General features: G+C 40.9%; 2 protein-coding genes across 2 annotated transcripts; one reads left to right on the forward strand and one right to left on the reverse strand.

Moving 5' to 3' along the window:
- Positions 1 to 6,631: 6,631 nt before the first annotated feature.
- LOC137884810 (neuronal membrane glycoprotein M6-a-like) lies at positions 6,632 to 42,719 on the forward strand. The gene is made up of 7 exons (XM_068726830.1): positions 6,632 to 6,790; positions 18,553 to 18,745; positions 19,471 to 19,627; positions 23,869 to 24,022; positions 32,439 to 32,515; positions 32,648 to 32,713; positions 36,982 to 42,719. Exons 1-7 carry the CDS (start codon positions 6,754 to 6,756, stop codon positions 37,132 to 37,134), a joined length of 837 nt encoding a protein of 278 aa, XP_068582931.1. The 5' UTR covers positions 6,632 to 6,753; the 3' UTR covers positions 37,135 to 42,719.
- Positions 42,720 to 45,051: 2,332 nt separating this feature from the next.
- Positions 45,052 to 54,403, reverse strand: LOC137885018 (docking protein 1-like). Its single transcript, XM_068727143.1, has 7 exons — positions 54,319 to 54,403; positions 51,516 to 51,594; positions 48,492 to 48,616; positions 48,296 to 48,406; positions 47,836 to 47,905; positions 46,724 to 46,890; positions 45,052 to 46,533 (listed from the first exon to the last, which is right to left on the reverse strand). Exons 1-7 carry the CDS (start codon positions 54,373 to 54,375, stop codon positions 45,583 to 45,585), a joined length of 1,560 nt encoding a protein of 519 aa, XP_068583244.1. The 5' UTR covers positions 54,376 to 54,403; the 3' UTR covers positions 45,052 to 45,582.
- Between the last annotated feature and the right edge of the window lie 60,680 nt (positions 54,404 to 115,083).

The following is a 115,083-nucleotide window of genomic DNA, read 5'->3' on the forward strand; positions in this document are numbered from 1 at the left end:
TCTGCCAATGTTGAGATAAATTTTGGTCGGTGTATTCCTAGGTATTTCAAGGAGTTCTGGTCTCAGTTAAGGTGAAATTTCTCTCTCATGTATTTAGGAGGTGTAAAAAAAAGTCAAAATTTGTGTTTTTTGCAGATTTAGTTTATATCCTGCATATTTACCAAAAGTATCAGCAGGTTAATTAATTTTTAAAAAAGAGTTAGAGGGGGTATTTCAATAGATCAAGATATCATCGGCATACAGGGCCACCTTGTGGTCTGATCCATTCATACAAATGCCTTTGATGCTTTTGGTTTGTCTTATCCACAGCCCAACAGGCTATATAAAGTGCAAAAAGCAATGCAGAAATCTAGATCCACGCTCTAGTGTAATGGCCTCTGAGAGACAACCATTTATTTTTATCTAGGCCGATGGTGTAGCATATAGTGTACAAATGCCTTTAATAAAATTGTTGTGCATGCCAAATCTTTCAAGAACTTTATATAAGAAAGGCCAGCTCACTGAATCAAAGGCCTTCTCAGCATCCAGACTGACTAGGTAGGCTTCAAGATTACTCTGTTGAATGTGATTTAGTATGTGCAGCGATCGCCTGATGTTGTTGTGGGTTTATAGTGAGATAAAGCCAGTCTGGTCATTGTCTATAAATTGAGGAAGGATCTTTTCCAGTCTTTTGGCCAGGATGGCTGTGTATAATTTGTAGTCAACGTTCAACACCGAGATTGGTCTATAAGATCCATATTCTAGTTTATCTTTTTTTTCCTTCTTTATTTCTTTATTAACGTTTAATAGTCTTTTCTTTCTTTTCATGGGCACTGAAAGATATAACTCTCCCCTTGATGACTGCTTTTAAGGCGTCCCATACTATAGCTGAATCAACCACCCCGTTATAATTTTCTTCCAGAAACATTTTTATTTCCTTTCTCATTTGGGTCTTAAATTGTGGGTTGTTTAAGATACTTGTGTTTAACCTCCACAATGTTTTTCCTACCTTATCGCCAATATGCACAGTGCAGGACAGAGGTGCATGATCAGATAAATCAATACTTCCTATATTACAGCTATGAATTCTATGGCGATCTCTCTTTAGCACAAAAAATTTAAAAAATATTTTACGATGTAGTGGTCAAATTTTTTTATGAATCTAGTTTTAGATTAAGATGGATGTTCCAATCTCCACCACATATGACAATTCCTGGGGCCCCTATCATTAAATCAAATGTCTTTCTGTAAAAGCCAAAATCACTTCCAGGGGGGTATACATGTTACAAATAGTTATAGTATTGCCATCTATTTTTCCAGAGACTATTATATATCTTTCCTCCTTGTCTGTTACTTTTGAAAGTAGTTCAAATGATACTTTTTGTGATATTAAAATTGCTACGCCTCTCCTACAGCCTGATTTAGAAGATGAATAATATACCATTGAAAACCCCATTCTCTTTAATTTTTCATGTTCTGATGGGGTGAGGTGTGTCTCTTGCAAGAGCACAACATTTGCCTTTTCCTTTTTCATTTTTGACAGTATTTGACTTCTCTTACCTGGGTTTAAAATCCTTTTCACATTAAGGACGTTCTTATTCATATTTTCCGACATCGAGGATCACAGATGGAACTTCTCCCAATATCCCTAATAACATAAAAGTTGTACAATGAAAACATCTCTCCCAAGGAACAAGCACAGAACAAAGAATGTGAAACAATTTTTAACAGAAAATCACCGAAACAGTTTCAAACAGTTGTTTCTGATGCAGAAGCGTGTTTTAAATGAGCCTTAGAGGACTTTATAAAGTCAAAGCCCCCCTAAGGGAAAGTCCCACGTCGTGTCAAAAGTGGGGCCCTAAAGTGAGGCCGCATGTTAGCCAAAATCCACACAAAATAAAATAAAATAACCCATGGATAACAAGCTAATTAACAAGTCCAGACTGCTTTAATTAACCAGAAAATAAAACTGTAGGAATAGTTGCCTATTGCAGTCTTCCAGGCAAATAACCAAAATAATTATCACTCGGCAGTCTATTACAACTTATCTGCATTTTTGTGAATAATCATCAGTGTCCTGTTGTGGGGGATCGCCTTTTCCTGAAGTTTATCCTTGTATTGAGAGAGGTGGTTTTTTTGGGGGTTGTGTGAAGCCGTCCGCTGCACCGGGTTCCTGGTTGTCACTCCGGTCTTGCCGTCTCCTGGCCACCTGCCAGGTAGACAGGAGCCAGATCTCCTCTTGGTCCGGGGCAGCGTAACTGGAAATCTTTGTGAGGCCATGTCTCTCGTCGCTTCTGCAGCATCCTGGAATAGCTGAGTGCCATTATCGTAAAAGACCTGCATCCTTGCGGGGTATACGGTGTCTGAAACTGGATTCGTTTTACTTTCAAGACTTCTTTGGCTTTGGCGTGTTCACTGCATTTCTTAAGCACTTCGGGGGGGAAGTCATGGTCAATGTAGAAGCGAGATTTGTTGTAAAAGACTTATTTTTTCTGTCATGCTCTCCGGAGCATCTCTTCCTTCATCCGGTAACTCCCGAACTTGACCACTATTGATCGGGGCTTTGCCTGCTGGCCATTGGGCTTTGATGCCAGTGCTCGGTGTGCCCGTTCTATTCTGAGATCTCTGTCACGTGGAAGGTCGAGTGCGTTTTTTAGCAGGTTATGCAGAAAACCAGCTATGTCGGTGTCCTCTTTATCTTTGGGTATTCCGTAAATCCTTAAATTATCCCTACACGCTCGGCCCTATTGGTCTATTAGCCTGGCTTCCAGATTAGCTTGGCGCTGCATTAGCCGCTTAATTGGTGTTGATGTTGCTTGATGTCTCAGTTTCATCTATTCTTCCCTCTGCCTTGTCCAGTCAGTCATTTGCTCTCTTCAATTCTTGTTTGATGTCAGTGAGTTGTACCCTGTTATCTTTTCTGAAATCCCGAAGTTCATTGAGAATGCTTCGCAGGCTAGCTTCGGAGCTATCCTCGTCATTTGGGTACGGACCCCGGAGAGCTGCCTCGGCTGTCTTGTTCTAGTTTGGGATCGTATTCTATCACGTTTGTGGTCGTCATACTTCTAGTAACCCCTTTCTCCATTATTAAACAAAAGTTGCACTGGGATTGACAAAACTACAGTTTTTTGGGGTTATTTTACAAAACCGTCGGGGAGCTAAAAAATTAAGCTGTCATCCTCTCAGTGGCGGAACCGGAAGCCCTTGGCAGCAGGTTCTATATGTGAAGATCCTTCAAAATACATACATTTTAATGGAAAATCTAGCCACCTCCGTCATATGCCCTACAACAGAACACCGCTTCATCTGGTCATCCTTAGTTATGTATTTACAAACGTGACACCGCCCATCTTATTAATATTGAAATTAAAGTCATTATTATTTAGTTATTTATTATTTTCTTTTTGCCTGTCCACCAATTGAAATCAACAATACATACATACACACACATTGATTGTGGTCCTGCCTTTTTAATTATATATTACGTATCCCTATCATAGCATATTATTATATTTATTTATTATATTTTTTTTTCTGTGCTCATTGGACTTTTTTCAGTTTGGTCAGTGTTATTACTACAGATGATATTATATTGCTGAAACTATTTAATTACATTTTTGTAAATATTATTTCTGACTGTTATATTGTTATTGTGATGATAATGATGTTTATTATTATTATTATTATTATTAATATTATTACTACAGTTATTAACATTATTATTATAATAATTATTATTATTATTCACATCCTACCCCGTATTGACAACCTCCCATCCGTCTGTCAACCAATGTATTTATTAATCCATGACTATTTATGTATCTTATCTTTTTTTTTTTTAATGACTACATCTTCTGTTTTTGTACTCTTTTAAATTTTTTATTTTTTTTCCGGCATATTGAAGTATTTCTCTCTTTCTGTCAAAACTCCTCCCCTAACCACAACCTCCCCTGTTGTGCTCTGTCCCGTCCCTGGCAGCTCAAGCTTAATTCAGGGCACTCTGACAGTTCCCTCTGGAGCGGGCGGCATGGGGATGGAAGGCTGGGTCACCAGTGACTAATGAGACTGTTAATCCCCCTCAAAAAAACAGGCCCCTCCTAAGGGTCTGGGAGCTGTTTTTTTTATTTGAAGGGATCAATGGGCCAGCCCCTCCTTAAAGGGTCTGGAGGCGACCCAGAGCTGGAACAATCAGTCTCACAAAAAAAGAGAAAAAAACACAACAACAATACACAAATTGCCTTTTAAAAACAAAGAATAAATTAAATAAATAACATTTCTTGTCAATAACCACAAAACAAATCAATAACCTGGTTGACCCAGCCTGACTGATCCCACTGACCCATTGTGGAGCTTCCTGTCGGTGCCCTGAATGTTATTCGCTGCCAGTGGCACTGCCCCTGACTTTATTCATAATTTTGTTATTGTTATAGTGTTAAGCGCACGTTTATAGATGTTATTATTTTGTAATTTATGGTATTTACTGTTTTATTTATTTACGTTCTCATCCTTTCACATAGCTCTCTCTCACACACATGCACACACACACATACACACACACACACACACACACACACACACACACACACACACACACACACACACACACACACACACACACACACAGACATCTCTCCATTTTCCCATCCACAGACTATATGAAGTTAACTAGCCTGTGTTCTCTGTTCTTGTCGTCCTCTTGTTGTTCGGTTCATGTCTTGTCTTGCAATAACATTTTTAAAAAACGAATAAAGACTGGTTGTTGGGTTTACTGGAAAATAAACCTGAAAGAATTATCAACAGTCATATAATGCCTCTACAGTGATATATTATAAAAAACAATTCACTTACCTACAGTTTTTTGACTGTGGAAGGAAACCATGACATCGGAAGGATTTCTTGATAAAATTGTATTCTTTGACAATTACCCAAATCTCTATCACCCTCTTTACCTTCTAATATTTTGTGTTTTACAGATGTTAGCCTGAAAAGTGCTGCCCACACATTTCACTGACTAGAAGTAAATGTAATAGGGACATTTGCTGTGGTAAAGTACAGTAGTAAGTCATATTAATATTATAGGAGCAGCAGCAATAATAGTAGTGGTAGTAGCCCGAGTAGTGTCAGGACCAGTTTCATATGTCCAGTCCTCTAATGAGGGATAGGTTTGATTAATGCAATTTAAAGTGTTTCATATCACTGCTGATGCCAGGACAATTAATGTATTTCTTTTATCAGGTTGATGATTTAAAAAATTGTCTAAGAGGGGGTAAAATTGACGCAGTACCTTTTTTTTAAGGATTGGACGGACTAGTCCTCTGAAAGCTACAGATATTAGATTTTTAAATTTTGTAAATTTTGTCAGAGCAATTTATTTATTGATTGCTGTTGGAATGCAAAGAGAATTTCAACAAATATAACAAAAAGTGCTTCTAAAATGAATTCCCTGCTTTAATTGTGCTCTTGACAAATACTTTATTTAATATTTAGCTTTAAGTCAATTTAATGAACTTGATAATTAGTTTGTATCTTGAAAACCAATTAATTTATTGTCGCTCTCATTTAGTGGAAATACCTAAATTGCTGTAATACTTTGATTACCTTCATTATAGTAATCATTGCATTCAAAAGCAGAATTAATTTAGTGAAAGATGCTGGCAGTCATACCATATGTAGTTTTCTTCATATGCTAATTATGAAGAAAAAAACGTAAAGTCACGTCTTAAACTGAAGATATCAGATGATTGAAATGATCCTGTTGCCAGCTTTCAGTGTGCTGAGCTAATGTTAACTTATGATTTCGCAGAGAAAACAAGCTGCTTTTTTCTTGACGTGTTCTTCTTAAAATGATCACTTTAATTTTGTTCTCTAACTTTAGCTGTTGGTCAGTACTGGGCTGGATTAAATCTTAATACCATTTTGTGTTTACTTGCATCTCTCTAAAGTTAAGTACATAATGAATTTAGCCTGGTGAGAGTTGTATATGGCAGAGGTTTCTATCTCTCAAAATGTATTCCTTTGTGATGTCTGAGAAACTTACACTTGTGGTACCTGTGTTTTCATCATGTGCTCACTGTACTGCACACCATTTTAAGGCTTTGTCATTTCAGTGTGTAAAGCTGCCTTGTTTGAGGGGTCCTCTTTGTTGTTGTATTTCAGTGTATTTCGCTCAGAAGAGTCCCGCAATTTAATAGTGCGTTCAAGGTGTTCTCTCTTGTCTATGTATGCTTTCTGTATGTGTCAGTACTTGCAATTCTTCAATCTTGTCAGAGTGTGTTATTCACTTAAAGTGAATACAGATGTACATCAACTAATGTACACTTGCTTTTTTATTAAGTGAAATGGGTTAACTCTTACCTGCCTCATACCTTGTTTTTAACGTTTCATTTTTTAAAAATCTAATATTGTCCTAACAATGAAAATCAAATTTGACTGAGTGTAAATGAAATACCTTTATATCAAGAAAATTATATTGGATTTTACATGTTTTTTTCTGTTTTTGATGCAAACATTATTTAAATCAATTTCAGTACAAACAGCTGAAGCTATAGATAATTAAATGACAGGATGATAGAAAAGCCCAAATAGGCAGTGCAAAGAGAGAGAGCAGAAAATTGAAACAGGGACTTCCCTGAGCCTCCATCATCTACAGGGAGATAAAAAAAAAACCACTCTCACACACAGCCTCTCACACACACACGCACACTGTGCTGAGAGCTAGCAAGGGGCTTTAAACAGCTTCACAATATAGAGACAAAGGGACTGTAACTTGCCACAATGGAGGAAAACATGGATGAATCACAAAGCCAGAAAGGTAAGGCAGAAGAGTAATTTGTTCATCTAATTTGTCTTTAATCAGCTGTGCCTTTTGTTCTGTTCATCCGTTCCTCTCGGTATCATGAGATTCCTTTGTGTGTGCAGTGGGCAGAGAGACAGAAGACAGCATACATGTCCTGCAGTAGAAAAAAACAAGCATAGATCTTTGTCTGTACATTTATTTGCTAAAATAGCCTGTTTTCCTAGAAGTGGAACGATAGGCTTTGAATTCTCATACCATCTATATGTCTGCTCATGATAATATCACAGATTATATAACCCTTTCTTGTTGTGTTTTCTTTTTTATGAAGGGATGCATAAATAAGCAGGTTGTTTGGGTTGAGGGTGAGAGGAGATGGCAGACACCGGAGGGTTGGTGTTGTTTTGGAGACTGTACTGACAGATGGATGGACAGATGGATGGATGGATGGATGGATGGATGGATGGATGGATGGAGGAGTAGGTGGGAGTGGCAAGGGGGGGAGGAGAAGGGTAGAAGAGTGTGGGGCAAAACCCTCCAAAAAAACAGCCAAGTGGTTCAGTGATTGATGTCTGCATTGGGATTTTCTTTGTTAGCCTTCATTGTGGGTGCTACACGCTTGTCTGAACGCCTTTCCCTCTCCTTTTTCTCTCGCTCTCCCTTTTTTTCTGCCGTCTGTGTCACTCCCTACCCTGTCCCTCCATTTTCTTCACATCTCTCCATCACTAGCCCTCTCCCTTTCTGTATTTTTTTACTTCAGTCATTCTCATTCACTATATTTCCAACTACATTCAGTCGGCCTCTCTGTCTTTTCAGGGTTCTGTCTCTTGTTTTCTCTGGCCATCTTTTTCTGTCTCTAACCCTCTATTTTGACTCCTCTCATGTTCACCATCTCACTGTGTCACTTCCCTCCCTCTCTTTCTCCACCCATTTTTTTTGCCAATTTCTAATCTCGCACAATGAAACATAGGTAATCTCTTGCCGTATTGTTTTTTTTTTGGCCAAATAGCATATTCATATTTCTTATTGCATTGTATTGTTGTTGCTGTCAACGTTAAAAATGGGCGTGTCCATTTCCTTAATTTACCGTAAGTCTGAAATTGGTCATATTGTTGCTACTCAAACTGATTCAGAAATGTAATTGAGGATGGATCTGTTTAATCAAAAATAAACAATTATTTTCATTTGTCACACTATTCACATTTATTAACACTGTATCCATGGTAACACGGCTATTGGAATTGTATCCCGTTGTGTGATAGGCGGATTCATGTATTTTTCTCTGGTTGAACCTGTTTTAGCCAATCAGAAAGCCAAAGACGGAGGCATGATGTTTCAAGCAAACGTGATTTTTTTTATTAGACACTTTTTTTTTTTTCTCTCTATTAGTTCCCATCCCACATCTGCGTCATTCTGTCCATCGTCATTGCTTTCTTTTTATCCCCCCTTTATCTTCTCATTTTAATGAATGGGATGCGCACCTCTGACAAAATACAGGTGTGTTTCCATGTGTGATGAAATGTGGTAGGTTAGACGACGAGTAGACATGGGGGAGTATGTGAATCTAGGCAGAGACAGCGAGTGATGCCGAGCGGCTGTTAGAGACATGAAGAGAGACTACAGCACCATATGCCGTACATGGGCTTAATTTTAAACTGATGAATTACCTTGAATTTAGTATTTAATATCAATGTGATGAGATTTAATTTGATTTTCACATTTCTAATGCGGGGATGCACAGTTTTTTATCCAGAGAATGTGTGAAATTGGTTCTATTTCAGGGATCTGGTCCGGGTCTTAAATCAGTTCCACACAAGGCCTAACCCTTAATCTTGTGTCACAAATGGTCATCAGTTCTCTGCCCTTGTGATCTTTGATGTTTTAGGATAACGGTTTGTTTCTTTTCTTATGTTGCTGAACTTGGCTGAACACATGACTGACAAAGATGTGTTGCTGGCTAATATGATTAATAACAACAAATAATTTATGCAAAGTGCAGAATTCTAAAGTCTGATTAGCCTTCTGATTATTATAAAGCAAATCCATACGCCTTGCCTAAGTCCAATATCATAACAGAAAATGGATTCAATGAATTATCTTGAATTAGTTAATCGGTTGTAAATTGATTTACACAACACAGTGTGAATGAAACTTTATCCCAACCAGAGTGTTGACTTTGTCTTATGATTACAACTTTGTGTTGCAGATTGTGTTGAACAAGGATTATTTTCCACTGGTTACTGGCAAATACATTACGTACAAATGGTACGCTGTACAGGATGTACTTAATGGAATAATTTATACTGTATATTTGCTATACATTGTTTCCTAGTTGTTCCACATGTGTTTATTATGGAGCCACTTTACCCCAGTTTTTTTTTTTATCACTTTGACAGCCATTCACGTGCTGTTTTTCTGTTTGCTGACAGTCTTTCTATTGTCCAGACATGGTGCACCTCAAAACTCATATAAATTATCCAGTTATTGTTCAGTCAAACACGAGACACAAAATACACTGTATGTACCGAATAACATGCTTTGTGTTTCACAGACAAATGCAGAGACTTCACCTGGATTGGTACCTCATACAACCCTATTTCAAATCCAAACTATCCCTTTTATAAATAAGTGAAACACATTAGCATTGAGAAACATTGATGGTGTACTATGTGAATTGCTGGTTTATCAGGGGTACCTTATGTGGCCACTTCATAAACCTGCTGAAGAGGCAATAATTATTTCCCCAGGACCATTTGAAAAATAAATTGCTCATTTATTGTAGAAGTCTAATGGAAAACTGACAGTAGTCATGCAACTGAAAGTGGACTTCGCCTTGTATCCATTTCATTATTATGACCACTAATAGAAAGGAACTTAATGGACAGAGGAATAAGTCAATACAAATTGACTTGCAGGCCCACAGAGGGTGTGAGGAGCACGGGAGAGAGAAAGAAGCAGAGGAGGAAGCCGTGGCAATAGTGTGCTCTGCTGTATCTCTCTGAAGCTAATTTCATGACCTTTCATTGACATAAGAAATACAAAACTAGCTTATCAAAAGGTCCAATCTGCTGCCTGAGAGTGTATGGCATTTACACACTATGAGCAGCTGGCTAACTGGGCTGTATTATCACCAATAGTGGGTGGAAGAAGTTAACACAAACCTTGATTGCAGTATAATTATTACTCTGCTAGTGGTTGGTTTGTCCAACCAACTCTTTGATCCAGATCTCTGGGCAGACCGCCTTGCAATTTCTTGCACCGACACCAGCCCAACATTTCCCTTCATAACACATTTCAAAATATAATGGGCAGATTGCTGTGGAATTTATTGAGCACATATTGGATACACTGTGATTTTCCTCTATTACCACCCGCTGGTCAGACTGTCATCTTTCTAAATAAGATATCTCAAAATACAATGAGCAGATGGGCATGACATTTTCCAGGGGTGTTCATCCTCCCAAGGGAATGAATATTTTTTTATTGCAATGATCGGGTGTCTTTCCCTCTCGTGCCGCCATCAGATCTTCTTCATCAAGGCTCAAGGACCAAATATATGTAGGTGAGGAGTTGTGGTTGACCCTGTTGCTGGGTATGGTTGTTTTTTAGATGTTTGCATTGTTTTTTTAATAAATGCACAGAGAGAGAGAGAAACCTACACTACATACTCAATCAACCATAAAGGTGTGGTTTTGTGACAATCTGAGTAGCTGTGACACATTATGAGCTTGCAGTATACTGAATCTATACTTATATTTGAATGGGGGGTTTCATCAGAGAATCCTTCTATATCATTGTCACAGAGGCTGCTGTCATATTGTCCCGGCAGCGCTTCCAGTTTGTCGATGGAGCTGCTCAAAAACATTATTCTGTGGATGAAAACATCACTTTAGTCTATCTTTCTGCCATTTGGCTTAAGGAGGGATTGGTTCCAATTCTCCAGTAAATATTTTAGTGGGGATTTTCCTTTTAGCAGTAAGAATATCTTGCAAATTAATTTTAATAGCCTTCTGTATTTTATTTACGTTGTGTGAAATGGTTTTATGACAATGAAACTGGAAAAAAGTCAATGCAGAATATCCCCTTTAAGGCAAAACATTTAGTGTATTTATAGGTTTGTATGTACACAGTCTACTCAGGTTAGATTGCAAAAGGATTTTTTGGAAAACGGATACAGCACAACAAATATTGCACACTTTATATTTCTGTTCACCAATTGTCGGGCTGTCTTCCTCCAACCTTCAGAACAGATTTTTTCTGTTGTTAGTCAATTTTAAAAATGTCTTGATGGAATATTTATGAACACTTGTAAATCAGAGTTTTGAGAGTTAAAATACAAGAAACCATCTATTGACTGTGATCAGTCACAAAACTGAAAAGCAACTTGGAAAAAAAGGATTAGGTGAGAGCTGTGGGAGGCACATAGAGGCACACCTTTAATACTCCTCAATGCATTTGATTTTTTTTTTTTTAACTTCACCTACAAGGGAAATGTATAGTCCATCTAGAATATTCTTTTTTTTTTTTAAATAATTACCCAATTATGGTTACATGTTATTTTGGCAAGTAAACATGAGCAGTACATGCCCATTCCATTTGTGTGCCCATTGACAATATCACCTGATTAATGCTGTAATGTTTCCTGTTGACAGCCTGCTTGAGAATCTGTCTGTCTGTCTGAAACACATCCATCACTGAAATGCGATTGGTCTCGCGAGTCACTGGTGCTTCCCCCTCCTACTGTCTCTTTTACAGCTGCTCTGTATTCTCTTTAAGTTAAAGCAGTCAGAGCGGAGCTGCCTTCCTGCAAATATCGCAGCCGATATTGTCATTAACAGAAAAATAGGACTATATTATCCTACATTTTTGCAAGGAACTGGTGAAGACTCAGAATGCTTGCTTGCTTGGTTATTGACTTGTTCTTCTTCTATAGTGATTTCAGCTGAACAATTTCTTGGTGATGAACCACTTATTCATCCAGTCAGCGCTGTGTACTGATCTCCAGCTACTGTGAATGCAGGTGAAATGCATCCAGCACAACACATTATATCCAAATAAACATCTATTGTAATGTTTAGTGCATTTAAAAATCAAACAATCTTGGCATGTCAAACAGGAACAGGATTTGAGGTTTACATTTTTGTTATCCGACTCCTGGTGTAATATATCTTGCCAAATTATCGACTGGTTCCTTGGTTGCTTTAACAACTATTGCAGCTGTTCATTTAGTATTATTAATAAATACAGCATCAATAGATAATACAGGTAAAGATAGTATTTGTCTCTGTGGCATCACATGCACACAACTCAGGCTATATGACTGAGTGATGGATGAAGAGGCAAGGAGGGATTTGTTTGGCTGCTAGGAGAATCATTTCAGGAGTCCATGCCAGCAGAGTCTACCGTTAACTGTATCTTTGTGTGTATGGGTGTGTCAGACACAGAACATTTCCACAATTCACACTAAAGGACCTTCTCTAAATCTTCAGACTTGAACCAAACAGTATTATCTGATTTGTTTTAATAATCATATATTTACATTTTTCTGGGTTACTCCATTGTGCTCAACTGCATCTCACTCAAAAGCCTGTAGTGGGGATGAACTTGTCATTTTCTGTTAGAACAGGCCTTTGACTGTTGAGTGCAACTTCATGCCACTGTATGTGTGTCTCTGATGTATGCGCTTGTGTGTGTAAGTGTGTGTGTGAGTGAGTGAGTGAGTGAGTGAGTGAGTGAGTGAGTGAGTGAGTGAGTGAGTGAGTGAATGAGAGAGAGCGAGCGAGCGAGAGAGAAAGAGAGAGAGAGATATCTCAGTAATCCTCTCTCAGAGCTAAGACACAGTGATGCAGACAGACAGACACACACACACACACATACAGCAGTGTGTTAGACAATCAGGCTAGACAGCATCGGCCAAATTGCTTGCCAAATGAGCACCAAGTCTCAATGTGAAAGTATGAAAGCATGTTTGAGTGGGAAAAGCTAGAAAAGAACTGTGTGCGTGAACCACTCCCAGATACTATACAATGATCGGAAACGACATGTTGAATCTAATGATTTGGTCAAATTTGGTCCTATAAATGGTTCTATATGGGAAAGACCATTGTATGATCAAAAACAAAAGGATGGATTTGTAAATATGTGAATATGAATAAAGTCCTGGTGGTGATGGTACTAGATTACATGAGAAATGATCCTCTGGAAACAATGACAATTCATGCGCAGGATCAATGTGTTAGATCAGGGGTGCCCAATATGTCGATCGTGCGGGTAAATTGCATGCCATTCAAAAAAAATGAGATGTCCTCATAGCATTTGCCACTTGATTGACATACATGGCAGCCAGTCTGAGATCACGTCTTTTCTAACACATGGGTCACCACGTATGCGCGGTCAACTGCAAAACTCCAGCGAGCTAATTTAGCCTCCCAATTTTTTTCTACTACAGAAGCTAAAGCTGCAGCGCCATGATTTGGGGAACTTCCAAAACCTTGCGTCAGAGCTGGAGAAGAACAACGGAAGCCGTGAGCGCAACTTGACAGTGCGCGCTACACAGAGCAGATTGACAAGTGTCTGCCAGAGTTTGACAAACGCTTTCAAAGCTTTGCTTTACTCGAGCCAGTCGCTACATTTATGTGCTGCACATTTCGGGAAGATATTGAGGTGATTCAAAAATTGCAACGCTGTTTCACCTGAACTCGTCTGGAGTGGAGGATGAGATTTTGACACTACAGGCTGACATTCAACTGAAGTCCAGGGCTCATGGACAGTTTTGGAACTTACTCACAGAGGAAAAGTACCCAAACATGAGGAAATGTGCATATACTGTATATATAAATAAATAGATATTTAGCATTTTCAATGTAGGTAGATCATTTTGACTTGGTCATTTTAAAAGTAGCTCGCAAGCCGGAAAAGTGTGGGCACCCCTGTGTTAGATGGACGGACAAATAGACCAACGGACATTACCATCATTAAGCCAAGACGTTGGTTTTCCATTAATCATATTGATAGTTCAAGTTGATTGTCATCTGCACAGAAACCACCAGGACCGTATACAATGACATTACCGATGTGTAATATATAAAAGATTTCATCCATATCTAATATGAATGAATGAAAAAAGTAATAAATAATTAATAATACAATGTTGCTGTAAACACCAACCTGTGTAAAGGAGAAAGGGATATAATGAATACATTTTAAAATTATTGTAAAATGATTAAAAGAAAACAGGATTTAAAAAATTGTGATGATCGACTCCCTTATCAATGTTGCAGATACATTACGGTCTTTTTGAATAATAGGATGGCAAATAGATTTGTGTTGTAATAGCACATCTGAAACTATTTCCCTCTTCCTAAACAAAGAAAACATCCACACAGATGCAGTGCATGGCTGTTTTTTTTGTTTAGCCTATTCCACTTTGTAGCAGGTCACAGCGTCTGTCCTGTGTTGTGAAGCCCAAATACGGAAATATGGCGAGGATTATAACATGACTGAAATTCAGGACACATTCAAAAACACACAGACACAGACACATACACACACACACACACACACCCACATACACAGATAGTGTCAGAAACAGAACTGCACAGTCATATACATGCAGACATGAAAATATTTATACGCAAGACACAAACACATTGCATGAAATCCTCTCTCTCAAAAAACAACATTCACACATGCTCGTAAAAACACATTAATATCACAATATCATAATGCTCCTCTCTATGCCTGCCCATCTGCCTCAGAGTTGTTGCTATGATGTGACCTGGATCTGATTCTTCATGAATGGCTTTTATGGCATTAAAAACATGAAATGATTCAGGTGTGTGTAAAACAAACCAACATTAGAATGTGGCACGTGCACATTTTGGAAATTCTTAATCTTAAAATGGCACAAAATGGTACCTTCCTGCTGGACATAGCAGACATTTTTGTTCCTCCATAACCGGCTCATAATTTGTAGGAAGGCACATTGAAATTGTACATTGATTGTTTCCACAAACTTAGACAATCATGAAACTGAAGGCTGACTTTGTGTTAATGTAAATGGATGTCTGTGCGCTCATTGCTGTGTGTGTATGTGTGTGTGTGTGTGTGTGTGTGTGTGTGTGTGTGTGTGTGTGTGTGTGTGTGTGTGTGTGTGAAAATGTGCATTAGTGTGACTGTAACGCTCGCAGAGCCACACTGTTGCCATGACAATGCTACAGGCAAAGTGGGTCAGCAGGCTCCTGCCACACCCCTGTTGGCATGGCAACAAGGCTGGTCCATTAAACCTGAGCAGCACGATGACTCACATACACACACACACGCGCGCACACACACACAACAGGGAGAGGGGGGTAGGAAAGCGTTGTTTGTGTGATTGTCTTTCTGTAGGATTGCTGCTCAGTCTACATGCAGGCTTCAGTGAGTCCGCATGGCTGCATGTGGGCGTATTTTAAAGACAATGTGTGTGTTCAAGCTGATATGGATTTTTAAAGTCCAGAATGGTGACTTTTAAAGAAAGCAGTAGATGTTACAACTGGTTGTGATAGGCAGAAACACCTGTCAATCTAGCAAAGAAAGCCCCAAAACATACCTCTCTTTTAACCATAATGTCTTCTTAATCAAAATGGAATCTCAAAATCACCACTAATACATACATCACACAGCCTGATCTCACAAAAATATGTGTTACGTAATTACATACCACCACCGCTAATTACACAGTGGTGGTACGTAATTTCTTTTAAATCACGGGAAAGAAAAAGCCAATGGAAAGTAAACAATCCTTTGGTGGACACACATATTAAATGCATCCCCATGAACATGCAATGCTCAGAGCTAGTGACGTAGTATAAACAGTGAGAAAGACTACTTATGGTGGGTAGGAGGGGGAGGGGAGGTGTATGGGTCAAATAAAGACAGGACTTTCAACCAGAAGATTGGTGTTTGAGACCGGTGTTCAGGTCCCGAAGTGTTGTTGAGTTATTTTGAAGTTATTGTGAAGTTACATTCGTGACATGTTTTACTGTACTTAGTTTACGTACTTACTTTAAGCCATGATGTTTTCCCCAAACTTAAGTGGTTTTATTGACTAAACCTTACATTTACATACTTATTTTAAGCCCAACCTTGATGTTTTTTCAAATCCTAACTGTTTTGTTGTATAAACTTTGCCTAAACCTAATGTTAAGTTGTTTTAGTGGTGGCGTCGCACAATTAACACCACCACCAAGTATTGCGCTGTTAGGAGGTTGTGGTCATTTCACATGTTTTTGTGAGATCACCTTGACATTAGAAGAAACTACTCTAAATCAGGAGATCAAAAATCCTTGTGGAAAACCATTGATAGATGTATTTCTAGCTCTAAAAGATTTTAATTAGATTTCATTACACTCAAGATCATTTTTTGATTCAGCATCTAGCAGCACTGAGCTGATCTGCATCTTAAAAGACCTCCACAGTGATTATACCAGTCAGATGTGGTGGTTGTCACTTGATTAAACCTAACCCCAACCCTGCCCTCACCATGTAGTCTAATTCTCTCCTTTATATGCACATGCAAGGCAGATCAGTTGGTGAAATACAACAATCCACATTAAATCTAACTATTTGTTACAGACCTATTGCAGTTAAGCTGGACACATAGTTATTGTGTGATTAAGTTATGTATATAGTAAAAGAGTCTTACTGTGCCTCCTGAAAGATGGTATTTACCTGCCCTCCTAACATTACAGCATCCATGTTTTCAAGAAAAACACATTGTAATAAAGATGGATAGTGGGTTGTTGATGTATTTGTGGATTGGGAACCCCTGCCCTGTACTGTGGCCTTTACCCCTCACTATTCTAAAAGGGGACAGATTACCCTTTATCTGGTTGCAGCTGCAGCAAATCACAGTTGGAAAGGCAGCCACACAAGTGAAAATGTCGGCTTAAATCCAATTATTGGTGCATCATTCAAGGCCACTGCACAATTATACAATGTTGCAGGCGGAAAACTCTATTTGATCACGTCAAGATATGCCAAACACAGCAGGATGGCGTAGAAAAGAAAAAGAGTGATCACAGGTAAATCTTCATCCGCACTGACTAAGGCTACATCCACACTAATACATTTTAGTTTAAAAACGTTAAAAAAAATATTTCTGTCCATACTAGCAAGCCTGAAAATATCACATGATTGTTTCCATACACTGGGCATGCGAGTGCTGGTCTAAACAGGAAGTAGAATGGTTGCTTAGTTACACAAAATATGACAGAGTATTATACTTGTCTTTAATAATAAAAGGTAGGGCTTGATATTCAAGATCTTTCTCTAAAATCTTCCTCTATATATTCAAACAGACAAATTTCATGGAAAGTTTTAGAAGTTTTATATTTCAGACTTAGTTACAATGCTGCAGGTCTTGTTCTATCGCTCTCTCTCTCACACAGACATCAATTTACTTTAAAACGAACACTTACAAATCAAAGTTTACTAGATAATGGGTCATAATCTTGTTTCCTCGGTTTTGTTGTTGTCTGTTTTTACACTCGTAGCTCTGCTGGTGGCTGAAGTCCCTGTCTTACTGGAGAGCATTTATGCTTTTGTTCCTTTACCGTTTATGTGTGGACTTCACAATAGTTGTACAGAAGAAAATAAGCATTATTAAGAAAAGGAAAGTTGTCCATTTTGTGTCCATTGTCCTCCTCAAAGCCACAAACTGTGACTTCAAACATCCACCCCGTAGGGCTGATGCTGCCGCTGGAGACGTTAATTGCTCCAATAACAGCTGCTTTCTCCGCATGTCGGCAGTGATAGACCCATACATCTACTGCAAACTAAGGATATGCCTCATCAAAATTGCAAATATTTCTGAGAACACAATTTTTTTTTTTGTTAAGTTGCATCATGTAGCTCATGAAATGCGTGTTATGTGAAAAAAACACCTCTCACAGAGTTAAAGGGGTAGTTAAGAACAGACGTTTTCTGACAACATTTAGGTTGTAGTTTTATGTAAATGACCTGACCAGATTTTGATATTCTGCCTTCCGCCTAATACAGTAGACATGGATGGAATTTGTTTGAAATGATTTCAATAACTTCACAGTAATATCACATTACATAAAGTATCTGGTTGCTCTGGTTTTATCAGAATATTGATTGTCTCAGCCAACTCTGGGTAAGATGACACCAAAAAGTTGTTGCAGCTGCCACAGATTGATGTATGTATTTGCATTGTGTCAGCAGTGCCTATGTATGTATGTATACAAGCTCTGTGTGTTGATTAACATTACTGTATAGAGGAGATAAAGGCTCTAGACTAGAGCCAGATAATTATAAACATAAATTGATTATCAATAAATGAAAAATGTATGAATACACTTCAGAATGCGGTTAGGACATGTTTTGTAATACTTTTTTTCTCCATTGTCAATGGAGCTAAATCTTTAAGAGTAAAATTCATTGGGAGGGGGATGGTGCTTGTGTCATTGATTTGCATTACTTTCTCTACTTTGTTAGAGAAAGATTTGTTTTGATGTTGGTTGGTTTAATTTCTTTATTTTTAGTTCAAAGCTATGTAACTCTCTCAGAATTGTTAATCCTTAATATCTTGTACTTACCTTATATCTTCATTACCATTGTGTGTACTAACCATCAGCTTCCCGAAACATCTTATTAGTATATATTAACATTCTGTTGATTGCTATTCAGTTGCTGTTCAACTTTTATTTATTGATTTCATCATACTGTATGTTAAGATGCTGCCAACCTTACAATTCTGTCTTTTTGTGAATGTCAAGGCTGTAAGGAGTGCTGTGAGCGATGTGTGGGAAGTCTGCCCTGGGCCTCTCTCATTGCTACCATTCTCCTCTACATGGGTGTGGCCTTGTTCTGTGGGTGTGGCCATGAGGCTTTGAGTGGAACCGTCACCATCCTTCAGAACTACTTTGAAGTCATCAGAGCCCCGGGAGAAACACTGGATGTGTTTACCATGTAAGTGACTCATTTTTCACCTTTATTTCTCTGGAGGATTAAAGGACCTTACCTGTGGGTTTTTATGTTTTAGCAAGATGACTTGATGATGATTTGCAAATTACATAACATTCCACTCATGCCAAACATTGCTCATCACAGTTAGGATGGACTCATCACAGTCAGAATCAAAAGACAATCTCTTAACTTCTAGGTACATTACTGGTAATGTAGTTTTTGTCCATCACTTTTGTAAGGACCATTGCAGCCTTTTGGGGGCTTTCTAATAAACCCACAACAAACTATTTGGAAGTTAATGAAAATAAATAAATCTGTAGAGAGAATTGTGCTAATGCCTCAGTTTGACAGTGGTGGAAAAAAGACTAAAGACTAAAACAAGGAACATGTTTCAGTAGATACAGATTTGCTGGCATGGCACCGACCAGACATCTGGAATTCCAAAATAAGCTATAGAGTGTTTTTATTTCTCATAATTGTTATAAATGAAAATAAATAGTAACACAACTGTGAATGTAAGTTATCTGATCATACATGTTTTCCACTCAATATAAGAGGAAAAGTGTAGGTAGTCCCGCCCACTGCCCAGGTCCGGACTCATCTTCCATCTTTAATTATTATCTCTGACTTATATTATGCCTACAAATAACATTTCAAGATGCAGTGTAGCATGAAATAAACAAATACTTATTAATCACTGGCACTGTGTGTGTGTGTTCTCTCCACAGTATCGACATCCTGAAGTACATCATCTACGGCCTTGCAGCTGGATTCTTTGTGTTTGGAGTGCTGTTGCTGGTTGAGGGATTTTTCACCACCGGAGCTATTAGGGATCTCTATGGGGAGTTCAAGATCACTGCCTGCGGACGCTGCCTGACTGCATTCGTAAGAGATCTTTGTAACCAGTAGATTTAATTTGATACAGTTGCTTTTTAAATTCTATTGTTACACTTTTGGATAGAGCGCTTTGTAGCAAGATGTTTTGGGGTAGTTAGCAGTAACTGATCATTATTAATGGATAAGGATATGTATTAAAGGATAAGGCTAGAAAAAAAACTATTTTATCCTATTTTCCGTATTTCATATTTTATCCTATTTTTCCTTTGATTACTAATTACCATGAAAAGACCAAAACCAACAGTGAATTGTGAATTGTATTGACAAGTATTGCGGGTGAATCAAAGCCCTGGTAAATCTTCTTTCTCTGTGCCATAGAGCTCCATTGTTGTTAAAAACACATCAATGTGCCACATTTTTGCACTGGGTGACATATTACATCATTACCAAAGTAGTTTACTTTGAGAATTCCACGTAAAGCATCCTGCTGCCACAAATACTCACTGGAGCACCAAATGTGGACTAAACTGAAAATAGTCCCCAACAAATGCAGTGTCTCCTCCCATTTGTTTGATAAAAAACTACAACATTTTCAGGTTAAATATGAGAAGTTATGACCTTATAATGAATTGTCATTCATAAAAAGGCAATATCTTGTGATATACCCACATGTAAGGGATAGCTGGTTACATGCTGTAAATATTATTGATTTAAGAAACATGGAATAGCTACACCAGATATATAGAATTATGATATTTCAATAATGGGATAGGATAATAAATCGCAGTTACTAAGTTGATTAAACTGGATTCTTAATTCAGTGCATATCATGAGTTGCCTTGGCCAACAAGTTAAGTTGCAGTTCACATCCATTTCTGCAGATCAATTCTTGAAATACGTTTTTTGAAGTCACAGTGATTTTGACCTTTGACAACCAAAATGTAACCAGTTAATCCTTGATTTGAAATTTGCAGAAATTCCCTCAAGGTGTTCCTGAGATATTGCGTTCACAATAATGGACAGGACTGACTTGTGGTCATAGTGACCTTGATCTTTGCGCTTTGACCACCACATTTTAATCAACTGATCCTTGAGTCCAAGTGGACATTTGTGCCAAATCTGAATAAATTTACTCAAGGCGATCCTGAGATACATTGAACATAATGAACTGTAAAAATACAGAGCAGGTTTTACAGTCAAAATGTATCAAATTAGAGTATATAATGTATTAATGTATAAACGTGGATTTAACTGTGAGAAAACAGACATACATTTAAAATACATTTAAAAAGTTCCTTCCAGTAATTTAGGGCATTTGTTACAGTAATTTATCATTAAGATATTGTGTATTTATGTATAATAACTACAACATAATGTATTAAAAAATAAGTACATAAAACAAAGATAAATGTTTTCACATTTAAATAAAAAAATTATGAATTTTAAAAATGTTCATTAGGTTCATTTAAAGCCAATCATTGTAAATATAGTTACAATTTAGTAGTTACTTTATCAAGTGTTGTCCTGTAAGTAGTTTCTCTTTTCAACCACTTTTGAACGTCTTTTAACCATTACCGTATTATAAACATCTTTTAACCTTCAAAACGCTCACAGTAAGATATGTATACATCGTCTTACCAACACATCACAATTTAAATATAACATGAACAATGTTTTTTAAATACAACTACAATGAAATAGAAAATCATTGTTGACAGTGTAAACAATAAAGAATTATAAAGATCCCCCTTTCCTTCATTAGATGTCGTTGTCAAAGCCACCCATGTCTTTGTCAAAGCCACCCGGTTTCAAATGGTCTGCCTTATTTAAGGCAGACATTTGTAAATAAAACAAGTCTTAAAAAGATATATTCACTTTTGAACCAGTTTTGAATGTCTTTTCACAGGTTACCATAGTCGTTCTAACGTCTCTTTAACGGAAAGATGCTCACTGGGATATTACATAGTATAATACTGTATATTGTTTGCATTTTGCTGTATGCCAAACAACAATTATTTTTTTGACCCTCTTCTTGTTTGCACGTCATTTAGTTGTACTGACTTCCTCCCCCATCCCAACTGTATACAGCCTCACAGCTTTCTATCCTGTATTTTAGATGTGAAATGGCTTAAAATCAAAATTTTAAAATGGGCTACAGCGACAGCCCTCAAAGACGGTCTCCAACATTAACTTTGGCAAGCTTACATGCTAAGGCTACAAGCTAGCAGCCTAGCCGCATTGTGAGCAGTATAAAATTATACTAATGGTGCTAATTTCGATTTGCATTAGTGGAATCCAGTAGTTTCAGTACTTTCAAAGTATGTAGTTAGCGTGAAGCCTCATTACGATGCATCTTCTCGAAATCAACGTTGAAATCCCAGTTGGTGCTCACTGGGATCTTAAACAGACCTTGATATCAGAACAGTTAGGAGTTTTAACAAATGGGCCCTACATATGTCAACAAATGGGAGCTGCACTGTTGAGGAAAGAGTGACAATAACTTTAAAATATATATATTTAATTGAATTAATATATAATTATGACTTACTGACATTTATGGCCAGAAAATATATATTTTCTAATATATATTTCAAAATAAAGGGTGTAGTTATTATCTCAGTGATACAAAATTATAACTTTTACACAATTTCTCTAAAAATTTGTGTGGCTTCTGTATGTACTTCTAATGAAGATAAAAAATGTTACCACAATCACATTACAACTTAAAATGAAAGCTGCAAGCAGCTATGATCAGGCCCTCGCACCTTTGCGCACTTGAGTTTGTCCATTTTCTGCTACTATATAGTTCTACTCCACTACATTTCAGAGGAAAATATTGTACTTTTACTGTACTTTTGAATGCAGGACTTACTTTTTACAAAGTATTCTTAACTGAAGTATTGTCACTTTTTCCTAAGTATAGATCTGATCTTTCAATAAACTGTTAGTTTATTGAAATAATAAAGGAGTTTTCTTTCTCTCACACACACACACACACACACACACACACACACACACACACACACACACACACAACTTTCAGATACAGTTTATGTAGTGTTGTGGGTCCACCGTTTACCACTGAATCATCTGCTGTTTCTCTCTCTCTTATTTGTCTCTCCATCATCTGCTGCCTGTTTATCTGTTTATGTCTTTCTCTCTCTCCCCTGTGACTTTTACCAAAGGACGTTTGCACACAAAACACTGTTTTACTGTGTTTTGGAGCCACGCTAATAATGTAAAGTTTATCAAATCAAACGACACCAAGCCTACTTCATATTATAGATTATACTAAATAGGCTCACTTTATAATCTAAAGTTACTTCTCTACAAAAGATGTTTTTTTTCCCATGTTGAACTGTACGCTCTGCAATTTCTCCTCTACTCTTCCCGCTTTGAGTCATTCAGCACTGACTGTCAGACCCCTCCTGCACAGACCCACAGTCCGTTTAGAGACTTGCATATACTTTGACATGTCTGTTATGTTACAAACACTTTTTTTATCCTAAAGGCTTACATTTAATATTGTATGTGGAGCTACACTCAAACATTTGAGGCTTATAAGCCCTGGAAAACTGACCTGGCAACACTGCTGGTCCACACAGGAATTACTGTCGAACTTGTTCATGCTTTGTCTGATTGTCATGAAAATGCACAGCCGCGCAAACCAGCACCCTCACACACAAAAAAAATTCCACAAACGTCCCGTTGCACTCAAGGAGGAACTGATTAAAATTAGATGGTCACTTGAAATTTCTTCAAATTTGGCACAAATGTTAATTTGGATTGAAGGATGGAGTGAATAAAATATGGTGATCAAAAGTCACTGTGCTCTCACAAAACAAACTTTTGGCCATAATTCAAGAATCCATATGCTAATTATGACAATTTCACACAAATGCATAATAGGATAAAGGGAGGAAGTGGAAACATGTTGGACAGACATGGATTTAACCTGCAGCATGACTGGTTGTTGTGATTGATGTAAGAAATGACCTATATCGTAATAGAAGATTTTGGCCCAATAGACACAATTAGTGTTAGTGGGAAACAGAGTTTGTAAATGAATAATGTCCTTTTTGCATTTTGAATATTACTTTACGTACTAAATGCAGTATATGAAGTAAATTACAACTTTGATTACAACAAGTAACCTTGTTGAAAATAAGCTAATAATTGTATTTTTAAAAACACTAGTCATTTTTCACTGTTTTACTATGTTTAAAAAGCACATCACTGATGCAAAACATCATATCTGTCACTCATTATATCTTTTTCTGTGTTTGCAGTTGATGTTCTTGGCCTACCTGTTCTTCCTAGTATGGCTTGGAGTGACAGCATTCACCAGCCTGCCGGTCTTCATGTACTTCAACGTTTGGTCCATGTGTCAGAACACCAGCTTGGTGGAGGGAGCCAACCTCTGCCTGGATCTGCGTCAGTTTGGTGTGTGTCATCTTTGAAATTGATGGAATAATGTGTTATATCTATGTATTGTAATATCAATTTGTATTACTGAAATAGTGAGTACCATCTCAGCATTCTCTTGTGCAATGTCCTATACCTTTGGTCTGTTGGGCAAACTCCCAAATCCAGTACTAAGAAAGTACGACATAATTGATCTGGTATTCCACTCACTTCAGTTCAAAAGCATGGAGAGGTCAGAGAAAAGCGTCTATCCCTCTTGGCTTTTTGAGTTCAAGCTTGGTTAATAATTACCTGCTTTTGAGCATAATACTGTGCTGTTCTTGCCTGAGTGCAAGTACTGGTGTGCATACAAATATTTGTTGGATGATATCATTCAGATCACAACTACAAGTCATACATTTTGAAAGAAGCAATTCTATTTCCTCCCTTTTGGGTTTATTAAAGTGAAAATGGTTTTCTTATCCACAGAAGTTGTTTTGAGTGCTAGTTAAGAAATACAGGTTCTCATAAACTGGACTGCACATTTCCCCTGCAGTGGCTGATTACCATATAATGTATTAATTCTATAAGAATGAGATGAAGTTTGTCAAATAACGCAGATATCTGTCTGCAAGTAACTGGCGGGTAAGTCAATATTGGTATCTTGCTGTCCTCATTCCTGTGTTATGAAGCATGTGATGTTTGGGCCAGATTCAAGGTAGAACAGTCGAGTTACAACAGCTTGATGTTTAATGGCAAATCATGTAAAATGGCTACAGACAGGAATAAACTGTTTTTGTGGCATTAGGTATTGGTCCTGATGGACTGCAGCCTCCTGCCAGAGGGAAAGGACTTAAACAGTGTGTGTCCACTCTTTCTTGACCGCCTCAGAGACCTGGAGGCAAACAAGTCGTGGAGGGATGGGAGATTCCAGCCAATCCCCCTCTCAGCAGAGCGAATGATAGACTGCAGTCTGCCCTTGTCCTTGGCAGTGGCTGCAGTGTACCAGATGGTGATGGAGGAGGTGAGGATGGATTCAATGATGGCAGTGTAGAAGTGCACCATCATTGTCTTTGGCAGGTTGAATTTCTTCAGCTGCCTTAAGAAGTACATTCTCTGCTGAGCCTTCTTGGTGATGGAACTAATGTTCAGCTCCCACTTGAGGTACTGGGCAAAGATGGAGCCCAGGAAGCAGAAGGACTCCATAGTGGCAACCAGGGAGTCACACAGGGTCATAGGTGCAGGTGGGGTTGCATTCTTGCGGAAATCCACAACCATTTCCACTGTCTTTAGACTACTCAAAGTTGTTTAGTCCGCACCAGTTCACAAGATGGTCACTCTCCCACCTGTAGGCGGATTCATCCCCGCCAGAGATGAGTCTAATGAGGGTGGTGACATCCACAAACTTCAGGTTCTGATGTTCCAAGATTTAGAGACGTGTTTCCCCAGCTTCACATGCTGCTTCCTGTCAGACAGGAAGTCTGTGATCCACTTGTAGGTGGACTCGGGCACGTACAACTGGGAGTGCTTGACCTGCAGCAGAGACAGAATTATGGTGTTGAAGACAGAGCTGAAGTCCACAAACAGGAACCTGGAGTCCAGGTGCTGGAGGATGAAATGAAGGGCCAGACCTGTTGGCTTTGTAGGCAAACTGCAGGGGGTCCAGGAGTGGGTCGGTGAGGGTTTAGAGGCGAGACATGACAAGGCACTCAAAAGACTTCTTAACCACAGAGGTCAGGGCGACGGGCATGTGGTCATTAAGTCTTGTGATCCTTGGTTTTTTGAGGACGTGGATGATGGTGAAGGTCTTGAAGCAGGCTGGTACGTGGAATGTCTCCAATGAGGTGTTGAAAATGTCTGTAAACACGGGAGACAGCTGATCAGCACAGTGCTTCAGGGTCGAGGGAGAGACTGAGTCTGGGCTGGCTGCTTTGCAGGGGTTTTGATTTTTAAACAGTCAGTTAGCGTCTCTCCAGAATAAACAGAGTTGTCATTGTGGTGGGAGATGGGGTGCTCTGGAATGTATGGTTCTGAGACGCAGGCCTCTGCTGAGCTAGGGGAAGGGGACCTGGTGGTCTATAGCTGGTGGATGGGGTCATGGGTGATGGGGTCAGGACTGTCCCACTGTCTTTTAAAGCAACAGTAAAACCTGTATAGGTTGTTTGCCAGGCAGAGGTCATTCATGGCGTGGGGGGCTTTAGGCTTGTAGTTGGTGATCTGTCTGACCTCTCCAGGCAGAAGCAGAGTCACTTGCTGAGAGCTGGTGTTGCAGTTTCTCAGAGTACTGTCGTTAAGCATCTCTCACCACCTTGCTAAGCCTGCATTTTTGAGTCTTTAAACCTGTCCTTGTCCCCACTCCTAAATGTCTGATCCTTGTGCAGTGTTATGTTCCCGGACGAGCCCCCAACTGTTACGTTCCCCGTTCAGCGTCCAAGGGATGCGGGACGTAACTTGTTAATTTCCCGGAGAAAAAGAGAATGGGCAACATATGAGGCTTAACAAAAGAATGTTTATTACCAAATCGGGTGACTGCTTACACGGCAGCAAAAGAAAACTACTTCCTTATAAAAAGAAAGCGACACTAAGCAACATGATACAACAGCCCACACGACTGGAACAAAGGTGATGCGATCCACAGCGTCACTACTGCGTGCTTTGGCCCAAGGAGACGACACACCCGTGTGGCGCTCCTCTCCTTTTATCCACCGCTGATTAGGGATCGAACGCAGCCGTGTTCAATCACGGGGCAGCTGGCGTCCAGGGAAAATGGGCGGCATCCGAGACGACACTGGGGGTGGGGGGGCAGAGGAAGAACACAAACAACACGGCATGTAACACCCTCTCCCATAAGACCAAACACTTGGCCACAACCAACCCCCATCCCACATGTATTTACATAACAAAAAACACACAAGACAACACACAGAAGCAGACCTATTGCCGATGTCCTCTGGACTGATTTAACTGTTGCCTTACCCGTTTGTACAACCCACTTCACCATCATCTTACCGCTTTCCCCTAGGAAAAACCGCCCACCACTGCACTCACTGGTGCCCTCACCCACTGCGGCGAAACACCTAGTCAAGGCTGGATCGCCTCTGTGGGCGCTGATGAGTGCCTCCCGGGTCAATGGCAAGGACACTGCTAGATCAGCAGTAGACTTTGCTACACCTTTGGGGTCCTTTGAGGTGCCGTTCACCGACCCACCAAGATGGTGAGACCTATCCTCAGACCACACAGAAGCCAACAGTGGATCAGGTATGGGGACATCCGCAACTTCAGGTTCAGGGAACACTTTTTCTCCCGCCACATCGTTCCCCATGATGAACTCCATCCCAGCAACGGGAAAACGCGAGCAGACGGCCACTGGGAAGAAACCTCTTATTAATTTGGTCTGCACATAGACTCGGTGGAGAGGTGCGGGAACAAAACCCATTTCGATACCTCTCACCACAGTACTTGCATCACAGGCAGATTTGGCACTAACAGGCAGAGCACTAGCAAGGATGAAGGATTGCAAACCACCAGTGTCGCGTAGCACCGTCACCGGGCGCTGATCCTCCGCCTCTCCTGAGCAACACACATTCTTTCAAGACAAAGGGTTTAAAACATTCTGGCACTTCTGGAGCGGCGGCCTGGCCAATGGGAGTCACCGTCGTCACTAACCCCACTCCCTGTGGCTGCTGTCTGGAAGCTTCCTCCTGTTTCTTCCGTCTCCAGGCTGCACAGTCTACGACCAAGTGACCAGGGTCATGACAGAAAAAACATTGTCTCTCAGCCCTAGGACCCGACCAAGAACCATTTCTGCGTGACACACATGTGCCACCTTTTTCCTGAGGATACTTACACTGCTAAGCATCTCGCCTCGAAAACACATTCCTATGCGTTAGCGCAAATTTGTCTGCCAGCGTAGCAGCCTGCTGCAGGGTGGTCACTTTTTGTTCATTTAAATAAACGACAGTACACTCAGGAACAAAATTTTTGAATTCCTCCAACATCAGGAGCTCACACACCGAGGCTAGATCGTCAGCCCTACTGGCCTTACACCTTTGGTCGAATAGAATCTTTTTATCACGCGCAAAGTCAGTAAATGTCTGGTTGTACGCCTTCTTAAGGTTTCGGAACCAGTCTGTAAGCCTCTGGTACTAACTCATATGCTCGCAGAACCTTTAACCTTCTCATACACTAGGCTGTCTTCCACCGACAGTGACGAGCAAGCTTCCTGAGCTTTTCCCACCAGCTTGCACTGCAGAAGTATGGCCCACACGTCTGCTGGCCAATGTAATGCAGCAGTGATGAGCTCAAACGCACCAAAATAGGACTCTACTTCAAATTCACAAAACACAGGGACCAGAGAAATATTTTTACTGACATCGAATGCAGCAGTGGAACCTGGCGTTACCTGCGTACCTGTAGGGGTTCGGCCAGACCCAGCCTGTAGCTCTAACTTACGCATCCTAACAGCTGTATCTGCCTACAATTTACGTAACTTGAGCTGAGACTCTCGCTCCCGCTCTAGTTCTCACTCGCGTTCTTGTGCTTCCTTTTCTACCTGAAGATGAGCGAGGCGCACCTTTATCCGAGCATCAACCCCAGAGCATAGGAGTTGACTCTGCAGAAAAGGAATCAAATTGGGCCAATGCGTGGGGCTTCACTTCCGCCCTACTGCTCTGCGCAGCCCGAGTGACATGCCGCCCGGTCGCCTCCCCCCGTGTAGGACCAGAGCTCCCGGCCTCCGGAGATACTGCTGCCACGTCCCCTATGCCCGGAGACTCTACCGGTGCCGGTAGCCTGAGAACACCCTTACCACACAAATTATCAACAATCACTGCCTTGAGTTCCCCTTTCGAAAGGGTACCCGACAGAGGAACACTATAATACGAGGCTATCTCCCGCAGAGCACTCGTTTTACACTTCTCCAACTGAGTGAAAGAGGGATTATTCACAAACCCATCCATCTCAAACGCTGCCATTTTACCACAGTGACGAGAAAAAGAAAAAGAAAAAACACAAACAGCCCGAGCTCACCACTACTAACGCTGCTAACGTTACTATCAAACCACTCAGCTGAGTTAGTTCACAAGCTACAAACAACTGACATGTACGCACAAGTACACTCACAAGTGATTAATGTGAAGAAAAAAAAATGTTGACACCAGATGCCACACACCACCAGTAAGTAGTGTTTTCTGCTGTCTCAGCAATATAAACAAACTTCCTCAGATCCTGCCTGATCAAACTTTTCCTACCTATCTTCTGGAGCGTGCTGGGCTCGAGGCGACTTGAAAGGCAAACATCAGCGGCCGAAACCCTGAAACGCCTACCTCCGCCAGAGACTGATCCCCACCCAGGATTACTCCGAAAATAAAAAAGGCAAAATAATAAAGCAGTGTCTGAGTTCTGCTGTGAACCAGGGTTTGTCGTTGTTGCAACTCACCCTGGTGCTTGTTGGAACACAGCTGTCTTCACAGAAGCTGATGTATGAAGTCACAGCCTCTGTGTACTCATTCAGACTGTTGGTAGCAGCCCTGAAAACATCCCAGTCTGTACAGTCTAAACATGCCCAAAGATCCTCCATAGCTTCACTGGTCCACGGCTTCGATTTTACTTTCTGACTGTATGCAGGAATCAGATGGACCATGATATGGTCAGAGTGTCCGAGTGCAGTGTGAGGATTGGCATGATAGGTCCAGCTTATTGTGATGTAACAATGATCGAAAGTGTTCTCCTCTTTGGTTGAGCATTTGATAAACTGTCTGTATTTGGGGAGTTTATGGCTGAGGTTACCTTTGTTAAAGTCGCCAAGGACAATAACTAAAGGGTCCGGGTTGGTTCGCTCCACACATAGCATCTTTGCCTCCTACACGTTGGTCCACGGTGGAATGTAAACACCACCCAGTATGAATGAAGCAAACTCACGGGGGGAGTAGAAGGGTTAGCAGTTTATGATAAAAGATTCCAGATCAGGAGAACAGTGCTGCAGAATCACTGTCATGTCGTTACACAAGCCATTGTTGGTATAAAAATACATTCCTCCACCTTTCGATTTGTAGGAGAGCTCAGTGTCACAATCCGCTCTGAACAGCTGGAGGCCTGCTGTTCACCCTGGACAGGTCGCCAGATTATTGCAGACACAGAGACACAGACATTCATTCACGCTCACATTCACACCTACGGGCAATTTTAGAGTCGTCAATCAAGCTAAGCTTTATGTCTTTGTGGGAGGAAGCCGGAGAACCTGGAGAGAACTCACGCTGCCATGGGGAGAACATGCAAACTCCACACCAACACCCCTTTGCAGTTCATTGCTCAATATCATCAAACGCAATGAGATATCAAGAAGCTTTCAATAACTTTTGATTAGCTTTGTCCGGTAATCATCCACAGTAAATTTAAGTAAAAAAGCAATCAGACCGAGAAATTTGTATTGACCAAATTGGAATTCGGCAAATTTACTCTAAATTCAAAATGGCTGACTTCCTGTTGGGTTTAGAGCAGTGTACATCTGCCTACTAAATTGTATACATCTAGGTCAAGGTGTGGGCTGCGTCATTGAAAATTTGTAGGACCGCTATCGATGTCCCTTGCCACACCCAAGCACAAAAAGCATATCAGATACCATATTTTAGCTATTTTAAAGCATGCCAAGTTTCGTTAATTTATAAGCATCACTAGCCCCTCAAAAACAACGTTGTGTTTAATGGCGAATGACACAACATTGCAGCACGCCACAGCAACATAGTTCCATGAAAAGTCACAAATTTTATAACTTTTCTTCATGAAATTGTTAAGATAGTACCGAACGAATTTGATGTTAAATGTGATGGAATCTGTAGAAGTTTGTTAAAGTACAACCTCTGTAAAAACAGTAATGGGCAACAATGCCTTAAAATTGCCCAAATTGGCCCTCTTGAATTCGATTAGAATGAAACTTGCAGGGTATGTTTCAGGTCCTTATGTGGATATGTCATGCAAATTTCTTTCCTTTTGAAGTTTATTGGTTAAAATCTAAAAGAAATAAAAAAATCAGATCAGTTTTTTCTAAATGGCAGAAAATCTAGGACTTAAATGGTCCAATAGGCTTGTTTGTTGAGGACACGAAGCCAGACAGGTGTGCCAAATTGCATGTCAATCGGACATACAGTGTGAGGGGCGTAGACCTTCAAAGTTTGACTTTTGAGGGGGCACAATTGAGACATTTTGTCGTCCCCCCCCCCAAGCACGGGACCCAAAAAATATGTGAATTTTCACCAGTCCTGATAAGTATTCCCTTATGCCCTAATTATAATAATCTTAACGATCTCAATAATTCCTTTGCCGACGTAGTTGGTGCTCTGGCCAAAATTGTTAGAATTATTAGTGCCTGAGCACCGATGTAGTCAAAGCGGAGGACCTATTGTTCTTCTTATTAAGTCCCAAGCACCGACCTATTGAAATAGCTTGGATTATTATTAGGGCCCAAGCATCAACCAACGGTTGGGCTGAGAAGGCCCTATTTAAACTGGTATGTTTATTAGGGCCTGCGCACTGACAAAGTCGTAGCAGAGGATGTATTGTTCTTCTTATAGAAGAACAATTCAATTCAATTTATTTTTGTATAGCCCAAAGTCATAAATTACAAATTTGCCTCAGAGGGCTTTACAATCTGTACACATACGACATCCTCTTGTCCCGGAACCCTGACATCGGAACAGGAAAAACTCCCTCAAAAAACCCTTTAACGGGGAGAAAAGAGGGAGAGAGCCGTGGGAGAGCAACAGAGGAGGGATTTTAATAGGTCCTTCGCTGAAGACTGGTTGGTACTTGGGCACCAATATGAATCATATAAGCACAGATTTGCACTTTCTTTGCAATTGAGAACACACTGTGAAAACATATTAAACCACACAGTATGAAAATAATGATTCATTCTAGTATACACCTTTATACATGTTATCAATACATATTATATTTTAACAACATATAATGATTATATATTATTTTACATCCTGCAGTCACAGCTCTGTCCACCATCTTGTTCTCCAGAGCGCCCACATAAGACCAGAAGACACACACCAAAAAGCATTTTGTAGAGTATCTTGCAGCACTGTCCTCTACTGTCCAAAGATTTTAACTGCAAATTGGCCTCCTGTCAGGAAACTAATAAATGTATTTGATAAACATTTTTCATGGATAATAATTACAACATTTCACTAGAATAAAATTGCTGGTTCATGAAGGTTTGGATTCAACACAGTGATCATTTTCAGGTCACTTTGAGTGCATTCCCACTAACAGTGCAGTACCAGTGAATCATAAATGTCAGTCCATTTTATTAATTCAATTCAGATACTTGTTCAGAGCAGCAGGACAATAATATCCAGAGGTTCTTCAGTATATTCATCAGCATTCTTGCAAAACAAAAAGATGGCCAGAGTAATGAAGAATATGTGTTTCTAATATTTCTGTTCATTAGGAGCGGTGGCCATCTCTGAGGAGAGGAAGGTGTGTACTGGTTCTGAGAAGTTCTTCAAGATGTGTGAATCCAATGAGGTAAGAAGAAATTGAGAGACCTTTAAAGAAATTTGCCGTGATACAGATAGGAAATATGATTTGTGACCTGTTTCAAAACAAAAAGCAGAGAAATTAAACTCAACCAAAAATGGCTTGTGTTGTGTGTTACAGCTGGACTTAACCTTCCATCTATTCGTGTGCACACTGGCAGGAGCAGGAGCTGCTGTCATCGCCATGGTGAGAACCATTATTTTCATATCTGATTGGCTATGGGCCTTGAGTACTAATTGCTACTGATTAATATGACCTCCAATCCGTGGGTCAAATTACAATGCTCACTGAAACAGCTCTTGTGCTCTGTACTCGAAATGTCTTGTACTGTATGGGTTTTTTGGTTTTTTTTAACTGTTCTGTCTTTTGATTTGCAGTTGTTCCCTTCCACCGATAGTTTAGCCCTGCCCCCTTTCATAACCCATAAACCATTTCTCGTTTGTGGAAGACATCAAGTTGTTGTAACTTGGCCAAACCTTGTCTAATCTGCTCCAAATATCTCATGCTCCATCATATTCTCACCCTTAAATCATCTTTAAGACAATTTTGAATTATAGTCATAGTGCCACCTACTGGCAATAGGAAGTTACAGGTTGTGTAATTTTACATCCTCCTCCTAGCAGATTAGTCACATCCCTCTTAAATTTTGTCAGAAAAGCCTAAAGACCTTGATAGTGCTTTGTTGCAAAGATTGTAAATAATTGTTGAACGGTGGTGGCTTGGTGAATTTTGAACCTTCGCCATGAACGAATAAACTGTAAAATGTTACTCAAATCCACACAGATCAGATCTTTTCCAAATTTTAGATGTTTGTTAAGACTCCAGGCCTGAATACATTTATAGGCCAATTTTGAACCTTAGTTATAGCGCCACCTACTGATAACTTGATGTGCAATGATTCACCATTGTACATCAAGCTGTTGTCACTCAACTGTACTTGGTCAACTCTGCCCCAAACCGGACATGCTGGATAACAATCATGCCTTGAGGATTACTACATGCCAATATTAACTCATTGTCTTAATGTCACCTAATGGCAACCATGGCCATATGCAGTATTTCAGAAATACAGTGGTTCTGCGGCACACCACCTAACATTTTTGAAAAATGTGATTTTCTTAGAGATCATTTATTTAAAATGATATACACCTTTATTCAATCTTTATGTTTGAGTTGCATCACTTTGAATCTTGGAATTTTAGAAGTCTCAAACAACACATAAACGTAAGCAAAATGTCTGTTTTACAATAACAAAACAAGAAAAAATGAAAATAGTATGTTATTACATTATAATTATCCTAGGTGTTTGCGCTGTGAAATTGAGCCTACAGGTTTCACTGTATAACCCAAAGAACATATATATTTATGTCATGATAACAGAATTTTTGTTTGTGTAAATCAGCATAATGTTAATTTCTATTAACAGCCTATTCTGGGCACACTGGGAAGTACCTGTTCTTCCTCTCTCATCTCCATCACCTTCTCTCTTTCTTTTTCTTTTTTTTCTTTTTTCTCTTGCAACCTGTCTCTTCCGCTCCCAAAGCTGAGCATTGATTGACAATCTTCCCTTTTGTCTCTGTCAGTGAAGAGAGTAAACGCATGTTGACTATCAAGTGATGAAAGTGAAACTAACTAGCGGGCATCACTGGTTTCTCTTAAATTAAGCGGGACCACACAGAAGCTATTGGTCACATGGTGTCTGTCTGTGGAGGAATGACGTTGAAATACTGAAGTACTTTACTTGAGGTTTTCTATTTTTTCTAAGTTATACTTTATAGGTCTACTCTACTACATCACAGAGGGAAATATTGTACTTTTAAAAGTTACATTGCAGACTGAGAATATAAAAACTAAATTAAATAAATAATAAATATAACACAATAACAGATTATTCTGCATAATGAGTGCTTTACTTTTGTAAGTATATTTAGCTAATTACAGTTTTATACTTTTCTTTGTGTAACATTTTAAATGCAGGATTTTTAACACAGTATTCTAGACTGTATTATTGCTACTTTTCCCTAAGTAGAGATTTGGCACTTCTCCCAACTGTAATCAGACTCCTGTCCCCTGCTGATAGAGCCCACAAGTTAGGTATTTCTCCTGCTGGTGGGATGTCGAACATATAGAGTTTATTAAATATAGTAATATGACAAAGAGTCCTTTTCATATGTATGCTTTAGACCACGGGTAACTATACTATATAGCATTATATTCAATATTATCTGTTTTTGGCTAATTGTTGTTTGTCATTTTATATAAAATGACAACAATAATTCTATATACCGTAATATATATATATACATACATATATACATACATATACACAGTTTAGGCTTAATAAGTGCTGTCCTGTATGTGGTCCGTAGGGGGCACCAAAATTCAACAAAGTGGAGAGTTCTGTCTACACAATACAGCTGCTGTTATCTCAAACCTGATGTCTGTTCTCTACCCAGAAATAAAGTGTTCACAATAGAAAAGTGTTTCAAATATTTAATTTCTATTTTAACTCGTATTTAAACCTGCAATACCATATTTTTTGGCAATTTGGGAGCAGCAGAAATAAGCCGCAAACACCATGTCATATTCACATTCAATGGCAAACACTTATTTACACATCCAGCATATACACAGTATCGGTAGCATTCATATGGACTCGTGTTGGTGCTGTTCTTAACCGACTCCTACATCTGGCTCTTTAGCTGTTGAATGCAGCACTAACTGTGTAGTGGTTTTATTTCACTGAAAACAGCTACCTGCTGTGGCCGAAAACTACACTAAGAGAGCGACATACCAATGCGTCAAATAACGCAGCTTGTTCAGTGCACGTGTTAATGACGTCGTGTCAATATATGCTCGTTACATGTGTCTTTTCAAAGTAAAACTTCTGTCTTGACAGGATGTTAGGTTTAGGCAACATTACTACTTAGCTAGCTTTGTTTGACGTTAACTTGACTGACTAACGACTCACGTAACTAGCGACTAACATGAGTTGTTAGTATTGTTAGTCAACAACTACATGGGAAAAGAACATATTTTCACAAAATATTTCAACTGGGAGCGTAGCTGTGGCTGGGAGTCACGACACTCCAAAGGAAAGAGTCACTGCCGTCATAGATAGGCTTTTCTGATCAATGTCGGGTGTGTGGTTGGACCACCATGTCCCCCGTCCCCCCATGGGCCGGAAGAAGATTTCAAACGCAGTTTGGATCTACGCAACCTAAATCAATGCATTGCCTGCAAGACGTTCCACATGCTGAGCATCAGGCAGTTACTGGAACTGGTTCAGCTGGGCGATCAGCTCACCACAATCATCTTAACGGATGCATACTTTCATGTCGAGGTGGCTCTGAAACACAAGAAACAACAGGCATGCCATTCGGCTATGCTAAAATGGAGTTATTTTTGTCCAGAAGTGGGCTGAGCAGCATTAGTGTAGTTAGGTTTTGCAGCTTAAAGATGGATTTATGGGACTAAGTGATTTCTCCACTTCTTTTTTTCCCCTCTCATTTATCTACCTTTTATACATCCCAATTAATCTCACTCCTAACCAAGTTGGGGTTTGCCATCTACTGGGAGAAGAGCAGCCCTCTCTTTTATGGGGGTGGTAGATTTTTCATTAAAAAAAATGAAAAAAGGAGGTGACTGTGGCACACTGGGTTAAGAGGGTTTTCTGTTAACCGCAAGGTCGACGGTTTGATCCTTGCCTGGGATGTGTCCTGTGTCGAAGTGTCCCTGAGCAAGACGCTGAACCCCTAATTGCTCCCCGGGCGCTTCACAGCAGCCCACTGCTCCCAATAAGTTGGTGATGGGTTAAAAGCAGAGGCTAAATTTTGTATATGTGTAAAAAATAAATAAATGTATATGACAATAAATAAAATGTATTTATTATTGTTGAGGCAGTTCAATGCGCATATTAAAATATGCGCCTGGTGGTGGGATGGCCACAGGAAGATCTAAAAAGGCAAAAACAAAGTATTCAATGCAATAAAATTGTTGCATTTTTGTGAAGTTTGATTGACATTTCATAATCCCGACTTTTGTATCATTTCTGTTTGTACAAAACAGTTAAGTTTGTTTTTTGTTTTGTTTGTATAAAAGCAAAAAAAGTACTGTGACCATAGACAGTATATAGTACATTAGTTATAACATTGGTATGTAGTATGAATTTTGCACGTTATTGCTGTTTAGTGGTAAGAGATTTGAAAGGGAGTTTTGCGGACATTTTCTCCAAAAGAATACAAATTTTACTACATGCACCTGGAAGAATTATCATTGTGTCCACACACCTAGTATCTATTGTTTAAGGAGACTTTGTCCAAACTTTATCTGTATCTCATTTGTGTACCATTTGGACTAAAGGTGTCAGTATAAGCAAAACAAACTAGAGGTTTGTTTTCGGGTTTACTTCATATGTACTTGAATCAACCTTGGCTTTTCCTCTCCTCCTTCAGGTCCATTTCCTGATGGCTCTAGCTGCTAACTGGGGCTATCTGAAGGACGCTAGCCGGATGCAGAAGTATGAGGACATCAAATCAAAGGAGGAGCAGGAGCTGCATGACATCCACTCCACACGCTCCAAAGAACGTCTCAATGCCTACACATAAACACACCCTTACGAGAGAAACGACACACGCACACTTACCTGTCACACACACACACACACACACACACACACACACACACACACACAAGCTGATATACACACACACAAACACACAGACACACACAGGGCCTGACAAAAGCCTAAGGATAGCAGAAACATACAGTACACACATGAAAGAAAAAACGACAACACAAACATACATTCAAAGACAGAAATTTTGACATTATTAGGCAGAATTAATTTGATGACATTTGATGAAATTATGAAAACACACAAAAACCATGCAGTAGATCATTGGCTCAGGTGATCTGTGCTAACACTTTAGCATCCACTCTGTTGGTTTGCCTCATACTTATATTAACCCTGACTTTGACTTTTGAGTGAAGTCTACCATTACCTAAAAAGTGAAAACAAGCACAGAACAAACCCTCATCAGAGGAAGTGGTGCTGGTGATGGCAGATTGCATACTGCTAAAAGTCACCAATCAGAAGCTCCATAATTACGTGATCGTTCAATTAGAATTGTTCCAAATAGGAAACCTGGCAACATCAACTTTAAAGAGTTCATGATATTTCCCTCTGAAGTCATAAAGGCCTAAGTTTACCAGGGCTGGCCTCTGCCTTTTTGGACCCTAAGCTTGCCTTCATCTTCAACCCCCAATTCCCCAAAGTAGCTTTGCAGTGTGAATGGGCGGAACAATCAACTGGAAAACTACTAAAGAATTTGTTAAACAAAACAAGTACAGTGTGTGTATAATATAGCACAAGAAACATACAAGATATTGCAGAAAGAAACAATGATGACCAGAAGAACCCAAAGATTTTTTTTATTTTAATTCACTTGTTTGTGGTCTTAAACATCTAATTAGTTTGGGCCACCTATGCCTTTTTCTTTAAAAAAAAAAATGCAAATATTATGCTAAAAGGCTGGTCTTTTCTTGGTGTCATTTTTACTGGCTTAACCTCGGTCACCATGGTGATCATCATAGCTTGCTGCAGAACTGCTATGAGTTGTTAGCATGGCACACTAAAGTCAACAATCTACAGCAGACACAAAGTGGAGTTAAGTGTCTATGAGCTCACCCCGTAACGTGGGGGCCGTTCAACAGGGCGATGTCACTGTATCTCCCCAACAGCATCAAAATCTGCAGTACAGACATACAGAATTCATTCACACAGACACTCACGCACACACACATACCGTAGATGTGGCTGAATGGTCGGTGTTGTGCAGGCAGTGTTGTATGTTGTTGTCATGCTGTGTCGTGTCGTTTCGCCACATTATGATGACTGGTATTGCAGAGAAATATGGTCCCCAAGGAAATGTGTACCTCCCAGGTACAAATGGGTAGCTTTGATACGTTTTCCTTTCCTCCCCTTCTCTTTTTGACTCATTTTCCCTGCAACCCTACCCATCCTCTTTCTCTATGTGACCCTGTTCATCTTGAGCCCAGTTTGATTAGTTGTTCCACATATTCTTGTTCCGCATACTGACCGGTATGTTCCACAAATGGCCATTTGTGGCACAGGGTGTTGGGTTTTTGAAATTAAATGCAGACTTAATAGTTCATTGTAATATTAATAATGAAAACATATGCTGATTGAGAAAAAACCCTCAAATGAAGATGATGTCATAAATGATCTCATTGTCCAAATCCCGCAAATATTGCTTTATTTGTACTCTATATGGTATGTGAGGCTCCTTAAGGTCACTTGAACTTTCGGAGTAAAACCACTTACAATGCCATTGGGGATTTCAAAGAGGCCATTTAAAACACCTAATGAAACAGGGCTTTGTGTTCTTCCCCCTTTCATCCCAGTTTGTATAAGCTGACGATTTGTCCTCAGAAACAGCACACCTTATCAGAATTAAGTCTTTTAAAAAGTGGCATGTTCACATCAGATTGATAAACAATGTTTTTTTCTCACTTTTTAAATTTTTTTACCAGTAATATTTATGTATAATATTAGCCTTGTTTTTTCTTCAAATGGGGCAGATGTAGGGTGACATCACTTTCACATTTGTATGTAACGATTCTGTGTTTCAGTGGTTCTACACACATACAAATATGCACAAACACACATACACATGCGTATACACCAATTGTCTTGTTGAGAGTTTCAATTCTCTCATTTATGTTTTCTTTTGTATATGTTTCTCGCAAAAGCCCTAATATACAACGGCATATCAGGGCCATTTTAGGTAAAAAATTATAATTATTACAAAGAGGGGGAGTGTGGTAATAGTCTGACAAAATAGTCAAAATATCCAAGATTAAAGTTGTAAATTTATGAGAAAAAAGGATATTCTGTGAGATTTAAAGTGGCAAATTGAAGTTTTCTTTCTTTTTGTCTTTTATGAAAATTAATAAATGCTAATTTTGTAAAAGTTAGAGGAAAGTAGTGACAAACACATTCTATCTTTGACTACACAAAGGTGTGTGTCTTTTAATTCAACTCAGCTAACGTTCAAAATAAACTGTTGAGAATATGTAACACAATGGTACCATAGTTCAAAAAAAGCTTTTAAGGGACTATGCCCAAATGTAACTTTGTCAGCGTGAAGGGAAAACAACGCAGAAAAGGCACATGTTGAACCCCAAATTGATGAATTAGACTATGTCCATAGAGTTTGCAGGGCTACTAGAATACCCTGCTTAGCCTGCTGCTCCTGAGACCCACAACCAGATAAGTGGATGAGAATGACCGGATATATCATATTTTTTTAACTGTGTTACCGCAGTGTTTAACAGTGGCATCTGTGGTGTGATGAGGTTGATCCAACCTTGCAAAGTGAAGCAACTTTGACTCTTTAACAGAAAACCCTCACTATTTTCATTACGCTTTTGCACTACACTATTTTTCTACTAATCATTTTTTTTCTCTTTTCTGTAAATTTGCCACTTTAATTTTATCTCAGAAATTCTTAGTTATTCTTAATATCACCCCCTCCCCAGGCTCCATAATTATTATAATGTTTTTTTTACCTACAATGGCCCTAATGCACCGTCCTACTAATGTGACCAAAACAACCAATTATTTATAAGTTGAATTTTAAAAAGAATCACTGAAAGGAATTCTGGGTGGTGTTTTGGTTGTGTAGGAGTGGTATCATTGAAGGTTGTAAAGGTTGAGCTCTGAACAGGATGTTTTTCAAGAAGGAGGATCAATATCCCGCTTTCCCTCTTATGAAGAGTTTGTTAGAGTTTGTGTTTGAAATGGATAGGATGGAGTGCTGTAACTTGAGAGTTGAGAATACTGAGGGAACCAGAAAAAAAGAGATACAACTCACCATTAGTGGCTGCAGGGATGGATTCTACTGGACTAGTGGTAATGGGAATGAAGACCAAGATGAATGAAGTCCCAGCTAATAAGCTTGTGGTTCCCGTAAGAATGGTTGATTTTACTGGATAGCTTTGTGGTTTTAAGAATGTTCCCAGTTTATATTTGGTGTCTCATTTATCTCCACATGTGCTTTCATACTGGATGCTGCATACTCTATTCGTTTTATATCAGCAGAACTACACCTGCTGGGATTGGAGGTTTCAAAAATGATCAACTGAAATATCAGCATGATTCTGAATGAGATTGTGATTTGTGATACCTAACCCTTATTTGCTGCTACTTTTTTGAGAGGCAAATCAGACTTCAAAGTCAGATCTGTGAGTGGTAACAACTTTAAACTTGAACTAGATTGTTGTTGTTGTTGTTATCTTATCTGATCTAAATCATTTTGAAAAAAATTGTCACCAGTGTGCATGACTGGGATGTTTGTATTTTTTTAATTGAGTTTTGTTGAGCCAGCCGTTAGAATAAGAGGGCTGTGTGGAATGTCCTGGTTCTAGCTGTGAAGGGATGATTCTCTATCTGCCAGTAGAGATGACTGAGAGGGAATTCAGTTTATCCTCAGAATGATTACTGTGCTGATGATGATGATGGTTATACTGTTGATGACATTAGTAATTGAAGGGTTTGCTTTGACGAGACTACCAGCACACACACACACACACACAAAGACGCACACACACACTCCACCACCGCCATTACTCTGAGCCGAAATTCATCGGTCTTTTACTTTTCATCTATTACATTTCACTATTTTACTATCAACTTTTAATCTTTGAGACTTTTTAAATGTGAAATCATTTATTTCAAAAGAAAGTAAATGTGTTTTTTAGTTTTTTTTGTGGTCAGTATTAAGCACTGTACCTACATTAACTCTGTAAAAAGATATACATATATGTGAAACAGTTGAGGTGAGCAGCCGGGGAGAATGATTTCCTATTGGTTACAGAGTCTGGAGGAGGCCGTTGAGTCCCAATGTATTGAGCCTCTACTCCCTAAGAGAGCTGCTTTTACACACACATGAAAGCATTTGCAACACAATGGTTATCGAAAGGTAGAAAGAGAAAACTATTATATAAAAAACTGATTTGTACCAGAAATCCATATAAGGTCTGGGTCACTGCAAGATGATTTTCACCTGATAGTGGATATATTGGCTAATTTAAAGGTATCATGGACATTAAAATATCTAAAAATAATACTTTGTGCTACAATAATAAAAAAACTACTCACAATGTTATTTGCAGTAAAAGAGGTTTAAACTATTTGAAAACACCTGTAGAGTCTTTCCAGAGGCAAAATTGGTCACAAGATGGCGCCTCAGACTGATAAAAATGCGTGTGGGTTATTTTTTATCATTCGACCCAAAAAGCAAATCAGGATGCTGTGTTTACAAATCACAACAGACATGTCCTTCTCATTCTGCCTTTAAGTTGGTATGAGTGAAGCCGAACCTGAGGTGTCACACTTACAGATGCCAAACTGATGGACATAGCCAGTCAACAAAACATGCAATAACACATTTAGTGAGTGAGTGTCCATACAGGCACTAGTTTTGCTTCTCTTGGGCTTTTCTCCCAAACCCTGTGGAATGTAATTTCTTCCAGCATTATTTTGGTAAAACACAGTTCGAACCCGGTTCTTTGTGTTGTGTAATTGCAGCTGAAATTGACAAAAAACAAACAAAAACAATTACCATCAGTGTCAAGGAAGGGAGACTCCACCAGACTCGTCTCTTGTTCAGGTGTGTCTTGGCTGCATACAGTCAGTATTTTTAAGGGTCTAGTTTTACAGTAACAGTATTCTATCATTTCATTGCCTGACAATGGATGTTTTGTCAGTGTTTTTAACTTCAGATAAATGAAAAAGTTTTTTGTGCACTTATTGAACATTTTGAGCTCTCTCTCTCTCTTTCTCTCCCTCCCCCTCTCTCTCCCTCTTTCTCCCTCTCTCTCTCTCTCTCTCTCTCTCTCTCTCTCTCTCTCTCTCTCTCTCTCTCTTATTCTTGGTGTGTAAGTGCATTGAGATCCCCATTGTGGGACCTGTGTATAGTCTTGCATTGGTTATTATCTGAAGACATAACAATGATGAAAACAAATTAATTCATAATAATGAATATACAGTAATGTTATTCTAGGTATATATATATAAAAAAAGACAATGAATCTAGTTGTTGTTTGTGGCATGGTTATGCATTCAATGGTCATAATTTCAATGATTAAAACAATACAAAAAACATTATTTTCCACTGGCGCTATTCTGCTGTTTTTGTTTTGTTTTCCACTTTTTTTTAGCGTGCAGCATTGCGGTTCTTGTTACTAATGGTGTTGCTAAGCTAGCTTGCCTGCTCAGTTGTTTACCACCAGAGCAATATATTGTAGCAGTTTAACAAAATCAAGATGTAAACGAGAAATCCACACTGTAAATTTCTGGCATACATGTCCATGAATCAATGGTTGCAAGTCTTAAGTGATATGATCATGGTATTCTTTAATGGCCACCCATTATGATGCACCCATCTCTGCTCTCATCTTTTTCCTCATTCTGGCCATTTAGGTTAAAATCACACAGCTCTGGATGTCCAATTCCCATTCTTTTTGTGGACCATATTTGAATTCAAAAGTTACCCAGGTCGGGTTTCCCGTGGGCCACTGATTCATAAGTAAAGCTCCATGGAACCTAGGAGCAAGCACGGTCTGCCCAGCTCACACAACCAAATCACCATCTGTAATGGATGCTAAGGCCAAATAATATTTCAGGTCACTTAAGAAGCCTATTTATATCTGCACAATCACATTTGAAGGTGAAGAAGAATGAAGCCTGGTCGTAGGCAGCAGTGACTGAAAACCAGCAGATAACAGATTCCTCTTTCATTGGATCTCCACATGGGATCTGGCCCAAAATAGATGAGAGAATATGTACTTCTTTTGAGCAAAAATGTCAAAATGGGTCATCTATGCCAGGCAGTACCTAAATAAAGACAAATCTGAAATGTACTGTTTATATTGCCATAACAATCTGTTGTAATCAGTGAGCCGATATGAGCTGCTCTCTCTCTAATTGTTTAAGTCTCCTCATTAACTCTCTGACCCACTTCTCCTTGTAAGATAAATATGTGTACTGACGCAAACAAATTGTGCGTCCTTTTTGTCTACCCACTGAACGTGGCCGAACAAGGATCAACTTTTAACCATCATCCTGCATTTATGACAGGACTCAGAAAGCATGAATTTCAATTCCATAAATTGTGATTTCTGACCCTCTTTAAAAAAGATTTTATCTGTTTTTGACTGTCTTTGCAGCTATAAAACCTTAAGCACTGTATCACAGGATGAGAAACTACTTTTTGTACCTCACTCTGAATGCTTACTAGCAAGCTTTATCTGATTCACTCCTCCATTTTTGTACATATCTGTGCCAACAGCTTGGGCAGACAGTGGCTTTTTTATTTGTAAAGACATAAACTTGCTTACATATATATATAAAATGAAATAATACACTTATACTTGTTAATGAGGGAATCTTTTAAGTTTGCCACTTCATTTCACAATATAGAAATGTTGTGCTTCTCTAAAAGGCTTTGTAGATCATTTTAACATTTTACAGAATTCTATTGATTATAAAAAATAATTAATGAGGTAAGTGCATCCTGTAACATAAATGTTTTTTGTTTTTTAATGTCGTGATAAAAGTAATGGCACCTAATCAAAGTTTCAAAGCTCCATGGATGGACGTTTGTGCCAAATTTTAGGAAATTCCCTGAAGGTGTTCATGAGATATTCATATTTTAAGAAGGACTAACTTGGAAAAAATCATAATTACCCTCACATACTGCAACAGTTTCAAAAGAACAAGTTACTTTAGTTGGTGCTGATACAGAGCTTCTGATCAGAGGTCCTGTTAAGAACTCACAGAGATTTCAATTTAATACTGATGCCTCTATATGACCTGCATGAGTAAAGGAGACCATCAGAGAAAAGATCGCCTATTCTCCTTCAGCTCAGACACCAGCCTTCGCTGCTTCGCCAGTCCTCGCTGGGAGTCAACAACATCATCACGCTGCTGGAGGCCCAGGCCGTACTGCTGGGCACGCTGAAGGGAAGTGAGGCACGGGAGAACAAGAATCAGGACTGTGCGGGGGCAGACTGTCAGAACTTGCTGTAGAAAAATGAGAGGTTTTCTAAAGGGAATCTAGTGCTTGGAAACATTTCCACCTTTTTTCCCCAGGGACCACAGAAATCAACACAAACCTATAGTATCCTTGTAGTAGCTTCAAGTCAGGTTTAACTATTTTGATGTTTTTTTTATTAAAAATGTCACCTTTACGAAATAGCAGCCACTCTTGCCACAAGTGAGAGGATAATGGTAAATACAGTACCAGATGTAGAGGAATTAGTGAAAAAACTAACCACGATAAGCTACTGGTCATGCCAGACTAAGTGAGGCTGTAGCAGCAAAAAGTCCCAAGTGTATTGAATTGACCAACAGTTAATTTCATTGCTTATGACAAATGGAATGTTATTTTTTCATTTACATAGTCTTGTTTTAATCATACTCAGTCACTTTTTGTAAGATATCATGAGAGCCATTGTATGAGAATACGTTGCAGTTTGTGTTAGTGGTACAAATGACGTCGCTCAGAAAGAACAGAGGAAGGAGGACTGGATTTAGAAAGCACAACTCTCAACACTTTATGAACACTGTGAAAAATACAAATTTCATCTTCACTGATTATACAGCTTTATACACATGTTTATCATAACATCATCATAACATAACATCATAAGCTAACTATCAAACAAGTCTTTAACAGTTTAATATATTGTCAGTTTTATGGCATAACAAAAATACTATTATGTATCAGTAGGAGTGCAATGCTTAAAAATACGACTCTAGGAAAGGTTAGTTTAGGGAGCCCACTATAATGTGTTTGGTGCAACTAGCTTAATTTAGAATAGCCAGTCACACAGCCCTATTTGTAGCTTTAGAAATAATAAATACTAGTTTGTATACAGATATACACAGTCCTTACTACTGAAGGCATAATGTTTCTCAATTAACTCAATGTCTCTGGCAGTCACTGTACCAAAATATGTCAACAAAATTAAATGATGCCCAGGTTTTCGTAGATTACATCATCAAGAGACAGGTCTGTGACCTTTGTTGTGCTCATACTGGCAGTAAGCAAGGTAGAGGATGAAGAGCAGGAGGGGATAGTGTTAGAGGATGAAGAAAGACTAGATGTTGGTGTTGTTTTGCAAACTTGGGCATAAAGATGGGCAAATGGGTCTGGTTTACTTTTATTTTTAAGAGAAACTTCATCCTTCTTGCCCATGGGCTCAGTATAAATCGGTTCATCATCTGCAAAACACTCAATTTTTCCTTTGCTCTGAATTTCAGTTTGTTTATTCTGGTCTTGACTGATTTTGTCGTACACCTCCGAGTAGACTGGATCTGGGTGATCGGTGGTGACACAGGGATGTGGAGCCCAGGGGTTAGTAGGGGGAGGGATGGTTTCTTTTGAGCTGGGAGGTTTGAGTGGGAGAACACTTGCAGGGTCTACATACAGAGCCATAGTCGGTCGGGCTTTTGGTACAGATTGGATGCAATCAGCTGGGTCAGCATATACAGCTTCTGATTGGCTGCCAAGATGACCTCCAGAGTGGCTGCCATGTGTAGGGACCAGTGGAAGAGGCATGAGGGTGATAGGAGCTGGCTGCACTGATACACTCTCTGACGAACCAACCGAATCTTCTTGAGCATGTGCACTCTCTTGTAAAGCAGCAGATTCACTTCCCTGTGTCTTCAGTTTGTTCTCCAGAGTGACAGCCATACTGGTCACATCTGGTATTTTGGGGAGAGGGGAATGAGCCCGTATTTTTGCTACAAGAACTTTCTCACCTTCTTGGTTTTGGTTGCCTAAAGTAACAGTTGAAGTCTTTCGATTGATGGTACTTTGAATCAGGGAGAATATTTTCTCAGCCTGCTGTGTCTCAAAGGTAAATGTTCCAGGACCAGAGTCACAGCGTCTACCTGCTTCAATGGTGATGCCCAGCTGGTAAGAAAAAACAAAAAGGCACACAAGTATGTTCACCAGCAATCCTAACTAAGAATGAAAAGCAATCCAAATCAACAGCCCAGTCATAATTCCTACCGGTGTGAAAATTGTATAATTCCGTTTTAATTGATACCTTATGAGCAGGTAAATGGGAAGTCTGGAATGTTAATGATATTGAAAACCTTACCTTATCTTTTCCATATCGTCGCAGCAGTTCGTACGACCATTCGCTAGCAATGTTCTTCTTCTGCGTTTCTCTCAGCAGCAGCGCCTCTCGCCCCACCTGCAGCCAGTATGACCCCTTCAGGCCGCAACGTGTCGCTGCATCCGTTCTCTGAACCGTCACCCAGAACTCTGAGGATGAAGAGAATATTTGTTGTCATTACAACAACTTGTAGTTTGATAAAGCCAATCACTGTTTTATTCCATAAAGTAAACATACTATTAAATAGAGTGACAACATCAATTTATAACAAACACCCTGTGGAGTTTCTGGTCACTGGTCTAGTTTCTATCTTAAGAAGATAAACTGCCGGCTTAATGCCATTCCTCTTGTTGGTAGCATTGCACCAACAAAGGCAGGGAAGAAGAAGACTGCAAATATTTTATGAGGATGTAAATACATACAACACATTTAATAGGGCCTCAAGGATGAACTAGGGCAGTCCTCGCCAAAATAAATTTGAATAATATAATGGTTGATTTAATTGACAGACCTGTAAAACACAGTTTCTTCACAAAGAATCACACAAAAGCACCACTTTAAATCTTGTGTTAACAAGAGATTTGCTCATACGTTTCTTGGAAATACATCATTCAGAATGAAAAGGCATTCAAAAATTACAAATTGACTCAAGAAATCTTAGTCTACTAAGGGAACGACCTATTAGTCAACTACGAGGGGCAGCGCTAGGATACACACAATGCATTTGGTGAGAGCACAAACATATCACAGGGTACAACACATGGTACCTTTAAGGTACAGTCCCAAGTTATGGCACTCTAAGTAAAAACATGCTCAAAGGTATAAAGTTTAGGAGTTACAGAAATTGATCCAGAACAAGACTTTCTACAATGTACAGTAGATTGCTGTATTTGCTGTATGTTGTTCAGCCTGGTTACTTTTCTGTTATATACAACACATTAAAAAAATCAAATCTCTTCAGAACCGGACAACAAGAGTTCAAGGGATAAAAAGATTAAGAGTTACAATAACAGAAGGTAACCAATGACAGCTGGTGAAAGGATGGGAGCAGAAATATAAAAAAACAGACAAAAACATAGGAACAGATTATTTACCTTCATCTGCTGAGGCATATATCTGGTTGTCCTCCATTTGAAGCTGATTGGAGTCTGAGCCAACGCTTCTCTGAGAGAGAGAGAGAGAGAGAGAGAGAGAGAGAGAGAGAGAGAGAGAGAGATGAGAGGGAAGAGAAACACACAGTTGTAAAATCCTTTAGAAAAGACAGTCTAGAGCAGCTTCGTAGTAGAGTGGTTACAGCACGTGCGTGTGTTTCAGGTTTATTTCAGCCTTGGAACCTTTGTAGCATGTCATACCCCTCTCTCTTCCCCTGTGTCTAAAACTGACAAATGAAGGTAAAAATGCAAAAAAATAAAATTAATTACTGTAGACCAGGTATTGTATACAGACTGATTTATGTACTAGCTACAAAATATGCTGCGTACTTATGGCCTGGACAAACAATTATCAAGATACTAACAATTAACACAATTGATTTTATTTCGGTTTCCCCCTCACCTGAAACGTGCTGCGACACAGTTTTTCCACCCACTCAACACACTCCTCCTTCAGTGCAGCAAACACCATCGTTCTGTCCCGAGTCTCCACACAAAATGCTGACATGTTCTCCTGCAAACAGCACAGATAGTAGCTTGTAGTATTTATTTAACTATCACTTATACATGAAACATGATAAACAACCAGAAAGGCTGACCATGGGACAGGCCTCCGCGTTTGGGGGGAGTCTGAGGACACTGATCAGCTCAGACAGTGGAACCACCTTCAGCTTCCTGTCCACATGAGGCTGGTAGTGTCTCCTGACCCCAGCCACATGATCACCTCCAGCACCGCCACCATAATAGAAGAACAGCATTGCTATATTAAGATTATTCATTGAGGAAACCAAACACATAACCTAAAATAAATCCCCACAGAATGAGGACATTGATTAAAAATAAATAAATGCAGAATTCATTATTTATTCACCTGGACGGTATTTGTTTCATAACATTCATCAAACTTACCTACAACAGTCACACACAATTTGCATTGTCGGGATTTGATTTTGAGCATAGAAAATATCCTCCAAGACTGCAAAAAGATTGGGTACATCTCAAGTCCCTGGTCATTTCCCGAGTCATGAGCAAGGATACACAAGAGAAGCCTTCATGGAAGTCTTTTAACGGCCGTCACACCCCCTCATTGTTTATCAGTTATTCGATTTGATGCTGCAGCTGTTCGGACTCATCTGATGTATCTCAACATCACTGAAGTTTCATACCAGATCTGTGATCTGTCTCCATACCCGAATGAAGACAGATCACAGATTAAACTCAGGTGTATCACTCTCAAGTTTTATATTTGCTTTGTTTTCCTATTCACCATTTGATTAAAATACATAGGTTAATTGTAGGTCTGAACAACAAAAGGACCAGAAACAATTTTCTTCTTTTTTTAAACTGCCCGTAGGCAAATAGTAGTGCACGAATAGTTGTCTGTCTCTATGTGTCAGCCATGCAATAATGGTGACCTGTCCATGGTGTACCCTGCCTTCGCCCAATGCCAGCTGAGATCGGCTCCAGCAGCTCTCTATTAGCATTAGTACAGTGCACATGTGCATCGACACAATCTCCATAAAAAGTCTCTTCAGCTGTTAAAGCCAATTGACAGCTCATCCAGCTGTGATCCAGCGCCACTGTCTTCAGAAACACACGTCACTTCACGTGACGCTTCAGAGGAAATCTCATTTCTATAAAAACATATTTCCTTGTTTCCTCTCTTGTTGCATGGTTTCCTTGCGTCTCTCCATGCATCTCTGTGGGGAAGAGACTAATCAAGTGAGGGAAACGTGGATGCAATTAAGAGACTTGGGATGTACCTTCTGCGAGCATAATAGCGGAATATGACCCACTAGAAAAGTGTGGTGGTGTCAGTATCTTAAGACACCTGGCCTTCTTCCTGTATTTTCACCTTTCTTCTTATTTGGCTGTGTTCAGGAACTCTCTGGGCTTCAGCAAAGAGCCTTTTGGCCCCATGGGGAGTGTAACCCCAGCCGATAGCAGCTTGCAGGGTGTGCAGTCCGTTCAGATCATCAGATACTGATACTTTATCACACCCCTCGGCATCTGATGTTGAGGCACAAGCATTACATCCATGGGCACAAGGCCCACTTCAGCTCCGTCTGATACAAAGCGGCCGTATTTGACAGGTGAGAATATATTGCTACGTCATTCTGTATTTCCCTTTTTCCTCTCTCTCTCATCTACCATGTGCAGAGTGGCTGTGTGTCTGTATACCCTGGCATACGAGCACAGCCGTCAGGTAGAAGCATGCCGTTTGGCAGCATTCATTCAAAATCCGGCAATGCGACATCTTCCCGAAAGGGTTGTTCAGAGGTGTGGTTGTGTTAATTTGTGCTTTAAAATGTAACTACCGTAAAACAATCAAAGAATAACGTTTTTTTTCTCTGATACACTGCTTTGTTCTCACAAACGCAACTCCTTCTCTCCATTCACTTTATAACTTGCTGGACAATCACTGCTTTCTCTCTCCCTTGCTTGCTCGTCAAGCCAAGGAGGAGTGTCAAATTTTGAATGCCGTTTACAAACAGTAAAATATTATACCTTTAAGTAGTATGAGTAGTTTTTTTAGCTGGTTATTTACACCAAAAAAAGAATATTTGTAGGTCATTGAACAAGTTCCTTACTCATAAGATAAACATTATTTTGTCGGCTGTATCTTGAGTGTTGACTTGTTTTTAATAATAAAGTTAATACTTAAATGTAGGTTAGCAATGTTTAAGCTGATAGGGCTCATATACCGGCCCATATATCTCAGGTGTTTACACTGCAGCAAAGCACTTTTTGTGCTGATTTACTTTTTATGTCAAAAAACATGCAGACATACATGTTTTAGAAAAGAAACACAAAGGCGAACAGTAAAATTATCAAACTGTTAGTTTTCAACATCTATCCCGGTATACGGACCAACTTTCTGCCTTAACTTTGATCTACTACACTAACTGTTGTGCATCCACACAATGTTTCCCATGCAATGAGGGATCATTACCATTATTATTTTTCAGATGTGCTAGTTTTCAGTTTTACCTTTAAACTAGTATCTCAAGTAGTTTAGATAATCTGGCTACACTGTTGGCTTGTTTGAAGGGGTTTTCCAGCAAATTTAACATTGCACCTCCATACATTTGGGAGACTTGCAAGACACACATAACTAAAAATGGTAAAAACATTGATGCAGTAGACACTAGATATCCAAAATGTAGTCCCTAGTATGTGTCAAGCTCCAAAAATTCCTGATCCTTAATTTCCCATAATGCAGCTCAATAGGATACTTTATTAGACTGCTATTAGACTGCCGAAAGCCCAAATCTTTTAAATGCCATGCCTCAGTTTGTGACACAAGTTTTCCCTAAAAATCATCGTCAGAGTTATTTATTATTATTTTGTACACTTTTAGAAAGCTCTTCCAGAACAGAAGATATTATACCACAGTTATCACAGGCTGAATATTACCACCCAGAGTACACTGAACTTCATGTGTAAAATCAATAGTGTCCCCCTTTATGATCATTTGACTGCTTGTGTGTGGTGTGTTTAGCAGTATCATTAGATCTCAGTTAGTTAGTAACTAGTATTAAATTAAACCTAAGTTCTGATGTCCTGGAACATTCTTTCACCGTATTGGGACAAATAGTGACTGAAGTAGAAAAGGTAACTACCTCCCATATTCTGGATTTCCAGTCGACCCACTCCACCACTACTGGGGGGAAACAGATACAACCACACTGGCTTCCATTTCTGAGAAAAGAAACCGAGAGATGATTAATGACAGAGAAAGTTAATGTTCATTCTTACTCACTCCACTCTCTACTGGACTCCATGTGTAATACTCTCCTCCAAGCGAGAGCATACATTCACCCTCTGAAAATTTGCACAAGTGTAGCCAGCCAATCAGACCGTGCCTACTGGAATATGTGCAGACCCTACAGGACAGAACGTAGCACACATCTCTGCTTGACATCCTCTTTCTCTTCAGCGAATGGCGATTTGCCCACTGACTGCCTACCTCCAAGGATGGAATCGCAGCTTTAAGAACCTTATCAGTGCCTGTTATGTCCTGGCCTTATCACCAGGATGGATCTTTATGACGCATGCTTTGAGTGCCTTGGTATGGACCGCACAGAGAGTGGTCGTCAGCAACCACCAGCCTATACGGCCTGCTGAGCGCTGCTCAAGATTTAACACCAGCAGTGGTGGGATCATTTCCGACGCTTCAATGTGATGCTTTGCTGCAATGAGAGCAGGCCGGAGCTTGATATTGTGTCCCCACTCTAGCCGGCAGTGTTACAGCACTGCCTCTGGTCATCCCTGTTGAGACACCGGCTTCGCATACAAATGATGTAAATGACAATATCTTCATGTTTGTGGCAGGGCATCGCAGCCCCCCTTGCTTACACCCAAGTAGATGAGCCGCCTCTGCCATAGTTTTTACAGCCCGGCCCAGGTCTGGTGGATTTTCTCAATGTGCAGGGATGCACGGAGACATCTTATCTCAGCAGAGATCCAGTACCTGTTACATGTGTGGCCCCAATGGAGGAAAGACACATCAATCCCCTCGAGCTACAGTGTTCTTGGTCCTCGAACACTTCAGGCCCCTGATACAGGCTAGGCACGTGTTGGTGAGGACCGACAATTGCAAGACGGTGGCATTCATCAACTGGCATGAAGGAGGTCGGTCTGCCTGCCTGTTTAGGATGGTGGAGTGCCTGTGGTTGTGGGCCTCAGAGCACCTGTTCTTTCTGAAAGCTCTCCAAATTATCGTGTCTGGAAAGCAGAAGTGGATCTGTTTGTCAACTGACGCAATACCCACTGACTGCTATGGTCCTCCCTAGCGAAGGGTCCCTTTGAGCCTCTGGAGTGCGGCTGCTTGCACTGACCTCAGCTAAGAGAACGACCCAGGATTGGTTTAGAGGATGGGGTGTGTGTCCATTGCATTGCACCCGAGCCCTCCCTTGAGGACATAATATAGCTACGCACATGCTCCAGGACGTACAACCTGGGTTGGATGGGTGTCCCTACTTCTCTGCCGTGGTGCTCTAGGTTACATAGAAGTAGGTGGGCTGCGGCGAGTAAGCTTTGGGTGGTCAGGATCAGTGTTAATGGGTGGATGTTACGTTGCAGCAGGGCGTACATTCATTGTGCTCCACCCATTGTGCCCATAGAGTCCAGTAGAGTGCAACGCCTGTGTGAGTTGGAACGAAAGTTACAATATTGTTAGCCTAGTTTTATAAGCACAGGTGGTCCCCTCTACCAAGTGGGCCGTGCAGCTCCTACACCGCTGGCTGAAGAGGGTGTATTTGGGTAGGCACGTCCTGATTGGCCGGTTACACTTATGCAAATAGAGTCCAGTAGAGGGCTCCGCCTGTTCTTATAGAAATAGGTTTAAAATATTGCAAGCTTCGTTATGACAGGTCAGGATAACACTGGCTACAATACAATACAACCGTGTCACTAGCATGTAAATAAATCTACATCACATACAGTAGTTAAAATTTATGATGGATTACATACTTTTCTCCTCCTCTACATGAATCCATTTTTTTCTCCTACGTATATGCACCAACTCCAACCTAAACCTTTTTCTTGTGAATGGGCTTGTCAGTTTTAACTCCCACATATGACACAGACGGTAAACATTAGTCCTTTCCTCTCTGTGCTTTCCATATATGGAAGTCCAGAGGAGTGTCAGATTGTGAGGGCAAACCACCACGTTACCTCTGACCCAGTCCTTCCTTCAAAACAAAAGAGGGAGTGCGTGGCTTGTTTCTGAAGTTTACAGGGCTGTTAAGGAACAAATGTTACAGGACTGCATATTATATAGCATTACTCGAAGTACCTCATGTTTCATGTAATGCATGTAATGTAAACTCTGAACATATACAGCAGATTAACAGTGATTTATAATGGACACTTTGTATTTCTATACCAGTTTCAGGTTAGAGTTGTGATAGTTGAGTTTAAGATTAAAGTCTAGAGATTCAATCAAATGGCCTCTGCAGTGATACTGAAAAGCATGAGCATGCAGCTGTCAGTGCTGCACAGGAATGTGTAGTGTTGAAACTGTGCTGTGTTTCAACTTGTTAATTTGGATTCCTGCTCTGGAGTCTCGTTTGAGCAACACACAGAAAGGCTGAGAGAACTCACAATTCGTTCTCTCAGCTAACTGTCTATGTATCTCTCTAACTATCTGAATGAACCCAGGACAAGATCATATATTATAATTTTGTTCTATGTATGTTTCTATTTACTTATTCACTGTAGCGTAAAGTCAGTTGTCTGGCAATGTTCTTATTAGGTTGATATTACATTTTTATTTCTGTAATCATGACAAAGCAATTATTATCTATTATTATCTAAAACTGCTAGAAAACAAGGCTGTCTATTCAATCCAATGCCCTATCAGGCTCATAAATGATCACTGCTACTGAGAAACAGCAATGTTCAAATCTGTTATGTACTCACTTTTCCAGCTTTGTGTGGTTGAAGATAAACCTTCCCTGATGTGGTCTGAGAGTCCATTTGGAAAGCAAATCTGCTTCAGTTCTGGCCTCTGGATTCAGAAAGACGTATGAGGTTTTCTTTTCTTTCTTTTTTTATCCTTCGGTGAATACTAGAGTTTGGGCGGGCCCACTGTGAGACATTCTTGAAATTTGATCCTCACCTGGTACATAAAGGCTGAACATGTAGAGGTGTAGCCATGATTCCAACAGTGAGGAGAACAGAGTTTAAGGGTAATTCAATGTTTCAATTTACGTTATGACACCATCTATATCTACATATTTTTATATACACACATCAATCAACTCTTAGAATTAGAGATTTTAGTGTTAATAATAGAAGTTCTGTAGGGTGCTATGGACTAATAATTATAATGAACAAACACTTCACACACTTGCTTTCATGATAGTAAGGACTTGTAGTTCACAGAACATAAAATACAAACGCCTTACAATACAATTATTTACAGGGGTCCAACTTGTCATTGGCCCTACTGTCAATGATAAACTGGTAAATGGTAAATGGACTTGTACTTGTATGGCACTTTTCTAGTCTTCCAAAGCTTTAACATTACATGTCATTCACCCATTCACACTGTTCATACACTGATAGCAGGGGTTACCATGCAAGGTGCCACGTGCGCATCAGGACTACCTAACAGCCACACCCCATTCATTCACCGTGGGCACAGCCATCAGGAGAAACGTGGGGTTTAATGTCTGCCCAAAGCCACATCGACAGGGATCGAACCACCAATCCTCTGATTGAAAGACCCGCTCTACATCTGAGCCACGGCCGCCCCTGATCAATTTAAGACAGCTTGTATTCAGCCGTTTTAAAAAAACACAGCCTCTATCCATCCATTATGTACAATTCTTGACCCATCTCTGAAGTACTAGACAACTTGTCCCTGAGCAACTCCTTCAAGTTATTTTAGGGAATCATTTTTTTGATGAATTCCACTATACTGAAACTACATTGTTAAGAGTCACAAATGGCAGCTGAGGGGGGGAGACACACGACACACACTTCATCTTATTCTTACTTGATATAAGCACTGACCCCCCGTCAGCTGCCATTTGTGACTGTTAACAATGCAGTTTCAGTATAGTGAAATTGATATCAAGCATCTATATCTCTATATATATATATATATATATATATATATCTCTCTCTCTCTCTCTCTCTCTCTCTCTCTCTCTCTCTCTCTCTCTCTCTATATATATATGCTTGTTTAAAAAAGGAGATGCACTTATGATTTCTGGTGACTAGTAGTTCTCTTGAATACCTATGTTGAATATACTTATGGTAAGTCGCATTGAATAAAAGCGTCTGCTAAAAGACTGAAATGTAATGCAACGTAATCATTCTTATTGCTCTATGGTTTCTATATTATTTAGTTCATTGTATTTGTATGTTTTTTGAATGCTGTTTTTTCTTGTATGTTTTTCATCTACGCTTAGTATTAGTTTTATCCATACTGATGTTACTGGAAAGTACGGAGGGGATATGAAGGGAAAGAAAAATCAAATGTTTAGGGAAAAAACCTGTACATTTGTACAAAAGTTTTTCGTAAAGGTTTTTAGCAGGATCTCGCAAAACTTCATGTTACGTAATTTGTACTACGAACCCAAAAAGGTACTTCCGAGGCTCATCAAAGCAGAAGAGTCTTGTAGAGGGATTTGGAACGTTTCCTGCTGTCAAGGGAGGTCCCGAAAGAGGACATCATACACATGTTAAAAAGACAAGGTGGGCCGAAAAAACAATCAACGTAGTAACTTAAAAACACAGATCCTGAAAAAGTAAAAACTTTACAAATGTTTTGCTAGCTGTAGCTAAAATGAATGCTCACCACTTCACTGCCTTCTTGTCGGTTATGCCAGTTCAGCCATAGATATTTAGTAGATATTTAGTTACGATCCAACAATCGTACGTAGTTAGGTTATAGATGTCCAGCTATGCGTCTTCTATTGCCGTCAAAAGTAGTTAGTCTAATTGAATAGCTCACTTCTGTTAGTTACTTCTGTAATTACTTCTGTCACAAAATAGTATTTTTGTGGCCAGGTTTGACGTTACAAAAGATTTATTGGTGACTACATGCCTAAAGAGAAAATAATATCATAGTGTGACCAATTTAGAGGTAACGTTACAGATGGCTGAAAGAGGTAGGCTTGATCTTGCTCGTCATACTAGTGGCTAACATTAAATGAACTAGCTTTGCAAGAAACGGAAGTCAGGAAAGCAACCCTTGTCATTGATCATACTTCAATGTGAACTAATACATTAAGAACACAATTTGATCTCCGTTTACAGTTTTATCAATGAACTAATGTCAGGCAGGCCTGAACAAGACCAAAACTACTTTCAAAATAACTTTGCAGGCACTTGGATCAACCAAGAGACTACGGACAGAGCACTGTTTTTTGCTGAAGTATTACCGTGAACGTCATTCTGCAACAGAATAAATGTTCTGCCACTTGCTGGGCTGTTCATTAAACTGGAAACTACACTTGATTAATTTAAAAAAATTGATAAAGATACTCTTATACAGAAATTAAGAGCTACAATAGGAACAAAAGAAGAATCAGAACCGTTTATTTTGCCAGAGAATGTTGCACATACAAGGAATTTTACTTGGTGGAACCTGTTAAGTCGAAAAAAGTCCATTTATGCATTTGTACAATTTATGGATATGAATATTTTTGTTACCGAATTTGTTTTTTAAATCTGCTTAAAACAAACAAACAATCTAAGACATTTTTACAAACTCCAAACACCATTCTACACAACTATTGTACGTAAATAAAAGATTTATCACAAAATCACATATTTCTAGCCATAACTCGCTCTTCTCCGAGTTAGCATAACAAAGCTAATGGTTAGCATAGGCAACCGAGATAGCAAAAAGCACGAGCATTCGACACAGATTCCAGAACTACCATCAGATCGTCTCTCTGGTAAACCCTCACAAGGCTGTGAGCAAACAAACACCAGAAACACAATGCGTAATATCCTTCAAAATCATCCAAAGCTCCTTACCTTTTCGTTGTTCTGCTGTAAATCTCCGCTTAATTCCATCAACAATATTTCTACGTATTTCCAGTGCGTCTCTGAAATGTCCCCGTGTAGAAACAAGGGTCTGTCTAACAAAGGCGCCATGGGGTAAGGGGATTTATTTTAGGCGAGCTTTTGCGCACGTTTCAAGTGACGCGCCACGGTTTTACTCCCCACTGGCTAACGCTTCTGTCAATCAAAATCACGAGGGGTTTGTTCAATAGCCAGAACTCAGATGCTTCTAAGGAGGGTCCATTGACTGAAATCGACCAACCATAGGCTGAGCTAGGAGACCTGCACTGGAAGACAGATGAGAAAATCCCATGGATGACAGACATAAACAGGCTCAGAGAGGATCTAGGTTCTCTAAATGATGCCAAACTGCTGCATATGATAGATTGAACACTATTAGTCATAAAAGAAGTGAAATATATAATTATATACTATATAAAATTACAATGGAACAGCTGGAACCAATTGACATTTTGGTTGACCTCGGCTGAAAGTTCTGCACTCAAACCTCTCTAGCTCTTGAATGCTTCACTTTATCAAAGAACAAATTGTGCAGAGAGACCCTCAACCTATTGGGCTATGATCTGGGAGAGGTTTGAGCTTTCAACTACAACATAAAAAAAAAAAATGTATAATCGGAGATAAAGAATTTCAATTTGTGCTGTGTTCCATCTTAATGTTCTCTTAACCAGTAACGTATATACTGATATTTACAAATCTGAACAAATCTCACAAGTGTCAGCTTTCTAAAATATCCAAACTATTAAAATACACCTTATATTTAGACGAAAAACACTCTCTTTACTATGGATATGCAATAATCGAGGAGAGGCCTACAAATAGGCTTAGGGATTAATAGGTTAAACAGTCAACACAGTGCAAAAAGTAGAACATAAAGAAAGTTACAATAAAATATAAAATAAAGTGCACAGACAAACAGTACTTTAAACAAGTGTAATTTAGTGTAATGTAAAAGTGTCAAGTGTATTTAAATATTAAGGGATGTGCAGGGGAGTGTATTGGTGGTAAATTGTCCTGGGGATAACAGAGTTAGTGGGGGTCCTTTATATATAGTTGGGGGGGGCTTTATTGATGAACCCAAATGCAGATGGGAAAAAACTGTTCATGTGGCGTGAGGTCTTGGTCCTGCCAGATGGAATAGGCTTGAACAGTTTGTGTCCAGGGTGAGAGGGATCTTTCTTGCTCGCTTCAGGGTCCTTGAAGCAAACAAGTCATGGAGGGACAGCAGATTGCAGCCAAACACCCTCTCAGCAGAGCGAATGATAAACTACAGCCTGCCCTTGTCCTTGGCTGTAGCATACCAGACCATGATGGAGGAGCAGAGGATGGACTCAATGATGGTTGTGTAGAAGTGCACCATCATTGTCTTTGGCAGGTTGAATTTCTTCAGCTGCCTCAGGAAGTACATCCTCTGCTGAGCCGTCTTGGTGATGGAGCTGGAATTAAGCTCCCACTTGAGGTCCTGGATTATGATGGAGCCCAGGAAGCGGAAGGACTGGGAGGAGTCACACAGGGTGATGGGGGCAGGTATGGCTGCATTCTTCCGGAAATCCACAACCATCTCCACTGTCTTTAGAGCGTTGAGCTCTAGGTTGTTTAGACCGCAACAGGTCACCAGATGGTCAATCTCCCACCTGTAGGCGGACTCATCCCCACCAGAGATGAGTCCAATGAGGGTGGTGTCATCCACAAAGTTCAGGAGCTTGACGGACTGGTGACTGGAGGTGCAGCTGTTCGTGTACAGGGAGAAGAGCAGAGGGGGAAAAACGCAGCCTTGGGGGGGAACTGGTGCTGATTTTTCGGGAGGCTGAAATGTTTTCCAAGCTTCACGTGCTGCTTCCTGTCAGACAGGAAGTCTGTTATCCACTTGCAGGTGGAGTCGGGCATGTGCAGCTGGGAGAGCTTGTCATGCAGCAGAGACGGGATGATGGTGTTGAAAGCAGAGCTGAAGTCCACAAACAGGATCCTAGCGTAGGTTCCCGAGGAGTCCAGATGCTGGAGGATGAAGTGAAGGGCCATGTTGACTGCGTCTGTTGCCTTTGTAGGTGAACTGCAGGGGGTTCAGGAGTGGGTCAGTGAGGGTTTTTAGGTGGGACGGGACAAGGCGCTCAAAATACTTCATTTCATGACAACAGAGGTCAGGGCGATGGGCCTGTAGTCATTAAGTCCTGTGATCCTTGTTTTTTGGGGGACGGAGGTGATGGTGGAGGCCTTGAAGCAACAAAATTACATCATTGTAACGGGTGTAGTAAGGACCCAGGAGCAGTACGACAAACACCAGGGACGATTTGAATCAAAGCTTTATTCTCTTCAGAACACACAACAGGTTGAATCTTCACAGGAATACAGCGGCAGGCTCTCTTGGTCGGGGACAGAAGGCTGAGTGAATTACTGGGGCAGAGGCAAGGCAGGGTAGTCACAAACAGGCAGGGTCGGTATCTCGGGGTCGGGGACAGAAGGCTGAGTGAATTACCCGGGCAGAGGCAAGGCGGGGTAGTCCAAGACAGGCAAGGTCGGTAACGGGAAATCAGTCCAAAGGGAAACGCTGGAAGGTCTTGCATGTGTAATGGTAATTTTTTACGTAGTATGTATATATATATATATATATATATATATATATATATATATATATATATATATATATATATATATATATATATATATATATTCTACTCAGTATATTGTATTCATGCATAAGTAATTTTGCTCTGGACTTTGTTGAACTTCACCGTGTCTCTGTTGTGCAAAAGAAGGATTCTCCCTTGCCTGTTCACATAGATAACTAACTGTGTTGTATGAGAATGTTCCATGCCAAGGCCTTTGGGCTACTTGTTTTGGTTGCTGGCCATTTGTTTTTGATCAGTCTGAGACCGAAATGTCTGTAATGTTGGCTATCGGCCCCCCACCTTTGCTCATTCTGTATAAAGAAAGCTTGTTCACTTTTTTCTTGGTTCTTCCTCACTGAGACTGTACGCATTCTGTTGTGATGATTGAACCTTCTCTGCGCAGAGAATAAATACTTAAAAGACAACCTGGTTTTTGGTATCATGTATTTCAGCATTAGAAGATTCAAGCAAAGCAGGTATAGGAATATTTTCCACCACACATGGAAGTGGAGAACAATCTGGCAGTGTGTGTGTGTGAGACTGGGGTCTAAATAGTAGGTGCAGCAGAGAGAGCAGGTGAGAGTGATTGGGCTGATGAGGAGGGTGTGACTAACAGGTGCACAGAATGAGCTGATTAGGTGAGTGAGAGAAAGAGTGACAGGAGAGAAGGGGCAGAGCTGTGACAATCATAGACAAAAAAAACGAGGTGTGTTCCAGAAGCAAGCTGAAGGGATGGCAAGACAGGCAAATAATGCAAGAGAAGGGACATCCTGGAAGATTGAAGATGGCTTCATTTTATCAGTAATAATTAAAAGAGGACGAGGAGAAGCGAGCTGAAGACTTTGCCTTTGATGTCTGTGATTTTAAAAGAAACCAGATTCCTTCAGATGACACTGTTGGGAGACTTCACCCAGAAACCAATCTGAAGCTAATTCAATTTTACATTTGCACAAAAGAAGAAGCACCTTCAACAAATCAAGCCTCATCTGAAGTGGATCCATGTATGCAGATGATTCGATAACAAGTCTACTGGAGCATGGACATCCGACGGTGACAGTAGTGAACAGGTTTGAGGCAATAGGAAAAATATTTGTTATAAATAATGACAAGGCAGGTGGAAAGAGCTGGTGCTGGTGATAACACATCCATGTATGTCACCCTAGTGTTTGTCAAAAAAATTCTATCCACATACACCTATACTGTCATTTCAATCAGGAGAGACAAGTGACTGATTAGTAGTTAACATTTTATTATGACGGAATGATGCATTAATTAGTTACACAGAAATTATTTGGCGCTTGAACTCGCCGAGGAGATTTGTGATCGAGTTGTGATTGCCCTGAGCGGCAACAATATCAATCCCCCCGAGGAGTCCAGACACTGGTGGTGGTGGCTGGAGGATCGGCTGGAGTTGGCTGGAGATGGTGATGGAGTGCTGAATCGGCGAAGACGGATGGTGCTGGGGAGGAGGAGGGTCGCATGAAACAGCAGCAGACGCTGGCGGCGGGGATGCAGCGCCTTTAAAAGTAGACAGCAGCATGCTGATAGGCTGACGAAGAGGGTGTGCCAGAGCGCTATTGGCTGAGGGCGACCCGGCTGACAAACAGCTGATTGAGTCTATGACACCTCTGACAGTGACAGCCGGTATAGAGTACGTGCTGCTAGTGGGAGAGCCGTATGGAGAAAGGCCTTTAAGCCTAAGCATGAGGGGATAGTCTTCCTGTCTGAACTTGCGCTAGAGCTTCATTTCTGTTGGTTTGACCTTAACCCAGTTTAGAGGATGAGTTTAAGATTGTGTTTTTGTTGCTAAGAAAGATTACAGAGCTGTCCATCGCTGGTAGAAGTGTGAATTAATTGTGGGCCTTTCTCAATATGCGTGAACTTTTGAAATGTCATCAGTTTCAGCCCAAGTACTGTTCCAATTCGGGGAAACTAACACCTGTGTTAATGTCAGGCGTTTTGTTAATATATCTATCTTAACCTCCTCCCAATGTAGACTTTGTCGGTCTACAATAATGTCACGTCGTTTCCTAAAGGAGGCATTTGCTGAAACAACGCCGACGTTCATCTTTGGACATCCTCTGTTTAGCCAATGATGAAAATACAAAACTCAAACCAACTCAACCACTACATGTCCCTGTTTGCCCACACTTTTGTCTAAGAAGTGGAGAAAAGGGGCTCTGACATGACACGTCATGTCAAAAGCGACTTACAATAACTGTATTCAACATAGGTATTCAAGAGAACTATTAGTCACCAGAAGTCATAAGTGCATCTCCTTTTGACACCTGTGATAGAATTTTGTTAATGCTGAGAAATTTACTATAGTATTGACTGGCCATCGACTCTCCGGTGAAATAATCAACTGAACTGCACGCATATTGGTCCAGTAACTCAATAACTGACCGTAAAGGCTACCAATCTGTGTCACTACAGGGACTCATGTCCTGACCGGTTTAACAGCCTCTTTTCCAGCTCAATATTTAGGGTTGGTGTTAACCAAGCAATATTTTTTGAGGATGTATAACTAAGTACATTTAATGTGACTCTTAACTGCCTACTTGCATAATACATGAATTTCGACAGTATCGAACATGGCTGTTATGCACATACCAGAAATGCAGAACGCAATGCCTGACTGTTTGCTTTTTTTTTTTTAATGGAGAATTGCAACCAGATGCAGCATTACCGTCAACATTTGACCTCTGGAATATCTACTGGCTTACTTGCAAACATGAGAATCATATTAAAGCTGAAAAAAATTGATGGGGTTTTACTTTCATGTATGTGCTAAAGTTAGCTAACTAACTTGCCACCAGTTACACAAGTTTGCTGGTCCCTTGAAACGTAACGCCGTTGAGTACAGTGTTATGGTCTGGCTCAAAACCATAACAAATGTCAGGCAAGGATTTAACCAAACAAATACTTTAAATTAACAACAGTCCAGGACATTTCAAATGTGTAACCTTGTAACGAATGCCAATAGGCAAAACGTGCCGCCAGGTCAACTAACGCAATCTTGCTGCCAACACTTCTGTGCAGCACGTCAGGTGGGAAGAAGCCAGCTCTGTCAGGATGGGGTGGGTCTTAGAGGTCGAAGGCAGTGGCCAGCTGCCTCCAATTTCCTTGATTTCTCTCGAATCCAGGGACACTGAGGCTACATCCATACTACTCCGTTTTCGTTTGGAAACGGAGTTTTCAAACGAAAACGATCTCCGTCCACACGGCGTTTCAGCCATCGTTTCCGAAATGATCTCCGTCCATACTACACGCCTGGAAACGAATATCACGTGACTCTTCACGTACACTGGGCATGCGCCGATGTAAACAGGAAGTAGATTGTCGTATTTTGTAACTAAGCAACCAGAGTAATAAAGTAGTCTTTAATGATCGTAAGTACGTGTTTGATACTTAAGATCTTCTCTCAAATCTGCTAGTAAAGACAACAAGGTCAGCAATGCCTGTAATCAGTTGTCCGTGTTAAATTAACCTGGTAGTCGATTGCGGGTGTCTACGTCATCGTTTCCAAACTTATGCGTTTCCGTCCGTCCACACAAATACGCTACCCGGAGTTTTCAAAGTTATCCGGCTTCGGGATCGTTTCTAAACTCCTCCGTTTACGGTGCTTGAACACGCCGGCGTAGTGTGGACGCTCAAGTGTAACCGTAGCAAAACATATGCGTTTCCAAATGGAAACGTATTGGTGTGGATGTACTCTGAAAGAAAGACAGACACCACCACACAAACACCCCCGTCCCAGCAGAGGCCCTGGGGCCGTCACCCCCCCCCCCACAGGAACCTGGACACGTACGCCTGAACTGAAAACATGCCGCTCAGTTCGACGGTCATAAAACCGTTTCATCCCACCTTTTGTCTTAGCCAACTTCGACTTTGCCAATTCCCCAGCTAAGTAAAGACTATGCCGGAACCCAGTGACATACTGAACCAGATTTTTAGGAGGCTCTGCTTCTCTCCAATCCTCTTGCAAAGCAGCAGGCTTACCTGTTAACTGACAGGTATGACAGGTCTTGATGTAGGTTGCCACGTCTCTCTTAATACGGGGCCAAAAAAAATGTCTCATAATGCGATCATACGTTTTTCCTACACCCATATGTCCCGACTCATCATGTGAGACACGCAAGACCAAATCACGGAATTTTGAAGGCACAACAATTTGGTAAACAGGATCTCCAAAGAGACCCTTGCCACGTGGCACCCACCTTCTGACTAATACCTCGTTTTGAAATAAGTACCCATGCGCACGATCTTTCACCTCATCTGCTGGAAGAACAGACTGGAACAGCCCACTCAGCGTGGAATCAGCTTTTTGCTTGCTCACCAACACTATGTGAGACAGGCAATGGCGTGTTAGACAGTGATACATTAAATTCTGTGGGGTCATTTATTTTTGCATTCCCCAATTCCAACTCTGTCTCTGCCTTGTGACTGGCCGCACTCATGGCGCGCGTCACAGCGCAAACCTGGAATACATCAGGATACTGCTTCTCATTTTTATCAGGGCCCTTACTACCCAGCGGTACCGGGACAAGTATCGGTTGAGCTGGATCATCATCCCACACACGTCCACCAGCCACATCATTACCCAGAATCAGCGTAACGCCATCTACAGGTAGAGCGGGGAGCACCCCCATTGTCACTATTCCCTCAAATAAGTCCGAGTGGAGCACAAGTTTATGTACCGGCACCTGAAAAACAGAGGGATGGGCATGTCTGTTTTTCAGGTGCCGGAGCCGGTTGCCCATCTCTAATACAGGTATTAGGGATGGGCAACCAAACAAATACTTTTAATTAACAACAGGCCAGGACATTTCAATGTGCAACAAAAATAAGCTTGTAACAAATGCCAATAGGCAAAACGTGCCGCCAGGTCAACTAACACAATCTTGCTGCCATCACTTCAGTGCAGCACGTCAGGTGTGTCAGGTGGGAAGAAGCCAGCTCTCTGTCAGGATGGGGCGGGTCATATAGGGCGAAGGCAGTGGCCAGCTGCGTCCAATTTCCTTGATGGCCTCACTCTCGAATTCAGGGACACTGAAAGAAAGACAGACACCACCACACAAACACACACACACTTACCCGTCCCGGCAGAGGCCCTGGGGCCGTCACAACACGAAGAACAAACAATATGATTTGTCTTAGATTATATTCGCCATGTTTTCATCAAGTTAACTACGTTTTTAATGTGTTTTATTGCCAGTATAAATGTCTCAGTATAGCTGGCTAACACTAACGTGATGCCGTCTTTGTAGTTGGAGCACGCGCTGTTGTCCGCAAGAAATGACCATTCTTCTATGTTGTCCTTTGTCATAAATGCGGTATGTTACAGTATGTTGTTCTATAGAGTGTGGTAATATTTTAAACATGCAGATGGAGTATTTTCTATAGTCTGCATGTTAACTCGGTTACACAATTGTTGTTACAAAATAAAAAATACTTTAAAAAAAAGGTTAACAGTCCAGTGTGAGAAATATGTAAAAATATATTTTTGGATATATATTTTTTTGTATTTCTCCTCATACATTTAAGAGAGAGACAGTTTCTGTTCCATTTCTGCTATTTTATTTACATGAATTTAAACCCACTATACGATCAATGTATCATTATGCCAATGTATCAATGTATTTCAAAATGTGTAATCCTCAATGCGACGGAGGATTCGTTACTAGATAGAGCACGCGCTGTTGTCCGCAGGAAATTACCATTCTTCCGTGTTGTCCTTTGTCATAAATGCAGATGTGGAATAAACCTGCTGTTACCACAAGCCTGACCAGCTCCATGAGATTAATTTAGCCAGGAGACATCTCACAGAGGTTACACAATTACATTTACCATCAACACTGCTTGGACAGCCACATAAAAAATGTCAAATTTTCCCTTCACTTACCTTTAAAAGGAGTTAAATTGTTATGTTTGGTCTTAAAGGGAATCCAATGTATTCATGTTGTGGTTGATTTCTAAGTATAGCTTGAAGTTGTTCATAATTCAGCTTTTTCTTCTATCACCCAAAGGTGAGGGGAACATGTTAATCTACACAACTGTAATGTATGTCCCACCTATGAAGTAACTTTACTTACTTCTAACTTACGTCTAAAGGTGTGTTCACACTAAAGGCTGCGAAATTCGCGCAAGTTGACATTTTTCAACTTGGGCGGAATAATTTTGTGACGCTGTGGCGCGAATGCCTATCAGCGTTGAGATGCTCCTACTGTCATCACTGACGTCCTGCTGTTGTTGAATCAGGAAAAAAATACTGTAGCCGTAGATGGGCACTAAGAGCTATACGATATCTGACATTGGTAGAGACCAGACAAAACTCTGTATAAATGTATGTGTGTAAACCATATGGTACAAACGATGAAAAAGACGCTGCCGTATTTATGCCTAGATGACATTATTTTGAGTGTTGATGGAGCTGCTACAATTTTAGCAAAGCCCATCACCGATTGATCCGAGATCCATTGAGAAAACAAGTATTTTAAAAGTGATTTGCTTGTCGTCTTGCGAAGAGAACTAACAAAACATGAATTCAAACTTTTTACAAATGGGCATCATTACGTAGTTATTTCGGCACCCATTTTTGTCCGTCTACTGCAGTTAAATCACAGCAAAATCTGTTTATTTTGTGTTCATACAGCTGTAGTAAAAACCAGCCGACATGGGGTTTGCTAGACACAGTGAATACAGCTTGATGAAATCCACGGAGCTCCTCCAGATGATGTTATGAACCAGACAAGAAGGCATTTAGTTTCCCAGGATATCTAGGACTTCCACAACAAGTAAATAGAGGATATTTCTTCCATGGTTGATGGCGGAAATAAACCGCTAACGGCTTCCAGGGCGATAAGCCACGCCCCCACTTCGGTGCTTCTAGCGCAAATGACCACAAATGGTCCCCGCAAGAACACACCATAAGACCCATTTTCACCATGTTTTCAACTGGCTAACTTGCGGCTACAACATCAACGTGTCACAAAACACCAATTTATTTGAAAATGTTGATGGTTTGTTGAATTCAGGGATGTGCGGTCAGGGGAGGATCATGAAAAGTAAAAAACTAAATAATGATAAAATAAATATTAATATGTTTCTACGGATCTGTGTTATAAATGTAATTTCTGTATGAGTCCAATCATTTCAAGCAATTTTATTATCAAAATCGCTGAATTAGCGCATGTCCTGTTCAAAAGAGAGGAGACACGCGAGGTGAGGCAGCAACGAGCTGTGCCTCACCTCAGATTGCGCAATCCCTCACAAACTGGGTTGAGTGCGTGTCTTTTGCTTTCTCATTGTTTGTCACCACTGCAATATTTGTAGACACTATTATTATATGTCCTTTCTTTACATAGAATAGGTACTGTATTTCACGTATGTGTAGAACATATTTAGTGTTGCTGATCGGGGATTAAACCGCAGTGAAAAAGCACAGAGAGGCAAACACTACTCTGCCTCAAAGAAGAGGGCGTGCGAGAGCCCACGGGTCGGGTTTATGCTTGTTCTGTCGTTGCTCTTCTTCTACACTTCTCTTCTTCTTCTTATATTTTGCTTTGACCACAAACATGTAAGATTCTATATCCAAGCTTACATTTTTTTTTTAAAAACAAGGAAATATGAACAAATCAACAGCAATTCAACGTCGGACAGGTAAAATAACCTTTTATGTGTTTGTTGTTCTCTTTATACATCCGTGGTTGTTACAAAGATTATCGCGGAATCTCACGATTTTCGCGGGTGGTGGATGTGTACCGTACCTATGTGTGTGTAAAGAATGCTGATATGAAATATGAAAAACAACAAGTAGTCAATGTGCAAGCTGCCAATTGAATGGTGATTTAAGCTACTCTATTGGGTTCATATATTTGTAAATGTGTCAGTGCCTCACCGGCCACGAACCTCACCGCACGTCACTGGTTCAGTTGTAGGTTGAAAGAGACACGATATTAGTTACTGTGAACGTAATTCTCCAAAGTTATAATACACTGGTCGGTGAAATGTGGTCTACACAAAGACGTAATTTGAATGCATTTAATGTTTCATTTAAAACGTCATAAATATGGAACTATAGACTGTGTGCTGCCAGCAAGATGCTCCCGGGACATCGTAATGAGAGCAGTATACTGTATGTTCATGTAAAATACGAGTGTGTGTTTACTGCTGGAACACGCCTGCGCAGGAACTTGAGTTCTCCATAAACTTTTTAAAGTTGCACTGGTCTGGCAATTCGACACAAGACTTGCAGAGCGAAGTGAACGAGCTGACAGAATAAACGTGAGGCTTCACGCTAACAACATACTTTTGTAAGTACTTGAACTACTGGATTCAAATATTGCAAACCGAAATATGTATCATTAGTATAATTGTATGCTGCTCACGATGCGGGCGAGGCTGTGTTAGCATGTTAACTTGTAGCTACAACAGCATTGGCAAACAGAAAACATAAACATGTGTGTTAGTTAATGTTGGAGACTGTCTTTATGGGCTGTCGCTGTAGCCCATCATTATACAATTTAGTTTTTAGGCCATTTTACATGTACAATACACAACGGAAAGCGAGTGGGGCTGTACAGTTTACATGGGGAGGAAGTGAGTAAAACAAAGTGATGTACAAATAAGAAAATGTCGAAACATTGTTGTTTGGCATACAGCAATATACAAACAATATAAAGTATTATACCGTGTAATATCCAAGTGAGCATCTTTCTGTTGAAAATACATTTAAATAATGACTATGGTCACTGGTGAAAAGACGTTCAAAACTGGTTCAAAAGTGAATATGTTTTTCTAATGTTTTATCTACAGATGTCCACCTTGAAAATATGGCAGATCATCTGAAACCAGCTTCTGTATGGCTTTGACAATGACATTTAACCTTTTGGACCCTCGACTGATTTTTAGGCCCTCAGCTCGAAAATAGTATACCCGTACGACAATGAGTGTAACGTTGCAACTGTAAGGGCTATTTTAATACTTTTGGTATTAAAATAACCCTAACACTTGTGGGATTATGATGATGGCTTTGTTTTGTAAGTAAAACTGCGAGGCTGTGTCGTAGCGGAATGTGAAAAAATGGCTGCGACTGTCTGATCGCTAGCGATCACCTGAGCTAACGGATGTTAGCATTGAATTAATTTTTAAAAACGTTATTGCCATAAATGTGGCGAGTGGGTCTGCCTAGGGGGCGCTATATCGATTGTGATACTTGGTATTATACGTAGCTTTGTCATATGTTGTGTTTGGAGTTTGTACAAACAGCTGAGATGACTTTGTAGCGCAGGAGCTGCAGTTTGAGCAGGTATGCGGCATCTTTATATTCGTTACTGATGAGTGCACATTATGAGTGGATTCATTTTTGGATGCATGCGTTGCCCCCATCGGTGGGGGCGCTCGGGTCAAATTGATTAAAAAAGGAAAGGGAGATTATGGTTGTGTATATAAAGAACATTGTTTGTTATATTTATATTGTTGCTTAATAAATAGGACAGATGGGAGTGGAAGACTTTTGTTGCTGCCCTACATGCCAGGAGGCATAAAGGGCAATGAGATTAGTAAATAGAAATGAATTGTTGCCTGTGTTGCTTGGCCTTCTTTGTCCTGTAAGTGGAAACTGATGATGTGTTACTATGACTAAGTATTTATTTGCTGCATATTTTACTGAGCATTTCAACATTTAAAAGACGTTTTAAAAGTGAGTTTTTTCACTGAATATTTGAAAACGTTGATTAAACGTTCACGTTGATTAAACGTTCACGCTTAGGCCAGATTTCACCGGGATTTGCAGTATTGGCTTTCAACTGAGAAATGTGGATCTGGTTTCTTTAGTAAGCCTCTAAAATGATAATTCAAATAGTTGTTAAAAGAACTTTCACTTTCAAACCAATTTTGAACGTCTTTTCAACGGTGGCCATAGACGTCTTTTCAATGGAAAAAAAGCTTGCTGGGTAGGGACATTTTGGCTTTTACATATTTTTATTTTATAATTTTGTCTGTTAATGCCTATGGTGTAACTTTTGGCAAGGTTGTACGTTTTTTTTGAGAGGGAATTTTGGAAGTTTCTCAACTCCTATTACAAACTGGGTAGCTTAAATACAGGCACGATATGATATTTTCCTGTTTTGAACTAGGGGCATTGCTGCTGTATTATGGAGCACTGTAGCAGATGTATGCAACTAAAACAGTGTGCGTATATGGAGAAATTACTGTGTACGTGTGCAGCTAGAGATAAAGAAACTATATGGAACTAGAAGTCACAATCTTCCCTCCCTGTCTCTCCCTGTCTCACATCCCTGTCTTCACCCACCAACCCACTCACACTGACAGCTCTGGCTGTTTTTTCAACAGATTGAGCTCGTGTTTGCCTATGGGGCAAATGCATGCTATTTTAGTAGCATTGCTGCTGTATCATAAAGCTCTGTTGCCAATGTAGCTGATGTATGCTACTTAAATGGTGTGTGTGTGTGTGTTATGGTTGTCGGAGAGAACTTTGTGTGTGTATGCAGCTAGAGAACAAGGAATGGAATAGGTCACAATTTCCCTCTTCCCTGTATCTCTCGCACGTGCACACGCAAGTGGAGGGATTCAAACTCAATTGAATAGAAAAGAATATACCTCCTAGGGGCTGTACATTTCTACTGAGTTATGATGCACTTTGTAGATGTGTATGTGTGTGCGCATGCATCTCTGTAGAGGTGTACTTGTGTGCCTACATGACATGTATGTGATTGCATGGCCATATGAGCCGAGAGCAAGTGTCCCTCATGGCTGTCGTTCAAAGTGATCTTGTAGCCTAAATATTTTAATTTTTTTTTGAGGAAAATAAGGTAATAAGCTATTAGAAGGTTAAGAAAAATGGATGGATAATATTAAGAAAGTTAAAAACTTTGAAGAGTAATAGACAGTGGCGGCTGGTCAATAGAGGGCGCTAGGGTGTCGCCGCCCCTTGAGCCATGAAAAATAAAAATAATAATACATTTTACAAATTGTCAATATTTGTGTTTTTGAAATATGGAATCCACCCAGTTACAGATATATGTAAAATATTATATCTGCACAAAATATATGCTTTTCCTGCACGTCCTCTACGTCTGTCTCCATGTCTCAGGAGGCGGGTCTGTGAAGCAGTTTAGCCAATTGCTGATTAAAGATATGAATGTATGACATACAATTTAGCCAATCAGCGTCCTAGAATACATTCAGCACGGGGCAAAATTTGTATCGCTGCGTGTCCTCTTCAGGACTAGTCTCTACAGGCGAGTGCGAGCACTACTCCTCCAAGACCCATTTGAGAGGAGAACTTTGGCGGAGAAACTCCAGGTGAGAGAGCTGATCCCAGATCAACCTGACCTCACAATCAGACAGCAGACTAGTGGGAAAGGGTAGCAGTACATGCAAAGCTTCTCTAGTAGCTGTACATCAGAAAGGTTTGGCTAGCTGGATGCAGTCATGCTAATGCCTTATTTTGCTTTTTTAAACAACGGGGACAGATCCAGCATGGACTGTTACGGGAGTGAGGGACTTGAAGCACCTGTCTGAGAAAGTAAGGAAACATGAGAACACCAGGGCACACATGGAGAACTCTGTCAAGCTAGCCATATTAGGCAAAGTAAACATCTTTTTTTTACATAGTTGTCCTCAGTCTCATTTGCTTAACTTGGTCATGGAGGCATCAAAATTTAATTGAGACTTTTAAATTAACAGTGAAATCTCATCATAGCTTAATTTAACAGCATTATTCCTAATTGCGCTTCATTTTTACTTATCCTGAGCTTTACCTCCCTATTGGATTATATGTGTGTGTGTGTGTGTGTGTGTTTTTTTGTACTAAATATTATTATATGATATATATATTATTATATTATACTAAATTGCCTGTGAGGGTGACAAAAATAAGATGTCCTGAGCAGTTTGCCAAAGTGTTATTTATAGCTTTTTTTGAGTTGGAATAAATGTTAAATATTTAACTGCAAAGTAGTAATGCGTGTTTGATACCTTCATTATTTTTGCAATAAATTATACTGGGATGTTTGCTGAAATTGATTGGATGTGGCACAGCCCTACCTAGAACATTTTCCACCTGCCGCCACTGGTAATAGGAGTAATGAAAAGATAAATAGATCATTTACATGGACTTTACATTAACAGATTGAGATAATTTAATCAACGTTAATACTTTAGCTTATCATTGACATATCACAGACGATGATAATCCCTAAAAAAAAATCCCCCATATATAATCTAAAATGTATTATTTTTTAATATATATTATAAAATAATTATTTTTTTGTGGGGTTTTTCCGTTAAAAACAGTGACATCTCAAATTGGCATTGAAAGTGTTAAAATTCTGAAAATGAATGAATATTTGGTAGTTGTGATCTGGACTGGATTGATGTATAATATTTTTATGGCAGTTTGTTGCCACAAGTGTTTTTTATCTTCTAACGACACCAACTTTTTGTGATTAAGGCACAAGGGTTAATCATGTTAACATGTAATTTTACGAATACTAATGGCCACACTTTAGCAGCAATAATGGTTTTTTTCCCGAAATGTTCAATGTTTTTTGTAACAGTTTTCCCATTCAAATGAGTGAATGCATGTTCAAATTGGACACAAATTCATGCATTTTTGCTGCTACCTACTCATTCATACAGACACGTAGAAACTCCATTCAAACTTTAAAATGTTCCACATCTGTTCCACATTCTGGTTAACTCTGGCCAACTGTCAGAGTGGATGGGAGCTTTAAGATCTTCACAAAAAACATCCTTTTAACCTGCTCTTTCCCACAATTTCTACATGCATGAATTCGAGTCAAAATATAGAGACATTTTAGGTCTTTCATACAATGTTGCTGTGCCTCAGCAAAAACTCAATGCAATGACCTGTCTAAACCAACAATGACTTAGCAATTGCCATTATCATTCAATTTTATATATATATAATTGAACTGAACACGCATTTTCTGATGGGGTGCCTCAACATAGATCCTGGTGTTATGGCATCATCTGAGTGGTCTCCAGAGGGATGCATCTTCACTGTCCACTGCATTGTCTTCCAACTGGGTTTGCAGAGCTGACTCATCGACGGCTGCCATGTCACCAAGATTTTTTTCAGAAATAAGGAAGTATAAAATACTTTATGCACACGCTTACAATTGTTTTACTTGCATAAAAATAATCATAGTCACCAGGCACGTCCTCCAGGGCAGACACCTCTGCAGACAGCTGGTCCCGTTAAGGAGCACCAGTGGCCTCTAAACCGTTCTGCCCCATCCTCCACAGGCTCATCCTCTGGGGCCATTATGTACCCAGCCCCGAGGCAGATGTTGTGGAGGAGGGCACATGCTGTTATGACCTGAAATGGTAAAATGGCTATATATATGATCTACTGTTCTTCAGTATCTAAAAAGTATTGTTGCAGTGATTACTTATATGTGAGGTACAAAGGTGTGGTGCAACTCCAGCGCTTGTAAGAAGATGGCCCGGAACCTGCTCTTCATCATCCCAAAAGCACGCTCTATAATGAAGCGTGCCCTGGAATGATGGCCGTTGAAGCACTGGGCTCCCACACCTTGTAACGGCCTCTTGTAAGGAGTGATGAATGGGTGTTGGAGGCACGGGTACCCTCCGTCTTCAAGAATGAAGTGCCCTGGAGGAGTGTGGACTGACCCAGGCCAGCCCATCTAAGTATTAATGAAGCGGCCCTGATGGTCACAAACAGCCTGCAGCAGAATGGAAGAGAACAGTTTTCTGTTCTTGTAGCAGTGACCAACCAATATGGACATGGCAGCCGTCGACCGCTCCAGCAGCTTTCCTAAAGGCTCTGTGTCTTGCCAGCAAACCCAAGAGACACTGCCTCCAGGTCCTCAGGAGGTGGATGACCTGGTGGCGAATGGCCACCGCCTCTTCAGTCCAGCATCACTGCCAGGGCCTCCCTGCTCCTGCCTAAAATCAGGCCTTGTGTCCTGGTTATTGAAATACCTGTCCAGGACAGGCACGCTCAGGCATGTCTTGCAGTACAGGGGTCTGGGCTGGTTTAGGGAATGGAGGAAAAGGAAAAACGGTTAAATAAAGAACAATATTAAATGTGGGGAGCTTAGGTAGAATAGGCTTATACCTACATATTATATCTATCTATCTATCTATCTAGTTATCTGTCTGTCTGTCTATCCGTCCATCCATCCATCCAAACTGATTCAGCTGAAAAATAACAGTATGATTTTTCGGGGATTAAAGTAAAGAGACATTTTAAATAAGGAATTATAGAAGTTGTAATGAAATTAGCCATACAAACTACGTCAACTAGCTGAAGTCAACATTACTGTTAGCTAAAAGTACATGGATTAACCAATTTAAAATTGAATTTACCTGAAAATGGTCCTCTCTGAGCCTGAAATATCTAATGCAACGGTGAGGCATGTCTTCCAAAAGGATTTGGAAGAGGAGGAACAATACAACCATCTCTGGCTCAATTTTTCCAAATTTTTAGCACTAAACCTAACCCTCTCCCAACCCCCAATTTTTTAAACTATGGATGGACCTAGTCTTTCAAAATAAAGCCCCAACTGTATCTTAACAGGGACTACAACCATCAGTAATACTAGACTTTTTAGTGACATTCATACACATTAAATCCATACCAACTTTTCCAGCTATTCTTAATACTTCCCCTTTTCACACAGATTTAAGCCAGCAATGCATTGTAGCAACATCTTCTACATTATTTATACATTTTTGTTGTCATTCAACATTTCAATGACATTACGAATTAAATCCATTCCCAATTGTCTAACTATTCCTACTACCTCACTTTCCAAAACATTTAAACCTGCAATTCTGCGTTGGGTCAGCTTTTTAGCATCTAGCATTCACACTGCAATTTCTTCAGAAATTTCTTGTCCACTTAACGATAAATCTTGATCCTGTCCATGTTCTTACTGACAAATTGACCTTTTCTAATCCTGGGAATCTTGATGTAGATAGGCGATGATATGCCCAATTAAAATGTACCAATTAAAATCAGGCTAATTAGGGTCACTTATGGCATTCTATGTTTGTGTTTCCTCTAGGTGACCTCTTTATAACATGTGTATCATGCTTAATTACAAAGACATATCATATGTAGTTCTATAGGAAGCACATTTTTGAAAGAGCTGTTTCTATCCAGTATGCGGACAGTTTACTCTCCCTGGCACTAAGGAGGGGACTGATTATGCTTCACATTAATTATATTGGGCAATTCAGCATAAACTAAGCAGTTTCTTAAATCAACATCCCATTAAGATGCAATTACAAAAGAGGTTAATTCAGTGTCGGATTGACGAATGTGCCAGTTTTGCTTATAAGCAGATTCGGCAGCATGAGACTGAGCCGAGAGAAAGAGATAATATAAGAAACTCATCAGTTTTGCTTGCTGACTATTTAGAGATCAGTGCAGAATTTTATTCTAGTGCCACTGCACAGGCCTCAATAATGATGGCTAGAGGATAGAAGAAACAAGTAGGTTAAACTGTAGGTTGAGGAGATTTTTGTTTAACGTGGCAGATCCTTCTCAAAAGATTAGTAAAACAAGAGCAACTTGTGGTGGAAAAAAATCTTTTTAACCTCCCTGTGAGAAATAACCGAGATGACGAACTTCTTAAAGTATTAAAATCATATTTAATGAACAGACAATTTGTAATAATTCAGCTGAATGGATAGAGCTCTTTCCCCACAGATGGTTCGGAGTTCTAACAACAAGGAACAGTATAACAAAGTATAATATGCACATTATCTCGCCCCTCTTCCCCCTCCCCCCCTTCGCAGATGTCCTCCTCCTCTGCCTGTCGATGCATCCACCAAGGCCGAGTTCCCAGCCTTGGTATTGTTATTGAGAGAAGAGGGTTAGACATGAAAATACATTCGATATGATAACATTTATTATTTGGGTTTAAATGAATATATGCAGGTTTAAGCCATACAAGTTACAACTAAGAGAACAGTATGATAAATTTCTCCAACACAACTGAGGTTCTATTTCCGGAAAATACATTTTGATTGGTGGTTAGAAGCTTTGAGGCTGATGTGTTTATAGATGGAGTGAAATCACCAACAACAATCAAAGACGGCTGTGACTGTAAGCTACTTGATAAAGGTCTTTATCTGGGCTTGTAGACTTTACAATTTAACAAATTTTATATATTCACCAAGCTGCGATACTGTCCAGCGGCTGCTAACGGCTTACAGCCAACTAGCTTTCTTCCTGCCTGTCCAATAATATCCCTAGTGCGCTGTGAATCACATAAACATTGATTTTAATTTAACCGCTTGCTGGCAACGCAACAAGCTGCAAACACAACATTGACATTATGGTAAAGAAACTTTCACGTCTTCCGAACACTCATAGCGCTGTACACTATACATGCTAACATTTATCCCATTAATACACTGATGGCAGAGGCTGCCATCCAAGGGGAAAGCCAGCTTATCAGATTCTGATCTAATGTACATTAACACATACACTCACACACTGATGGCACAGCCTTCGGGAACAATTTGAGGTTTCATTATTAAACGGATCAAACTCCACCCTTGGATTCAAAGTATACAATACCTTTAGGTTACTGTAATTTGACATCATCAAAACCCAGCACCACAGTTTGTTCTTTCTCTTTTCCCTTAGTCTCAGCTCTGCTTTCCACACATGATGGATCTCTGACCACGTTGCAGTCTGCTGGGAGCCAGCTCTTACCAAATGGCGTATTATTTGACACGACAATTTGTTGGTCATGTGGCGTGCAATATGAACGCCTTTCTTGCTTTTTGCTTATCATTTGTACATCATGTACTGACTGCAGTGTCAACGGATCAGCATAACTAGGACATGCTCTCAACAAATATTGAAATAAACAACTTACTTTTCAACTTTGCATCCTTAACAGCCTTTCATCACTTCATCCACATGTAAAAAAACCACACACAGTTCCCAACATATTAGGATGCTGGAGTGTTTTAATTTCCTGGCTTTTTTTCCTGTAACCTCAGCATAGCCCTCCATTCATCGAATGACTGAGTCTCAGATTCTTCACAATACCAGTTGTCAAAATGCTGAAGATGTGATGGTGGCTTTCTGTCTTTATTGCACTTTCTGCAAAGGATCCCGTTTGTCTTCTTCACATTTCTTTCTTTTGAAGGGTCCGTTTTGCTCCATCTACTCTTTTCTCTTCCTGTACTGTTGAGTTCAGTAAGGAACAGCTTGACTGAATGTCTGTGTCTGAGTTGATGATGGCATAGCTGAAGGTACGGTGGGGTTAGGGGGGGGTTGAAGAACATCATTTGTTTGGGTCCAGGCCCTATAGAAAACCCCTTGGATGGAAAAATAAAGGGGAAGGAGACGGGTGGTGCTGGTGCAACGACAGAAAATGCCTGACATGATGAAAGAGCCTGGGAGATATCCTGAGGTTGCCATCTCCTCTTGAGCTTTGCTTCTCCTGCAGTGTTTGGTGGCAAGAGGAAAAGGTGGGGCTCAGCCAAAGTTGACCCTTTAAGCATAGCCGTAGGAAGCTTCTCTGGTCCTGCTATGGGTCCTGCTATGGGAACTGGGATACCCTGCTTCAAAACGTTTTGTTCCAGTGACCTGCAACGCCTGCTGAACCTGAGAAAACATAAAACAACCAATATTAATAAACAGATTGCAAGTAGCTAAATACCGCTCTGCTCACTCCTCTTTTTCCAAGACTGTGGTAACGTGAGATGCTGAGTTTGCCTCGCTCAGGAACCATCCTTATCATAATACTAATAATAATATATAATATTATGGTATATATTATACCATAATACATAACACTTTTAACATATTATTGCATTTTCACTAGTACATCGGAGAACTACGATGATCTTCATGTAAATATAAAAATGCATTATCTAATTCTAAGCAAACAAAAACACTAATTTAAAAAAACTAAGTGATAATTCACTAATAAAACATAGTAATGAATATTATATTCCATTTCTACTAATACATCCCACAAAAGGCTACACACAATGTACCTTTAAGCAATAATACACAAGAGTGATCAATTGCCATTTGATCATGACTATGATGCAGCAGCATGACACAGCTGTGCTCACACCGTCTTATGTATTATTGCTTTTGTAAAATAGATACGTCGTTTAGATTTTCATTTTATTTGTTGAGCCAGCCATCGTATTATGAAAGCAGATTACAGCTAGAATGCAAAACTGATCAATGGAAGCAATGCATAAAACATGCTCTGCATAAAATGAGTATATGAAGCATGCTCATATACTAACAATTGAGCCTTCTCTGCTGGCCTAAACAGAATCACAAAGTTATAGCTATTTTATAATTTAATAATTTTTCATAAATACACTACATGTATTCTAATTATTTTCTCATTACACAGCTACTGTCTTCCTCAGTTGCTCTGCTTCCAGCCTGCAGTGCTGCTTCCAGTGCAGCTTGTTTTAAGTAGAGCTTTTATCCAATCAGATTTCACCCCTATGTTGTCTGTAGGTTAAAAAAATATAGTTGATTGTCATAGTCTTCAACCAATCCGAATTTTTTGTTTGACATAATGGCCGTATTCTTTGACATGTCAGAGCCTTCTAACTGGCCTAGCCATACGTGATTGGTCAGTGGGCTAGCGTGACATGTTGGGCGGTGACAATCCCAATATCTGCTGCCTCTGTCGAGCGGACATTTTCAGCCCTCAAACGCATTAAAACGTATTCAAGAAATACAACTGGGGAGGCTCGACAGTCATCACTGGCGTCCATGAATCAAGAAGGACTTCTTACTGGAACTAAAACGCACAGATGTACTGTACAATCGTGGCATTGAACTCTTTGTTAACAAAGAAAGGAGGATGGACTTCGTCTTTAAATAGTGAACAACAGCTTTGGTAAGTGAACTGCTTTTGTTTTACATCTGCAGTAGCTTTAATATGCTTGTTTATATATTATTATTTGTACAACTTGTTTTTATGAAGATGGTTTTATGTGATAGGAACTATTGTTACGTCCTATGTTGCGCTGGGGACACATTTAGTCGGTGCACAGCAACAAGAAGACACGTGAAGAGGCAGAAGTCTATATACTCCTCGCAAAGTGTTAGAGTTAAGTTAAAGTGTTAAAGTGATCATCTTTGAAGATGCATGTGTTTTCAAGTGGACTCATTTTCCCTCTTGGTGTTGACAGACGAATAAATCCGTCAGTAACAAGAACTAGGTGTCGTGTATTTCTTGGAGGGAGTGATAGGAGCGTTACTACTGTGTTAATTTGTCTATAGTGTCGTTTTTATGATATGGTTAATATTGTTCCCTCTGATGTGAATAATATTTGAATGGCCCTTGCTTTTCAGTGTGTGGTGGAATACGTGTTTTAGTGCCGCAGTGTTGCTGGATTGATTTTGACTATGCATTGTCCGTTAATGACGCAGCATCCCGTCATGCGCGTATTCATGTATCTGCACTCTGCAGTTAGTGTATTTATAGGTGTTGAGCTTAATTTTTACACAAAACAAATAATAACCCGTAGCTGTGGTGTCATAATGAGGTTATTAGGAGGTGGTTCAGCTGTAGTAGGACAGCAGTGAAGGCCTAGGTATAAAAGACATGGCCCGCCACTGCAATTGAGTGACTGTTGGAGCTTTCACTTCTGGGAGCTGGATGGCGGTCTTAGTCATCACTTTAGAATTGGTGATGATGCACTCTCTGATGCGTTTGTAAGCACGTGTCACCATTTTGAAGCGTGACACCCTCACTCCGTCACAGCGCACAGCGTTTTGATAGAGATCACAGAGCCTTGTGAAGATGGCCTCCACCACTCTGTTGCAGTCGGACCACTATTATAAATATGTTTGGGACGTGTTGGGTAAATGGTCTTCTTGTCATACTCTCATAACTTCTGCCACATGGTGATGATCTGGTGCACTCTTCTCAAGTCAAGGCAAGATGGTGTTATCTGAGGCCAAACAAAAAATCTGCCAAGTCCTGCACAGCTCCATACCCCTCAATATTGTCAGGTCCAACACAATCCTTAAAAGAAAAATAATTTTAGAACTTTTGATAGCAGCATTGAACACTTGTAATCCTATACGAGCACAGCCAACCCTGATTTTGTTTCCAAACATGTAAATGTGCAATAAAAAGTAGATTGGTCCCTACATCATGTGAAGTGGAGCTGGTTGGAGGAGATGTCACTGTTGATGGAGGCAGAGGGACCACAGACAGTGATGACATTGAGCTGGTTGCTGAAGGAGTTGGAGATGGGACCACAGATGCTGCAGACATCGATGCTTGTGAGGAGGCAGCAAGTGTTCTTTCTGTGTCAAAGACAGGGACAGTGATGTCCTAAAACTCCTCAAATTCAGTACGACCTTTATCCACCTCTATAGAAACATCAGTGGTTTCTGACTCTTCAATGGCCAACTTGTAATCCTGCAGAACTTTACCGGTTTGTTGGTAAAGGTATTCCTCTCCAATAAGCTCATCTGTATAATATAAAAACATCAACAAACAATTAGATATACCAAGACTTATCAGTGGTAAACTGGTATTTGTAGATTTGAATTAAATTGTCAAAAAACAACAACAAATACAATAGTTATACCAAGACATTATCAGTGGTAAACTGGTATTTGTAGATTTGAATTAAATTGTCAAAAAACAACAACAAATACAATAGTTATACCAAGATATTATCAGTGGTAAACTGGTATTTGTAAATTTGAATTAAATTGTCAAAAAACAACAACAAATACAATAGTTATCTACCAGTGCATTTTCTTGGCCCGACATAAGTGATGATCTTCCTACCCAGAACCTCCTCTGCAAGAGCATTTGCATCATGACGGAGAAGAGAAGATGATTATAGGAATGTGGCTGCTGGTCATCAGCCCGGTCCTCATTCCACCATGGAAGTCCATCCAAAAGATATGCCTGAAGGAAGGTATCACTTGCCAGTAAAGTAAAGTAAAAATCCTGCGGGTAGTTCTCCTGCAATGCAGGGCTAGTTTGCTTCTGCTGATAGACCGCAGCACTTCAGCCTTGGCTGGTTGTATCCGCTCTGCTTCTAGCTCTGCACGTTTCTCCTCCTTCGGGGCATTTAAGGTCATCTTGGTCCCACATGATGATACAATGGCTGAGGCGACTCATGAAGGTAGCATACAATTGGTGAGAGTCAGGAGTCAGTGGTGCAACCCGCAGCAAATCTCCGCATGTCTAACTGTATGATCATTTGAGCTTTTCAAACATCCTCCTCAGAAGAGTTGCTGTTACCACAGCAGCTTTGGTCAACATATAGTATTTTAAGAGGAGTCACTCTGTATCTCTTGATGAGGCCTTCAATCATCAGCCCAAGACCAAAACCTTCGCTGGCTGTGAGCACGGACATGATCACCTGTCCATGCTCATTACCAACATTGGCTGCCCAGGTAAGGCGGTGCCATAGCTGTGTCCTGCAAGCTTTCGGGCCACCTTTTCTGAGGAATCCATCGTTAAGATCCGACTATATTGCGAAGGGATGATGGCCTTGATGTCATCTAGCCTTTGCAGGAGGCTGGGCATAAACCGGCATCAGCCACCGGTGCTTGGGGACAGGAGTCATAGCAGGTACAGGTTCAAATGTCACAGGCAGGATCAGCCTGATCTTCTGATGCACGTCAGAAGTTAATTGTGGATGCAGACAGTACAGCTTTACTTGCCATAGCTTTCATGTGAATATAGATATCCCATCAGGCAACCTTCTACTCTGACAGATTTCCACATGGGCTACAGACATGCCAAATCCCACTCTTCTGCTTTCAGGATCTCTTGATCCATCAGTGTAAATATGTATATAGTTACCACACATACTCCTAAACTGTTTCTCTACTGTGGTGGAAAAAAAATCCTATACCCGCTTTGCGTGAGTCTTCTAATGCTGAAATACATAATACCAAAAACCAGGTTGTCTTTTAAGTATTTATTCTCTGCGCAGAGAAGGTTCAATCATCACAACAGAATGCGTACAGTCTCAGTGAGGAAGAACCTCGAAAAAAGTGAACAAGCTTTCTTTATACAGAATGAGCAAAGGTGGGAGCCGATGGCCGATGTTACAGACGTTTCGGTCTCAGACTTCTGGTCTCAAACTGATGGGAACAACAAGTGAAAACAAACGGCCAGCAACCAAAACAAGTGGCCCAAAGGCCTTGGCATGGAACATTCTCATACAACACAGTTAGTTATCTATGTGAACAGGCAAGGGAGAATTATTCTTTTGCACAACAGAGACACGGTGAAGTTCAACAAAGTCCAGAGCAAAATGACTTCTGCATGAATACAATATACTGAGTAGAAATATATACTACGTAAAAAATTACCATTACAATCCTCCCCTTGATCATTACATTAGATCACTACAATAGTATATATTCTCTGCTAGAAGTGAGAACATAAGTCAATAATATTTCATAACGATTTTAGTTAAGGGCATCATTAGTAGTGAAAACACCAAGCCTGTGGAGGAAACAAAATCTTTATCATAGTTGGGAAAAGTGTCTAATTGTGCAGTCGTTAGAACAGAGTGCTCATGGGAATACAAGCTAGGGAATGTTAACATGAACATGGGAAGATAAGTCTCCTGAGACGGGGTGAAACACAGACACTGGACCTCTCTGTTGAACAGTATCATAAGACAACATATCAGTGAGTTTCATAACAAACAATAATCAAACAACTTAAACGATTTGTAAGAAATTCTATCATATTACCATAATGCACATTCAGAATCAAGTGTCAGTTTAATCGATTCCTTTATCAGGTAAACTAAACAAAAGCATTAGCTGTTTTATGAGATCATATTTCTCAGATAACAAGCTGTAATAATAAACATAAGTATTACACAGAAATGTCACTATTAAGGTACTACTCATCTAAGGGAGGAAAACAATCAGGCATTGAAAACAAGTCACATGTTGCACAATTGGCCTTTTTCCTTCTTTTCTAACAGCATGTCTAGGGCCAATTTAAATCAATGTAGTGTATTCATATCACATGTTATTTGCTGTTTAGTTAAATTGCAAATCGTTTCTTTAATCTGATGGTTGCTGGTTTTTGGTTCTATGTTATTTGGTTGCCATGGTTTCTCATGCATCAATTATTAGGAAACACAATTATTATTGCACAAAAATACAGAAAACACATTGAACCTCTTAGGCCACACCCCCCCGGACCGTGAAATGTGTGCCATGGTGCTGGAGATCTGCCTTCCATCGCCGTTACTTAGGTGCTTGATGAGTTGTTAGCAAACAATACATTTTCTTTAAAATACAAAAAACTGTGCACTCTTTTGTGTACCATGCTGAATTAATACAATAACATATCATATTTCTTTGCTTTGTTTCCACTGACCGTTACTTTAAGTCTAGTCTTAAAATCCTGAAATCTACAGATGAATGATGCTACTTAGTCTATTCTGATAAATCCCTGCTGTGATACATCATAACGTATTGTATTGGAATTCCTAAAATAATAACTTAATAAAACACAAATATTTATCGCTGCAGTTCTTTTACATTCCTTAATGCCAGTTAACAACTAATTTGAATACAGTGATATTTATATTATTTAATGTAGAGGCTCAGCTCATCATGTTATCTTGAGAGTTTCTGCAAGGGGAAATGTGTTTGTTACAGCAGCAGAAGATATACTAAAGCAATTAAAGTAACAGATTAAAAAAATAAAAGTTTAAAGTATAAAAATGCACAATATATACAATAAAAATAGCAGAGTAAAAATATAAAATATATTTTTTTTAAAATGCACAGTAGTGTATACAATGAAATAGAATGGTATCATTACCTAAGCTAAAATAAACTGTAGTGCAAAATTTAGATTTTGTATAAGAGGTGTAAAATGTTCTAAAACGTTTGTACTCATTGTATTTAAATGGTGTTTTTATTTACTTTGATGATACATCAAGATTTTGATGACCAGTTGAAGAAAGGGATTATAACCTGCATGGGACAGTTACAAAGTAAAAGTATAAGATTCAATCTTATTCAATCTCTTATCACTGGTAGAAGACTGGGATTTTGGTAGTCTTTTAGACAAAAGGTTGTGGTTTTAAACAACATTGCTGAATATTAAATTCTGTACAAAATGTGGATAACACATATACTTAAAACTACATATTTCCCCAGTACCAAGTTATCTCTGCTGTGAGCTAATTTAGCGTACTACTGGAAGAGAGCATGTGGCAATTGTCTGCAATAATTGAATATCATAAGTGAGGGATATTTCTGTAGGCTCACCTAGCATGAGTGTTGTGAGCTAAAAAGAGTAACCTGATAATAAAAATTTTTTTAAAAATGCTTGCTTAGTCGTAGCATCAGCTGCAGCATTTCCTGTTGAAATGGGATCAGAAGCGTTAGTGTGAGCATCACATTTCATAACACAGACAGTTTTAGGGAATACATTCTTTACTTGTCATCTGAATATAAGAAGTTTTCCTAGCAACTATGACAAATTAATTCATTATTTGTCTTTACTTATGCATGAATTTGCATTTATTGCCCTATCAGAATCATGGTTTACTGAGGACTCTAGATACATCTTTAAAATGGCAAAATACAGTTCAGTTCACCATGCAAGAGAGGATGGATCTGGAGGTGGAATATCTCTGTTTTATTCGTGGTGACTATGAATTAAAAATTTTGTCTTTACTTTAGTTACCTTTTCCCTCTTATTTTTAAAGCATCATGAGTTACAGAGTTACATGAGTTCTGTATTCAAGATTAATAGAGCTAAACATATTAATACAACAATGGATAACACATCGTTCCACAGTAATGTTAGGCACATCGAATGTATTAATCTAATCTAATGTGTGAAACGGCAGAAAGGAGCCACGAGCTCCCCATGTTCCTGAGTCAAAACTGATGTCATGTAAACGTCTCTTTCGTCCACGTACTGTGTGAACGGTTTGTCAAGTTTAGGTAGTCCAAGTGTCAGAGCTGACAGTAAAGCGCTCTTTATGTCATTAAAGGCAGCAGTCAAGGCGTCAGTCCAGGTCAGTTTGTTCTGCGCAGAAAGATGTTTACCATGAATCATGGAAGAGAGGGATGCCTCTCTTTCTGAGTAGTTTAGGATCCACTGATCTAATATGACGTCATTCATATAAAGCTCATCATTTGTTTCTTAGTTGTGTTTTAGGCACATTTTGAATTGCCTGTATTCTCTTGGGAGAGAGCGTTTTGGCCTCTGCTGTGATCACATGTACCAGATATGAAACTTTATCCAGAGCAAATTTCAATTTGGACGGATAGCCTTGTGACCATTTGCAGCCAAAATTTAAGTAGGATAACTGTAATTGTAAATTACTCTAATCTGCATGCTTCTTCTGTGGGGCTGCAAATCATGACGTCATCAACATATTGTAACAAGGCAGAACCATTTGGTAACTATAAATTAGCCAGATTGTCTCTCAAGACACTGTTTAACGCCAGGGCATTCTGGATATCCCTGAGGACACCGGGTCCCTTTAAATTAGAAGCTACCCAAAAGTGACTTTGTGCACAGGTACAGAAATAAAAATATTAAAAAAAACATTGGCCAAGTCGAAGACGGAAAAAACTGTGTCTGGAGGGATGAGTGACATAATGGTGTGGATTAGAAATTTGAGGTGCTCGCGGTGCACCGAAGCATTAACTGCTTGTGAATCTTAGACAAATCGTCACTCAGTCGGTTGCCCCAGGTCTCGAATTTTCTTTACCGGAACGATTGGTGTGCGCACCACCAGAGAATCATCACAAATCAGATTTTGGGTGAACCACCAAGGGTGTCACACCCCTCACCAGTCCTACGTCATATTTGTGTGCAGACCATAGAGAGGAAGGCACCTCAGACAGCTCAGCCATGTTTACAGACGGAACATTTCAAACCATGGTGTGTGTGTGTGTGTGTGTGTGTGTGTGTGTGTGTGTGTGTGTGTGTGTGTTTTTTATCAAACATAAGTTGAGTTACTCTTTTACTGTTAACATTGATGTACATCATATTCTATTCTGTATACATATTACTGAAGTGAGTTGAGTCTTACTGTGCAGCCAGTCAGACATGTCCCTTCATCTCCAATAATGGGCCTCATGCACAGGACACATGTGTGAACTCCCTCTTAAACAACTCAAATTGTGTGGGAGACAGAGAAACAGAGACAGCAGCAGCATTTTCTGTCCAATAAATGTCCATCATACATAATTTCTCTCCCTACTAAATTTATAGGGCAGTGATCAGACAGTAGAAATGAATGTTTGTCTGTGATGTTATCTAATATACAGGATAAGGGCTTTGTGTACATTTCACTAATTGGTATGCCTCTAAGCCAATCAAAAATGTAACATATTTACCTTTAATAGTTAACGTGTCTTGTGGTAACTTTCTAAAAACTTAATTTTTGTTCAAGTACATCTGGTATGTGGGTGTGAGTGGTGTTTGTATGGTTTCTAATGTGTGTATTGATGTACAAGTTTGTCATAGGCAGAATCTAAAGTTAACTCACCCTCTGTTGTAATGTGTGTGCGTCAAATGGTCCATCTCTGAGGTCCGCCCCGCCGCGCCTGCTCCTCCCCTTGACTGCTGATGTTGAGCCCTCCCACCAGTCCTGCCTCCATAGAGATTGTGGGCCGTCCCTTAGACAATGTCCAAGTTGCCACTTTTATGGCACACAAAGTTTTCAGCTGGTGTCTGTTTTCCAAAGTCAATTTTCCTCCTCGCCTGTCATGGCCTGATTCCATTGTCAGCTGGGCATCCTCAAGTTTGAGCTGACAAAAGTCTTTGCTTGTTCTCTGTCGTTGTACTGCTCCTCAGCGTGTTCAGCATCTTGTGATATGGTTGCAGTCTTCCATATCACACAATTCTCTTTAGTGTGATGTTTTTCAGATTCATAGATGGCAGGAAAGCCTTCTTACAAAGTTCTGTCGTATATAACATATTCCAGGTTGATTACGGCTGGTGTGAATGCCGCACATCTTTTATGATAACGCACAAAGGAGGTCATAGTTCTCTTGAATTCTGTGAAGTTGCTCTTTGAACTCTCCACATGAGTCATGGCTTCTTCTTCTTCACGTCTTCTGTCTCTGTTGTAATGTCCTCTTTGTCTCACGTTCAGATAATCCAGGTTCATATTGTCACCAATGTTCATTGACGGGCTTGTAGCTGTGAGCATTGACATGGTGCCTGTAGATTTTGATGAGTCTCGTCCTTCTACATCCTTGGAGTGTTGAGTGGTGGGTTTGGCTGTAATGTTGTTTGTGCCTGGGGAGCATACGGCAGCGGCGTTGCGGAGACCAGATCAGGATCCACTCGACCATGTAAAACAAATACAAAACAAAAAACAAAAACAAAGGTTCAGCAGTATATTTTCCTTTTCTATCAGTTGTATGTGTCTTATTCAAATACATCTGTTTCTTTCTTTACCTCTTGGACATCACTTCATCTGTTTCTGCTTCGCCTTTTCCTCTCTGCTCCAGACACGGTTTGAGTTGATCCAATTTTTGTCGTAGGCTAAAGTTGCCTTTTCCAGGGAACCCCAATTTTATCCATTCTTCCAATTGTTAGGCCGTCTGATTATCTTTGTCCCACATGTATTTTATTATTGGAGGTAAGACCTTGGCATCGGGCTGCTCAGGCTCATTATATGACTTTTTATCATTTCCAAATGTTTCACCTTTATTTTTTATTTTTATTATATATATATTTTTTTTTCATATCATTCTCTTTTTTTTTTTTTCAATTCTGTATCAGATTGAGACTGAATAAACCTCCCGCAGGAAAACCATTTTCGTTGACTTATTTGTTTGGATGCCGGCAACTCACCTCCCCATATTTGTTTTTCATGAACATGACATTGGGTCCATCAGGCGGAGTGTACCGTGGCATTTACTCTTACTAGCCCCCATATGCTAACCTTTTCACTTATATGGGTCTATCGCGCGTATCTATCTCTTTAAACAATATAAACACAGTCGTCACCGTGAGTTTCAAGATTAGTTTCTGGCACAATCTGAATAAAAGCCGTTGCTCTAGACTCCCAGTCTAAGCCGTTATATAGACGCAGCCGTCCTTACGGACTCTTTGTCTCTTTGGTCAAGCGACTTCAGCATTTAGCGCCTAACCCCAAGATGGAGCAGGCGCCAGATGCTCACCTCTGTTTCCCAGCATAGGTCAAAGGACTTCAGCGCTTAGCGTACCTCCCCCCAAGGTCTGCAACATGCAACACTAAACACCCATCCTTGTTTTCCAGTCCTCCTTTTTTAGACAACATTTACTTACAGACTTTCGTCTCACAGGTCCAAGGACTGCAGTGCTCAACGTCTACCTCCTTGAAGGTCTGCAACATGCAACGCTAGACACTCATCCCTGCCTCGTTATCTACGGGTCAAAGGACTTCAGTGTTTGGCTCTATATCCCAAACACTCACCCTTGTTTTCCAGCTACCCAATCGTCACTGCTCAGAAAAATGCTAAATTACTAAAATACGAGTTGCGCCAACATCCTCAATAAAACCCACAAAACAAAATGAAAAACCCCAATGTGAACAATAATAAACATATTTGCTTTTCAGTCTCACGATATGGTCTTCCAGGATTAATTTCACTGATACGATTATTTTTAATAATTTCAGCGACTCACCAAATGAGAATTTGTAGTTATTTGGACTCAACGGGTCCTTCAGGATCCCAGTGAAGATGACCAGGACAGGGATCGGGCCTCTATCTCTTAATTTTGTCTGGAGGTACGCAGAGGCAGAAGGGCCAGTTCACCGATCCCTGTTGGCTCCTGACGATCTTGCAAGGGATCCTGTTCGTGACGCCAATTGTGGTGGAAAAAAATCCTATACCCGCTTTGCGTGAGTCTTCTAATGCTGAAATACATAATACCAGAAACCAGGTTGTCTTTTAAGTATTTATTCTCTGCGCAGAGAAGGTTCAATCATCACAACAGAATGCGTACAGTCTCAGTGAGGAAGAACCTCGAAAAAGTGAACAAGCTTTCTTTATACAGAATGAGCAAAGGTGGGGGCTGATGGCCGATGTTACAGACGTTTCGGTCTCAGACTTTTGGTCTCAGACTGATAGGAACAACAAGTGAAAACAAACGGCCAGCAACCAAAACAAGCGGCCCAAAGGCCTTGGCATGGAACATTCTCATACAACACAGTTAGTTATCTATGTGAACAGGCAAGGGAGAATTATTCTTTTGCACAACAGAGACACGGTGAAGTTCAACAAAGTCCAGAGCAAAATGACTTCTGCATGAATACAATATACTGAGTAGAAATATATACTACGTAAAAAATTACCATTACACTACATATGCCTCAAGATTTACTACCTCACCTCTCTGTATTGCCTGTTTAATTGATATGTCCACATCAGCCTCTGTCCACATCCAACAAGGGACAGGTGGCTATAATACAGTGGGACCCTACCTGTAGTGACTTTAACAAATATCCATTTTATCTTTAAAGCCACTGGGGGGCGAACGGTAGAACTTGTTCGGACGCGTGTTCATGCCACAAACATTTCACTGTCCAGTGCGCTGTCTTTCTTTCGATCCGTATGATCCGTTTATTCAGCTTGTACATTGACACCATAGCAGAACACCACAGGATACTGCATGACAGTATAATATAACACCTGGAGAACCCACGCTGACATGCTTGCTGACACGTCACATTGACACGGTCAAAAACTGTTAGCTTCCCGTCCACACACCTGATTCTCCTCACCAGGCACTTACCTATATGCACTTTTAACTCAATGCGCCACCCTGTGTTCAATGTCAGAACTGCTATGTGTAAACCCACCACATGTTTCCCTCAAAGACAAAATAAAACAACAAAACCACATTATGGCTCCAACACACCGGCCCCTAATTGTTAATGGCAGGAGGGCATAAACAATTCAATACATATTTACATAATGGAGCCAATAAATCCATAGTAAAATGAATAAACAAAACAAACAAAACCCCCAAAATTCCCCTAAGGATAAGAGGTCACTAATAACCTATGTTTCAGCTTCTTGTAGAAGACAAAGTTTGGTCACTGGCCTGTCCAGCGTACTAGTCTTGGTTTGCACTTGTGCAGATCGCACCAGTCCTTTCCTGTCTGGATAGGTCTCTAGAACCTTTCCGAGTAACCAGGAACTACGTGGAGCTGTAGCATCTGCAACAAGTACAATGTCTCCCGGAATAAGACTTTGTTTCTCCTTACTCCACCTTTGGTGCTCCTGTAGCAAAGGCAAGTATTCTTTTAGCCAGCGCTTCCAAAAAAGGTCGGAGATGTACTGTACTTGTCTCCATCTTCTTTTGATATAGAGGTCGGTCTTCTCAAACAGTCCAGGTGGTAAGACTGGTTTTCTTTTCATTGTCAGCAGGTGGTTGGGCGTAAGAGCTTCTAGATCATTGGGATCTCCAGATAACTTGGTGATGGGGCGGTCGTTTAGAATGGCTTCGACCTCACACAGAACAGTATGCAATCCCTCGTCACTCAGGGTTTGTTGATGTAAGACTGATGTTAGTGTCCGTCTAACCATCCTTATAATGCGCTCCCATACACCTCCATGATGAGAAGCCGTTGGTGTGTTGAAGCTCCACTTTATTCCTTCCTGTAGAAAAGCCGCTTGTATTTTCCTGTGATTTAAAGCAGCAAGAGCTCTTTTCAACTCCCTTTCGGCACCAACAAAGTTGGTTCCATTGTCAGATCTTAAGTGAGAGACTTGTCCTCTTCTACAAACAAACCTGCGCAAAGCGTTTATACAGGAGTCAGTATCTAAAGAGTAGGCAACTTCCAAGTGGACTGCCCTACATGCCATACATGTAGATATGACTCCATAGCGTTTTTCAAGGTTACGCCCTCTCTTGATCTCAACTGGCCCAAAATAATCAACTCCAACGTTGGTGAATGGAGGCAGATCAGGAACGAGTCTTTCAATAGGCAAGTCTGCCATTTTTTGCTCACACAACTTTCCTTTATGGTGCTTACAGAAGCCACAGTTGGACAGGATCTTTCTTGTTGCTGCATTAGCACTTGTAATCCAGTACTTCATCCGTAATCTGGAGAGAACATGGTTTCTTCCACCATGGCCCACCTGTTCGTGAATGTGCTTTAACATTAGAGTGGATACATGTTGGGTTTTGAATAGGATGACCGGATGTTTTGTCTCCTCAGGCATGGCTGCCTTACTCGATCTCCCTCCAACTCTAAGCAATCCATCTTCTAGAACCGAGTCCAGCTTGTAAATGGTGCTATCCTTTTTCACTTCACGTTTGCCAGATGTTAACATCTCCAATTCCTCATGGAACCTTTCCTGCAGAGTGAAGCGAAGGATAGATTTTTCTGCTCCTGAAAGATCGTCTGGAGTCAAACTCTGTCCCCTTAACACAGCTTTAATTTGGTGCATTTCCTGTTCCAATTTGTTACCATTTGTGTATGTATCCTCATGACTCATTTGTTTCCTTTTTTGACTCAATTCCAGTAGAGTTTTTCTTATTTTCAGAATCCATGCAACTGACCTCTTCAACCTTTTCCAGTCAGAAAAGTATGTTATCAGTTGATGGGTGGCATTTGGTATATCTTCAACAATCACTGCATTGTTTATAAGTTCTCTTTTGACCTCTGGGTCATCAGCAGCAATGTTGGAATCAAAGCTGCGAGCAGGCCACTCCTCCACTGCTTTCCACAGAAAGTCAGGTCCATCAATCCATCTTCTGTTTGCCATCAAATGGTCCAGCTTGAATCCCCTTGAGGCTTCATCGGCAGGATTCTGTGTAGTAGGAACATATCTCCACTGTGAGACATCAGTTGCTCCTCGGATGGTAGATATCCTGTTCGCCACAAAGGTTTGAAATCTCTTGTCCTCATTTTTGATATACTTTAAAACTGAAGTACTATCAGTCCAGAAACATGACCTTTCAAGTTGAAGCTGTAATTCTGCTCTAAGCATCCTGTCCGCTCGAACAGCAAGAACGGCAGCAGTAAGTTCCAAACGAGGAATTGTCACTTGCTTTATTGGTGCCACTCTGGCTTTGCCTAGCATGAAAGAGACATGTGTACTGTTATGGCTATTCTGCATCCTGAGATATGTCACAGTGCCATATCCACTTTCACTGGCATCTGAGAAGTGGCGTAACTGTCCATGAATGGGGTTTTCAAAATCTGTCGGCTTGAGGCATCTATTTACCTTGAATGCCGTCACTCTTTCCAGGTCTCTCAACCATTGGATTCACTGCTGTTGGAGAGTTGGGGGGATCTGATCATCCCATCCATAGTTCTTCCTACAGAGATCCTGTAATATGAGCTTGACTGGAAGTGTGAGTGGTGCCAGGAATCCCAAAGGATCCTAAACTGAGCTGACCACGGATAGAATACCACGTCTAGTATGAGGCTGTTCCTTGAGTGACATCTTGAACTTGAAAGTATCTGTCTCGACACACCAATGAAGACCAAGAGCTCTCTCAACTGGCAGTTGTCCAGATCCAGCTCATGCAGGTTCTTAGATCTGTGCTCTTCTGGAATGGATAGCAATACTCCACGATTGTTGCTAAGCCATTTTGTCAAATGGAAGCCTCCCTTATGACAAACAGCTGTCAAACTCCTGACCATGTCAACAGCCTCCTCCTCGGATGTCAAGCTCTTCAGACAGTCATCCATGTAAAAGTTTCTATTGACTGTGTCAATTACCTCGGCGGGGAAACTGTTCTGGTTATCTTCTGCAGCCTTCCGGAGTGCGAAACAAGCACAACTGGGTGAAGACACTGCCCCGAACAGATGCACAGTCATCCTGTATTCCACAAGTTCTTGCTTAAGATCGCCTTTAGGCCACCACAAGAACCAAAGAAAATCAACATTTTTCTGTGCCACCTTGACTTGATGGAACATGGCTTGAACTTCAGTCATCAAAGCCACAGGTTCCTGTCTAAATCTTGTGAGGACTCCTAACAAAGAACTAGTGAGGTAAGGGCCTTGTAAAAGTTCATTGTTGAGAGTTTTTCCTCTGAACTCTGCTCCACAATCAAATACAACCCGAAGAGTTCCTTTCTTAGGATGGTACACTCCATGGTGTGGAATGTACCATACCTTTCCATCAGATCGTTCCAGCTGATGTTCAGGCACACGTTCAGCATACCTCTTACTGATAACAATCATTGAGAAAGTTGGTGTATTCCTGATGGAACTTCTCATTTCTTTCCAATTTTCTCTTCAATCCAAGAATGCGCTGCTTGGCAACACATTGATTGTTTGGCAGTGAGACCTCTTCTTTCTTGAAGGGAAGGTTCAAGCTATAGTGTCCATCCTGAAGCTTGACTGAATGTTTCATGATTTCCATGAATTTCACATCATCTCTCGACATCTCCATTTTGTCTTCTGATCTTTCATTAAAATCATGGTTGTACTGATTGTTCATCAATTCCTCCAGGTTTTGTATGGAAATCCTGTTAACAGTAGCAGCGGGGTAGCCACTCTCACGCCGCTCATCACTGCATCCTTGAACGGGACCATTAATAACCCACCCCAATAGGGTCCTAATGGCATAAGGTCCGTTTCCATGGCTGTTGATTACTTCCCAAGGCTCAAGCATTTTGGAGGCGTTGGTACCTATCAACAACTCCACGTCAGCTTGAATGCTAGGAACACCAACACCATCCAAGTATGGCCACTTTGCCAACTCCTCTTTTTTGATGAGGTTATCAGTGCTTACAGGCATCCTCTTCTGGGTATAGACCTCTGGTAAATCATAGAATCTTTTCCCGGTGAGACTTGAAATCTCCAAATCAGTCAACATGTAGCTGGAAACTGTTGCTCTTGAACCCATGGTTCTTAAGTGGATTTGGGTTTTCCTTCCATTCAGATTAAGCCTCCTCATCAGGTTTTCAGAACAAAATGTTGCTGTACTGCCTGGATCTAGAAAAGCATATGCCTGTATGACTTTGTCTCCCTTATTGGATTTCACCTGTATTGGTAGGATGGATAGAATCCCATCACTGATACCGGCCCCTGTATAACTACATGTGTGTAGAGAGACATGTGCGCTACTTAATGATGGATCTTTTGGCCTTTTTGAGTCTGTGTTGACTACTTTCTGTCTTTGGCGGATGTGAAGAACACTGGGATGGTTTAGGCTGCACACCTTGCAAGTCAAGCGCTTATCGCAATCCTTGCTCATATGCCCAATGCGAAGGCAGCCGAAACAGATTCCATTTTCCTTAAGAAAGTCAATCTTGTCCCTATGTGTCTTCTCTTCCAATCGTGGACACATCTCCAATGTGTGACCTTGAGAGCAACACAAACAAAAGCTGGTGTTCTTTACAGATGAACTACTTTGTCCTTTATCATAATTTAACTTTCTTGGTTCTTCAATGGCCGGGGTTTCAATAGTAACAAAAGTTGCAAAACTGTTTCCTTTGAATCTTGGCTTCCATTCTGATTTGATCTTGTTCACATTTTTGTTTACTGTATTAAATTGTGTATTCTGAATGTCTCCAAAGATTGGGTCAGACACTATTTTGACTTCACGTTCGATGAATATGACAATATCAATGAACTGTGCCCTGCGATTGAGGTTTTGCAGTAGTTCACATGCAGAGACTCTCCATTTTTCTCTTAGCTTGTATGGAAGCTTCAGAATTACTGCTCTCATATTCACTGGCATATCCAGTTCTTTCATGTACTGTATGTCCTCCATTGCATTACAACACTCACGCAAAAAGAGGGCATAGGCTTGGAGAGATTTGACATCCTCAGGCTTCACTACAGGCCAGCAGAGGGCTTTCTCCATATATGCTGCAGTAACTTTGTGTTCATTCCCAAAGTGTTCCTGTAGCAGATCCTTGGCTGTAGCATAGCCTCTGTCTGGAGCCATATGCTGACAACTACGCACTAGCTCTTTTGGTTGACCTCTTGTGTACTTATCCAAAAAATACAGACAGTCTCCACTGTTGCTTGCTTTACTCTCCACACAATGTTCAAAGGCTCTGATAAATGTTCTGTACTGCAGAGGATCCCCATCAAAAAATGGAATTTCTCTTGGTGGTAGTAAATGAGAGGCTTGTTGTTGGATAAGCAATGTTGTTATTTCATTTTGCCTTTGCAGTAGGTTGTAGAGAGCTGATGTTTCATTATTTCCTTTATGAGAGAGTTGAGACTGAATGACACTTGGATTTGTTAGCTGCACGTGAGGATGATCCAAGAGAGGTTTGCGGGATATATTTTCCAGTTTCAGTTGACAGACCTTGCTGTTGTCATGTGTTGCATTCCTATATGCATACTGTTGTTGTATTGGTGGTTGTTGTAGCGAGTCCACATGTGTTGGTTGATATGCTTTGGCATGTCGGCTGAGAGTGGTAGAGATTTCCTTTGACCTTGCTCCTTTTTCAAAGTATGATTCCATTCCATTTGATTGTGTTTTTGAGAAAGCTTGGTGACCAGAGGCATTGAATACTGCTAATTTTGCAGCAACGGCTGCCATTTCTGTGTCAACCTCCAGCCTTTCCTTTTACTTTCTCAGCAACTCTGATTGCTCCTCCAGCTTGTGCTTCTCCTTTAAGGCTGCAGCGCGAGCTTCAAGTGCTGCTCTCTCTGCCTCTATCTGAATCCATAGAGATGAAGAAGATTTGCTGGCCCTTGAACTGGTGTGACTTTTCCTGCTCGATTTCTCAATAGAAACATTTGTTTCCACATTGGAAATGCTGTCACTGGGTTTGACTTCACTCTCACAAGCATCAGCATTTTCACCAGGTTTGGAAATGTCTGCATTAGACATTTATTCACAGTATCAGTAAATTTCATTAACACTCAACATTTTTGCTTTGAACCATATCTCATGTTTCTCCTTTTCTTTGTGAGATAATATTTGTGACAGAGATTGATGTTGTTCCTTTGCTTCGTTGCAAAGAGTTGTGTATTTCTCAAAAGTACATTGCACCTCTGTTTCATATTCTCTGTCATGCATTAGGTCTTGAATTGTCCTTTTAAGGTCAGAAGCTTTTTTTAGTTTAGCCTTCCAAACCTTTTGTAGCCTATCCAGTTTACCCATTAATGCCTTTAGTGTCAGCTTGATAGGACGGTTACTGACAGATTGCGTTTTCTTTTCACCACTGGCTGTGCTGGGATTTAACTGTGTTTCAGCCCAGGTTGGCTCATTAACAATAGAACCTTGATTTTGTACCTTTACACCTATATCAGAATCCATCATTTATTAAATACAATTCAAAATTAAACCACCCGTTCAGCTCTTATATTAGGCCTACAAGTTGGAACCAATGCATTGGATTTAACCAAAAATAAAAGTGTGCACACAACTTTAACATGGCCATGTTGGTAGCGCTACATACCTCTGTCCATTCAGGGTGTCCATTGGTCCAAAAATCGTAGCTTGGTGGTGGTGATGATCAGTTGTCCAATTAGTTTTCAAAGCAAACACAACATTCCAGCATGTATATTCGCTCAGCTGTTGAATCTGCGTTGTCGATCAGCTGTTTAATCCGCGTTGTCGATCAGCTGTTGAATCCGCGTTGTCGATCAGCTGCTCCATCCAACGAACGACGATCCATACGAGTTCAATTGAAACCAGTTTTTGACTTATTGTAGTGACTTTAACAAATATCCATTTTATCTTTAAAGCCACTGGGGGGCGAACGGTAGAACTTGTTCGGACGCGTGTTCATGCCACAAACATTTCACTGTCCAGTGCGCTGTCTTTCTTTCGATCCGTATGATCCGTTTATTCAGCTTGTACATTGACACCATAGCAGAACACCACAGGATACTGCATGACAGTATAATATAACACCTGGAGAGCCCACGCTGACATGCTTGCTGACACGTCACATTGACACGGTCAAAAACTGTTAACTTCCCGTCCACACACCTGATTCTCCTCACCAGGCACTTACCTATATGCACTTTTAACTCAATGCGCCACCCTGTGTTCAGTGTCAGAACTGCTATGTGTAAACCCACCACATGTTTCCCTCAAAGACAAAATAAAACAACAAAACCACATTATGGCTCCAACACTACCTTTATTCCATTAAAGCCAAGTTCCTCTGAGTATTCTTTAACAGAATTTATATAGCTGCACCTAATTCTATCACCCTGTGTAAACTCCAAGCATTCTGTGAGCAGAGAGACTGGTGAAAGAGCTGTTCCAAATGTTTTTAATTTAGCCCAACTACATCCAATTTAGCCAAGTAGATTTGGCTGCTGTGTCAATGTTATGGGAAAGACTGGTAGGAGATGGACCCAAGCGCAGAGAGACACGGGTGCAGAAGGATTTGTTTGATGAGGATTTAATAACAGAAAATGTCCAAAGTAAGACTTGCAGCGCAAGGAAGTCCCCCAAACGAGTAAGACAAAAAATCCAAAGGAAAAAACAAGCCTCGCGGGAAGAGTGGCCCCACTGGAGGACCTGAGGACGGAGATTGGCAGGAACAAATCAGGACACGCACTGGGGGCAGGATGTTCAGCATGGGAGCGCTTTCCCTTGTCCTCCACCTCCCAGGTTACCGCACCAATAATACACTCAGGAGAGAGGATACCTTCAGGATGGGAAGCCAAGTTCTCAGGCTGGAACTGACAATATCTGGTCTGTGAGAGTGCAAATTCAAAACGGTAAAAAAAGAGCCCAGCTAGCTTGACGAGAGTTCAACCGCTTCGCTGAACGGATGTATTCCAGATTGTGATCCATCCAGACCACAAACGGATGCTCTGCTCCCTCCAACCAGTGTCTCCACTCCAGTGCAAGTTTGAGCTCCCGGTTCCTAATGTCATAATTCCTCTTCGCCCCCGCGAAGAAGGACAGCTTCCAGGAGAAGAATGCACATGGGTGGACCTTTTGGTCCTCCGCCGACCGCTGAGAAAGGACCACCCCTACACCAGTGTCCGAGGCGTCCACCTCCACAAAAAACTGGTGGGCAGGATCTGGGAATATGAGAATAGGAGCAGATGTGAAACGTGAGAAGGTCACATGCTGGGAGGTGAGGGGAGCAGCCACAGAACTATAGTTATGGATGAACCGCTGATAGAAGTTTGCGAAACCTTGAAGCTCCTTGCGTGTGGAAGGAGCAAGCCAGTCGGCAACTGCTTGTGTGTTGGCAGAGTCCATCTGGATATTACCAGCATTGATGATGAAGCCCAGGAAGGATACCTCCGAGGTGTGGAACTTGCACTCTCCCGCCTTTACGAAGAGCTGGTTCTCCAAAAGCCTTTGGAGGACTTGGCGTACATGTACCACATGATCCTGTGTAGACTTGGAGGAGATGAGAATGTCATCCAGATATACAAAAACACAAACATTGAGCAGATCTCGGAGAACATTGTTGACTAACCCCTGGAAGACTGCAGAGGCATTGGTGAGTCTACCTCTGGGAGATGTCCCCGGAAGGAGGTCAATGGCACAGTAAACCTCCTCCTTCAGATCAAGATACTCCTTGGGAACACCGGAAATATCTGGAAAGTCAGAGGTGACAGGCCGACTAGGAGCAGATGATGGAACAGATTTTAGACAGACTCTGTAATACAGTTCCTGAAGCCCAGTCTCTTAAGCCACGGATAGCCCAAAATGACAGGTTGCTGTGGTGCATGGATGAGATGGAAGGTGAGTATTTTGTTGTGATTACCTGACATTATCATAGGAAGAGGAGTGGATTTAAGGGTAACCCTGCAGAGGTACATCAATACGGATGGAGAGAGCGACCAACTCATCCAAACCAGCAGGAAGATCTCAGGCTGGCAACTTCTCCTTGATGCTGTTCAAGAAACCGTGGTAGAAGGCATCGAGAAGCGACGGGCCGTTTCAGTTGCTCTCGGCTGCAATGGTGCAGAACTCGATTGAGTAATCAAACACGGATCTCCCTCCCTGCCTCAGGTCAAAAAAGCCTTGAGTAACCTCTCTTCCAGGTGTAGCGTGATCGAAAACTTTAAGCAGTTTCTCGGAAAACAGCTAGACTGAAGAGCAGATTGACGACTGTCGCTCCCACTCAGCGGTTCCCCAGTCCTTGGCTCTGCTTGTGAGGAGGGAGACAATATACGCCACCCGGGACCTCTCGGAGGGGAAGGCTGACGTTCAAAGGCAAGGGAGCACTGCACCAGGAATGCCCAGCAGAAAACGGGAGCACCAGAATAACGCTCTGGAGGAAGCAGGCGTGCATCTGACAGAAGTGCGAAGCGGAGGGCTGGGAGCAGTGGCGGCACCTGAACCCCCGAGCCGCAGTGGAGAAACTCAGCAGATGATCACGGAGAGACTTCATGCTGCGCTCGTGATGGTCGGCCATCGCCTGCATAGCCCTTGCTATTAAGGTAAGCTGCTGCTCATGGCGTTGTAACATGCTGGTCTGAGTCGGAGGTTCCGTCTCGGGAAGTGCAGAGTCGGCTGGGTTCATGTTGGCCAGATTGTACTGTTAGGATTACAAGTACGTGAACCCAAAAGCATGACACAGAGACAGAGTACAAGTATAGTTTGGTTTTACTTGAGTTCAGGCAGGGTCAAAACCGGGAGATCAGTCACAATGGCAAACAAATCCTAAAAGGGGCAGATCAGGAATAGTAGTAAGGGATAACGCTGGAGAGCTCGGTAGTAACACTGAAGACAATCTGGCAGGGATCAAGTGCAAGTGACAGGACCTAAATAGTGAGGGACTAATGAGGGAATGGGCTCCAGGTGAGATGGGCGTGGTAGACCAGGTTTAGTTTAATTTATTAACTGGATGCCCTTTAGCTGACACCTTAGCGACCGCTAATCTTCCTGGGGTCAACAGAAAGGACAAAACGTAATACATACAAAACGTGCAAAACATGACGTGAAACAAAAAAATAGTACAATCAGAATAAGAAAAATAATAAAAAATAAAAATAGTACAGTCAGATACATAGTGCAGTCAAAGACTAGGATATATATTGTCGTAACCGACCATGTACACAGTGCATCCGTAATTTATACAAATAAGGATCAGTAGACTACAAAAGCAATGGAAAACGTCAAGTGGTTAATGGCCTGAGGTACACCTTTAATTGTTCTTTAAATGACAGATTATTACCTGTATGAGTTACATGAGGAGGTAGTAAGTTCCAAACAGTAATTGCACGAAAAATAACTGTACATTTGAGGAGGTTTGTTCTTGGGGTTGGAGGTATCAAGTGACTTAAGCTAGCATTCCTTGTGTGATGGTTATGTCTGTTACATGTATATTGTAGCTGATTGAAGAAATATTCAGGTGTCTGAATAAATACTACGTTTCTGAAAAACGCAAGAAGGCTATAGTGGAGTTTAATTTCCACTGAGAACCATGACAGGCGAGAGTGCATATATGCTGTATTAGTTCTTATTGAACACTGGAGTGCTAATCTGGCAGCTCGGTTTTGAACCAGTTGTAGTTTATTTATGTCCTTCTTAGCTGCTGCTGAATGGACAGTATATCAGGTGACAAAAGACCAAGGACTGTAATACCTGACAAACAATTAGGGCTGCAACTAACGATTATTTTAATAATCGATTAATCTGTCGATTATTTTTTTGATTAATCGATGAATCGGATAAAAAAACAAAAAAGCATTAATTTCCAACCCTTTATTCAAAAACAGAACTGACAGTGCAAATTCACAGTGCAAAAAATCTTCAGAAAGTACACAAACAGGTTGCTCCTTGAACATCCCTGAGCTGTTAAAGTAATAATAAAAATAAAATAAAAAATGGACTAACACAAAAAAAAAATCTGCCAAATATAATATTTTTTTTAAATATAGTGCACAAAAAGATGTATATTTTTGTTAAAAGGGACCTGAGGTGTCAAAACAATAAATCATTTATAAAAAATAAAGAAAAATACAAATCAGAAAACTTAACAGGATTTGTTTGAATGTCAGAACTTGTTCTCTACACTACACTCACAGACGCACACACTCACAAACTCTCAGGCTACATCCATACTACTCCGTTTCCAAACGAAAATGGAGTAGTATGGATGTAGCCTCACACTCACAGACACACACACACTCACAAACTCTCACACTCACAGACGCACACACTCAGACACACACACGCACTCACTCTCTCTCACTCCCTTTGTTCAGACACTTTGCATTGCAATGCAAAAATGTGAGCATGTCCACATGCTCCTGGCTCAGACTCGCTCTTTTCTTGGAGGCTATGTTTCCTGCTGCAGAAAACAGCCACTCAGATGGTGTTGAGGTGGCAGGGATACATAGGTAAGACTTGGCTAGCCTGGCCAACATGGGATATATGTCATTGTTAGCCTTCCACCACAGTAATGGGTTTTCTTCCTTGGCAAGGCTCTTTTTTCCAAAGTATGCAGCAGGTATCCCGCGGCAGGGCTGACTCGTAGGCAGCACTCTGGGTGGACTTCAACAGCCCCTTCACAAGTGGAGGTATTGCAGATATTGTTGCATATTTCTGTCCACTCATGAACACAGTGACACATTCAAAAGGCTTGAGGACTGTTGAAAGCTCTTCCAGCAGGCTCCACTGGTCTGGTTTCAGATCCAGGTACCTTTTGCCTCTCTGTGTGACAGAGCTGTCGGACAGTGTTACAGGCCACCTTTGCTCAAGCAGTTGGCTTATCATATAAATTGTGCTATTCCACCTTGTGCTTATGTCTTGAACAAGGCTGTGCTCAGGTGTGGCCATTTGTTGTTGTTTCTCTCTGAGCTTACTGCTGGCTAGCTCGCTTTTCTTAAAATGTTCTACCAGACATTTTGCAGCCCCGACAGCTTTTTCAATGCTTGGATGCTTCAACGTAGCATTGATCACAAGTTGCAAAGTATGGCCAGTGCAACGGACAGAGGACCACCCATGCTTCTCCTCCAGGATATTTGCCGCAGCCACAATATTAGCACCATTGTCATGGACTATTCCAATGATTTTGCTAGGAGGAATTTCAAATCTGGCCACTACCTGCTCCAACCACTCTGCAATGTTAGATGCAGTATGTCTGTCATGCAGTGGCATGGTGGTGAGGCAGATTGACTGCATGTCCCCGTCATCTGTGATGTAGTGGCTTGTAACGCCAAGGTAGGCTTCAGTTGCTACACCTGTCCATACATCAGCGGTAAGAGCAAGTTTGCTGTTGTTGGTGTTTATTGCAGTCTTCACTTCCTTGAATGTCTCTTCATATTTTCTCTCCATGAGCTTTGTGAAGTGGGTCCTGGAGGGCAGAGTGTAACCAGGGTTCAAGGTGTGGATCATTTTAGTGAAGTCGTCATCTTCAACCATCGACAGAGGCCTCATGTCAGTGATGAGCATGTTGAGGATACTATCCGTCAAGACAGCGGCTTGCTGTGGTGTACATGATGCATTTCCTATCAAGAAGCCTCTCATGGTTTGCTGTTTTTTTCTGGAATCAAAAAGATAGTATGAGTATGTGTTATAGCACAATTTACATCAACTCAATACATACTTACATACATACTTGTTGTTTTAGTTACTAGTTGTGTAAAGGTAAGTAACCCAAAGAGCAGATACAGACAAGACACACACACACACACACACACACACACTCAAGTTCACTTGAAGCTTATTCATTAAATTATTACCATCAATGTAGTAAGTGCAAGTTAAGGTCATTTATACACCACATTTAAACAGCTTAAGATGACCAAGTGCTATAAAATAACTTTAAAATGAAATTAAAAAGTACAACACACACAAATATATTTGTCAACAATAAATGATATGGGACAAAGTACAGAATATATATACATGACAACAGATTGAAAAATGAATGGGCCAAAAAAGACGAGTGAATAAAAACGTGTCTTTAGTCTTGCAAACTATACCACCCCTGCTTTACTACTGTTATTAACGGGCTAACGCTAACTTGTCATGCTTGTCAAGGTGGATAACGAGTAAACAGCAGCACCAGGAGAGCTACTGGAGGGACGTTACGTTCCTCACTTCAAAACGGAACAAAAGTAGGATTCTGTAGTGACTTACCCTGCTGTTGAACTCCCTTCCTCATCAAGGACTCCAACATGTTTGCGTTTTAGGTGCTGATTCATCGCCGTGGTGCTCCCGTGCCATGCCAAGTCGCCTTTGCATATCTTGCAATTAACACACTTTTTAGATTTGTTTAGTGTGAAATGCTCCCACTCCTTGGACGACTTAGGTTGTACAGATTTCCCTGCCTCCGCCATGTGTTTCAGAACAACGTTACTGGTCTCTCCGATGGTCTTTCCTCTACCTCCGCTCTGCTTCGCACTCAACTCAACTTTTTTTTTTTATACTCAAACATCTCCGTGACTTATTGAGTGGCGTAATAATCTCGCGACGCAACGAATCAATAATGAAATTCGTTGCCAGCGCTTTTAATAATCGATTTTATCGATTCGTCGTTGCAGCCCTACAAACGATAGAGTGATAAATAAGCAAAGCACTTTCTGGTCATAGCTATGCCCCTTCTCATTTTAGTGACAATGCCGTCAATGTGCTCAGACCACGACAACTGTTCGTCCAACACTACACCCAGTAGTTTAGTCTTCTTGACCTGTTCTATTGCCGACCAGGAGAGGGCAATGAGTGAAGATAGGGTGTGAATGGCAGGACCTGAAATGACAGGAGGAAATTAAGGAATGGCTTGTTGCCAACCAGGTGTGCAAGCATTGATGTACTGTCTGTCCTGCCTGCTTGTTTCGCCTATATGTGCATTTGTCTTGTTCAGTGTTGCTATTTTCCATGTTTGATGTGTATGTTATGTGCCTCAGCATTATATATATGCTTGTACTGTAGGTGGGTTTGTTCTGCCTGACGCATGCTGCAGCCTGTTATGCCTGCTCGTCTCTAGTGTCTTATATACACTTTTCTTTTGCTTATATGTGTATTGGTTTTGTCTATACGTTACTCTCTGTTTATCTTTGAATTTGAATTCCATTTTTTTTTTTTATTTTGTAATTAAAAGCTGCCTTCAAACATCTGGCCGGGGACAGCAGATAAAAACTAGCCTCTCTGGCTAACTCTGGCTCACTTACAGTTTGACTGTTGACTGGTGTGCATTGTCCCTGCAAAATAAATAAATAAATAAACAAATACAAAAATAATGATCTATGAGCAGGGACGTGCGGTCAGGGGAGGCAGGGGAGGCAGAGCCTCACCTGTCATCATGAAAAGTAAAAAACAAATAATGATAAATTATTTAAATGAATAAAACATTATAATTCTCTACTGATCTGTGCTATAAATGTAATTTCTGTATGATTCCAATCATTTCAAGCATTTTTATAATCAAAATTGTTGAATTAGCGCATGTCCTGTTCAAACAGAGAGGATACACGTGAGGTGAGGCAGCGACAAGCTGTGCCTCACCTGAGATTGCGCAATCCCTCACAAACTGGGTTGAGCGCATGCTTTTTGCTTTCTCATTGTTTGTCACCACTGTAATATTTGTAGACACTTTTATTATATGTCCTTTCTTTCCATAGACTAGGTACTGTATTTCACGTATGTGTGGAACATATTTAGTCTTGCTGATCTGACAGAAACCGCAGTGAAAAAGCACACAGTGGAGGCAAACACTACCTCTGCCTCAAAGAAGGGGGCGTGCGAGAGCACACGGGTCGGATTTATCGTGTCAAGCTACACAGAGCAGATCGACCCAGACAGGAAGTCAGACACTGAAAAGGGATGGAGCATCTGGTAATTTTTCAAAATAAAACACTATGTGCAGCCGGATCGCGGCACACACGCTCCCGATGGAATTATGTAGTTTACCTATGCGTGTGTGAAGAATGCTGATATGAAATATGAAAAACAACCAGTACTGCAAGCTGCCAATTGAATGGTGATTTAAGCTACTCTATTGGGTTCATATATTTGTAATCTGACTCTGAAAGAGTCAGTGCCTCACCAGCCACGAACCTCACCGCACATCACTGTCTATGAGATCCCATTCCCCATATCTACCTAACTCAGCCGATACCAAAGTTAAATTTATGCACGACAGACTACCATTACCAACCTGAAATCTTGTCGGCATCTCGTCATTCAACACTACAAGAGAGTATTTATCTAGAAAATCTTCCACTAACGCACTGTTTTTATCTTTACTTTTGCTGCCCCATAAAGTATTATGAGCATTGAAATCTCCTGCCCACACCATTGGGGACCTAGCTTGACCCATTATTTCATCTAACTTCTCTACATCCAACTGGAGACAAGGGTTATAGAAGTTGATCACTGAAAATCTCCCCGTTGAGCTCCATACTTCTGTCACTATGCCCTTGAGTTCTGATATGACATTTACTCTTCTATCTTCTCTTACGAACACTGCACACCCACCCTCAGAGATATTTTGATCTTTCCGTAAGCAAACATATGACAAAATTTTTATTATTTTTCAGCCATGTCTCTTGTCTACATATTAACTCTGTTTTTTCTTTAAAAGCATCCACAAATCTTTTGAACTCTTGTCCCTTCGCTAGCAAACTCTGGGCATTCCACTGCAGGATTAAAAACATTTATTACATTACATTACATATTATCGCCACCTTCCATTTGGTCCCCATTATGTTTTGTCCTTTAGTCTTTTGAGAACACGTAGCTGTGGAGGTGAGATGGCTCCAACCCTTCAATCCCAAAAAACGCTCTCAGCCACCCGCGCCACACTTCTTACCACATCAGGGAGTGTCACGGTTGGGCTTTGCCGTGTGTGTGTGTGGCTCTTTCCTGATCATGCTCATTGTCTCCACCTGTGCCCATTCACCTGCCCCTGGCTTTTCCCTCTGCCAACCCCACTCATCTCGACCCACCTGCCGGCAATTCGCTCATCACCTCTCACATACTTATACTCCCCTGCTTGCCCTGTTCCAGTTGCCGGATTATCGTTTGTTCCTTTTTCCTCCCCGTGGACTCTTCTCGTCTCGAGTGCTTCTCCCTCGTGTTGGTACTCTGCGTTCCACGGTTTGTGACTTTGCCTTTTGTGACCAAGCCCGTTTGTGATTTTACCTTTTATTTCAGTTTGGATTTTTCACGCTGTTTTTCTGTTTTTGACTGACTTGTGCCCAGTAAAAGAGCTTTGCATTCCACCTCATTTTTTCTTGTGTCTGAGTCTGCGCCTGAGTCTCTGATCCACTCCTAAACCCACACGGTTAACTGTGAACCGTCACATTCTTTCACCTCTCTAATCGTAACTGGCCACCAGGACTGTTGATGTATGAAACTCAGAGTCCGACTGCTACCTGGATGACAGGTAAGTCTTGAAGAGTGGATGACCCAAGAGGCTCGGGGACGAAATGACGGTTTGGTGGACAGTCCTCAGGTACCCGCACCCCCTCAAGTGCATGCCTGACCTCATTTTCCACGTTACAGCCCTGACGGTGCAGGAAGAAGGCAGGATGGTGGATGGGAACGTCAGGATCAAACACCCGGGATAGGGCGTCTGGCTTAATGTTGCTAGAGCCTGGGCGATAAGAGAGAGAGAAGTTAAAGCGGTTGAAGAATAAGGCCCACCTGGCTTGTCTGGAGTTGAGTCTCTTTGCTGAGCGAATGTACTCAAGGTTTTTATGATCTATCCAAACCAGAAACAGATGTTCTGTCCCCTCCAGCCAATGTCTCCATTCCTCCAGGGCTAGCTTGATAGCTAGTAGTTCACGATTCTCCACATCATAGTTTCTTTCTGCGGGAGAGAGTTTTTTAGAAAAGAATGCTCAGGGGTGAACCTTATTGCCTGCCACAGAACGCTGGGAAAGTACCACTCCCACCCAAACATCAGAAGCGTTCACCTCTACAATGAACTGCAGCTTAGGGTCAGAGAGAGTCAGGCTAGGGGCAGTACAGGGTTAGGGCCCACTGAAAAATGGTTACTGGGGACGTAAGGACATGGAGAGGAGTGGCTATGGAACTGTAGTTACAGATAAAACATCTGTAAAAGTTAACAAATCCCAGGAACCGTTGCAATTGTTTGCGAGAGATGGGCTGGGGCCATTCTGAGACTGCACTGACCTTAGAGTGGTCCATCTGGATTTTCCCTGATGCCACAATGAAGCCCAGGAACGGCTTCTCCTGTACATGGAACTCACACTTCTCTGCTTTAACAAGTAGCTGATTCTCCAGCAGTCTCTGGAAAACCCGGCGGACATGTTGAACGTGCACCTGCTCAGAACTGGAAAAGATTAGGATATCGTCACGATACACAAAAACGACTTAGTCGAGCATGTCCCGGACTACATTGTTAATGAGGGCTTGAAACACTGCTGGGGCATTAGTGAGACCAAAAGGCATAACCAAATACTCATAGTGACCACTGGGCATGTCGAAGGGAGTCTTTCATTCGGCCCCCTCCCTTATCCTAACCGGCCGGTATGCATTTCTCAGATTGAGCTTAGTGAAGAAGGTGGCTCCTTGCAACAGCTCGAATGCAGAGGAAATAAGGGAAGGGGATATCTGTTCTTAATGGTGATCTCATTAAGTCCTCTGTGGTCTATGTGTAGCGAGGCCTTAAAGGGGGGGGGAACTTAAAGGGGAACCAACAACGCCACCCAGGGAATTACACCCTGGGGAATATAAACTTAACGACCCTAATGTAAGATATAGCATTCATTAAGGACACACAGATTCATTACTGATATTTAGACAGAGACGCGTTCATAAAGATTAACATAATATTTATTAAAGGTATCAATAAAATCATCAAAACATGCAGAACAAAGGAAAACAAGTAAAACAGGCAAGCAAAACAGCAGCAGGTGAACCTACAAATGATAAACAGAGATTAAAAAAGGGCGCACCATGCTGCAAAATAAAACAAGTTTAGATTGTGACTACCCCCCCACCTCACACATGGGGTAAGTAGCCAGACGGCAACAAGAGGAGGAAAATTGTCTAGAACTCACCATGAGCCACCACAGCACCAGGACAAGGGCCAAAAGGAATGAGGCCAGGACCACAGGTGCCTTATAAATGCTGGCACTGATTGGAGGAGGAGCCTAGCTTGAGGGCTGCGTTCGCAATCCCACACTTCCTTCTCTGAGGAGCGTTCCCCACTACATATGCATGGACGAAGAGACTTGTCCTTATCCATAAAGAAGAACCCTGCTCCCGCTGGGGAGGACGATGGCCGGATGATCCCTGCTGCCAAAGAGCTCTGGATGTAGGTCTCCATGGCCCCTCTCTCTGGAGCGGAGAGGGAGTAGAGACACCCCCTGGGTGGTGAGGTCCCTGGGAGGAGGTCAATGGCACAATCATAGGGACGGGGCAGTGGCAGAAAGGTAGCTCGGGCCTTGTTGAAAACCTCCTTTAAATCCAGGTAGACAGGAGGAACAACTGGAATATCTGGGTACTCGGACATGAACACAGTAGTCTTAGGAGGGGTGGAGGCAGATGTTAAACGGGTAGAATGGCAATGATTACTCCATCCCAAAATCAGCCCAGTAGACCAGTCTATGTGTGGGTTGTGTTCTTTGAACCAAGGATGCCCCAAAATGAAAACAGTCTGTGGTGAGTGGATAAGGTGGAAGGAGATCTGTTCTGAGTGGTTACCAGACAACAGAATGCTCAACGGCTTGGTTCGATGAGTGACGCAAAACAGTAGTCGACCATCCAGCGCATTGGCCACCAATGCGCTGGATGGTCGACTACTGAGGAAGAGGCTCTGTGGCCAGCAATAGTTTTGCCAAGTTGTAGTCCATAAAACTGGCATCAGCCCCGGATGGGTTAAGGTTTGGAATTCTGGAGGTTTCGGAAAGGGCTTGACTCACCAGTAACCTCCTACCTACTGATGAGCCCCGTCTTTTAGTGGACAATGGGCCAGTAGATGTCCGAGTTGTCCGCAGTAAAGACTCCGACCCGACGTTGCCACTCCTCTGGTGAGAGGCGAATGTGCTCCAACTCCATGGGCTCCGCCGGACCAATGGGAGCAGCGTTGGCTATCCCTGTAGCGGACGCAGACCTCCAACCTCATTGATGCTGCCCTCTGTAGGTTGGAGGATGAAATAATGTTCTGCGAACGCTCTCTGCTTCTCTTCACCAGCCGATTATCCAGCTTAATCGCTAGGGCAACAAGGGAATCAAGGTCCGCATGGAGATAGAGGGGGTCAAGCAACCCCTAGCACCCTCCCAGCTGGGTGTGCCGTGGTCAAACACCCTCGTAAGGACTCCCAAAAACCAGAGTATGAATAACATATGGCCTAGCCCACTCAGCCGTGGCCCACTCCCAAGCTCTGCCAGTCAAGTGAGTAATTAATGTGGCCACTCGTGCTTGCTCAATAGCGTACGACGAAGGATTGAGTTAAAATAACAAAGAGCAATTCATCAGGAACGAGCGGCACTTGGCTGGTCGTATTTCTCAATCTGGATCCATCTAGACCCATGACCGGGAAAACAAGGCTCAGACAAAACCTCCTCTCGTGAAGGCTGACCCGGAGAGTTGGCTGCTTCAAGAGCGGTGGCAGAAGAGGCGACTGCCTCATGCATCATCTGCAACTGGTTGGAGAGCGAACCCATCATGTTCTCCAGAGAGGACTGGAAAGTCCCCTGATGAGCCTGCAGGTGCTGCATGGAGGTAGTGAGTGAAGCCAGCAGATGTTTGTGCTTGTGAAGTCGTTGGCCCAGGTTCTGAATAGCCGCTCTGAACGGGTCTGATCCTGCTGAGTCTGTCATGGCCAGATTGTACTGTGATGATCAGAGTACGACTCAAGTGCAGAGATAACAGACCAGAGAATAAAGTTGCAAAAGTTGCAAAGTTTTACTGAGGCTTAGTTCAAAACAAGGCAGGACAGGCATCAAGCGGAATTAACACGCATAATAAATGGACAAAAACAAAAAGCCTGACATCCTGTTTGCTAGATCTCCATGGTGCTGAATTATAGATGTTTTGGCCTCCAGCACTGCATTTGGGGACATGGATCGCATCCAAGGCTTTGCTTTGTTGCTCTCCTTCACCTTTGTTGCCTCAACTGTCTGTGAGATTAAGACTGCCATCAGCGAGGTTCCATCTAGATTAAAAAATGAATATACAAAGAACACAGAAATACAGATGTAAATAACACTTTGAACAATTAAATGGACAAAACATTTAACTTAAGGATGCTGGGTAAATTATATTACTATGAGTTGTTGTCAGTGAAGATCACCCTGTAATATTCATTTTATGTTATGCTCTGTCTGTGTATAGTTTTCCAACAGTCTCAAAGGCTCCTACTGGAGAATAATTACTGATTTTGTTTCTTTACATTTTATCTGCGGACTTCACAATAGTTGTGCAGAACAAAATAAGCATTAATAAGGACAGGAAAGTCCTCCGTTTTGTGTCCATCACCCTCCCTAAAGCCGCTAACCGTGACTTCAGACGGCCACTGGTCACACCGCTCGCTAATCGCTCCAATAACAGCTGCTTCCTCCACAGCAATGCAGAATTTAGCAACAACAGCTGCTAGTAAAGACAACAAGGTCAGCAACGCCTGTAATCAGTTGTCCATGTTAAATTAACCTGGTAGTCGATCGGTAATCAATGTTGTAGTTTGTGATCTTCCGGGAAAGGGTCACGAGATAGGGGTGTGACAAATCAGGGAAGGACACGTTGTGACTGCTAAGAACCAATCAAGTAGCGAACACAGGCGTTTTCAAACGTATCTGTTCTCGGGAGTGTTTTCAAACTTCTCCGTTTTTGGTGCTAGAAAACGCCGGCGTAGTGTGGCCGCTCAGTGTAAACGTAGCAAAACATATGCGTTTTTAAATGGAAAACGCATATGCTTCCACCTTGAAGCATTGTGCTGATCAGCTGTCTCCGGTGTTCACAGACATTTTCAACACCTCCCTGGAGACATACTACGTACCAGCCTGCTTCAAGGCCTCCACCATCATCCCCATCCCCAAAACACCAAGGATCACAAGACTTAATGAATACTGGCCTGTTGCCCTGACCTCTGTGGTTAAGAAGTCTTTTGAGCGCCTTGTCCTGTCCCACCTCAAAATCCTCACTGACCCACTCCTGGACCCCCTGCAGTTCACCTACAGAGCCAACACAGTCAACATGGCCCTTCACTTCATCCTCCAGCATCTGGACTCCTCAGGAACCCACGCCAGGATCCTGTTTGTGGACTTCAGCTCTGCTTTCAACACCATCATCCCGTCTCTGCTGCATGACAAGCTCTCCCAGCTGTACATGCCCGACTCCACCTGCAAGTGGATAACAGACTTCCTGTCTGACAGGAAGCAGCACGTGAAGCTTTGAAAACACATCTCAGCCTCCCGGACCATCAGCACCGGTTCCCCCCAAGGCTGCATTCTTTCCCCTCTGCTCTTCTCCCTGTACTCGAACAGCTGCACCTCCAGTCACCAGTCCGTCAAGCTCCTGAAGTTTGCGGATGACACCACCCTCATTGGACTCATCTCTGGTGGGGATGAGTCCGCCGACATGTAGGACATTGACCATCTGGTGACCTGGTGCAGTCTGAACAACCTAGAGCTCAACACTTTAAAGACAGTAGAGATGGTTGTGGATTTCCGGAAGAATGCAGCCATACCCGCCCCTATCACCCTGTGTGACTCCCCCGTCGACACTTCGCTCTGCCGAGAGGGTGCAATCTGCCGTCTCTCCATGACTTGTTTGCTTCAAGGACCCTGAAGCGAGCAAGAAAGATTGTAGCCGACCCCTCTCACCCTGGAAACAAACTGTTTCGAGCCCCTTCCATCTGGCATGAGGCTGCGGTCCATCAGACCAAGACCTCACGCCACATGAATAGTTTCTTCCCGTCTTCAGTTGGGTTCATCAACAAAGCCTGGGACCCCCACTAACTTTGTCATCCCCAGGACAATTTCCTACCGATATACTCCCCTGCACATCCCTTCATATTTAAATACGCTTGACACTTTAACATTACACTTACATTACACTTGTATAAAGTACTGTTATCTGTTTGTCTGTGCACTTTATTTTATATTTTATTGTACTGGTCATATGCAATTATTTTCATTCATAGATGATGTATCCTTATTAATTGTACTCATTGAGTCATACTTGATGCTTGTTCTTTATTAATTTTATTCATAATTTAATAATTTTTTATTAAATTTAATTTGTCTGTTTAGTAGTTTATTTTGAAGTTAAGTCATTTTCTAAAGAACTTGATCATTTGATTTTAGATGTGTAAGTAGTCATTGCACACCATGTCAGGAACTCCGTAGCAACCCTGAGATTATGAGACTTAATTGATTAATGTCACATTTTGAGGTTGTTTTTTTCCCCAAATTTGGTGGCATGCAAAATTGAATCCAATTCCATAAAAAATGTAATAAATGATGTTGCTTGAAGTAATTGTGTCTGATAGCTGCAGCAGAGTTCTATCACTTCCCTTCACCTTTTACACTAATGTCATTGGTTTATGGTTCATCATTTTGAGTTATTAATTATCATAACATATTTAGTTATCAATTAATTATGAATTATTAAATCTGCTCCAAGCAATAACGCAACACCCTCCTGCTGACACTGAGCCCTTTCTGCACTGAATCCATTCCCAGAGGCTCTCAAACATCACAAATGCATTGTAATACCCAGAACCTAATGCCTAATTTATATCTAGTACATTAGTGAGAGGATGGAGGCGTGAATGACAGTGGTGCATAGTGCAGGCATCTCTAATGTTGCCTGTCACACTGGTGCCTGCAGTTTTATGTCCCTGCGCCGGTGACAGCCCCCCTTCTGTTCATGCTGTACACCCATGACTGCAACATGGAGAGAACTCTGTTGTGAAGTGTGCCCATCATCCAGCGGATTACAAAGAATGATGAGACTTCATATCGAGAGGAAATCAACAATCTTACAAAGTGGAGCTCAGAGAACGACCCACTGCTCAACATCACCAAAAACCAATGAGCTGATCATTGATTTAGGAAAAAACAAGGTGAAGACACACACCCCTGCCTCCATCAATGGAGTTGATGTGGAGCAAATTAACAGTTCTAGGCTCCTGAGAATCAGCACCACAAAGAACCTGACATGGTCATGGTCACATCTCAGGCTGTTCTCATAGACAGTATAAAATATGGACATAGTCTCCATGACGTCACCCTCAGTTTTCTAAAGAGCCTGTGTGAAGCTCAAAGAGGGTGGCTCAGACCATCACCTAACTCCCGGCTAATCCAAAAGTGGGCAAAGAGGTGGATTGTTGATGGAACTAAGGCAGCAGAGCAGACAGGTAGTGGTCCGCAACCTGACCTGAGGAGACACCCACCTGTCACTCAATGCAGCCACGCCCTTAATTTTAACTTTAAGCCTCAATATAATTTAACCAGGTGAGTTATATAAAGAATTTTTTTTTTTTGGGGGTTGTACCAGGCTGAAAGCATGCTTACTTCTGCTGTAGAGTTGGCCATTTTGCAAATCCCTGCTGTTGGACTAATAAAGAATGATTATTTTTTTAACATGGGGGTCTTTGGGGATTGTCTTTTCTCTTTTGAAGCATTTATTTTTCAGGAACTGCAGTTCTTTCCAGGTCTGCCTAATTTTTTTAGCACCGGAGGTTGCCGCTTGTTTGTTACTACATCTACAAAAAGTGATGCACTAATTTGTATCAACCTCATGAAATCAATTTGTATGTATTCTACACAATCGTGAACAAGGAAGTACAAAGAGTGACGAACACCAAGTAGGGAGGAGGTTATTTTTGGAGCCATCCATTCAAGTCACCGTATCTTGGAGAGGAAAAAGGGTCATTTTCACATAAACTTCTATACAATCAAACTTCTCTTTGCAACCACATGAGTCGCCCCCTGCTGGCTATTAAAAAGGAGGCAAGTTGGCTTCACTTTCTAGAACTGAAGGTTGCCGCCTGATACATTTACATTATTGAGTTTAATGATCTCTCAAAGGTAAGTTCTGCCAATGTAGCAAAAAACCTTAAAAACACTGAAAGCAACAATGTTGTACAAATCACAAATAGGAATTGTCTAAAATTCATGCAAATGATGAATTACAGCAGGCTTGTGTGGATTGTTTGGACGGGGTGTAAGCCCATTACAAAATGAGGGCGTGCAAAATGAAATAGCTGAGAATAGATCAATGAGCATGAATATACCCAATGTATATATAGATATATCAAAAGATGTTGTTGAGCATACTTAATACAGGACTGTAAGTACTCAGCTAGGAGTGCTGTGCTCCAGTTCTTTGTATCTGAAATGTAACAATGACTAAGAAGGTAAAGATCAGCCTCTCAGCTTTAACTTGAGGGTGTTTGCATCCACGTCTGATAAACCATGTAGAAATTGTAGCTCTTTTTTTAATAAATTCTCCCATAGGGTTAAATGCACAATGTATATCACACTGTTAAAATATGAATGTTGATGGTGGAAAGGAGCCAGAATGTAACACAACACTCTCCAAGTACATACAGACCACAGTCGCAATCGTACCCACCACTGAGGTCACCGAGGTCTGGACTGGTATTCTCTGACTAAAAATAAGTGTGATATGGTGTAGAAAAGATATTGTACACCGCAGAGACTTCCCACTTGCTCATCTGTTTGACATCTTTGCTTGAGTGCTTGTTTTTGTGTGTGGTAGCACTGATGTGATGAAGTGGATGATCTTTTTGTTACTACTGAATATTTAATCAACAACTTGAGGGAAGCGGACATGCAGTAGAATCCATACAAAGCCTGATTCAGATATATAGATAGTGTAACTACTGTACTGCTTGTAGTTCAATGCCATTCATCCCCAGACATCCCCGCCCTATATTAAACTGCGGCCAGTGATGCCCAGTAATTAGTTTCACTTTCAGCCCATACAGCTTGAAGATGAGGAGAAAAAGAAACAGTGATCGAGATGAGAGAGGAAGCGCAGGTACTGAACATTATGCTCGATATAGGATTAGCATTATGTCCTTGTGCTGTTCAAAATATATAAACTGACCTGATCCAAGTCACACCGTTAACACAAACACCTGGCATCATTTTCGTGTAATAACCTACCATCATTTTGTAAAAACACACATTTTGCTTACGTTTATGTGCTGTTTGAGACGTGTTTTTTTTTTT

This window comes from Cebidichthys violaceus, unplaced genomic scaffold (genome assembly GCF_023349555.1).
Source record: "Cebidichthys violaceus isolate CVI_PGR_0920_01 unplaced genomic scaffold, fCebVio1.0.p SCAF_4, whole genome shotgun sequence".
Lineage (NCBI taxonomy): Eukaryota > Metazoa > Chordata > Actinopteri > Perciformes > Stichaeidae > Cebidichthys > Cebidichthys violaceus.

Bases quoted from the DNA above. Each gene is read 5' to 3' on its own strand.
- LOC137884810 (XM_068726830.1), top strand. From the start codon at position 6,754: ATGGAGGAAAACATGGATGAATCACAAAGCCAGAAAG. The intron at 19,628-23,868 runs GTAAGAGATCTT...CTGTGTTTGCAG, and splicing joins GACGCTGCCTGACTGCATTC to TTGATGTTCTTGGCCTACCT. The intron at 32,714-36,981 runs GTGAGAACCATT...CTCCTCCTTCAG, and splicing joins GAGCTGCTGTCATCGCCATG to GTCCATTTCCTGATGGCTCT.
- LOC137885018 (XM_068727143.1), bottom strand. From the start codon at position 54,375: ATGGACTCTCAGACCACATCAGGGAAGGTTTATCTTCAACCACACAAA. The intron at 48,407-48,491 runs GTCAGCCTTTCT...TGCTGTTTGCAG, and splicing joins ACGCGGAGGCCTGTCCCATG to GAGAACATGTCAGCATTTTG. The intron at 46,534-46,723 runs GTAAGGTTTTCA...TTTTCTTACCAG, and splicing joins GACGATATGGAAAAGATAAG to CTGGGCATCACCATTGAAGC.